The 137,527-nt window shown below is 41.7% G+C and overlaps 5 protein-coding genes across 6 annotated transcripts; 3 read left to right on the forward strand and 2 right to left on the reverse strand.

Moving 5' to 3' along the window:
• The first annotated feature begins 38,636 nt into the window (after positions 1-38,636).
• On the forward strand, positions 38,637-44,394 carry muc15 (mucin 15, cell surface associated). Its single transcript, XM_060911313.1, has 4 exons — positions 38,637-38,754; positions 40,801-41,644; positions 42,639-42,809; positions 43,730-44,394. The coding sequence occupies exons 2-4, from the start codon at positions 40,819-40,821 to the stop codon at positions 43,849-43,851; spliced, it is 1,119 nt and encodes a 372-aa protein (XP_060767296.1). The 5' UTR covers positions 38,637-38,754; positions 40,801-40,818; the 3' UTR covers positions 43,852-44,394.
• Positions 44,395-51,603: 7,209 nt separating this feature from the next.
• dis3l (DIS3 like exosome 3'-5' exoribonuclease) lies at positions 51,604-82,021 on the forward strand. 2 transcript variants are annotated; one of them, XM_060911810.1, is made up of 18 exons: positions 51,744-51,812; positions 55,255-55,327; positions 57,837-57,990; positions 58,168-58,296; positions 63,907-64,042; positions 64,668-64,835; positions 64,955-65,033; positions 65,126-65,302; positions 67,146-67,315; positions 71,396-71,557; positions 71,854-72,104; positions 72,262-72,354; positions 72,798-73,322; positions 73,422-73,576; positions 75,179-75,357; positions 75,660-75,805; positions 78,092-78,263; positions 78,479-82,021. In XM_060911810.1, exons 3-18 carry the CDS (start codon positions 57,947-57,949, stop codon positions 78,818-78,820), a joined length of 2,928 nt encoding a protein of 975 aa, XP_060767793.1. In that variant the 5' UTR covers positions 51,744-51,812; positions 55,255-55,327; positions 57,837-57,946; the 3' UTR covers positions 78,821-82,021. The 2 variants fall into 2 exon arrangements, with proteins under 2 accessions (XP_060767792.1, XP_060767793.1); XM_060911809.1 differs by lacking the exon at positions 55,255-55,327 and having other exon boundaries at positions 51,604-51,812.
• tipin (timeless interacting protein) lies at positions 81,344-93,500 on the reverse strand. Its single transcript, XM_060911811.1, has 8 exons — positions 93,441-93,500; positions 92,232-92,378; positions 91,552-91,642; positions 91,390-91,465; positions 91,158-91,280; positions 83,435-83,501; positions 83,161-83,340; positions 81,344-82,223 (listed from the first exon to the last, which is right to left on the reverse strand). The coding sequence occupies exons 2-8, from the start codon at positions 92,371-92,373 to the stop codon at positions 82,009-82,011; spliced, it is 894 nt and encodes a 297-aa protein (XP_060767794.1). The 5' UTR covers positions 92,374-92,378; positions 93,441-93,500; the 3' UTR covers positions 81,344-82,008.
• A 9,267-nt stretch (positions 93,501-102,767) lies between these two features.
• lctla (lactase-like a) lies at positions 102,768-112,588 on the reverse strand. The gene is made up of 13 exons (XM_060911990.1): positions 112,462-112,588; positions 111,384-111,544; positions 110,540-110,627; positions 110,345-110,454; positions 109,957-110,085; positions 109,616-109,711; positions 109,406-109,460; positions 108,932-109,093; positions 105,734-105,989; positions 105,475-105,620; positions 105,189-105,388; positions 104,527-104,590; positions 102,768-103,106 (listed from the first exon to the last, which is right to left on the reverse strand). Exons 1-13 carry the CDS (start codon positions 112,586-112,588, stop codon positions 102,991-102,993), a joined length of 1,710 nt encoding a protein of 569 aa, XP_060767973.1. The 3' UTR covers positions 102,768-102,990.
• Positions 112,589-115,978: 3,390 nt separating this feature from the next.
• On the forward strand, positions 115,979-120,154 carry crybgx (crystallin beta gamma X). The gene is made up of 7 exons (XM_060911558.1): positions 115,979-116,000; positions 116,205-116,277; positions 116,956-117,004; positions 117,302-117,423; positions 119,437-119,572; positions 119,681-119,820; positions 120,022-120,154. Exons 1-7 carry the CDS (start codon positions 115,979-115,981, stop codon positions 120,152-120,154), a joined length of 675 nt encoding a protein of 224 aa, XP_060767541.1.
• Positions 120,155-137,527: the final 17,373 nt, after the last annotated feature.

Genomic DNA, 137,527 nt, shown 5'->3' on the forward strand with positions numbered 1-137,527 from the left:
TCATTATCTCTAGCCGCTTTATCCTTCTACAGGGTCGCAGGCAAGCTGGAGCCTATCCCAGCTGACTACGGGCGAAAGGCGGGGTACACCCTGGACAAGTCGCCAGGTCATCACAGGGCTGACACATAGACACAAACAACCATTCACACTCACATTCACACCTACGGTCAATTTAGAGTCACCAGTTAACCTAACCTGCATGTCTTTGGACTGTGGGGGAAACCGGAGCACCCGGAGGAAACCCACGCGGACACGGGGAGAACATGCAAACTCCACACAGAAAGGCCCTCGCCGGCCCCGGGGCTCAAACCCAGGACCTTCTTGCTGTGAGGCGACAGCGCTAACCACTACACCACCATGCCGCCCAGCTACATGTTATTTATTAAATTTCATTTTGATTATTTGCTGTAAACAAGTGTTTTAAACAAGACCAATTTGATATAAAAACTGTTACTTCTGCACTGTAAATGTTTGTAGAGTGAGCATGGAGCAGGGTGATTCCAGTACCAATGGGCCTCTGTTAGTTCTTGTTGTAGTTCCCATTTTTGTCCACTAGGTGTAATAACAATTCTATGGAAGCTAAGTGAAGAAACGTGAACATTTGTTGAATGATTGATATGATATATAGTGAGGCTCTGCCACACCTGGATGAGCCACCACTGGATCTCATGAAGAAAAACCAAAACTATGCAAAACCAGTACTTGTTTTGTATCACTACAAAGTCTGAAAACTCTGAACAGACCATATTTTTGTGGCTGGAAATCCAGATATGGTCAAGATTACACCACCAGACACTACAGAAAGCTACTGTAGCATCTGGTATTCTAGTAACAGTTGAGATTTCATTTAGACTGAACAGCCAATGGATATTCCCATGTATAGAAATCGGACACACCATTATTAAATCCAGAAGGATCTACAGATCTCTTCAAGTGTGGGGTACAAGAGAGCAAATGAACGCTTGAGTCCCAGAGCAGCCTTTTTCACTTTATCACACATATGTTCCCTTCATACAGGCCAGCACTGACCTCAGACCAAGCTTCCAGATAGCAGCTCAGCTGCCCGCTTATATAAACCTGGTTTTACTTATCCTGCAATTAAACGCCCTCATGACACAATACCAGAAGCCGCAATATAACTGCGGGACTAAATCCAGACATGTATATTTGCATAGCATAGTGTTTCAAGTAAAAGACATCAACTGGAAAATAGCTATTGTCCGTAGTACTCATCAAAAATATTGAGTCTAATGGCGTTGTGAATATGTTAAAGTTTATTATTATGACCCAGTTATAAAGTCACAATGATACAGCAAGAACTAGTGGAGATATTTATACTCTTAAGAGCACTCTTAAACCAAATACAGCAATTGCAATGGTGTGCTCTACCACTACAGAGAACAAAGCACACTGCAATTAGATTATGTGGCTTAAGTCAAAGCTTACTCAGCAGTCACATCTAATGTGATGAAACGTCTCAGAAAGTATCTGTAGTGTTTCTGTTTAATGTGCGTGGGTGTGTTGTTGTCTCAGTGCTCACGAGGGTATACAGTCTAATGAAAGAGGAGGGAATACAGGAGTGACCTCCAGAGAGGGCCGAGAGATCCTGGAGCTGTTCATACTCGACTGCTCATAAGATTTTTCCAGCAGATTTGTGGTCGAGTGCCTCGCCGCCAGCCTCTGGATTGGCTTTCGGTTTGTCGGTCTTCTAAACTTTTTTTTCTCATATGGAAACATATTGAAGCCAAATTTATTCAGTCAGACATCGCTTCCCTAGCACACACACAGACTCCAAAAGACATGGTTCTTATAATATAAAAAAATCCAATTGAATTATGGCTTTTATGAGATAAACTCTTGTCATTCTGCCACTAAAACTTTGTACTTTTACAAAGTGGGTGGGAGGGAATAGATATGTAGAACAGAACAAGACAGAGCAAATTGTTTTGTGTATTAATATTGACGGTCATGCTTTTAACGTAGACAGTGCATGAAATCTGATTTTTCAGGGTTATAATACAGTATGCATGTCCTCTGCTTCTGGAAAGGGCCACAGAAAAATCTGCAGTCATTGTAATACCTCAATTCAGTGGCCCAATGGTTAGAGAAGGAGCTTTGGGACCCAAAGGTTGCTGGTTCAATTTACTGGACCAACAGGAATCACTGAAATGCCCTTGAGCAAGGCACCTAATCCTCAAGTGCTCCCCAGGCTGCTCTGGGTATGTTGTACGTCACTCTGGAGAAGGGCGTCTGCTAAATGTCATTAATGTAATGTAATTCATATCCGATGTAATTATCTATCTATTTCTAAAATACTTTAGAAAATGGGCGGCACGGTGGTGTAGTGGTTAGCGCTGTCGCCTCACAGCAAGAAGGTCCTGGGTTCGAGCCCCGGGGCCGGCGAGGGCCTTTCTGTGTGGAGTTTGCATGTTTTCCCCGTGTCCGCGTGGGTTTCCTCCGGGTGCTCCGGTTTCCCCCACAGTCCAAAGACATGCAGGTTAGGTTAACTGGTGACTCTAAATTGACCGTGAATGTGAGTGTGAATGGTTGTCTGTGTCTATGTGTCAGCCCTGTGATGACCTGGCGACTTGTCCAGGGTGTACCCCGCCTTTCGCCCGTAGTCAGCTGGGATAGGCTCCAGCTTGCCTGCGACCCTGTAGAAGGATAAAGCGGCTAGAGATAATGAGATGAGATGAGACTTTAGAAAATGATCATGGAGGTGTTTGCATTTTGCCTTTTTTAGGTAGGAGTTAAAGCTTCAAATCAACCAAAGAACTAATCCTATCCTGAAGCCAACACACAACTGGATAGCTTTGGAAAGCTTGTACAGAGCACTGCACAAGGGTCACAGGTGTTATTTTGTCGAAATCTGAGTTCCTGCAATATATCAGATCTCATTTGTACTTCAGAGGAACACAAATAATCACAGAAGTAATTCCTCAGGACAAATGTGACAGACGTGATTCCAGTCCTGAAAGGACCTCCTGTCTGGGGGAAAAAAAAAAAACCTTCAGACATGTTTGCAAAATGGTAGAGCGAACGAGACTATAAAACAACACTGACTCATACACTGACCCCAGTTGTCCTTGACTGCTTCCATCGTGTGCAGCTCTCCCCGGAGTGCTGTTTCTTAATGTCTTGCAGTGCTGATACCGTATTGATGAGATCAGAGACTGCAGTCTTGTCTGTGCTAAAAGAAAGCCACCATCGTTAAACCATAATGGCCAACATATGTGGGTTATGGAACAGCAGTTACACTATAGTGTTCTTCCTTTTAACGTTCATTAGCCCATGATGGCTTAATTGTGTCTATGGAAAAGGGGGAAAGAAAGGAAACAATCAACAGTGACATTACGTAATTTATGGAAGGATAAGAGAAAGAGTAAAAGCAAGTAAAATGCAGTTGGCAGGAGACACTGGTTAGATGTCCAGACTCTAAATAGTCTCTATGTGCATAATAGCACAATATACGTGTTATATTTTGTAGAACCACAATGGACTGGCGTCCCATCCAGGGTGAATTTTCTTGCCTTGTGCTCAGTGATAGGCTCTGGATCCAGCATGACTCCAACCTGGATAAAGCATTTACTGAACATGAGTGATATTTTGTAGGATTTTTGACTTGTGGATTCTGGGAGAGTTGTAGTGAATTTTTTTTTTATATTCTTTCTTTTTAAAAACATTTGAAAATTCGACCATCTTCCAAAAACAGTTTCCCTTTCCAGGAAATAACTAAAACGTGCCATTGAATGAATTAACAAGCTATAAGTATTATTCACAAAACAGCCTTGTATGACCCAGGAGCCAAATGCATTGGTAATAACTTATGCGTCTCCTGCTGCTTCCTGCTGTTTCCACCATTGAGCTTTGTATTATTGTAATACTAAGTAAGCCTTTTTTAATTTTTAATTTATTTAATGAAGTTTAACTATGCTGCCTAGGCATTAAATCTGAGGCCCACTTTACACGGGGACGGTCTGAAACAAGAACACAAAAGTCCGTTTTCGTTCTCACTTTTTTCCGCGTCTACACGACTGTTTTCAAGGAGGAAATCTGCGTCTATACGGTGACGCATAAATGTGTGGAATTCAATTGGATGTGCATGCCAGGCGGCTAGGTGGTGCTGTGAAAGACCTCCGCTATGTCTGCACGCATGCGCAACGTCTTCCGTCTTGTCTGATCTGCACATCTGCGCCGCGAAAACTTTGACTACTCTGGCTATGGTAAGTAAGAAAGTAAGTAAAAAAGTAAGAGCATACTATACCCGCCTCTGTTCATTAACGGTATATGTGCAGATTCGGTATAGATGTTCGAAGGACTCCTGGACGTTTATTAAAGCTGCCAGAGCAGCTTGAAGGTCTGTTGGATCGATGTAATCAGACATGCTCTTACTTTTTTACTTACTTTCTTACTTCCCGGGCTGGCATGTACAGTATATGACATATGTATGACGTAAACGCGTACCCGACATGAGCAGATCCGAGCAGAGTTTCGCGTATTGGGTAGTTTAGACGGATATGCAACGGGGGCTGTTTTTAACTTATCCACTCTGGAAGGCGTTTTCAATTTTTTCCGTTTTTCAGCCTCGGAAACGCCGTCCCCGTGTAGACGAAAGGCACTTCCGATAAAATATTTAGTCGTTTTTACCCGACAGCGTCCTCGTGTAAACGGGCCCTGAGGCTTTTGCAGTTTGGTGCCAAACCAGCTGCTAAAGAGGAGAGCTATCCATCCATCATTTCACTCTATCTATACTGCTGAATTGCATGGAAAAAAAATAAGTGTTCAAGGACACTGAAAAAGGCTGGATGGGAGAAATAAAATACTATAAGAGAATTCCAGCATAAGTATAGGGTTAAAGATATGGCAACACTGTACAAATACACCAGGTCCATCCTGAACATTTTGGGTCCCTCATCCACCTCAATCTTATTACCCAGGTGGTTCTCACCAACCCGGGCAGTTGGTGTTCATAGAACCACAGTTACATACAGTATTTACTTATCTATTTAGACACACATGCAAATGTGTCAGTCCACCAGATTTTCATACCAGATGCTCAGATTATGTATTTCTAGTTATACCTGCTGCATTAAACTACTGAGCCTCCATATGCAGGAAATACAAACCAAAGTGAAATTGGACCAAGGGAATTTACTGTAAATCTGACATGGAATCATGTACACACAACCCAAAATGGTCTATTTTCCAGGCACTGAGTCCAGATGATACAGAACTTTGTGAATCAATCAGGAGACAATCTAGACTGTAGATTATTGGCAAATTTCCCAGTTTTTTTTGTTGAGCAACAGACCACAAAATGCTGCTCAGAAGGTCAAGAAAACACGTGGCGAACTATTAACGCTGCCAAGCGAATGTTGCGCGAAAACTGCGCTCGCATGATTGATGCATTTTCACTACAAATCAAAATGTCATTAGCCGATTTTTACAGCAGAAGGAAGATCTATGCTTGTCTCTTACCCCTTTTCCACCAAATCAGTCCCAGGGCTGGTTCGGGGCCAGTGCTGGTGCTGGTTCACAACTCGTTCAACTTGCGAGCCAGCTGAGAACCAGTTTGCTTTTCCATAGCTCGCGGTGCCAAACGAAGCCACGTCATTACGTCGCTGTATACGTCAGTTACGTTGCTGTATACGTCAGTTATGTTGCTATGTTTGCATAGACCTTGGCGCGAATATCGAAGCAAAAACAACAACAATAATAATAATGGATGACTTCGTGTTTGTACAGCTGCTGCTTCTCGTCGCTTAAAAATGGCGACCTTTCGCGGTCTTGTTATTGGTCTTAATAACTCCGCCCCCCCCCGCTGACATAAGCGATTCTTTCCTCTGGCCCAGCAGAGAGTTGGTGCTAGCCTGGAACTGGTTTTTCTGGCCCCAGAGCCAGTTCTTTGTCAGTGGAAACAGAAAACCCGGTTCCAAACTAAGAACTGGCCCCGAACCAGCCCTGGAACTGCTTTGGTGGAAAAGGGGCATCTGTCGTGGATGATGTTAAAAATGGTAAATGTATCCCATAGGGGTGCTATTGAGGTGATTATTTGTTGATAGTTACTGGATCAGCCAGCGAAAACGGTGTAAAATATCATGCGCTTTTCAACGCTGTTTCTATTTATTCTGTAAACAGCGCATTTGGTACAAAAATCCTGTGGCGCGACAAATATTTACAAATGAAAGCCTTGCTGTTAGGTTAATTTTCCTTGCAAATGTGCTTCATGGAAGTAAAGATACTATGCAGAGCTACATGCACAAACTTCCTGTTAAGCAGATACACCTGTATTTTTTATCACAAATATTGTTGGACTTTTTGGCTTAATCCAGACTTATTTATTGTTGAACCATTTTTCTGTGGACCACTTACGGAAAACACTTTACAACTCAAGAATGATGATTACTTACTTTATAATGCTGCAGTGAAATCACTTTGAGCCTGGACACTCTTAGAACCCTTAAGGGTTTTTTGGTTTTGTCCCTTGCACAGAAATCCTAAAGGTAGTTGAATGTTTCCATATCAGAATTGATTAAAAAACAAAGTGAACATTTTGGTTCCAAGTAAAACCCTTAAGGAAGCCAAGAACCCTTAATTATCCAACAAATCCCTAAAGAACCCTTAAAGATCTCTTTCATAAGAACCCAGTGATTGACTCTGAAATGAAACGTGATGGTCTCTGGGAATGAATTAAATTAAAAGAACCTCAAATGTGACATGTTGCATCAACTCTGACCAACATAACCAATTGCGCTGACAGATACAGCTGAGCCTGATTTTAAAAAAATGCACTGGAAGTGTGGATGTGAGCAGGAATTCTCAATGTTTTCTCACATTTCTATTGTTGTGTGTCCTGAATTTTCCTTCAGAGGGGCCAAAACTCGAATGAAACCCATGTTTCCTTGTGCGTGCCTCATGTGTACATCTTTGTTTTGAAATTTTGGCCCCGCAAAATCTTTTTTGGATGGAAGTTTAAAAAAAAAAACCATTTACCTTTCTTTTTTGTAGTAATATTTGATTGCTACTTTAATAAAACACATGGTGTAAGCATGTTTTAGTAAAGAATCATTCTTCCTATGAAAGACTTGATAATTATTTGAATTGAATTCAGCACACCTGATTTGAATCTGTTGGTTTGGAACGTGAAAACGGTAGACTCAGCAGTGCTCTGACCTTCTCGGGATGGAGTGATGGGTTTACTTATTCACTAACAAACCAAAGCATCTGAGTTTGAGCATCTGGGCATCTGAGTACTGTCGCTGTCATGCTGAATGGTAGGATGGATGTTTTAGGTGGGGTTTACATTAGACCGTATCAGCGGATCATCAGATTAACGTTTTTAAAACGATTAGTGTGCACACAGCAACACCAATACACGATTTGCGTGCACACAGCAACACCAATACACGGATACGCTCGGCTCCGCAGGCATCCTGCGCTCCAAATCACTCCGCCCTGAACAGCGAGTGCCCTCTGGAGGGTGCGCACTCCGGCCCTGCGCAGCTCACACAGCGCTCGAGTGAAGTGCACAAGCAGTGATTTGGGACTGAGCTGCTGTGTGTGTGATCTCAGTGCATGTCGGGCATGCGCGTCACTTACCACTTGCAAGTGGAAGGATGGCAAGCCTAAAGACAATCATAACTACACAATGGGCAGTATTTGCATCAGTATTTGCAGTATTTTCATACTTTTATACTCTTTAATGAAAGGTGATACAAGGCGGAAGTCCGCGCCGTTTTTCAGCAGTCGCGTCACATGACCAACGCCAGCGAATCAGGAAGGTGGATGTCACAGTGACGTTGTCCAATGACGACGCCAGCTAGAGCTCAGCACAGCGTATCCGCGTATTCGCGTATTCTCAATGTTTACACAGCACCGGACCAGACACGATCTGGATTGAATACGTGGACCCTGGCAGATTCCCGTTTCCCAGCGTTTCCAGGCGTTTTAATGTAAACGGACAGTGCATCCGCGAAGAAAACGAGACAGATACGGTCTAATGTAAACTTGGCCTTAGTCATGCTTGAGTTTCCTTTTGATTTTTGAAGAAAGAATTTGAGTTATCTATTAAATACATGGATGAATAAATAATAAATTGTATACCTCTAAAATAATTTATCAGTACCACTAATTAATCCTATACATCCTTACTAAATATAGAAGAAGAAACCTTTATTTGTCACATGCACACTTCAAGCACAGTGAAATTCATCCTCTGCATTTAACCCATCTGAAGCAGTGAACACACACACACACCCAGAGCAGTGAGCAGCCATACTACAGCGCCCAGGGAGCAGTCAGGGGTTCGGTACCTTGCTCAAGGACACTTCAGCCCAAGGCCGCCCTACGTTAACCTACTGCATGTCTTTGAACTGTGGGGGAAACCGGAGCACCCGGAGGAAACCCACGCAGACACGGGGAGAACATGCAAACTCCACACAGAAAGGCCCCCGCCGGCCACTGGGCTCGAACCCGGAACCTTCTTACTGCGAGGCAACAGTGCTAACCACTACACCATTGTGCCGACCCTGAAATATGATTTCTTTAAAACTCCATTGCAGGTTTTTTTTTTTTTTAATTTAGATGCTTTAGTTAAAAAAAAACCCAAAACAATTTAGCTCCTATCTGAACAAGAGCCAGTAAACTTTGGTATGTTACAAGAACAGAACGTTTTACTTGTTTGTGATCTTAAACAAGTAATATATCAATAGTGGTATGGCAAAAAATAGGATTTGTTGTGTCATGGAACCAAATGGGATATAAAAATCTGAGAGAAAAAAGACGATGTAAGTAATTGCAATGTACTTTCTATTTCATTCAACAGTGTCATGGAGCTATTGAGAACAGTTTACCGAGCCACATCCTGACAATAGTACAATGTCTGGCTACTAAATTGTGTGTGTGTGTGTGTGTGTGTGTGTTTCAAGGTTTCTGAAATATTCACTATATACGGTACTACCACCCACCACTTTTCCACATTCCAAAGCATTTATGTTTTTTTTTTTTTTACCATTTCCTTGATGTAGAATTGGTGGATGGTTTGACACTACTGACATTTCAATTGTGAAGTTCGCACATGGTAGCAATTCTTGTGAATCAACCTTTTTGTCTGTAATAATGAGAAAGGACCCTGAAAAAAAGTTTTATCTATCAAGATTTTGTATCACAATAAGTACGTGTTGCTTTTGAAATTTGCATAAATGCAAAAGCATCCGACTATTAATTCTCTCTATTAACAATGCCAGAATATGTCAAAAAGAAGAGACAGACATTAAAAAAAGAAGCGAAGAAAGAAAGACTGACAGACAAGAACTGACAACCAGCAGGCGCCCAGAAGCCAGGGCAAACTGTGATGTCTCTGGCAGGGTGCTAGTTTCCATCCATGAGGATATGAGGGGCCTCTTTGTTCCCCTTCTGTCATTCTGAAATGTGGAAGAGAGAAAAAAAATTAATTCAGGAACAATTTGTTTTACAAGCACAGCCTGCTTCACGTACCTTTTCATCTTGGGAAGGTTTACTTCTAGTGAATATTCCAACAACAGCGGACAAATTCAGCTACAATTCCATTAAAATTCACAATAAATCAGTAAATTAGTAAACAGGATGCTTCATTAGAAACAAAACCAAATGTCAGAGTAAATCTAGCAACAATAATCGTAAAAAAAAGGTGTCATCTGGCTCTTTTATTACAACAGAACTTCGAGAGGAAAATTCAGAGCCAGTCAAATTCCTTTTATTTATGCTAAGCATAAATAATGTTGCTACAGCAATGATCTCACCATAACAACAAACCAACAGCAAGCGCTGTCACTGAGATTTATTGTCCAATCCGTTTTGATAGTATCTGTTTCCAACGTTGTGGTGTGTTCACATGTGCGAAAGATATTTCATGTGTTGTTCCGGGGAGGTATTTCAGACAAAATGTGGCCAAATCAGCAAATTGCTGACCTTTAATGTAATTTCCAAATGTTGACTTTAGACTGCAGTAATTCTCCCTGATCATGAATGATGGTTATTCCTGTGTGCATACCATGTCTGAATTTTGCAGTGCTGGGATTATATAAACCATCTGAATAATGTCAAGAGATTTTCCGTACAACCACTGAAACTGTTGCATTACTGTGTTTGTATGTATCTGTGTATCTTTCAGGGACAACACTCTAAAGCCAGATATACGACAAACGAATGCATCGGAGACGGGTAAATCCAGAGACACATCATGTCTGTGCAGAGGTGTGATGCAATTTGCATATTCTTTTTGCTTCTGGCTATTGTTTTATTTTGTATACGTGCCACGTGAATGAGTCTTCCACCTACGCTACTGCATATTTTGCCCCACTGAAAAGCTCCTAGCTCTGTCGCCCTCTCTCTATGGCTAAATCTTGTAATGTCTGAGAGAATCAGACGGATTAAGTGGAAGGAGGTTGCACCAACTCAGAGGATCAACGACCTGAGAAGACCTCATCCAGAACTTTCCGGTGTAGACTGGAGATTCCAATTCATGGAAAAGAAAATACCTGGGGAAGTGCTGCAACTAAATACAAGCCTAATTAGGTCATTCTCATGAGTTAGGCACTGAAGTGATGATTTCCTTATAAAGACGAGGAAACATCCTGGTTTGAATAACTTCATAAATCTAAACCAAATGTGAACTAAGATATAGAAATAATACAGACATGTGAAAGAGTGAAGTGAAGAACTATCAGTGAGGCAAGGAATATGGTGAAAGGTTTTTCATTAAGGATATACTTTTTTTCTGGAGTATGATTATCAATACCTTTTAATCGCTGTGGGTGGCATGGTAGCACAGCGAGTATGGTTCAATCTTGAGCTCGGGTTACTAACTGTCTGTGCATAGTTCCACATGTTCTCTTCATGTTTACATAGGTTTTCTGGTTTCCTCCCATTGTCCAATAATATGTAGATAGAAGGAGTGACTATGCTAAATTACTCCTCAGTGTGAATAAACGTCTGAATGTGTGCACGAATAGTGTCCTGTGATTGACTGGTGTCCCATCTCCCATCCTGTACCCAGTGTTATTAGGCTCCAGACCCACCGTGACCCTGACCTGGATAAAGCAGGTACAGAAGATGCAAATGAAGTTTAATTAGTGTTACATCTCGGCCCTGATTTATTAGCAGGGATGGGAATTTTCCGCGGATCCGCGGAATTCCGCGGATTTTATCAACCCAGGGGTCATTTTTGCGAATCGTCTAAATCCGAGGAGAAAATATTTAGGGGGGGGGTAGGTATGTGTTGACCCGGTCAACCATCGGGAACAAGGCTGTTTACATCGGCAGTTCAGAACGTACACTGTATTTGATTGGCCGTTGAGAGAGAAATATCGCGATTTGACCAATGGTAAACGAGCATAGATAGGAAAGGCCAAAATGTCACATGTAAGCTTCGTTCTGATTGGTTCTTCGCATTTCGCTTTCTTACTCATTCAACTTGGCGCTCCACAAGGCCGGAGATTGAGGGTGTAACAGCGAATAAGAGCTTCAAAATGGTGAAAATTATCACAAAAGAAAACGAATCGCTTATTCAGATTAGCTGCTAAAAGGAAAAAAACATCTCTGCAATGAAGCATTCCTAGAAAAAGAACAAGTACTTTGTAAATATGTTGAAAACTTAGAGTAGTGTTGCTAGTTATATGTGATTGTGACTTTGGGAGCTGAGAGAACTGTTCAACAGGGAAATTGTGTTTCTGTTGAGACAAGTTCACTGCAAAAGAGGTAACTGCATTCTTTAATAAAGTAACTGAAACATTTACAGGATTATGTCAAATATTCTGTCTTTATGTGTTTAATTTATATTCATCATTCCTTTCATTCTAGCATGAAGTTAAAAATTCTTTTTAGCTGAGCATTATTGAGACTATTTTTGTTTATTAGTGTCCAAAACTCAAGCTTCTTTGGACTGAAAATATTACTCAACTGAGCAATCTGAGACCATTTCTAGTGGTCTAAAATGTATAAAACTCATTAGCTTCCGGGGGCCTTCGGCCCCCTGGACCCCCGATTAAATTTTCAGCTGAAAATACAATTTCTCATTCTCATCCCTGTATTAGGATCTCAAATAAAGAGCACTAATTTATGCATGTATATGTAGTTGAGTGTCTTAATTTACAACAATAATTCTGTAATTGGCTATAAATAATAAATGATACACAATTCATTCAATTTATTTTGTAGTGTAACAATTAATTTAAAGAATTAATTGAAATGGGAGTAAATAATTAAATCCGTCATAAAAAAAGGTTAATTACTTTGCTTAATTTCCTTAAATTGTGTTCATTATTTCACTGGATTTCTATTTGTGACCTGCATGTGAGATTTAAACAGTTTACAATAATTATACAATGAGTGATTGGATTTCAAAGGCATGTCAGTAGGATATTTTCTTTTCATACAAATGAAAATCATCAGTAAATCAAAGCTGTTGTTTAAGACTGTGTACAAATTTGAAACAAAGAACCTATGACTAGTTTGTGGATCCTATAGTGTGTTTTTACTGGGGCATTAATACAGGACTTGATGGAAATGGCAGGGCTGGAGGACAGTCTGGTGAAAGACACACTTAAACCTGGTATTTAGCTAGTGAATTTAATCAGGTGTGTTTGAGCAAAGAAATCGTGGTCTGATATCTGGTTGGCATCCATGGCACTGTATTGGTTTAGCAGTTTCAGGAAACAAGGAACATGTGCCTTTAGTTCTGCCCTGGTGACGTGGATGTGGGTAGATCTGGTATGTGACAGTAACAGTAACAAACAATCAGATTAACCACACCTTAATCACATCAGTGTCACTGAATGACATCAATAGTAGAAGTGTTTGAATGACTTGTTACGTCTAATGGGGTTAAAATTCAAGGAGTAACTATGTACATGGTGGTATAACTGTTTCCTGTAGTGAGGTCAACCAAGGCCATGTGTCGAACTACTGTATGTGTTGCTCTGGTTCCAATCAGACATCTTAATCTGCCCCTGAAAAAGCCAGGAGAGCCAAAGAAACCCACAAAAACTATGAAATTATGTCAACATTGGAGGTGGTTTGAAAGTGGTTTAGTGGCATATCTGATTTGCAATGCTGGCATATAAAATTACTCCCAGGAGCATATATAAGTGGTGGCCTGGGAAAACCCTTCACGGGGCCAAATCTTGACAGGTTTTTCTGAACTAGAGTTTAAATATGGACTATCCACAAAAGTAGAAATAGAGAAAATTGCATTTCAAGAGTCCATTTCACTTCCACTGAAAGATTCCCCATCTACCTCTACATACAATATCTATCCTAATCTACTCGTGTAAACATACTATTACAAGTTTACAATGATAAATTAAAAGTTTACAATAGTGAATGAGTTTTCACTATGGTTATCAGCATCATCCATATCAGTCCCTGACTCATCGCCTGAGGTCACCTGAAGTCATGTGCAGTATTGAAACATTGAGCCTCACCTTCATCTCTTCACTTTCCACACTGTTGATCTCTGTTTATGGAAATAATAGCTGATTCGTCCAGTGAGTTCTGTTCGTGTTATTAATGCCTTTTTATTAGGCATTTGAACATTGTAAAACTTTGAGTGTGTAAGCTCCTCTATGATAAACTGACCATGCAGGAGCTATACTGGCTCATTACCAAGTATGATCTTTGCAGGAAGACAGCCAAGTCAAAATTTGAAACTAACCTCAATAAAACCAATTTCCACACCATTTTGGCTGTTTTACAGGATTTAGCTGGAATGTCATCTGTTAGGTTTTCCCAGACTGCCAGTAATTTAATGCCAACCTTTAAACATGCAAATTTATTATCTCAGCTTCTTCTGAAGGCAATATTTAATTTTATATCCTTCATCAAAAAATTTCTATGCAGGGGTTGGCCAAGGATGGCTCATGTGACATAAAATAGTTTGACCATTGATTAAAGGGGAACAGAGGGCAATATATAGAGTAAATATAACAATAAAACACACATTAACGAACCTTATTCAAGACTTACAAAAGTTTTTTGTTCTAAGGTTGGAAAGTTATAGTGTTTTTGAAAGTAGCTCGAGCAAACTGTTTTCGCAGTTTGAACAGCCCGCCATGATATTAATTTTATCCAATCAGAATGCACGTTCATTTTCTCTGTGTAACACTCATGACGTATGTATGTGCCCAGTTGTGTTGGCTCATTGAGGTTGGGACTAGCACGTGTGAATCGGAAAGTAGGATGAATTGTAAGTGATCGGCTACACAATGCCACAGTGTGTTGCTTTCGGGTGTAATAACAGGACCGATGGAAAGCATAACGATCCTCCAGACGTGTCTTTTGCGGGATCTCTTCGTCTGATTCGACAGAGCTGTCGCTTTCACTTGATGCTCCCGATGCCATGATTACATGCTTCTCTCCTAATGCAGTGGGTAGGGCTGACGTCACGGTCTTTTAAAAATGGCGACTCTTGTGCCGTTTAGCGTACCGACTATTATATTTACAATTACCAAGATATTTCGTTGTTTTCTAGTATATAAATTTGATAGAATACTTAAGAATACGTTACTTTGTCACATCAGCAACTGTATATATTATATTTGGTACCCCTTTAAGCAATGTATCTCGTGATGTTCAAAATAAATAATAATAAAAAAGGATATTGTGTGAGTCAGTCATGGTGTATCCTGGATATATTATGAACTGACATTATAATTTCAGGCTATACGGCTGACTCGGGTCACAGCTGTGGCCTCTGTGAGCATTTCTGTGTATGTAGATCTACGTATCATGATCATGCCTAGCGAGGCGGGCAATAGCATGGTATATTACACATGCACAGGTCGAAAGTCACGCCGATGTAAACAATGAACATGGCTGTTTCCAGTGAGTTTATGCCAAGATTCAATCTTACCACTTTTTGTTTGGAATTTTTTGATGAGAGATATAAATCAAATATACCATGCACTGAGAGGCACCAGTAATTATGGATTCTCTGCGGTGACTGGCTGCACCCCTTAGAAAATAGGACTATACCAGTCACATCAGAGAATCCATAATTTCAACCGGAGCCTCTCAGTGCATGGTATGTTTGATTATTATGTGGTTGTCAGGCTTGTAGTACTCGAGTCCAGGACTCGGACTTGAGTCCAACTCGTGCCCTAATTTTAAGGACTCGTGACTCAACTCGGACTTGAGCACTGATGACTTGGACTCAGACTTGTACATTAACTGCATTAGGATTCAGAAAATGGAGACGAGGACTCAGATTTTTTTCTTTTTTTTGTAACATGCCATAATAATTTGGCATAAGACATTTATATCTACATTAATTTTGTAGGGCAGCACGGTGGTGTAGTGGTTAGCGCTGTCGCCTCACAGCAAGAAGGTCCTGGGTTCGAGCCCCGTGGCCAGCGAGGGCCTTTCTGTGTGGAGTTTGCATGTTCTCCCCGTGGGTTTCCTCTGGGTGCTCTGGTTTCCCCCACAGTCCAAAGACATGCAGGTTAGGTTAACTGGTGACTCTAAATTGACTGTGAGTGTGAATGGTTGTCTGTGTCTATGTGTCAGCCCTGTGATGACCTGGCGACTTGTCCAGGGTGTACCCCGCCTTTTGCCCATAGTCAGCTGGGATAGGCTCCAGCTTGCCTGCGACCCTGTAAGACAGGATAAAGTGGCTAGAGATAATGAGATTAATTTTGTACTAATTTTGTGTCAGAGTGTCACACCTGCGCCCCTTGGCGCGTGCATCAGATAGACTCTTGGGCGCATTCTGGACAGCGTGCGTGCCAGGTGGACTCTCACGTGCGCCACAAATGACTCACACCTGGACAGGATTAATGCACAAACAGCACGCCTATATAAAAACTGTGAAAACACACTTACTTAGCGAAGTATTGAGTTGCGTTGCTGACACATTACCAAGCCTTATTTCCTTGTTTGGTTTCCTGTTTCTCGTCTTTGATTCTGCCGACTCTACGATAGCCTGTTGGTGACTCACTTGACCTGTTGCCTGTTTCACTGTTTTACGATTTTGCCTGCCATTTTGGATTGTTTACCTGTCTTCATTTGTATTAATTAACACACCTTCTGCACTTACATCTGTCTCCCAACCATCTCTGACAGAATACTTTGCACTCGCTGACAAAGAGAATGCACATTCACCTATATGTGAACAAACTAATGTTAATGGTGCTGAAACAGCCACCGTCAAATGGTGTGGTTGGAGTGTTGGACTCGACTCGGACTAAGAGTGGACTCGACTCGGACTCGACTTGATTTTTTTTAATGACTTGGACTTGACTCGGACTTGAACACTGGGGACTTGAGACTGGATTCGGACTTGAGGTTTAGTGACTCGACTACAACACTGGTGGTTGTATGTGTTTTAATGCATTAATGTGTACATTTATAAATGGCTGTATCAGTTCATTATGATGTGGCACTAATTTATCCAACCCCAAAGTGTGACACAATTACACATCAAGTCTGAAATCACATGACAATGTAGGTCTCATTGATTTAACCATCTGATGCTATTTATAAACTTCAATGAGACACTTTGAAAGATTTTATCTTTAAAGAGAAGCCATGGCTTAATGGTTAGAGAAGCAGCTTTGGGACCAAAAGGTTGCTGGTTTGATTCCTTGGACCAGCAGGAATGGCTGAAGTGCCCTTGAGCAAGACACCTAACCCCCATCTGCTCCCCAGGCTGCTCTGGGTATGTTGTATGTCACTCTGGATAAGAGCGTCTGCTAAATGGCAGTAGGAAACTGAATCAATCTTGACAGTTACCAAAGCTGCAGTAGAAGGAAACATAGCCACAACCAGCTCAAAAGCATTGCTGTATGTTTAATTACAGTAGCTACAATAGAGATGGAATCTAGGCTTTGCTTTCATGTCTACTAATTGAAGGGCGGTGTCAGCCAAGCCTCTTAATGACCTGTTTTACCTGCTACAGTGGGGCAAAAAAGTATTTAGTGAGTCACCAATCGTGCAAGTTCTCCCACTTAAAAAGATGAGAGAGGCCTGTAATTTTCATCATAGGTATACCTCAACTATGAGAGACAAAATGAGAAAAAAAATCCAGAAAATCACATTGTCTGATTTTTAAAGAATTTATTTGCAAATTATAGTGGAAAATAAGTCTTTGGTCAATAACAAAAGTTCATCTCAATACTTTGTTGGCAATGACAGAGGTCAAACATTTTCTGTAAGTCTTCACAAGGTTTTCACACACTGTTGCTGGTATTTTGGCCCATTCCTCCATGCAGATCTCCTCTAGAGCAGTGATGTTTTGGGGCTGTCGCTGGGCAACACGGACTTTCAACTCCCTCCAAAGATTTTCTATGGAGTTGAGATCTGGAGACTGGCTAGGCCACTCCAGGACCTTGAAATGCCTCTTACGAAGCCACTCCTTCGTTGCCCGGGCGGTGTGTTTGGGATCATTGTCATGCTGAAAGACCCAGCCATGTTTCATCTTCAATGCCCTTGCTGATGGAAGGAGGTTTTCACTCAAAATCTCACGATACATGGCCCCATTCATTCTTTCCTTTACACGGATCAGTCGTCCTGGTCCCTTTGCAGAAAAACAGCCCCAAAGCATGTTTCCACCCCCATGCTTCACAGTAGGTATGGTGTTCTTTGGATGCAACTCAGCATTCTTTCTCCTCCAAACACGACAAGTTGAGTTTTTACCAAAAAGTTCTATTTTGGTTTCATCTGACCATATGACATTCTCCCAATCCTCTTCTGGATCATCCAAATGCTCTCTAGCAAACTTCAGACGGGCCTGGACATGTACTGGCTTAAGCAGGGGGACACGTCTGGCACTGCAGGATTTGAGTCCCTGGCGGCATAGTGTGTTACTAATGGTAGCCTTTGTTACTTTGGTCCCAGCTCTCTGCAGGTCATTCACTAGGTCCCCCCGTGTGGTTCTGGGATTTTTGCTCACTGTTCTTGTGATCATTTTGACCCCACGGGGTGAGATCTTGTGTGGAGCCCCAGATCGAGGGAGATTATCAGTGGTCTTGTATGTCTTCCATTTTCTAATAATTGCTCCCACAGTTGATTTCTTCATACCAAGCTGCTTACCTATTGCAGATTCAGTCTTCCCAGCCTAGTGCAGGTCTACAATTTTGTTTCTGGTGTCCTTTGACAGCTCTTTGGTCTTGGCCATAGTGGAGTTTGGAGTGTGACTGTTTGAGGTTGTGCACTAGGGTGCATCAGTTGCCCTCACTTTCATAAAATCTGATGCATTTTTGTTTGGGTGTTCCTTTTCACCAATAAAGACATCCTGTAAAATTTTTTGACCATATTCAAAAGTCTAATGGTGGCACCATGAGGTTCATTTTTTTGCCAAAAATCGCTTATTTTATGTTTTCGCGTAAGGTTTGAATCACAATGTTGGACTCCATTTATTGATTTCTTGTGACCCAGAGATCATGTTAAGATCCTTTGCAAGGGATTGAGAAGCATTAATGTGATTCATAATACATTTGTATTGTTTAAAAGTAGTTGAACAATGATTCAATGAACAGCTAAAACTCAAACTGTGCTTGATAATATATTTAGAATATGTACTAAAAATGTATATCTAAGATATTTGGTATACTCTATAAGGTGCCATAATGTTTCATGAAAAGTGATCGAAATTTTGTCATAAAAGTCATAAAATAGCAGCTTTTTCCATAACTTTGAGCTCCTGGTGCCACCATTAAACTTTTGAATTTTGTCAAAATATTTCACCCAGTGTGTTTTCTTACCAAAAGGAACATAAAAACAAAAATGCATCATGCTCGGAGGAACTTTTCATTTTTAGGGGGCAACTGATGCACTCTATTGTGGGCAGGTGTCTTTTATACTGATAACGAGTTCAAACAGGTGCCATTAATACAGGTAACGAGTGGAGGACAGAGGAGCCTCTTAAAGAAGAAGTTACAGGTCTGTGAGAGCCAGAAATCTTGCTTGTTTGTAGGTGACCAAATACTTATTTTACTGAGGAATTTACCAATTAATTCATTAAAAATCCTACAATGTGATTTCCTGGATTCTTTCCCCCCATTCTGTCTCTCATAGTTGAGGTATACCTATGATGAAAATTACAGGCCTCTCTCATCTTTTTAAGTGGGAGAACTTGCACAATTGGTGGCTGACTAAATACTTTTTTGCCCCACTGTATTTCTTGAATAATTCAGATATCTATTATTTAATACAAAATGCTGGATGCTAATCATGCTGCATCTGAAAAATATGTAGCCCCTACAATTATGATTCAACTGTCAAGGTGTGACTGCTATACCCAAATGATGACTCAGTAAATCAAATACTGTGCTGAAAAGATAGTATTTCTCTATGTACATGCATTTGTCTGTGTTTATGTGTTAAAAATCCACAGGTGTGAAGTTCAGTCAAACAATGGAGCTGTTGAGTACGCCTTGAGTCAGTGGTTTAGTGGGCTTCTTCTTTTCAGCCAGAGAAGGAGGAGGACCTTGCATGCTTTCCATATGCAGTAAGTGTTAAGTGTTGTGTGCCCATACTAGTGTGCTAATAGTTGGAGCACGCTCAGCCTGAAACTGAAACGGTAGAGTTCAAACCTCCAGGCGTCTTCCAGCAGTGCTGCCGTGGGACTGGAGCTGTCTCCGTCATCTGTAGCCCATAATGCCCTCATTGTGCCAAACGCAGTGCTTGCTCTACAGAGACCGCAACACACCATGATATCATCACTCTCCTATAGAGACATTGCCATTAAAACAGGACAAATTTTCAGAGGTTCAGATGTCAGTCTTTATAGGACTGTACATACACTATACTACATATATACTATGTAGATTTTATAAGACGATACAGGCACCAAAAACTTTGAGAAAGTGCTGACAGTTTGCTTCAAAATTAAAATATTTATCATGGAAGTGACAGAGTGACAGAAAATTCTTAATATGATTGCTGTTTTTTTTTTTTTGGGGGGGGGGTTCCAGACAGATGATGTTAATAGCTTGGAAACTATTGTATTGTTTGGCTGTATATCTCAAAATGAGATTACAGGGAATTCATTATTGCTAATAAGTCTGCGTATCTTTTAATGATGACCAATGATGCATCATTGCATGATGCACAGTCACATCTGGAAATGGTTGAACTGAGATTTGGTAAACAGGTCTGTTAGTCAGAGAAGTCCCTACTTACTGTGATATGACCAAAATACACATAAATCACAGACTATTCCCATGTGTCATACCCATCCCAGATGTGTACACCTTTAATCCTGGTGGATAATACTCTAATACTGACACTATGGGGCTGACTAAGCCACTGCAGCCCTCTGTTTGTCCCTGTAAGTCTCTGGAAGCGCCATCAGACCTTGTCATGAGCACCATGACATGATTGTGTTCCCAAAATAGCTTGAACCATTTGTTTAAAGCCTTGGTACTGGAAAAAACAGTAAGCTATCCTTTATTTAGCATGTGTTTGGTCTGTGCACATTGTTATTGGAGCACTTCAAAAAGAAGAGCACGCCCAGGCAAGTTTTGAAAAGCTGCAAGGCTGGGTAGACTTTCCACTGCGGACAGAGATGAACTGGGGCACTGAGTGGATTCTGACAAACTGAACTGGGGGGAAGGTTATGAATCCAAACAAAAACCTAATCAACACAGAAACATCTTTTATTGATTGAGCATGAAATGAGGAAATTATTATTTAAATTAAATTTGCTGCAAGCAAATGAATGTGCTTACTTGGAGAGTTTTATGGATCATAAGTCAAATGAAGTTCTTGTACCAATTAAAAAACCACCCTATTACCACCACAAAGCTCTTTATACCCATCCAAAGTAAAAAATAAATAAATTAAAAAAAACTATATATTGTTGTGGTTGGGTTTTCCTCATTATTAAACCACTGTGGCAAGGCTGTAGTGTCAGCATTAGCAGCATGAGATAGGCGAGTCACTAAGGCAAATAAGGATTTGTCAAATCAGTGTGTAAGTGTGGAGTTTCTTAGAAGCATGTCTCAGGTCAGTTTGGTTCTCAGTTCAAAATAAACTGCTAGAATTACTGAAGAACTGTTACAGCTGACAGTTTCTGAAATGAAAGCCAGGATGTTTACATGGATAAAGAATTATCATAATGTTTTTGTTTTAACTGCAGAAACATCTCCCTCTATCTTCTATCATTTCAACTAAAGCAACTCCTCCAAACGTGCCTTTCCTCCTCCACTGTTCTTGGCTACATTCATTAGTGCATCAAGATGCTGAAATCTCACTTTTCTTTCCCCTCTACTTTGTCCATCTTTGGCTGGACAAAGAAAATCTGGAAATTCTTTTTTTCAGAATCTGGAAGTGCTTTTCCCAATGTCTTCCAGTTCACTTCTCTTTCTTTGTAGATTTAAATGTAAATGTGCACATGTAGAACAGGGAGTCATTTTCCTTTAGTTGGAGAACTGGGGTCTGTGTTCAGTCTGCACTGGAACAGTTTAAAAGTTTTTGATGCATGCAAATCTAATGAACAGTCACAAAACTGGGATGGTTATTTATTTCTTACTTTACAAATTCACTGCTATTTATAAGCTAAGGATTTATATATAGTACATCTAAACTAAACACTATGACATATTTCTGTATGAGAAATGTAGTTTTCTGAATGGCTTTTTAAACTTATTTGGGTTTTGACATTGTCTTGATCTTTCCTTTTTCCTTTGTAATTTAATTTTAAGTTTAATTATATTAAATAAGTGTAGCCAGGCAAAACAAACCTTGCCCAGTAGCACTTATGAAGAACATGAAGGAAGATATCGCAAAAAAAAAAAGATTTTCACTTTTTTGGTGACCTTGACCTTGATTTGGACCTTGTGTGTGAACATACTTGGCCAATAAACATGGTTCTGATTCTCATTCGCACACTGTACTGCTCTCAGCCAATCAGAACACACCATACTGCTCTCAGCCAATCAGAACACAGCTGAATGAATATGAAGGAAGATATCGCAAAAAAAAAAAGATTTTCACCTTTTTCGTTAGGGATTTGCTGGGATTCAAACCTGGTTCGCTGGTGTAATAATCCAGCAAACCCCCACTAGGCCACCAGGGGGATGACTCAAATGCAGAGGCGTGAGGCAGAAGTAGAAAAAGTATCAAAAGGTTTATTTACAATATTTACAAATAAATCCAAAAAGTATAATCCAAAACGCTCAGAAGATCTTAAGGGAAAAAATAAAAAATCCAAAAGTTCAAAGTCAATACAAAAGCCAAAAAAAACTAGAAAAGAAAAGGCAAAAATACCAAATGCTCAGAAGATTCACAAAGTCAAAAAACAAAATCCACAAAGTCCAAAAGAAAGCAAAAATACAAAGAACACAAGGACATGGACGAGGAAATCGGAACAGAGGTAACTGGAGCTTAAACATAACAGCACAAAGACTCCGTGACAAGAGGGCTGAACTCAGGGGGTATAAATACACAAAATAAATTGGAAACAGGTGACATTAATGAAAACAGGCAATCAACACCAACCCAAAACACAGGACACAGTGGCGACCTCTAGAGGCCAAAACAAATAGACAAAAAACAGGAAATAACAGCGGCCTCTAGAGGCCAAAACAGTCCCAGTCCTAACAGGACCCCCCCTCTAGGAGCGTCTCCTGACGTTCCCAGGGCGATCCGGATGGGCCGAATGGAAGTCCCGACACAGTTCTTTATCTAAGACATCCCGAGTGGGAACCCAGCAGCGCTCCTCAGGACCATAGCCCTCCCAGTCCACAAGATATTGCAGCCCGCTGCGGACCTGGCGGGAGTCAAGCAGGCGATGCATGGTGAACACAGTCTGACCCTGGAAGATGTGGGGGGGTGGGGGGTTCCTAGGGGCAGGGGCATAAGTGGACATCAGTACGGGCCGCAACAGGGAAACATGGAATGTGGGGTTGATCCTCAGAGTCCGGGGCAACTGGAGCCGGTAGGAGACAGGGTTCACCCTGCGCACCACCTTGAAGGGGCCAATGTAGCGAGGAGCCAGCTTGCGGTTCTCCACCCGCAGCGGAAGGTCCTTAGTGGACAGCCAAACCCGCTACCCAGGGCGGAAAGCATGGGCAGGTCTTCTATGGCGGTTGGCCTGAGTCTGGTTGGTTGTGGAGGTCTGGATGAGGGTCTTCCTGACCTTGCTCCAGGTCTTGCAACACCGTCTCACATATTGGTTGACCGAGGGCACCCCCGCGTCCTCCTCCTGGTCCGGGAACAGAGGTGGCTGGAACCCGAATTGGCACTGGAATGGCGACAGCTTGGTGGCCGATGACTGCAGGGTGTTGTGGGCGTACTCTGCCCATGGCAGCCAGGTGCTCCATGATGTCAGGTTATCCATAGCCAGGCCTCGCAGGGTGGTTTCCAGGTCCTGGTTGAGCCTCTCCGTCTGACCATTGGACTGTGGGTGAAACCCAGAGGAGAGGCTGGCAGTGGCTCCGATGACCTTGCAGAACCCGTGCCACACTCGGGAGGAGAACTGGGGCCCTCGGTCTGAGACGATGTCCTGTGGGAGACCAAAGACTCGGAAGACATGATTAAAAATAAGTTTCGCTGTTTCAAGAGCAGAAGGGAGTTTGCACAGTGGTATGAAGCGGCAGGCCTTCGAGAATCTGTCAACTAAAACCAAAATGACAGTGTTACCTTGAGACTCAGGGAGGCCCGTGATGAAGTCGACTGCCACGTGGGACCAGGGACGGCGGGGAATGGTCAGAGGATGCAGGAGACCCTGGGGACGCTGTCGTGGGTTCTTGGTTCTGGTGCAGACCTCACAGGACAGGACAAATGACCTTACTTCCTTCTCCATGTTAGGCCACCAGAAGCGTCTTTTCAGGAAGTCCAGGGTCCTCCGAGCTCCTGGGTGGGCGGTGAGAGGGGAAGAGTGACCCCACTGGAGAACCTTGGCCCGGGCTTGACGAGGGACGTACAAGAGGCCCAGTGGCCCCGTCCCAGGACCGGGGTCCTGGCGTTGGGCTCGTCGGACGGCCTCCTCAATACCCCAGCGGACAGGGGCCACAATCCGGGACACAGGGATGATAGGCCCGACTTCACTCTCCCTGTTAGTGGCAGAGAACAGCCTGGACAGTGTGTCAGGTTTGGTGTTCTTGGAGCCGGGGCGGTACGAGAGGGTGAAGTCAAACCGACTGAAAAACAGGGCCTACCTAGCCTGTCGTGGGTTCAGTCTTTTGGCTTGCTGGAGGTACTCCAGGTTCTTGTGGTCAGTCCAAACCAGGAATGGATGTTGCGCTCCCTCCAGCCAGTGCCTCCACTCCTCAAGGGCCAATTTGACCGCTAGCAGTTCTCAATCCCCCACATCGTACCGGGACTCCACAGGACTCAGGCGGTGGGAGAAGTAAGCGCAGGGGTGTAGCTTTCCTTCCGAATGTTGAGAGAGCACCGCGCCGACACCACTGTCCGAGGCATCTACCTCCACGATGAATGGTTGGGAGGTGTCCGGGAGGACCAGAATGGGTGCCATGCAGAAGCGATCCTTGAGGTCTTTGAACGCCTTTTCCGCCTGAGGAGACCAGACATAAGATCCACCTGTCCCTTTGGTGAGGTCCGACATGGGTGCTGCTACAGAACTAAAGATCCTGATAAACTTGCGGGAGAAGTTAGCAAATCCTAAGAACCGTTGAACCTCTTTGACGGACTTGGGAGTGGGCCAGTCCCGGACGGCCAGGGTCTTGGCTGGGTCCATTTGGAGTTGGCCTGTCCGTACAATAAAACCCAGAAAGGAGACCTCGGGAACATGAAATTCGCATTTCTGGGCCTTGGCGAACAGATTGTTCTGTAGCAGCCTCTGGAGAACCTGGCGGACATGGTGGCGGTGCTCCTGCACGATCTTGGAAAAGATAAGGATGCCGTCGAGGTAGACAAAAACGTACAGGTTAATCATGTCCCTCAAGACGTCGTTGATTAGGGCCTGAAAAACAACTGGTGCGTTGGTGAGTCCGAAGGGCATCACCTGGTATTCGTAGTGCCCAGACAGGGTGTTAAAGGCAGTCTTCCACTCGTCTCCCTGTCGGATACGGATGAGGTGGTATGCCTTCCGTAGGTCCAACTTGGTGAAGACGGTGGCGCCTTGGAGCAGGTCGAAAGCTGTGGACATCAGCGGAAGGGGATATCGGTTGCGCACAGTGATCTTGTTCAGGCCCCTGTAGTCAATACATGGTCAGAGACCCCCATCCTTCTTGCCGACAAAGAAGAAGCCGGCACCAGCAGGTGAGGTGGAGGGTCGAATGAACCCAGAGACCAGGGCGTCTTTGAGGTATTCCTCCATGGCCTTGCGTTCTGGCTGAGAGAGGGAAAACAGTCTGCCACGAGGAGGGGTAGTCCCAGGGAGCAAGTCAATGGCACAGTCGTAGGCCCGGTGTGGAGGAAGAACGGCGGCCCTGCTCTTGCTGAAGACCTCCTTGAGATCCCAGTACTCTGTGGGAACTTGAGATAACTCGGTGAGATCAGGGGGCTCGGCAAGAGACACAGGAGAGCTAGAGAGCAGACAAGAGGCATGGCATGCAGGGCCCCATTCCACAACTTGGCTTGTTACCCAGTCTATGCGAGGGTTGTGGCGAGTAAGCCAAGGAAGGCCTAGAATAACTGGGAACTCAGGTGAAGGAATCAGGTGCAGGGATATTTCTTCCTTGTGACCTTGAGACTGGAGGAAGACTGGAGAAGTAACTTGGGTGACTCTTCCATCACCTAACGCTTGGCCATCGAGGGCAGACACAGACAGTGGGACTTCAAGAGGTGCAGTCGGGACATTGATACTTTGGGCGAAGTGAATATCCATAAAGTTACCAGCCGCCCCTGAGTCTAACAAAGCTTGACAAGAGTGGACAGACTCACCCCAGGAGATGGAGACCGGGATGTAGATTCCTTGGCCAGGGAATCCGGGAGAGAGGGTAGGCCCCGTCACAACCCTCCCTCGGCTGGACGGGGCGGTCCTTTTCCCGAGAGTTCGGGACATGATGCTCGGAAGTGACCAGGCTTGCCACAGTAGATGCAGCACTTGTCCCTCCTTCTGCGCTCCCTCTCAGATGCGGAGAGGCGAGTACGACCCACTTGCATGGGTTCTGGACAGTCACTGGAGGAGGTAGACAGGCTCCAGGTAGAGGTAGGGAGGCTGGGGGGGCTCAGGACTTGGTGGCGTTCTCTCATCCTGTTGTCCAGACGAGTAGAATGTGAGATGAGAGTTTCGAGGTCACTTGGGCATCCAATAGAGGCCAGGCAGTCCTTGATGGGGTCAGACAGACCATGGTGGAAGACTGACACCAGGGCAGTCTTGTTCCATCCACTTACTGCTGCGAGCGTCTGGAACGAGATGGCGTAATCTGCGACGCTTCCTCCTTGCCGGATGGACATGAGCTTTCTGGCTGCGTCGGTACTGATGTCCGCCTGGTCGAAGACTCGAAGCATCTCTTCAGTAAATAGTTCAAAATCAGAGCACTCGGGTCCCCGTCTCTGCCAGATAGCTGTTGCCCAAGCTCGTGCCTTACCAGCTAACAAGGTTATCACAAAGGCGATCTTGCGGCGATCCGTAGTGTAGGTGGTAGGCTGTAGCTCAAAGGTGAGTTGGCACTGGGTAAGGAACTCCTGGCACTCACCGTGCTTGCCGTCATACCTCTGTGGTGCAGGAAGGCTGGGTTCGCGAGGTGAAGAAGACAGTGTGGCGGGAGGCACTGGAGCAGGAACAGGAGCTGGATCAGGAGATGCAGGCAGAGGTGTCAGCTGTGCCAGGGTTTTCCCAATTTGTTGAAGCAGTTCCTCGTGGCGAGCAAGGGCCTCACGTTGGCCGGTGAGCGTTCGTCCATGAGCTTCCATGGTCACTCCAAAGCGTGTCAAAGCTGCCATAATTCCCTGAAGGTTGGCCGGGTAGACAGTTGAAGCAGTTTCTGCTGAGTCGGTCATGTCGGAGTCTTTCTGTTAGGGATTTGCTGGGATTCAAACCTGGTTCGCTGGTGTGATAATCCAGCAAACCCCCACTAGGCCACCAGGGGGATGACTCAAATGCAGAGGCGTGAGGCGGAAGTAGAAAAAGTATCAAAAGGTTTATTTACAATATTTACAAAAAATCCAAAAAGTATAATCCAAAACACTCAGAAAATCTTAAGGGAAAAAATAAAAAATCCAAAAGTTCAAAGTCAATACAAAAGCCAAAAAAAACTAGAAAAGAAAAGGCAAAAATACCAAACGCTCAGAAGATTCACAAAGTCTCATCTCATTATCTCTAGCCGCTTTATCCTTCTACAGGGTCACAGGCAAGCTGGAGCCTATCCCAGCTGACTACAGGCGAAAGGCAGGGTACACCCTGGACAAGTCACCAGGTCATCACAGGGCTGACACATAGACACAACCATTCACACCTACGCTCAATTTAGAGTCACCAATTAACCTAACCTGCATGTCTTTGGACTGTGGGGGAAACCAGAGCACCCGGAGGAAACCCACGTGGAGAACATGCAAACTCCACACAGAAAGGCCCTCGCCGGCCCCGGGGCTCGAACCCAGGACCTTCTTGCTGTGAGGTGACAGAGCTAACCACTACACCACCATGCCGCCCAAGATTCACAAAGTCAAAAAACAAACTCCACAAAGTCCAAAAGAAAGCAAAAATACAAAGAACACAAGGACATGGACGAGGAAATCGGAACATTCTCATTCTCACACATTACTGCTCTCAGCCAATCAGAACACATCTGAATAAATATGAAGGAAGATATTGCAAAAAAAAACATTTTCACCTTTTTGGTGACCTTGACCTTGATTTTGACCTTGTGTGTGAACATACTTGGCTAATAACATGGTTCTAATTCTGATTCTCATTCGCATACTGCTCTCAGCCAATCAGAACCCACCATACTGCTCTCAGCCAATCAGAACACATCTGAATGAATATGAAGGAAGATATTGCAAAAAAAAAAAGATTTTGACCATTTTGGTGACCTTGACCTTGACAGGATGATCCTCAAAATGTTGGAGGTTCTATTTGAGACCAATGCCCATCTATCCTGATAGTTTTATGGAGATTGGTCCGGCCATTTTCCCATAATATCATGAACAAAAAAAAACCAAAGAAACAAAGAAACCCCACCGAAAACAATACCTCGCCCCCTGGTGGACTCCGTCCCAGGTGAGGTAACAAGTGAAATGTCATCAACTGGTTTACTATCTTCACTCCAAATCAAAATCTTTACACTACGACATTACAATATTTTATACAGTAGACAAATCCAGCCATGTAATAATTCCTGTCAGAGGAAATCCGGGCACCAATAGAATGAGATATTATTTTGAGGTTGATGTCAGGATCCAAAATTGTAGACTGATCTCTCTTCTCAAATGATGCTTGACAAGAGAGCTTCTCTCAACTCCCACATTTTTCCAGCCTTTATGTAATACAGGGATAAATGGAAAACCAGCTGCTGTGTTTTTTTTTTAAATATAAGGAGAGAGAGACAGCGTGCTGGGAAATGAGGAAAGTCTTTCTGCTCTTGCAGACTTCAGTCTTGATGGACAGCCAGGAGAGCTGCATGACTCGCAGACTGTGGATCATCTAATGTCTACTCTTCATAAAAACATGTTGTGCAAGTTTGCCTGACTGATTTTCATTCTAGCCGAACATCTTTTTACCATTATGTCACACCCTGTCGAAGGTACAATTCATTTTGCGCAATAAAAGCATTGTTATCCTTGTAAAAATGACATCATAAACTATTCTGTTTCCTTGGAAAGTCAAGCAGTCCGAGAACACGGTGTAGCTTTCCTTTCCTGGAGTCATGACTATGATCATGATGATTAAGTTAGTAAATATTGTTCCTTTGAGTAAAGAGGAATGCGTAATAAGAAGTTGCTGTTTGGTTGAGCATTTCAACAAATGTGTTATGCCTTTCCTGGTAACATTCATCAGTGTCTGAATGTGAGAGCGATTAACATTACAGATGGTTGAACATTCCTTTTACATTCCAGGCCACTCGAGGATCTTCCAAAATAGGATCACTTCTGAATGATAAATTGGCTTTCTTTTGCAAATAAATCAACAACAGCTCCCACATTAAAGATGCATTTTAATGTCTTGTGACAGTGAACAGATTCAGAAGCGCATTGTTTACAATGCAATTATTAAATCAGTTATTAAATTGTCCCTAGCACATATCTAGCCAGTTCTGATAAGACCCAGAGTCACAAATTGCAGTTTTAATAGGGAGCTTGTTCGAGCCAGATCTCCACTCAGACACCAACATGGACCCTGATGTGAAGCCAAGGACTGAATAAACCACTGCTTGATTTATGGAAAGCAGTAATCAAACTTGGAACACTACGTGTGCATGTGATGAATTGTTTATGACTGAAGCAGAAGAAATTAAAAACACAAGGACAAAATGATATGAGTCTTCATGGGTCAGTGTGGATTGAAACAACATTCTGGATATACTTTTTCGATGAAAGATTTGGAATACAAATGTTCGTTCCCTTTTCATGATAACTCATGGAACAGGGATGCATGATTAGATTCTGTAATTGTTCAGTTACATAGTTCTGTCGACTTTAATTCAGTCAAGTGCACGGAATCATTAGATTTCATGGTTTGCATCGCTTCAGTGTTTTGCCTCACTTCCATTTTCTGTCACAGCTCTTTAATCCAGTGTAGCTCTCAGATCCCCTGTGGATTTGTATTACTTCTGGCCTCCTTAAAAACAACTCTTTTGACTGAAACAGAAAACTCACCTCAACTAATTGTCTAACCTTTTTTTTTTTTTTAAATAAAAGATGGTGTCATGCACAGCCAACTGCAATTCACTGAGTTCATTCAGCCTCAGTCAACTCTATATAATTGCTCTGGGTGTATTCTGAGCCATCAAAATTTTGCAGTGTTGCTGATGTTTTATAGAAAAGCAAATAGTGGTGCTTGACAGTTTGCGAACCCTTCAGAATTTTCTATATTTCTGCATAAATATGACCTAAAATGTCATCAGATTTTCACACAAGTCCTAAAAGTAGATAAAGAGAACCCAGTTAAACAAATGAGACAAAAATATTGTACTTGGTCATTTATTTATTGAGGAAAATGATCCAATATTATATATCTGTGAGTGGCAAAACTATGTGAATCTCTAGGATTAGTAGTTAATTTGAAGGTGAAATTAGAGTCAGGTGTTTTCAATCAATGGGATGACAATCAGGTGTGAGTGGGCACCCTGTTTTATTTAAAGAACAGGGATCTATCAAAGTCTGATCTTCACAACACATGTTCGTGGAAATGTATCGTGGTACGAACAAAGGAGATTTCTGAGGACCTCAGAAAAAGCGTTGTTGATGCTTATTAGGCTGGAAAAGGTTACAAAACCATCTCGAAAGAGTTTGGACTCCACCAATCCACAGTCAGACAGATTGTGTACAAATGGAGGAAATTCAAGACCATTGTTACCCTCCCCAGGAGTGGTCGACCAACAAAGATCACTCCAAGAGCAAGGCGTGTAATAGTCGGTGAGGTCACAAAGGACCCCAGGGTAACTTCTAAGCAACTGAAGGCCTCTCTCATATTGGCTAATGCTAACGTTCATGAGTCCACCATCAGGAGAACACTGAACAACAATGGTGTGCATGGCAGAGTTGCAAGGAGAAAGCCACTGCTCTCCAAAAAGAACATTGCTGCTCGTCTGCAGTTTGCTAAAGATCACGTGGACAAGCCTGAAGGCTATTGGAAAAATGTTTTGTTGACGGATGAGACCAAAACGGAACTTTTTGGTTTAAATGAGACGCATTATGTTTGGAGAAAGGAAAACACTGCATTCCAGCATAAGAACCTTATCTCACCTGTGAAACATGGTGGTAGTAGTATCATGGTTTGGGCCTGTTTTGTTGCATCTGGGTCAGGACGGCTTGCCATCATTGATGGAACAATAAATTCTGAATTGTACCACCGAATTCTAAAGGAAACTGTCAGGACATCTGTCCATGAACTGAATCTCAAGAGAAGGTGGGTCATGCAGCAAGACAACGACCCTAAGCACACAAGTCGTTCTACCAAAGAATGGCTAAAGAAGAATAAAGTTAATGTTTTGGAATGGCCAAGTCAAAGTCCTGACCTTAATCCAATCGAAATGTTGTGGAAGGACCTGAAGTGAGCAGTTCATGTGAGGAAACCCACTAACATCCTAGAGTTGAAGCTGTTCTGTACGGAGGAATGGGCTAAAATGCCTCCAAGCTGGTGTGCAGGACAGATAAACAGTTACCGGAAACGTTTAGTTGCAGTTATTGCTGCACAAGGGGGTCACACCAGATACTGAAAGCAAAGGTTCACATACTTTTGCCACTCACAGATATGTAATATTGGATAATTTTCCTCAATAAATAAATGACCAAGTATAATATTTTTGTCTCATTTGTTTAACACTGAGTTCTCTTTATCTACTTTTAAGACTTGTGTGAAAATCTGCTGATGTTTTAGGTCATATTTATGCAGAAATATAGGGTTCACAAACTTTAAAGCACCACTGTGTGTGTGTGTGTGTGTATATATATATATATATATATATATATATATATATATATATATATATATATATATATAAAGCTGCCCTGTATTTTAATCACCAGATCATTTTATGTTATGTTTAAAGGTTAGAGAAGTGGGTTTGAGACCAAAAGGTCAATACCCTGGACTGGCAGGGAAATAAATGGGTGGGTGATAGGCTGCGTTCCCTCTATATCCATGGCTGAAATGCCCTTGAGCAAAGCACCTAATCCCCAACTGCGCCCTGGGCGCTTCAGCACAGCTGCCCACTGTTGCTTGTGTGTGTGTGCACGCACGCACCTGCATCTGTTCACTGCTTCAGATGGGTTAAATGCAGAGCCCAATTTCCCCTCAGGGATGAATAAAGTATACAAAATACAAAAACAAAAGCAAAATATATAAAGTGTTGGAAAGAAAGATTTTGATAACGTAGCCAATGCTGCCTTTAAAGGGTCATGAAAGTGACATTTCTTGGTCTTTTAAAAGAATATTTCCAACTGAAAGTATTTTTTATTGGTTTATGTTGTACTATTGTATTCGTGGATATTTTGTTTAATATTCGTAAGGCCCAGCTGCCTATTGTTTCTGCTAATAATGTTTAATATACACTGTTTCCACATACCGTAATGTACAACCCCGATTCCAAAAAAGTTGGGACAAAGTACAAATTGTAAATAAAAACGGAATGCAATAATTTACAAATCTCAAAAACTGATATTGTATTCACAATAGAACATCGACAACATTTCAAATGTCGAAAGTGAGACATTTTGAAATTTCATGCCAAATATTGGCTCATTTGAAATTTCATGACAGCAACACATATCAAAAAAGTTGGGACAGGGGCAATAAGAGGCTGGAAAAGTTAAAGGTACAAAAAAGGAACAGCTGGAGGACCAAATTGCAACTCATTAGGTCAATTGGCAATAGGTCATTAACATGACTGGTTATAAAAAGAGCATCTTGGAGCGGCAGCGGCTCTCAGAAGTAAAGATGGGAAGAGGATCACCAATCCCCCTAATTCTGCGCCGACAAATAGTGGAGCAATATCAGAAAGGAGTTTGACAGTGTAAAATTGCAAAGAGTTTGAACATATCATCATCTACAGTGCATAATATCATCAAAAGATTCAGAGAATCTGGAAGAATCTCTGTGCGTAAGGGTCAAGGCCGGAAAACCATGCTGGGTGCCTGTGATCTTCGGGCCCTTAGATGGCACTGCATCACATACAGGCATGCTTCTGTATTGGAAATCACAAAATGGGCTCAGGAATATTTCCAGAGAACATTATCTGTGAACACAATTCACCGTGCCATCCGCCGTTGCCAGCTAAAACTCGATAGTTCAAAGAAGAAGCCGTATCTAAACATGATCCAGAAGCGCAGACGTCTTCTCTGGACCAAGGCTCATTTAAAATGGACTGTGGCAAAGTGGAAAACTGTTCTGTGGTCAGACAAATCAAAATTTGAAGTTCTTTATGGAAATCAGGGACGCTGTGTCATTCGGACTAAAGAGGAGAAGGACGACCCAAGTTGTTATCAGCGCTCAGTTCAGAAGCCTGCATCTCTGATGGTATGGGGTTGCATTAGTGCGTGTGGCATGGGCAGCTTACACATCTGGAAAGACACCATCAATGCTGAAAGGTATATCCAGGTTCTAGAGCAACATATGCTCCCATCCAGACGACATCTCTTTCAGGGAAGACCTTGCATTTTCCAACATGACAATGCCAAACCACATACTGCATCAATTACAGCATCATGGCTGCGTAAAAGAAGGGTCCGGGTACTGAACTGGCCAGCCTGCAGTCCAGATCTTTCACCCATAGAAAACATTTGGCGCATCATAAAATGGAAGATACGACAAAAAAGACCTAAGACAGTTGAGCAACTAGAATTCTACATTAGACAAGAATGGGTTAACATTCCTATCCCTAAACTTGAGCAACTTGTCTCCTCAGTCCCCAGACGTTTACAGACTGTTGTAAAGAGAAAAGGGGATGCCTCACAGTGGTAAACATGGCCTTGTCCCAACTTTTTTGAGAGGTGTTGTTATGAAATTTAAAATCACCTAAGTTTTCTCTTTAAATGATACATTTTCTCAGTTTAAACATTTGATATGTCATCTATGTTCTATTCTGAATAAAATATGGAATTTTGAAACTTCCACATCATTGCATTCCGTTTTTATTTACAATTTGTACTTTGTCCCAACTTTTTTGGAAGCGGGGTTGTATGTGTACATGCTAATTTTATGCAACATTATAAAAGTATGACATTTACATCAGAAATTTGAATATTGTAAAAGTTATTTGAAAATATCTTTTCATACTATGCCTTTCCTATTTAGGAATAATTGTATTGTTGTTTTTTCTATGCTTGTTTTTTTTATAGAGTGTTTCAGTATTTGAGACAGCTGAATAAATGAGCAAAATTGTTTCAGCAATTGTATTTAATGGACTGAGGAAGAACAATTCAATAATTATTTCCATAAATACTTTTTAAAGTTTCAGCTTCCAAATCATTCTCCCCTCTTAATAAATGTATCATATAAATATACATTTTAGAAATTAAAATATTACACAAGGCTTTATTAAATGGTTGATATGCAGCATAAACCATTTATACACAGTAATGTTAAGCATATTATTTAAAAACAAAAACTTACACAAGACCCTTTATTCGACTCTAACCATAAGATTACATCATTGTCTGCTTATCCTCTGTAAACAAACTGGGATTAGTAAACTCTGCCCTCTGCTGCCTGAACTGAGAGAGAACAGCAAACATTTGTTTATTCATTGTCATATTTTAATGTTTCACATTCAGTGAGAGACAAGTATTTTTATATTATCTTTTATTATTTTTGACATTATCGAGTCAGCACAAAAACATTTTTGATTTCCAAACATGAGCTTTCCATCACAGTTACATATATATCAGTAAAGAAAGCAGTATATTATAACAAGTTGTGATAAGTTGTGATGCTGTGTAAAATGTAAATAAAATCACAATGCATTGATTTCCAAATCATACATACCCTACATTTCATTGAAAATAGTACAAAGGCAAAATATTACATTTTATTTTGAAGAATATATGCTCATTTTGAATGTAATGCCAGCAATATATATATATATATATATATATATATATATATATATATATATATATATATATATATATAAGACAGGGACAACAAAAGACTGGAAAAGATCTTTAATGCTTAAAAAAACATCTGGTGGAACATTTCACAAATAATTAGGTTAATTGGTGACACATCAGTAAGATGATTGGGTATAAAAAGAGCATTCCAGGGAGGTGGAGTCTCTCAGAAGTAAAGATGGGGAGTGGCAACAATTTAAGAATAACGTTCCTCAGTGTAAAATTGCAAAGAATTTGTGGATCACATCATTTATGGTACATAATATCATTAAAAGATTCAGAGAATCTGGAGAAATCTCTGTATGCAAGAGACAAGGCTGAAAACTGACATTGGATGCCTGTGATCTTCAGGCCCTCAGGCAACAAGACATTAAAAGCAGACACATGTCTGTCGTGGAAATCATTGTATGGGCTCAGGAACGCTTCAGAAAACCACTGTCTGTGAACATAGTTTGTCACTGCATCCACAAATGCAAGTTAAAACCAAATATAAACAATATCCAGAAACACTGCCACCTTCTCTGGGCCCGAGCACTTTTATGATGGACTGAGGCGAAGTGGAAAATTGTCCTGAGGTCTGACAAATCAAAAGTTTAAATTTCAGAGACACCACGTCCTCCAGGCTAAAGAAGAGAGGGATCAACCAGCTTGTTAACAGTGCACAGTTCAAAAGCCAGCATCTGTGATGATATGAGGGTGCATTAATGCACATGACATGGGTAGCTTGCATATCTGGGAAGGCATCATTAATGCTGAATGATATAAACACGGGGGGGCACAGTGGTGTAGTGGTTAGCGCTGTCACCTCACAGCAAGAAGGTCCGGGTTCGAGCCCCGTGGCCGGCGAGGGCCTTTCTGTGCGGAGTTTGCATGTTCTCCCCGTGTCCGCGTGGGTTTCCTCCGGGTGCTCTGGTTTCCCCCACAGTCCAAAGACATGCAGGTTAGGTTAACTGGTGACTCTAAATTGAGCGTAGGTGTGAATGTGAGTGTGAATGGTTGTCTGTGTCTATGTGTCAGCCCTGTGATGACCTGGCGACTTGTCCAGGGTGTACCCCGCCTTTCGCCCGTAGTCAGCTGGGATAGGCTCCAGCTTGCCTGCGACCCTATAGAAGGATAAAGCGGCTAGAGATAATGAGATGAGACGAGATATAAACACGTTTTGGAGCAACATACTACCATCCAGATGACATTTTTTTCAGGGAAGGCCTTCCTTCTTTCAGCAAGACAAAGACAAGCCTCATTCTGCATGTGTTACAACTGCATGGCTCCATAGTAAAAGAGTCTGGATGCTAAACTGATCTGCCTGGACTCCAGACCTGTCACCCACTGAAAATTTGTGAAATAAAAAAAATACAACAAAGGAGACCCTAAACTGTTGAGCAACTGAAATTTTTTTTATCAGACAAGAATGGGACAACATTTGACTTTCAAATCTACAGCAACTGGTCTCCTCAGTTCCCAAACGTTTACAGAGTGTTGTTTAAAGTAGAGGCGATGTTACACAGTGGTAAACATGACTCTGTCTCAACTTTTTGTTGTTGGCATCAAATTCAAAATGAGCATATATAAAAAAAAACAATAAAATTTCTCAGTTTCAACATATGTTGTCTTTGTACTATTGTCAATGAAATGGAGGGTTTCCAAGGTTTGCAAATCATCATCATTCTGTTTTTATTTATATTTTACACAGCGTCCCAACTTTTTTGGAAATGAAGTCTGCTGGGGGGGGCACGGTGGTGTAGTGGTTAGCGCTGTCGCCTCACAGCAGGAAGGTCCAGGTTCGAGCCCCGTGGCCGGCGAGGGCCTTTCTGTGCGGAGTTTGCATGTTCTCCCCGTGTCTGCATGGGTTTCCTCCGGGTGCTCCTGTTTCCCCCACAGTCCAAAGACGTGCAGGTTAGGTTAACTGGTGACTCTAAATTGACCGTAGGTGTGAATGTGAGTGTGAATGGTTGTCTGTGTCTATGTGTCAGCCCTGTGATGACCTGGTGACTTGTCCAGGGTGTACCCCGCCTTTCGCCCGTAGTCAGCTGGGATAGGCTCCAGCTTGCCTGCGACCCTGTAGAACAGGATAAAGTGGCTAGAGATAATGAGATGAGATGGGGAATTTCTCAGTTTCAACATATGATATGTTGTCTTTGTACTATTGTCAATGAAATGGAGGGTTTCCAAGGTTTGCAAATCATCATATTCTGTTTTATTTATATTTTACACAGCGTCCCAACTTTTTTGGAAATGAAGTCTGCTGGGGGCGGCACGGTGGTGTAGTGGTTAGCTCTGTCGCCTCACAGCAGGAAGGTCCGGGTTCGAGCCCCGTGGCCGGCGAGGGCCTTTCTGTGCGGAGTTTGCATGTTCTACCCGTGTCCGCGTGGGTTTCCTCCGGGTGCTCCGGTTTCCCCCAAAGACATGCAGGTTAGGTTAACTGGTGACTCTAAATTGACCGTAGGTGTGAATGTGAGTGTGAATGGTTGTCTGTGTCTATGTGTCGGCTCTGTGATGACCTGGCGACTTGTCCAGGGTGTACCCCGCCTTTCGCCCGTAGTCAGCTGGGATAGGCTCCAGCTTGCCTGCGACCCTGTAGAACAGGATAAAGCGGCTAGAGATAATGAGATGAGATGAAGTCTGCTGGGTTTTGTTCCAGAAATAAAGTGTGACCAGTCAAAGTATTCAGAATCTTGCAAGATGCTGAGTAAAACTTATCAGCTAATTTCCTTATAAAACTGAACAGATTGTACCTGAGACTACTATTTTTTTCATGAAGGGTTGTCTCACCAAATATTGACATTGTTTCAGTTATTACTGCTGGTTATAGTATTTTTTTAAAGGTAGAAATGTTTAATTTCTTTACTTTTGAAGGCATTCTTTGCATTTCTTTGCTTGTGGCTCAGACGTTTGCACAGTACTGTATAATGCTAGACAGAGTTTATGTAATGGTTTTATAAGTTTACAGTTAGTTGTGTATTGCATTTAGTTCTTTATATTATACACACTGAACATGATAATAGTGTAACAGAAAGTATATGCATAATAATACATCTTATAGTATTTAGGCATATGGTTAAGAGATAGTGAAGGGTTCATCGTTTTCTAAACATAGTTCCATTTGGAACCATCAGTGATTGTTAACCACCACTGTGGGGATCTATAGAGCTCCTTTAACGGTTCTCTTCTCTTCACATAATATTTTTCTAAGAGTAAAGAATGTTCTGTACTTTATCCTACTGTACGGTACTTCAATTATTCCTCAGGTATCTTATTCACATTACTGTTTTCAAACTACATAACAGTAATGTAACAGAATAACACACCACCTCTTGCATTATTACTCTTGTGAGATAATTTCATTGACTCGTGTATGTGTGGCTAAATAATGCTATACCACCATTTTCTGTAGAAAAGAATTTGAAATTAGAGAGATAATTTGTTTTCCTTTTCATCACAGTGAAATACAAAAAGATAAATGTACACCTCTTACTCTAGAGATGCACAACACACACACACACACAGGTTCGTCGTCTAGAAAAGTCTCTCAGTCCCTTTTCATTGTTTTCATTGCTTCTGTTCATTGTGTGTTTCGAGTGGATGGTTTATCTGGGCTTAGTTTCTCATTGCCCTACCCTCAAGCGCAATCCTAACAATAATCTTATGACGCATGCCAGCCCTCTGGCTATTGTTCAGTATACATACTGAATAGACAGAGTTAGGAAGAAAGAAGATCCTCCTGGTCCAGGTGCTGCCATGGAGACAGGGTTACGGCTGCAAAGCTTCAGAGACCTGTTTGGCAGGTATCGCCTCACAGGGGAATTATGTGTCGGAGGTTTTGCCAAAATGTATCTGAAACGGGTTCTTCCAGAAGAACGCATCTGTAAATAGAGCACAGATGTACAGTATGAGTGTTCACACACTTCCCTGTGCGTTAGCATGACGTGTTGCATGAGGTAGGGTTGATGTGGAGGTGTGGCCAACAGGTACTAGTTCAAGTTAAGTCAGTACCTGGATAACCTCAGGTGAGATAGAAACCTGATCGGCCATTTCAGTTCATCTTCAGATCCTATACGAATTATTTTCTTAAGCTGCTTCACCTTTACTTACTGATAAATCCAGGTAGGACAACATTCTTTTTTAGTGCTAGGATTTTGACTTTAAAAGATATAGTCGTAAAGGATATAGTAGAGAAAAGAAATAGTACAAAAATAATGAAAATGCTATGTAGGTGATAGATATTGTTAAAATTAACAGAGTTCATTAAACAATCTCTCAGCAATGATACTAGTATTGATTTATTTGATACCTGTGTTGATTTATTTGCTATACTGATGTAAAAAGGTTTAGACTGTATGTTAAATAACTTGTGTTGGTTCGTTGTTGTGTCTATTATTGTTGTGAGAAGCGGTTGAAAAAGAATACAGTAGAGTGTACTTTGTCAGCACTGTAACTCAAATGACAATGGTTTAACAAAGGTCACATCACACAGCTTTCCATGTATTCAAACAAGTACAATTTTACCCTTTCACAGCCTTCCCTGAACACATTCCTTTCTATTTACAGAGGGAAAAAAATATTTAGTAGTTCTCTGTATTTTTCATTTCGCCATTTTATGTATTAAACAAATTACAAATCCAAAACCTAAATCTTAAGTTGACTGTTTATGTGTTTCAAATCCTTAAATGTGATATATTAAAGATAGACTGCCTTTTAGATTTTTCAAGTTTAAGTCATAAAAAGAATTTTCCCTGACACCTAATTATTTTTGTTTAGTGGACCGAAAGCTACTGAATTTGAATCACAGATTTCCAATTTTACTATTTTTTTTTAATAGAACAATTAATGAATTTAGGGCCACATGGCCCTAAATTCTCTGCTATTTTTTCCTGCTTCACCATGACCCAAATCAAGATACTATGTCATGCATCACATGATGGGCTTTCCCTGTTCGCGCAAGGCATTGTGGGATACAAATTTGAAACAGGAGAGGAAAATGGAGGATGTGAGTGTGTGAATGAAACGTGAAAGACCGACTACAGTAACAAAGTGAGAAGAAAAGACGTTATGTTGCGAAGGAAAGGAAACGCAGGACCAAACTAATAAACATTGGCGGTCAGCGAGCACCTCGGTGCGATCAGTGCATGGTCAAAGGTAAACCAGTAGATGACAGTAATACAACACTGTGGATGCCAGCTGCCATAAAACCCAAAAGAAGAAGAAGAAGAACGTAAACCTGTGTATGCACACACGGACTTCCTGTGTCTGCTTGACTGTGCGAAGCTAGCGATTTCATGCACATTATTTGCTTGGGAATCTCCTCAAATTAAATAACTTCCCAGCCACAGAATGGCCTGATATTTTGTGAGATATTACAGAAATAAGCATATATCACAATGACCAATTTTCAGAGGGAACTAAATTTCACCGATTTTATGAAATCGAAAGGCCGTCTAGCTTTAAGTATTTATTTACATAACTGTGCTGTCACAGTTGTCAACTGTGCTGTCAATAGTGGTTGTCAACTGTGTGTTTCACAGCATGGCTGCGTGACTACTGTCAGAAATCAAGCTACAGTTGAGCCTGTAACCAGTTTGATGACCTGTGATATCATCTCTCTTTCTTTCATCCAGTTCACCTTACAATGCTAGTCATACTGGAAATTCATAGCTGCCTTTGTTTTTCTCTCTGGCACAGTGTGTGGAAATCATGTGATCAGACAGAAATGTTGCATTGATTCACTTCTGAATTTCCTTAGCAAACCGCAACAGATTATCTTGGGTGTATTAATTAATTAATCTAATGAGTGTAATTTTGATTTTGAAACATAGAGGCTGTAATTATAATTTTCTTTTTGTTGTTGATTTCATTTCCTCCTGAGATGACTCATGACATATAGCAGGCATTTAAGCCAAATAACTTCTCTTGCATCACAGTGTTGTTATACCCAACCCTGCATTTCGTAGTTAATTAATTAAAAATATTTGCATCAGTAAAATATGTAACATTAATTCATTAATGTTACATGCTTTACTGATTTTTTTTAATTAATCAACAACGTTAAATGGGAAAAGAAGGAAAATGCTGACAGATGTTGATTAAAACATTTGAGCTTGGCAAAAAGCAAACCAATAACTGCTCCTTATACTATTTTGTTTCTTTAATCAGGTAAAGCACGCAAACAAGATGTCTTCAGGCTTTGCCTTTGCCTTACTGCTGACCCTCCAGAGTCTCCAGCTGGTGTCCACAGAAACTGGTGAATTAATAACTCCACTAGTCAATGGGATACCTGATGAATGGAAAAGAGAAAGTAGTGTAATCACACCTGCAGTGGAACTCAGGATTTCTTCAGGCTCCATGACATTTAGTGGGGATGATGAATATCAAGCTGCCAACCAGAATGTTACAGCAGTCACAAGACAATATGATGATGATGGGAATACAACCCTATCATCTCAGACTCCACTCAACGTCAGCAGTAACCCAACAAAAACCAATAAAACCTCGATCCAGAAAAATAATACGAGTGATCTGGTCACACCAAACCCATACCTGGGATCGTCAGTCACCAGCAACAGCCATGTAAACCTCACAGAGACTTACAACACAACTCCAAATCCTGGGAATTCTATTACTATTAATACAACTACGACAAATACGACAACTACTAATGCAACTACTACGAATACCACAACTACGAATACAACTACTACAAATACAACTACTACTAATACATCTACTGCTAATGCAACTACTACTTCTGCTCCTGCTTTTAACATCACTCAGACCTCAGCATCAGCAGTCAGCGGGAACTTTACAACTACAAGTCCACCACAAGTTGGCAATTACACAGACTCTCCTCGTGAAAATTCAACAAATACAACTGTTTTTACGACAGCTACCATGGACAACCACACCAGTGTTGTCCTGCTGAATGAATCTAGCACTGCATCCATCACAACCATGAATGCCACTGGGGGACCTTTGGATGTCAGAGGAATCCTAGATAAAGGTCAGAACAAAACTCAAATGATTAACTCAAGGCTGAAAAAAAATTCTTTCTGACATTATTATTTATCTATCACTTCTCTAAGTTCCAAGCATTACTTGAGAGGGTGGTGTGCGCGCGCACGCGTGTGTGTTTGTTACACAAGGTCATGCTTCGGTAAAGGCTTTTGTATTTTGCCTTTTAAAAACCAGTGAATATCAAACAAGTGCGTGCAATTTGGTCCCGGAAAACTATCATCTAACACATCTCTTTTTTTTTTTCTTCACCTTTTCACCTCAGTGGACATCCTGTACTCCTACACTGTAATGAACTCATTGTAGTTTTGATTTTCTTTGTGTGTGTGTGTGACGAATACAGAAATGGTTCCATCTTAATTGGAAATGAGATCAACAAACAAGGAACAAAAGTTTCAATATCAGCTTGGAAATAGGATGCTTTATTCTTTCTGAGACATTGATATTGATTTTTAAGAAAAAAGTGCATCCATGGTCAAACAACACATCTCCTCATTTCCACCCTCAAGCTGTCCCACATTTTCAGTGTCTCGTTTCAGTTATACAACTCCCACCGGCTCAATGCGTAGGCTTCAGTTTCAGGGCTGGTTTGTCTCTTGTGCTGGACTGAGCTATCTGGTTACTGACACCTAACCTTAAAGCACAATGAGCGCTGTGTTCCCTCATCAAGTCCTGGGAGGGGTTGCGTCCCTGATCAGGAGCACACTAGTCTATGGATACTTAACCGCTGAGCTAACTTTATTATAGCCACTAAAATAAAGCAGAAAGGTGTTTTCCAAAACGAGCGATGACCTAAACCTGGGGAGATAACTATGAAGATAGAAAGAAATGACTGCAAAGAACAACTTTTAGAGAGCATGTAACATTGCTTCATTTGTTATGAAAACAATGCAGTTCAATCTGTTTAATATCTTTATCAACATTTTGTCTGATGATCAGCAATTAGCCTTGGTATAACTTAATCATGTATAATTATTTTGCAGGTCTGTCTTCAGATATTGAACAGAAAACTCAAGATCGGGCATGGGGAGTCATTCTGGGTATCGGTGTTGGAGTGGCTATCGTTGCCCTGGTGGTCTATATCATTGTCAAACGAAGGAACTCCAGAGATTTCTCACACAGGAAACTCGTGGAGGACATGCCACCTGAACCAGGTAACAACCAACTAGACATCATCCTCATTCTTTATGATCTTTGAAACAAATCAATAACTATTAAAGTGCAGGATTGTAGCTTTAATTAAGTAGCATTAACACCTCTACAGGGTAACCAACATAGCAGTCACAGCTCATGCTTTACAGTCTAGTGCAAAGGTCTTTGCATCCCACCATGAATGAAAATAAAAGAAAATGTACCTCTAATTTATAATTAGTAAATTAGTGTAATCTAATTCAGAAGTTCATTGATTTCGTGAAAAATGAAATCTAGTTGTGTTCTGTAACAACACAACAATCCAAAATATAAGGCATAATCAACAGAAAAATATCTTTCAATATAATTTTTCTATGACTTTCATTCCAGGCAAAGCTTATCCAGTCTGGTGGGAAGAATGTGTGAGATTAGATAATAATATTACTGAAGAGGGCGGCACGGTGGTGTAGTGGTTAGCGCTGTCACCTCACAGCAAGAAGGTCCGGGTTCGAGCCCCGTGGCCGGCGAGGGCCTTTCTGTGTGGAGTTTGCATGTTCTCCCCGTGTCCGCGTGGGTTTCCTCCGGGTGCTCCGGTTTCCCCCACAGTCCAAAGACATGCAGGTTAGGTTAACTGGTGACTCTAAATTGACCGTAGGTGTGAATGTGAGTGTGAATGGTTGTCTATGTGTCAGTCCTGTGATGACCTGGCGACTTGTCCAGGGTGTACCCCGCCTTTCGCCCGTAGTCAGCTGGGATAGGCTCCAGCTTGCCTGCGACCCTGTAGAACAGGATAAAGCAGTTGGAGATAATGAGATGAGATATTACTAAACTTTATATAGCCTCTGTCTGATTCAGACCACACCTTGTTGCAGCGATGATAGCTAATATTTCTGTGTAATTATGTACCTGACTTACCTGTTTTGTTCATTTCTTCTATTTACAGTTCTCCGATTGGACCACAGTGAGCCTCTGGATTTGAAATTTAATGGATTTGCATATTACAATCGTGGACTTCAAGGAGACAGTATCCAAATGACTAACTTTCCACGAGGACAGAATAACTAAAAAAAGTTTCCATGCCAAACAGACTGATATCATAAACTCAAACTTCATTTATTCTGTATTTTGATGATGTATTTAAAGGATCCTGATCAAGACAAAGAGGAGCGAATTGCCAAAAGTACTTTATCTATGGATGAGCAAAGATCCAAAGCTTATGGTGTTTTTTTCCCCCTCCTTTCAGATAGATGTCAGTTTAAAATGCTGGAAAGAACAGATTAATGAGTGTTGCTTTTGTAGTTCAGACGTTTTATTTTCTATATAGGAATGTGGTGCAGCGTTGTGTCTGCTTATATTATAAAATAACCCATATAACAATTATTAAAATAATTTTAAATTGGGAATAAAAATGATGAACTATCCCTGCTTATACGTACCACGACAGGCTGTATTGTATGCGATTTGAAATATTGTTATAATAATTAATATATAAATATTAAAAATGTTGAGGTTAAATCATTTAATAGGTGTATATACATTATAAGTCTGTAAATATTATCTCAAGAGTCTAGCAAGAAGATTTCTATAATAAAAATAAACAACAAATAATCTTGTTGCTCTCCTTACCATTCTTTTGATCTAAAAATTTGCAACTCATGGGATGTTTTTGTTAATGTGTAGGTGAACTGTCATAGACTCAAATTAGATATACCACTATGGCAATATGCTCATGTAGCTAGTAATGTAGGTCATTTATTTTTAATGGTGTTGTAATTATTTCTTCATAAATCTTAGATAAATCCTCAAGTGAATCCATACTGCAGATTTTACACCTTGATTTGAGTGATTGGAGTTATCCATCCTTCCCTCCCTTATCTATAAAGCTTATCCATCAGAGTTGTAGGGGAAGCTGGAGCCAATCCCAGCTAACTTCAGGTGAGAGTTGGGGTTCACCCTGGGCAGATCGCCAATCTGTGACAGGGCTAACACAGAGACGAACAACCATTCACACTCACACCTATGGGCAATTTAGAGTAACCAGTTGACCTAATCCACATGTCTTTGGACAGTGAGGGAAACTGGAGCACCTGACAAGGGATGAACCCATACAGGCATGGGGAGAACATGCAAACTCTGCACAGAAAGGTTCCAGTTCGCCAAGAGGTTTGAACCCATAACCTTTTTGCTGTACATTAGTTTGCAGCTTGCCAAGCATTAGTGAGTTTGGGGGCACTGAGCAAGCCCGGGGTGCAGTTGGAATTCTAATTTTTTTTTACCAACATTCTTTTTTATTGCTTTTATAACAAGACAACAGGAAAATACAAAGAAATACAGTTACATGTCTTGAACGAACATACCCCCCCCAACCCCCCATCACCCACTCTCCAAATTATTCCAGTTCTTGGTTAGGAATCAGGTTAGTAAGTTTGTCCATTTCAGTTCATTGAATAGGGAAAAAGAAAAATGTATTTCTGCCTCTATGTGAGGCAGTAGCCACAAAAATGCTATGTAACTTCATGTGTAAAATTGTACACATTATGTCCGACAGGGTTATGGTTGCTGAATTTCTGTTGGACAAGTAATCGTCTGGTTTTTTTGTGTTTGTTTTTTTCCTTTTTCCTCCAGCAGTATTCAGGCAGTGCGCATTCATGTGTTTTGGAAAGAGGCCTGAAGGGAGGGGGTGGGAGTTTTCGAATACATTCTTTTTTTTTTTCAAAACTTTATTTAGAACATATAGGTACAAACAAGGCGGCACGGTGGTGTAGTGGTTAGCGCTGTCGCCTCACAGCAAGAAGGTCTGGGTTCGAGCCCCGTGGCTGGCGAGGGCCTTTCTGTGCGGAGTTTGCATGTTCTCCCCGTGTCTGCATGGGTTTCCTCCGGGTGCTCCGGTTTCCCCCACAGTCCAAAGACATGCAGGTTAGGTTAACTGGTGACTCTAAATTGACTGTAGGTGTGAATGGTTGTCTGTGTCTATGTGTCAGCCCTGTGATGACCTGGCGACTTGTCCAGGGTGTACCCCACCTTTCGCCCGTAGTCAGCTGGGATAGGCTCCAGCTTGCCTGCGACCCTGTAGAAGGATAAAGCGGCTAGAGATAATGAGATGAGATGAGGTACAAACAAACAAACAAACAAACAAGGCACTTCAAAGTCACATACAGTTCCTTTTTTTGGTTCAGCAAAATAAAAATAATAATAAAATAAAGTAAAATAAAGAATAAACATAAAATATAAAGGGCTTTCTCATATTAACTTAAAGGTATCAAGTAATTAAAACAATTTAAAGGCTTTTTTATCATTAATAAAAATTAATGTGCTGGGCAGCATGGTGGTGTAAGTGGTTAGCATGGTCGCCTCACTGCAAGAAGGTTCTGGGTTCGGGGCCGGCGAGGGCCTTTCTGTGCGGAGTTTGCATGTTCTCCCCGTGTCCGCGTGGGTTTCCTCCGGGTGCTCCGGTTTCCCCCACAGTTCAAAGACATGCAGTTAGGTTAATATGGAATGACCTTGGGCTGAGCGAGGCACCTAACTCCCAACTGCTCCCCGGGCGCTGTTAGCATGGCTGCCCACTGCTCTGGGTATGTGTATGTGCTCATTGCTCACATGTGTGTGCATGTGTGTGTTCACTGCTTCAGATGGGTTAAATGCAGAGAGGAATTTCACAAGTGTGTGATGAATAAAGTTGTTTTTCTTCTTAATCAGCTTTAACGACTTACTTAGGACCTTAAGCTCATTCCTCCATCTAATCAGACAGGGTTTTGTTTTAAAATACCTGCATTTATGTATAAAGAATTTTCCAAGTATTAGAATACATTCAGGGCGGCACGGTGGTGTAGTGGTTAGCACTGTCGCCTCACAGCAAGAAGGTCCTAGGTTCGAGCCCAGCGGCCGGCGAGGGCCTTTCTGTGTGGAGTTTGCATGTTCTCCCCGTGTCCGCGTGGGTTTCCTCCGGGTGCTCCGGTTTCCCCCACAGTCCAAAGACATGCAGGTTAGGTTAACCGGTGACTCTAAATTGACCGTAGGTGTGAATGTGAGTGTGAATGGTTGTCTGTGTCTATGTGTCAGCCCTGTGATGACCTGGTGACTTGTCCAGGGTGTACCCCGCCTCTCGCCCATAGTCAGCTGGGATAGGCTCCAGCTTGCCTGCGACCCTGTAGGACAGGATCAGCGGCTACTGATAATGGATGGATGGATGAATTTTCCAAGTATTAGAATACATTCATGGCAGCATGGTGGTGCAGTGGTTAGTGCTGTCGCCTCACAGCAAGAAGGTCCTAGGTTCGAGCCCAGCAACCGACGAGGGCCTTTCTGTGTGGAGTTTGCATGTTCTCGCCGTGTCTGTGTGGGTTTCCTCCAGGTGCTCCGGGTTCCCCGACAGTCCAAAGACATGCAGGTTAGGCTAATTGGTGGCCGTAGGTGTGAATGGAGTGTGAATGGTTGTCTGTATCAGCCCTGTGATAACCTGGAGACTTGTCCAGGGTGTACCACGCCTCTCGCCCATAGTCAGCTGGGATAGGCTCCTGCGACCCTGTAGGACAGGATAAGTGGCTACAGATAATGGATAGATGGGTGGATGGAATACATTCAAAAACTAGTTCCCTCTTGCCAATGTTGCTTCCTCTACTTTTAACTCTTTACCCCTTAATGATGACATACCCGGTATGACGACCCCGTGTATATCCCATAATGACGACATAATGACCCCGGCATGTATGCACCATAATGATGACATTTGACGACTCTGAATTTGCCTCAAAATGTGTATTTTACCCTTTAAAAGTATCCCAGGTGAATATTTATGATAAAATGTATGAATTTTGAAAAGATAATTGAATGTTATATAAAGCATCTTTGTAAAGTTGCAGTAATCATTTATTGTACACCATTTGACATGAATTCTTCATGTAAAACGTGAAGATAGTTTTCACACAGGTATTACGCACCTTTCAGACACTACCTGTGAGTTGGTGAATGTTGAAACATAACTTTATGAGTGATTTTTGTATTGTGTCATGCCCTCTTTTCAAAAATGTATGATATGTCATGATTGTTTCAACATAATGAAGAAGAAAACTGATATGAACAAAACCTGTCTTTAGACTTTTTTCTTGTAAATATGTTCTCAGGGTGAACAGTATATACATATACAAGGGTGGCTGTAGCAACTGCTTTAAAGGGCACATCCTGGGTATATTTGGAGCAAGATCAATGTAATTCTCCTATTTTATATTAAACTTTGGTCAAATATCTGTCACATTTTGCATTTTGTGCAATTTTTTTTACCTTGCGCAATACCAGAAAAATTCAGTTGAAATCAAGTCATTTGAGGCGAATTGGTCCGCCTCTGAAAAAACTTGGCATTTGAATTTCCCGGGAAACATTGATTTTCGTGACGTCACATGCGGGACGCCTCCTTCTGAATCCCATGCCAGCGTTGGTTTGTTTATGAGAAAACGACCTGGTGGTTTTCTGCAAATTTCTTCAATGCTATCACGTAATTATTAAAATGGTTAACAGATGTATCGTAGGAGGGTGTAGCAACACCAATCTTGATGGGATTAGTACTCATCATTTTCCAAAAGACTGGACAATGAGAGAGAAATGGGAGCGCTTCGTGCGAGGCACCCGGAAAAACTGGCAACATGCAACAGACCACAGCATCATATGCAGGGCTTGCTTCATAAAGCCCAATGACTTTGAGAACTATTTGCAGTGGGAAATGGGCTTCAAGAAGCAACTTGATCTGAAAAAAGACGCAGTTCCATCTGTTAGAATGCCCAAAGCAACACCGTCTCCATTTGTGCCAGCATCACCAAAGGAGCCAGCCGCGTTCGTCTCCCCTGACAGAAGGCGAAGTGCCGCATCCACTGAGGCCCTCGAAGCCGAGGACCAAGCAGAGCCAAGAAAAAGACCAAGAAAATTGGCAATTCACAAGTTGACTGTTGCCAGGGTAAGAAATAAGAAAGACTATACTCTAAATTAGGTGTTCCTGTGTTTGTCTCTCAGCCTACTGACGGATCTGCACGTGACGTCACGAATCTGGATCAATCTGGCTCCAGACTCCCTTGGGATTTTTCCAGACGCGTTTTGTGATTTTATTTTTTTCTGCTGTAGACAGATGGCCTTGTGCAAGATTACCCTTCTGGATGAGTGTGTAAAGGGACATACTTTCATATAAAAAAACACCACTAAATTGGTCCAGGATATGCACTTTAAGGGGTCTTCTTCTTTTGGCTGCTCCCGATTAGGGGTTGCCACAGCGGATCTTTTGTCTCCATTGCTCCCTGTCTTCCGCATCCTTCTCTACCACTTTCATGTCCTCTCTCACCACATCCATGTATCTCCTCTCTGGCCTTCCTTGTTTTCGTGTGCCTGGCAGCTCCATCCTCAACATTCTCCTTCCCACATGCTCTGCATCTCTTCTCAGGATGTGCCCATACCATCTCAGTCTCATCTCTCTTAGCTTAATTCCCAAGCTTTCACCATGTGCTGTCCCTCTGATGTGCTCGTTCTTTATCCTGTCCAACCTTGTCACTCCCATCACAAACCTTAACACCCTCAACTCCGCCTCCTGTCTCTTTGTTAAGGGTACGGTCTCCAATCCGTACATCACAGCTGGTCTCACTATTGTCTTATACATCTTACCTTTCACTTTTGCTGGGACTTTCTTATCACAAATGACTCCCGCAATGCTCCACCCTGCCTGCATTCTCTTTCTCACCTCACTATTGCAGCCCCCCATTTTCCTGCAAAGTTGACCCCAGGTACTTGAATTCACCAACTTTCTTTAGATTAGATTAGATTAGATTAGATTAGATTAGATAAAACTTTATTGATCCCTTTGGGAGGGTTCCCTCAGGGAAATTAAGATTCCACCAGCATCATTACAGATAAACAGAGAAAAACTCACCGTCTCTAGCCGCTTTATCCTGTTCTACAGGGTCGCAGGCAAGTTGGAGCCTATCCCAGCTGACTATGAGCAGAAGGCAGGGTACACCCTGGACAAGTCATCACAGGGCTGACACATAGACAACCATTCACACCTACGGTCAATTTAGAGTCACCAGTTAACCTAACCTGCATGTCTTTGGACTGTGGGGGAAACCGGAGCAAACCCACGCAGACAACATGCAAACTCCACACAGAAAGGCCCTCGCCGGCCACAGGCCTCGAACCCGGACCTTCTTGCTGTGAGGCAACAGCACTAACCACTACACCACCGTGCCACCCTAGAAAAAAACTTCTAGATAAATGAAAATAAATTATTTACATATACAAATACATTATATTGCCAAAAGTATTCGCTCACCTGCCTTGACTCACATATGAGCTTAAGTGACATCCCATTCCTAATTCATAGGGTTCAATATGACGTCGGTCCACCCTTTGCAGCTAGAACAGCCTCAACTCTTCTGGGAAGGCTGTCCACAAGGTTTAGGAGTGTGTTTATGGGAATTTTTGACTATTCTTCCAGATTATCCAGCGCATTTGTGAGGTCACACACTGATGTTGGACGAGAAGGCCTGGCTCTCAGTCTCCACTCTAATTCATCCCAAAGGTGTTCTATCGGGTTGAGGTCAGGACTCTGTGCAGGCCAGTCAAGTTCGTCCACACCAGACTCTGTCATCCATGTCTTTATGGACCTTGCTTTGTGCACTGGTGCACAGTCATGTTGGAAGAGGATGGGGCCAGCTCCAAACTGTAAAAACAGTCTGCATGCCTAGGTGCTTGATTTTATACACCTGTGGCCATGGAAGTGATTGGAACACCTGATTCCGATAATTTGGATGGGTGAGCAAATACTTTTGGCAATATAGTGTATAAAAAGAATAAGATATGGGGAAGGGGGCGGCACGGTGGTGTAGTGGTTAGCGCTGTCGCCTCACAGCAAGAAGGTCCTGGGTTCGAGCCCCTGGGCTGGCGAGGGCCTTTCTGTGTGGAGTTTGCATGTTCTCCCCGTGTCCGCGTGGGTTTCCTCCGGGTGCTCCGGTTTTCCCCACAGTCCAAAGACATGCAGGTTAGGTTAACTGGTGACTCTAAATTGACCGTAGGTGTGAATGTGAGTGTGAATGGTTGTCTGTGTCTATGTGTCAGCCCTGTGATGACCTGGCGACTTGTCCAGGGTGTACCCCGCCTTTCGCCCGTAGTCAGCTGGGATAGGCTCCAGCTTGCCTGCGACCCTGTAGAACAGGGTAAAGCGGCTAGAGATAATGAGATGAGATGAGATGAGATATGGGGAAGAGAGAGAGGGGGAAAGAAAAGGGGGCGGGGCAGCAGGAGAGATATTGCACTTTATATTGCACATTCTCCGGTATTGTTTATTGTCAGGCTAGGCTACTGCTCCTTCCCGTCCTCTGTCCTCCTGTTACCCCTCCTCCCCCCCAGAGAGGAGTTGTACAGTCTGATGGCGTGAGGGACAAAGGAGTTTTTAAGTCTGTTCGTCCTGCACTTGGGAAGGAGCATTCTGTCACTGAACAGGCTCCTCTGGTTGCTGATGACGGTGTGCAGAGGGTGACTGGCATCGTCCATGATGTTCAGTAGTTCTCTGCCACCGTCACCAGAGAGTCCAGCTTCATGCCGACCACAGAGCCTGATCAGTTTGTCCAGCCTGGGTGTGTCCTTCTTGGATGTGCTGTCCCCCCCCCAGCACACCACTTTACGTCTACTCCTTGCATTTTCACTACCATTCTCATTGATGCACATGTGTTCTGTTTTGCTACTCCTCACCTTCATTCCAATGCTAGAGTTAATATTCGGTTCTTCCAGTTCTGTAGGTGGCGCTAGAGGGATTCGGTTATTCGCGTTCTGCTTTGTTACCCTACTGAAGAAGAAAGGCGGAAGTTGGCGTGTTTATTTGTTATTGTCGATTCGCCTGAGAGCTGGAATGAAATGAACCTCGGAAATGATTAAAACCGAAAAAATCCTCCATTTAAAGTGTTCACGGGGAAGAAAGGTTCGTGTGGTCAGAGAGCATTACCTGAGGGAGCAGGTTCCATGCGGAAGCGCTCTGTGTCAGGCGGAATGTCCACACGGTGAGAGCAACATGAGCTGCAGTGATGGGCGACACCACAGAAATATATTCTCCACTTTTCCCCCTTGAAAAATCAAAAGTATTCTTCACCTAGTCTGTATTTTTTCCCTTCCTTATTTACCGACATATCAAAGTAGACTTCATACAGGTTTACACCAACAGAACTGGCACAATTCAGATAAACTATTTGTACAACCTTCTCCATTATATATAAAATTTGGGCTCCATTCCGGCCTCTAATAAAGAGAGACTTGATTTTAGACGCCCTGTATTTAGTTTGAGTTTTTACTTCAGGTTATTTTAGCATGTACAGTGGCATGCAAAAGTTTAGGCACCCTTACTGAAAATGCCTGTTACTGTGAATACAACCCCAATTCCAAAAAAGTTGGCATGCTGTATAAACTGTCAAGAAAAACAGAATGCAATAATTTGCAAATCATGGAAACCCTATATTTCATTGCGAATAGTAAATGTTGAAGCTGAGAATTTTTTTTTTTTTGTAAAATATATGCTCATTTTGAATTTGATGTCAGCAACACGCTTTAAAAAAGTTGGGACAGGGGCGTGTTTAATCACCTCTACTTTTAACAACACTCTGTAAACGTTTGGGAACTGAGGAGACAATTGCTGTAGTTTTGAAAGAGAAATGTTGTCCCGTTCTTGCCTGAGATACAATTTCAGTTGCACAACAGTTCGGGGTCTCCTTTGTTGTATTTTGCACTTCATAATGCGCCAAATGTTTTAAATGGGAGACAGGTCTGGATTGCAGCAGGCCATTTTAGCACCCTGACTCTTTTACTATGGAGCCATGCGGTTTTAATGTGCACAGAAAGCAGTTTGGCATTGTCTTGCTGAAAGAAGGAAGGCCTTCCCTGAAAAACATGTTGTCTGGATGGCAGCATCTGAAATGTGTATACGGGTTGTTTTACAATCAGGGTACAAAGTTTGTGTCACAGGGGTCCAAAATTCAAATTGATTCAAACTGGTTCTTGTACCAGTTTTTAAGTGAAGGACAAGTTAAAGAACAGATAGGCATGTGTAATAGTTTGTATTATAACAAGATTAAGTGTAGCTTTAAGCTGGGAGAAACAAATGAAGTGATTCTCGGAGAGGACGGTTTTTTTTGACAATTCAGAATCCACTACTAACATAGTGCTTTTAAATATAAGGCTGTAAGCTTTGTGTTAGTTGTCTCTAATATTTATGTCCCAATATCTTGACCACATTTTAGGATGAAAATAATCATTTTAGATATGTTATTTTGTATTGAAAAATTAGCTGTCTTGGAGAGGACATTTTTTTGACACAATTACATACTAATTTGATCAAAATAGTCTGAAAACTTACTGGCATTCAACATTAAAACTTAACTATGTTTCCAATGATATGGAACCAAATATTTATTTTATGGTATAAAGAATGATTTAAGTGCATCCCTTTTGGAGCTACCTGTGGTCAAAAAAGCACTTTTTCTAAATGACACGAGTAATTTTGCCAAATATGACATATTGCCATACATTCACCAAAAATAACGTTATCACCAGATTTTTTTTTTTTGCATGGTAAATAGAGCTATCACAGGGCTACAATAAACAGCCAAGTTTATTTAGTCAAGCCTTTTGATATTGAAGATAATAAGTGTTAAATGTGATTTTTAGCTTGCGTACCCTGATTGTAAAACAACCCATATATCATTCAGCATTAATGATACCTTCCCAGATGTACAAGCTACCCATGTCATGTGCACTAATGCACCCTCATACCATCACAGATGGGCAATTCCATGTAAATGTCAACCTCACCATGCAAAAATAAAGCAACATGTAATACATCAAAACCACTCCCAGAGATATCACCTAGGCCTGTATTTTACAGATGTGAATAAGTTGAACCAATTTGTAACCAACCTAATGTGTCACTGTCAGTCTTTCTTTCTTATAATGTAAAACCCAAGCTAAAATCAACTTTGATCATGTACAATTCTATATTACTGCCACAAGCCACAGAAATGTATGCTAAAATCCACAAAACAGCAAAACAATAGCCATCCTAAATATTATTTAAGAACTTTGATAGTTTTAGCTGATATTTAGAGAGTTTTTCAAAGGGTTATGGTGGTTAAATTGCTGATTTTCTAAACATATGCCATGTCTATTTCAGACGCGTCACATCCGTAACGGAATTTCGTCACATCCATAAAGCTGACTTTTCCTTCCGAAACTCTGCATGAAATAAAAAATATTTTAAACAAAGATTTTTTAATATTCACCTTGGACCCCTCTATCAAACGGATATCTCCATTTCGACATTAGGTTTACAATTTCACAGAGTTTGATAAAAATGTACAGTCACCCAAGAAAAGTGATACTTTTTCTGTCACATCCATAATGCATCTTTTATTGGCATTTTCTGGCATGCCCTAGATGTACTATGGGAATTGTTCTTGTTCTATCACTTCTCCAGTATGGTACAGCCTTAAAATATGCAACACCTGTTTAAATACTGGGAGACAATAAAACATGCACTGGGTCATTTGTTGCCATTTTGAGTTCAAGTGTCGCGTCCATAACGCTGGAATTGCTCAGATGCTGCTTTTGAACTGTACACTGATAACAAGCCGGATGGTCCCTCTCCTCTTTAGCCTGGAGGACGTGGTGTCCATGATTTCTAAATAGAATTTCTACTTTTGATTCATCAGACCTCGGGACAATTTTCCACTTTGCCTCAGTCCATCATAAAAGATCTCAGGTCAAGAGAAGGTGGCGGTGTTTCTGGATATTGTTTATATCTGGTTTTAACTTGCATTTGTGGATGCAGTAATAAACTGTTTTCACAGATGATGGTTTCCTCAAGCATTCCTGACCCCATGCAGTGATTTCTAATGCAGACATGTGTCTGCTTTTAATGCAGTGTCTCCTGAGGGCCTGAAGATCACAGGCATCCAATGTCAGTTTTCAGCCTTGTCTCTTGTCTACAGAGATTTCTCCAGATTCTCTGAATCTTTTCATGATATTATGTACCATAGATGATGTGATCCCCAAATTCTTTGCAATTTTACATTGAGGAACGTTATTCTTAAATTGTTGCACTGTTTGCCCATGCAGTTTTTCACTGAGTGGTGAACCCATCCCCATCTTTACTTCTGAGAGATTCTCTCTGGGATGTTCTTCCCCAATCATGTTACTGACCTGTTGCCAATTAACCAAATTATTATTATTTTTTTTATCATTACACAACTTTTTCAGCCTTTTGTTGCCGCTGTCCCAACTTTTTTGAAATGTGTTGCTGACATCAATGTCAAAATGAGCATATATTTTTCAAAAAACAATGAAATTTCTCAGTTTCAACATTTGATATGTTGTCTTTGTACTATTTTCAATGAAATATCGGGTTTCCATGATTTGTAAATTGTCATATTCTGTATTTATTTATGTTTTACACAGTGTCCCAACTTTTTTGGAATTGGGGTTGTAGTTAAGTGAGCAGAAGATGAACTGATCACCAAAAGGCATGAAGGTAAAGACAAGACATTTCAGTGTTTTCTGCAAGATTTGTGTATTATTTTTGTTTTGTACAATTGGAGAGTGAAAAAAGAAAAGGAACACCATGCGAAAGTTTGAGCACCCCAATACATTTGAGTTCAGGTAACTTTTACCGAGGTTCCAGACCTTAATTAGCTGATTGAGCTGTGGCTTGTTCAACTTCTTCATTAGGAAAGGTCAGATGATGCAGATTTCAAAGCTGTATAAATTCTCTGACTCCTCAAACTTGTCCCTAAAATCAACAGCCATGGGCTCCTCTAAGCAACTCCCTCGCATTCTGAATAATAAAATAATTGATGCTCACAAAGCAGGAGAAGGCTACAAGAACGTAGCAAACTGTTTTCAGGTAGCTGTTTCCTCAGATTGTAATATTATTAAGAAATGGCAGTTAACAGAAACAGTGGAGATCAAGGTGAGGTCTGGAAGATGAAGAAAACTTTCTGAAAGAACTGCTCGTTGGATTGCTAGAAAGGCAAATAAAACTCCCTGTTTGACTGCAAAAGACCTTCAGAAAGATTTAGCAGACCCTGGAGTGGTGGTGCACTGTTCTACTATGCAGCGACACCTGAACAAATATGACCTTCATGGAAGACTCATCAGAAGAAAAACCTTTCCTGCATCCTAGCCACAAAATTCAGCGTCTGAAATTTGCAAATGAACATCGAAATAATCCTGATGCATTTTGGAAACAAGTCCTGTGGACTGATGAAATCAAAATAGAACTTTTTGGCCACGATGTGCAAAGGTATGTTTGGAGAAAAAAGGGTGCCAAATTCCAGGAAAAGAACGCCTCTCCAACTCTGAAGCATGGGTGTGGATCGATCATGCTTTGGGGTTGTGTTGCAGCCAGTGGCACAGGGCACATTTCATTGGTCGAGGGAAGCATGGATTCGAATAAATACCAGCAAATTCTGGAAGCAAACATCATACCATCTGTAAAAAAGTTGAAGTTAAAAAGAGGATGGGTCCTACAATAAGACGATGATCCAAAAACGCCTCAAAATCTACAATGGAATACCTCAAGAGGCACAAGCTGAAGGTTTTGCCCTGGCCCTCACAGTCCCCTGACCTAAACATCATTGAAAATCTGTGGATAGATCTCAAAAGAGCAGTGCATGCAAGACAGCCCAAGAAACTTGTAGAACTGGAAGCCTTTTGCAAGGACAAATGTGTGAAAATCCCCCAGGAAAGAACTGAAAGATTATTAGCTGGCTACAAAAAGTGTTTACAAGCTGTGATACTTGCCAAAGGAGGGTGTTACTAGGTACTAACCATGCAGGGTGCCCAAACTTTTGCTTCGGGCCCTTTTCCTTTTTTGTCATTTTGAAAATGTAAAAGAAGAAAAAAAAATTGCTTAAAATATAAAGGGAATGAGTCATCTTTATGCCTTTTGGAGATCATTTCATCTTCAACTTGCTTAACTGTTCACAGTAACAGCAATTTTGACCAGGGGTGCCCAAACTTTTTCATACCACTGTAATTATTCAAAAGAGGTATTAGGACGCCCTTTCCTTCAACAGAAAATTTGATTTACAATTGAGAAGAATCTTAGAACAACCAACAGAACAGGATAAGCAGCTACAGATAATTGATGGATGGAAGTCTCTTCACTGAGGTTGGATTTCCAAGATTCAGGATTACTTTATTTTATTATTTTTTTTTTAGAGATTTTTTTGGGGCTTTTTTCACCTTTTTTGGATAGGACAGTGTAGAGACAGGAAATGAGCGGGAGAGAGAGACGGGGAGGGATTGGGAAATGACCTCGGGCCGGAATCGAACCCGGGTCCCCGGATTTATGGTATGGCGCCTTATCCACCTGAGCCACGATCAAGTCTTCATGATAACTTCAACAAAACAGACTTCATGCTAAACCTGTAATGAATTTCCTGGTTACACAGTTATACTTTGTGATTATATAGGACACAGTTATAGAAGCAAGTAATTTTTTATAATCATGCTATCGGTTATCACCCACATGAGGATGGGTTCCCTTTTGAGTCTGAGTCCTCTCAAGGTTTCTCCCTCATGGGTTTCTCCTTGCCACCATCGCCACAGGCTTGCTCATCAGGGATAAAATTAGTTCATGTTTAAAGTCTTTAATTTTCTTTAAAGCTGCTTTGTAATAACGTCTGTTGCTAAAATCACTATACAAATAAACTTGACTTGATAAAGAACAAGCACATCTTCAGTAACTGCTTTACCTTGGTCAGCCGAGGCGTTTATACACCCTGACTGGGACTCCAGTCCATCACAGGGCCCCATGACACCTACGGCAATTTAGCATTGTCCACCTACTGGCATGTTTTTGGGATGTGGGAGGAAACTGAAGTGGACAAAGGGGGGAGCATGCAAACCTTCACACTGAGCTCAGGATGGAACTGGAGACCCCTGAGCTTTGGTCATCAATGCTACGGTGAAACCCTTGTACACAGTATTGTTTTTATATTATACTCATGCTAAATATTGCATTTATGCTCACACAGATGGCAAGCTGCTGTCTGGAGATGTGACTCATTATGTGGTGCCAGATGCTGGAGTAGTGAGGGACTTCCTGGAGGTTCTGGAGTTCAGGGAGTTTCACGGGGTTGTATTTATGCAGACAGCATGCCAAGCTTTACAAAACACACGTGGGCGCAGGTACACCACTAAACACTATGTGTTATTCAAAAGCCTTACATAAATACTATTGTCACTCATAAGTAAACCACTCAGGTGCATGGGACTTTTCCCTTGTATAGAAAATGAAAATCTAAAATTTGATATGTCTCTCATGAGAGTTTTGGTGTTTTGCTGCTGTCATCCATTGTTGTACAGGCACTATAACAGGCTGCGTGCTCTCCTGAAGGACCCTCGGTATGACTGTGTCCTGTTTGCCAATGAGTTTCAGCAGTTTTCCTACTGTGCCCGGGACAAAGGAGAAACACAAGAGAAATGGCAAACGAGGTAAGACATGTTGGTGTGTTGTCAGCTTGTTTGGTGAGTAGTTAACCCTCTGGGGTCTGAGGGTATTTTCTGGCACTCTAATGATTTTGGCATGATCTGATTTTGTTGTGAATTTCAACAAATCTAAGCAGTATTTTCAAAGTCATATGACTTTTTTTGTATTCAGCACAAGTTCAGCTACAATAATATCCATGTAGTATGTGTGTCATGATTGTACTTAAAAAAAAATAATGGATAAATGAAGATGTTGTAAAAAGCAGTTTGAGAACTGTGGAATGTGTGAAAAAACATGACCTTACCCATTGCGTCGAACCGTTTTGGTCACCTGAGGTGATTCTGTTCAGTCTTAGGAATGGATCAGGCACAAAAACTTAAATCTGTGCCATTGATTTGGACAATTAACTGGCCATCAAAAAAAAATTTATGTCCTAATGTTCTGGGATAAAGGGTTGGCAGTGGGAAGGGTATTCAATGAGAAGGGTAAAAAATTCCATTCCATTCAATGAGAAGAGTGAAAACCCCTCCCACTGCCAACTCTTAATCCCATCAGATTAACTCTTAGGGCCTCTGCATGCTCTTACGACAAGGCTTTCGCAGATAGCTTTTCGCAGACAGTTGTAATTTATCGTTGAGCGGGGAGTAATAGGCGTGCGCGATGTTATTCACCGCCACAATGCAAGGGGGCGCGAAATCGCTAGGAGTAGTTGGTGGGTGAGGTTAGTGGAGTGTTTATCCTCCGGTTACTTATAATGACTAGAACTGGAGTCGTATAGATGTACGTACTTCCTCACTTCCTCGATCAACCGCTCTTCGTGCTGCTCCATCTTCGCTCGTGTTTTTAAAAATGGCGATAGTGAAAACAAACCAAACCGGGAAATAGGGAAGCGGAAGTGCGTGTACAGCGGATGTAGAGTGGACCAATCAGAGGCCTCTTGTCTGCGAGGCTTCTGTGGTGGTCACAATTTTTGGGAGGTGCGCGCAGAGCGTCTGCGAAGGGGGGGGCTACGCAGACGCCATCTGCGACGCCATCTGCGAGGACTGCGTTGTCAGCATAAATTGGCCTTTAATCCCATCAGGTCAAGTCACAATGGGTAAGGTCATGTTTTTTCACACATTCCAACACAGGCCTAAAACTGCTTTTTACAACACCTTCATTTATCTGGTATTTGACTTTATTTTGGTATTTGACTCTATTCAGTGTTTTGACATTAATTCTTGTACTATTTTACTCAGTTCAGAGCCATGACCTACTCTGTTACACAATTACTGTGTTATTTTGCTCCGGCTTCAAATTTTACTCTCTAAACTCAAAATAGAGCAAAATTAACTATTTTGAGGAAAATACTTTTGACTCTGGAAAACATTGCTCAGTCATTTTCCCTGTGTATGCACTACTATCAGCCGATCTGCTTATAATAAATAGGAGAAATATTTACACTTAGGGTCATTCCACATCAATTCAAACGCGGCCCACGCACTTGGGTCTCAAAAAATTCTGAAAAAATCACCAGATGTACCCATGTTACCTAGGAGAAACACTGTAAATGTATTTGAATGTAAAATGTATACTTTCCATGTTACAGCCAGTTTTACTGGGCGAGGGGGGTGTCAATTTTGTTCAGACTTTTTTTTTTGTCAAAGTTCACAAGCCCATAGCTCAAGAACTAAACCATGTAGGAGGCTCAAATTTTGCATGCTGGTACATAAATAGGAATAGTATGTAGCACAACTGTCATTTTGGGTCTGGATGATCCTGCATGGTCATAGCACTCCCTCAAAGATGATCAAAATTTTATTGGAGTTTTTGACTGTGCTCTGTTTAGGCCTTCAGAAGACACATTTTTACCCAACATAGGCTCTTGATTTTTTTTCCCTTATTGAGATAAGTAGAAACACACTCAAAAAAAGCAATAAACAGAAAGGAAACTCTATCGGTGTTTGAACAGAAGACCTCACAAGTCTCTCTCAATACTGAGAGTAACCACAGGTGCCCCTAAAATCACTGAATCATTGAAATTGAAAAGGATCCCTCCACCCCTGCACAGGCACTCTCAGGTGATCATGTCAGGGCAAAATTGGTCTTTGGTTATTTACTCTTTACATTAATGTTATAGAAAACATATTGCTCTCTGGTGCATTTTGCCCATGTTCAGGGTGGAAAATAAAAAAGAAAGATTCGAGTAAGACAAGCCAAATTGGTGTTTTTAAAAAGAAGGGATCATGGAGAATAAAGAAAAAAATATTTTAAAAATCTGCGCACATTCCCACAAGGTGTTACGGTGCTCTGAAAATGACATCCAAAATGATTTGTCAGACTTGTGAGGTCTTCTGTTCAAACACTGATAGAGTTTCCTTTCTGTTTATTGCTTTTTTTTTTTTTTAGTGTTTTTCTACTTATCTCAATAAGGGAAAAAAAATCAAGAGCCTAAGACTACGTTCAGACTGCACCCTGAAACGACCCATATCCGATTTTTTTGCCCATATGCGACCTGTATCTGATTTGTTATTGACAATCTGAACGACACAGATCCGATTTTTTTCACATGCGACCCAGGACGCTTGGATATGTGGTCCTAATTCCGATGCATATCCGTTATTTTCACATGCGACTGCAGTCTGACCGGACAGGTCGCATTCATGCGACCTACACGTCATCAACAAGAGACAAATGTCACTATTCTGCGTTGGCTAATCCCGCCTCTTTGGTGGAAAACAACAACATTTGTACAGTTTTCAGAATTTAAATAGACTTTTATAGAATTGATCAAGCTAATGGTGGATTTGGTAGGGACCTGGATGTTGATCTGTTAGCCTGATTAACCCTTTGGTGACTGACCCCTTGAAAATGGTTCCTCCAGGAACGATGACTTTTCAGTTGTCAAGACAACGGAAAAACTACAATACAAAAACAGAAAGATACGTCACAATGCTCTTGTGCACAAAACAAAATGCTCTTGTATTTTAGTTTTTCTGTTGTCTTGACAACTGAAACGTCATCATTCCTGGAGGAACCATTTTCAAGGGGTCAGTCACCAAAGGGTTAAATAAAACAGTTTCTATAACTGATTTGTAACTTAAACCATCCTGTATTACAAGATTATAAGATTGTTCTGGAAATTTCCAGTAATTTGACACCTTCAGTCTCATTAGTCTGCTGCCCACATTAATCAGATTATTGTGTGAGTTCCGCCGCCGCCACAAAAACCACATCGCCAGGTCTCGCCTCATCTCCATGCTTTACTTGCAAACTTGAAGAGTGCGCTTTTTTTTTTGTTTACGTATTACGTAGATGTGCTTATTACGTGTCAATTTGCGCATGCAGGACACTTTTGGGTCGTTTTCCGTTCATATTGGAGATCGCATACAAGTCTCATATAATTGGTAATGTGAACGGCCTAACAAAAAAATCGGATTTCACAACAAATCGGATATGGGTCGTTTCAGGTTGCAGTCTGAACGTAGTGTATGTTGGGTAAAAATGTGTCTTCTGAAGGCCTAAACAGAGCACAGCCAAAAACTCCAATAAAATTTTGATCATCTTTGAGGGAGTGCTATGACCATGCAGGATCATCAAGACCCAAAATGACAGTTTTGCTACATACTATTCCTATTTATGTACCAGCATGCAAAATTTGAGCCTCCTACATGGTTTAGTTCTTGAGCTATGGGTTTGTGAACTTTGACAAAAAAAAAAAGAGTCTGAGCAAAATTGACCCCCCCTCGCCCAGTAAAACTGGCTGTAACATGGAAAGTATACATCTTACATTCAAATACATTTACAGTGTTTCTCCTAGGTAACATGGGTACATCTGGTGATTTTTTTCAGAATTTTTTGAGACCTAAGTGCGCGGGCCCTGGTTGAATTGATGTGGAATGACCCCTTACTTGAGTTGATCTTTGGCTGGATCGAGTCAAAGTTTAAAAAAAAAAAAAAAAGAGGCACCGTTCATCATCAGTGTCGCAGTTCTCAAGATCGAACCAAATCACTGTCCTGAATCATGAATTGAATCACTGTTCTGAATCATTTGAAGCGCATAAAATCTGTGTGCCATCTTGAAACAAATTTTTACCTCCAAATAGCCTGGACTATGTCTGACAGATTTTATCCTGTTGACGGTGGGCGTTCCCACCACGAAAGAAAAACCAATCAAAACCAAAAGAGAGAAAGCGATTATCATGCTATTACCATGTGAATAGTCTTTTATGAATGTGTAATTGCACGCTCTGCGCTTCGACTCCAGTGGGACTGAGTAAGATCCCACTGGACCTTACTAACATCTAAATTGGATGTTTCATCTAATTTAGGTAATTTATCTCATCTCATTATCTCTAGCCGCTTTATCCTTCTACAGGGTCGCAGGCAAGCTGGAGCCTATCCCAGCTGACTACGGGCGAAAGGCGGGGTACACCCTGGACGAGTCGCCAGGTCATCACAGGGCTGACACATAGACACAGACAACCATTCACACTCACATTCACACCTACGCTCAATTTAGAGTCACCAGTTAACCTAACCACCGAACTCTGGTCCGGACCAAACAAGCGGACCGAGACCGAGCTGCAAGGTCGGACTCGGTCCGGACCAAAGGAACCCTGGTGCGGATCTTTTGGAGGTGTGAAAGCAGACCGGACCTAATCCGACAGTTTTGCTTTTTTGTACCTCGGGAGCTTCCGTCGTTTGTCGAGCATTATGGGAAACAGAGTCTTGACATTCCACCGCAAAGTGCAAACACTTTCGGTTGTCAAGGGTCGTTCAGTCACCAGTGGTAGGCGAGTACAAAAAATGAGTAGGGGGCAAACGTGGGCCGAGGAAGAAACGCGTACCCTTGTGGATATATGGGCAGATGTCCACATATCTGAGCTTTTGGAGAGAACACACAAAAATGCCGACGTGTTTGCTGTATTCAGTGAGAAAATGAAGGAGAAGGGGTTCACGCGCTCCCCAGAACAATGTCGGCTAAAAGTGAAGAAACTCTGTCAGACCTACATTACAATCAGGGACATTCTTTCAAAAAGTGGCGGTACTAGCGACGCAAAAAAGAAATTCATCTATTGCGTGAAGAGCCAGAACTGTCACAACATGATGTGCGCTCATCAGCGCTATCCTCCGTAGCCGCCTTGCCCTTTGTCGTCGTCGTTGATAAATTACTTGTACAACAGCATAGTAATCGCACAATTGTGAAAACAGTAAAAACTGGAAAAAACATATAGCTTTGATGACATTAAAAAGAATAACAGCATGGAAAGCCTCCATGACTACTTTTGAACTTAACGCTTTGTGCGCGTGTCGTCTCTGACCAATAGCTGAATGGCCTCAGGGTGCGTGGCTTTGTTGACAGATTTTGGTCCGCTTACTAAAATGTACAGTGTGAAAGCGAACCGCACCAAAATGAAAAAATAAAAAAAACATTTGGTTTGGACCAAAGCAAGTGAACTATCGAACTATCCTGGTCTGAATACACCCTGTGTTTATCATGCTTGTATGATGAAAAACTCGCGAAGATATTTATCTAAATACATGACCTACTCATTCTAAACCTGTCGAGCTTCGCCGGTAAAGCTCTCGACCCCAAGGGGTTAATTGATCACATGCATTTGTGCTTGTTGCAGGTGTGTGTACCATGCAGCAGTGTGGTATTACAACCATTTGGCTGGTCTGATGTCAGTGGTTATGATCACAGAAGACCAGGAGGCCATTAAAGAATATGGCAGTCAGAACAGTGGCGTTTACGTCATCTCGACTCGGGTATGATGTGTATAATTTTGTCTCCTGTATGTCTGACTCCTGTTATGTATTTCACTGTGTCATATTATTTACAAATATATTATTGTAAATGCCTCTTTTCCAGTCAGATTTATTGTAGTAAGGGTGAATGATTCATATGAGTATAAATATGGAGGTGATTGTAGGAAATCATGTGCGCTGATTGGTCGAGAAATTCGGACTGTTTCTCGATAATCGCTTCGAGCGACTCGGCAAAATGGCGGCCAATTGCTTTGTCACCGTAAGTGAGGAAGAATTACAAATTATGAAAGAAAATTCTGTTCCTAAAAGCACTAAAGATGCTACGAAGTTTGATCTAAAACTGTTCGAAGGAAAGGTGGAATTGTGATTTATTTTATCTATTTTAAAACAGTCGGCAGAGATAAGTGACGCAAGTCTGCGCCACACCTTTATTGCATTTGCATGCCGCTTTTGAAGTTTGAAATAAATTACTTTTTTTTACGATTAAAAAAAAAAAATCACCCATGTATTTATACTAAAACAATTATCCGCCTCAGGCTCTTTGAATATGGGTGAATAATAACCTCTGTAATAGACTCTGTACATATGCACCATATTTTTCATGCCATATGTGTTGATGTTATAGGAATATTTGGAAAGTTTCTGGCCAGACCTGCATGCAGCTCAAGAGTTGTATGCCTCTATTGCTCAGACCCTACAAGAGAGAGAGAGTGAAGGAGCAGAGAAAGAGTACTCTGAGCATTTACCTGCAGAGATTCTGGAGGCAGGGATCAAATCTGGCAGGTACATTCAGGTGAGAGCCTCTTGCTTCAGTCAGCGCTGCTTACGCAGAGTTGGTGAAGGAAAAGAACTGTTTTTGTTTTGTCTTTGGTCTAAAGTTACCCTTTACATCCCTTTCTTTCTTCTTTTAAGGGCACACTTAACGTGAACAAGCATCGTGCACAACATGAGGCTTTTGTACGTTATGAGGGCTCTGCAAGCAAGAATACAGGTAGACAAACCCATAAACTCAATATCCAGTTGATCATGTTTAGTTGAATTAGGCAGGCTTATAGTTTTCGTGTTTTTGCCATGTGTCCCCAGAGCTTAACAGTGATGTTCTGATTAATGGAATGAAGCACCGTAATCGGGCAATACACGGTGATGTGGTTGCTGTAGAATTGCTGCCACGTGGTGAGTGGAAGGGCCGGAGCACAGCGTTAACAGAGGGACGAGGAGAGGAGAAAGGAGAGGACATTCAGAGTCAGCCTATGCCGACAGGTAATTACAGAAACCTGCACATCTACCTGTGACTACATGTATGTTATTTACCAGCTGGGAGGTCCGTATCGTGAAATACCGTGACCGAGATCTTGAAAGTACTGAGCGAGGGCCTCTGGGCTGAGGTCAGCATTCAAGGCCGAGGTCACGGTGTTTCACCATACGGACCGACCTTAAGCTGGTAAATAATATATTTATTTTTTCTTTACCAAATTCTAACAGAAAACGAGAGCGCCCGAAAGGGAAAACCGAGCCGAGCCGCCATTTTGAATCCTCATTCACGGCTGTAATGCAAATTGCTTCCTCCTCGGTATACAAGTGCACTTCCATGGCAGGAAAAAAACTACATTTTGCCGCCTATGTAGTCCCCTATTTATACAAAATTGAGTCATTCAGGATTCAGCCATGTTTTTGCTCGGTGTTAGCAAATTACAGGTTTTAGCTTTCTTCTGAAATATTTTCTTTTATTTCTTCTTCCTCAGGGTAGTAAAACTCGCTTTCGCTGTGAACACTGTCGTTATCGCTATCCATGCTGTAAAATTAATGCTATTCTCCTGAGAAATGCTGGCAAAAATTTATAAGATTTTTGATAATCTTATAAATAAATCTTATTTAAAAAAAAAAGATAAACGTTGACAAATTCTGCGATGTTTGTTGTTGTTGTTGTGAACGAGCGAGTTGCCAGAGGTCTGTAATCGGGGTCCGTAACTGGGGTCCGCACCGTAGGATATGGACCTGCTCGCCAGCCAATCAGACCGCAGGATTTGGACCGCGAAAAAAATAAACACTGTTACTACGTCTACTGTTACCCAAGGCTCACATGGTTACCATGGAAATAATGTCTGAAACCACACACTATAGGTTGTACAAAGTGTCTGGAACCACATCAGCATACTATAGGTTGAAACTGTTCTTGGCGAATAAAAAGATAAATTTACTTCAGAAAAGTGCACAGTACTGTGCAAAAGTCTTAGGCACATGTAAAGAAATGCTGTACACCATCAATGGCTTAAAATAAGGAAATGAAATGTTTCAGCATTAAAAAAAAATACTGTAAACAGCAGTACGCCATAATAAATGAAACAAAGTCAATATTTAGTGCGAGACGACCCTTTGCTTCAAAAAAAAAAAAATAGTAGTCTGAGGTACAGTGAGTGCAGTTTGATAAGGAAATGAGCTGTAGGTTTTACTGAGCGTCTTACAGAACCAGCCCCAGTTCTTCTGGACACTTTGACTGTCATACTCGCGTCTTAATTTTGCACCAAAACCCAGCAGCCTTCATTATGTTTTCTTTTTTAATCTGAAAAGTGATCTTTTATGTAATGTACTGCTCAGATACAAACTTTTTTTTTTTCTGTAACCTTTAATTTTGTGCTGGAAAACGAACGTTTGGACTCTAAAATGTTTTTGTACCGACTCGATAACGTAGAAGTCATAAAATAGAAATCTAGAACAAAGTTTGTATGAAAAAATAGGGTGTCTAAGACTTTTGCAAAGTACTGCAAATCAAATATTAAATTTAAATCCAACAATTATTTTGCTCTTACTAATGTTTACTGTTTAGTCAACAACTATGGCCGTGCATTATGAGACTTCATGAGTAAGGTGTGGTTTCAGTAACAGCTTAACCGGGTTTTGTCTTGGAGAACCTTGAGCTACTGTCGCATGGTAGAGTGACATTGATTGATCTGCTTTTAATGTTGAAAGCATTATCAGGTAGATGTAAAGTAGGATAAATATGATTAGTAAAATATCAAGCACTAATTAATGGAAACTAGTACGAGTAACTTTTCCAAAAAATGATTCGTATTACTTTTCTCTCATTCTTTCTGTTCCTGTCTAGGCAGGGTGGTGGGTATCATACAGAGAAACTGGAGGGACTATGTGGTAACATTTCCTCCTCGAGAGGAGCTGCAGACCCAGTCCCGAAACTCTCAGAAGATTCTGGTCATTCCCTGGGACTGCCGCATCCCAAAGATCCGGATTAGCACCCAGCAGGCTGAAGCACTGCAGGTGAGGCTCTACCGGACATATATTAAATAGATTCCATGTCCTAAAATATAATTAAAACATAACTATATATTGTCATATTGTTGTTTGTAACATATGGACCTGTGTAATTACTGTGTAGAATGAGTGTGATACAGATATGTTTTTTATGACCGTGAGTCGGGTAAAAGGCTACATGATTTTGGAACTGAAAACCGAGACTTAGCAGTGCGTCTGAATGATCTAAAGAGACTCATTAGAATTCATTTAACTTTTTTATCCCCCACTGGCTGAAAGACCCGAAGGGGGATTATGTCGTGGCGATTTCCGTCCGTCCGTCTGTCCCAGGAAGGGTGCTCACCTTCTGAAATAAACTCCTCTCTCAATTTTTGGAGCAATTTCACGAAACTTGGCAGGAATCTTTGTTCTATGTCGGTACTACGCATATTGTAATTTCATTAAATTGGGTCACATTATATCAGAGTTACAGCCCTTGATTAACAAAATTATAATTTGGCAATTTCATGAGAGAGTGTTTTGCTTCTGGAATCAACTCCTCTCACAATTTTTGGAGGAATTTCACGAAACTTGGCAGGATTCTTTGTTCTATGTCGGTACTACGCATATTGTAGTTTCGTTAAATTGGGTCACATTTTATCAGAGTTACAGCCCTTGATTAAACAACTGTAAGGTTTTATTCCTTTGTAAGGATAAATAATTGTAAGTATTTATTCTTGACCAAGAAGGCAGTAATTTATTTTGTGACAAAATTGTAAGGATTTATTCTGTTCAGTTAAAATGACCTTCTGTCTCAGCTAGACATTGTTTAAAAATTCCATTCTGTCTGAACATTGCTATCATATCATCAGAACATTCTGCTTATTTTGATATGAAATGATCAGAAATGTGTCTGAACAGCGCCAAGTTTTATAGATTTATATTAGCCTTATTGCTGCACAAAGTGTTAAGACTTTATGATTTTAATATTTTAGAGCTTTTTAAGATCCTTTATTATTTTAATAACTATTATAATACTATAACAGTGATTTTAAACTATTCCTGTGTAACCTGACCTCCCTCCAGTGGAGAAGACACGCACTTCTTTGCTAGACTAGACATAAACATGTCTTTGTTTAAAATTGTCGTAAAAACATCTCTCGCGCTTTGACGTGCGTAAATGCTGAAATTGCTGAATTGCTGAAACATCCGTTGATATGAAATATTATTTTGCTTATGATTGAAGGTTTCATTTACACACACACACTAATGGAATTAAGGAACTCCATTGGAATTAAGATGTGATTTGCTGACTTAGCACAAGATATCCACACATTCACATACGCGCACACATAACGCACACACATCCTACACCCACCCCTCTACACGCACGTACATAGCCAAGGTCTCACACACACACACACACACACACACACACACACACACACACACACACACACACACACACATTTACACATCACACACACATCTGTGCAGACACACACATTCGACAGACACAACACACAAAAACAGCTTTTTGGGATGTTATAAAAGGATGTTTGGAATATTTTAACTTTGGTGGGAAAACTGTGAAACAGCAGTGAAACCGATGTCTGGTTCTCTGTTTTTTTTTTCGCGGTGTTTTCGCTCCAGAATTCTATAGGTGGCACGAGGGCATTAGTCTCGAGAAGAAGTCGTTCCAGCTGGGGGAACCTTTACAACAACCTTGTGCTTTCCCAATTTCACAAAGGTGTGCTTGCTTTATGAAATCAACTGCTCTCACAATTTTTTGGACGAATTTCTCAAAGCTTAGCAAAAGGCCTTGTTATATGACGGTAATCCGCATATTGCGATTTTAATTTCGTTTGTGAAAATTTTCCCAGAGTTTTGACCCTTGATTAAATAACTTGTACTTTGACAATTTCATGAGGGTGTACGTTCTTCTGAAATTAACTCCTCTCACAATTTGTGGAGGAATTTCACCAAACTTGGCAAAAGGCTTTGTTATATGACAGTTATACGCATTTTGAAATTTCATTTAATTTGGGCAGAATTTACCAGAGTTATGCCCTTGATCATTAGCAAACTTGTGCTTTGGCAATTTCATCAAAGTGTGCTTGCTTTCTGAAATCAACTTCCCTCACAATTTTTGGAGGAATTTCATGTAATTTGGCAAAAAGTTTTTATCCCCCGCTGGCTAAAAGGCCTGAAGGTGGATTATGTCGTGGCGATGTCCGTCCCGGGAAGGGTACTCACCTTCTGAAATCAACTCCGCTCGCAATTTTTGGAGGAATTTCACAAAACTTGACAGGATCCTTTGTTATATGTCGGTAATACGTAGATTGTAATTTCGTTCAATTCAGTCACATTTTACCAGAGTTATGGCATAGTTGCCAGTGGGGGATATTGTGCTCTCGGAGCACTCTTGTTATGTGATGCGCAGGGTTCTGCATGAGGGGTTTTAGAGGTGCGGGCCGCCCCCCCCCCCCTTCTGTGATTCCCGCCCCCGTTTAATTTCTGCCGCCCCTTTACAAAAGGAAGAGACGTCCCTTTGTTTTCTTTGTGACCGATAGCCTTTCTCTGTTGGAGTACCGACAACGCGACAACACCCGAGTGTGAAACTCATTTACCAGCAATTAGTTTAGTCAGTCTGATGATTATCGTCTAAGAAAAGCGTTTCACACTTCGGCGTTTTTGACACATTGTTCTTGCGCCGGGAGATAACCAGGGGCCTCCACCAGAGGAGTTTGATTTTCACAAAGCTGCAAAACTATGGGCAGGCATTAGGAACAGGAAGATCACCTTCGAAGTGGATGTTTAGGAAAAGAGGAAAGCAGGTAATTTTGAGTTAGTTTCTTTCAAATATCAAAGCATTTTGTGCAACCATATTTTAGAGATCATGTTAGGCTGTGTAACTATTACAATGCATTTTGTTTGAGTCTGTATGAATGAGTTTAAATTACAATGTCATTTTTCTTTTTTATCTTCTTAGACTGTTAACTGGTGAACATGGATGGAGCAGTGTAAATATAGCCATGGAGCAGTGTAAATATAGCCATAGAGCAGTGTAAATATAGCCATGGAGCAGTGTAAATATAGCCATAGAGCAGTGTAAATATAGCCATAGAGCAGTGTAAATATAGCCATAGAGCAGTGTAAATATAGCCATGGAGCAGTGTAAATATAGCCATGGAGCAGTGTAAATATAGCCATGGAGCAGTGTAAATATAGCCATAGAGCAGTGTAAATATAGCCATGGAGCAGTGTAAATATAGCCATAGAGCAGTGTAAATATAGTTAAAACAACATCTTTTCAATGTACTTTACTCTCTAAAAAATTATTTTTTCCAGTGGTGCCTGCAATTACATTTCCATTTCAAACAATGTCAGCTTTTGTGGAGCAGTGTGAATATAGTTAATACAAAAACTTTTTCTGTACTTTTCTGTTCTTTTTTTGTAGTTTGCTAAATAAAAAAAAAAATATTTTTTCCAGTTCCATTTCAAACAATGTGTCTGAATATGATGTGGAAGTGTGTAATGTTTCATGTATGATGTGTTTTGTACCAGTCCAATTGATTATTCTAAATGATTACTATTTGAGAGTATGTTATGCAAATTGTATGCAAATGACATGTAAATTTATGCAAATTTGTTTCAAGGTCATCCGATTGACCCCCAACCCCCTATATTTTCAATCCGTGGAGAACCCTGGATGCAAACTGGATGTTCATGAATGTTTGCTAAATCTGTCTCAACGCTTGATCAATAACTGTTGCTCTTTTTCTACTGTAATATACGGTACAGGAATACACACAGACCCCCACCTTGAATTTTGCCTCCTTACTCTCTCAGTGATTTGTCTATGAATCCAAAACGTTGCTAGTGTGGCCTCCGTTTTGTTAATTTAATTCAAGACGGGTATTCCAGGTAGTGTTGTTTTTTTTGCAAAACATCTAAAGACTTGTCAATATAGGACCAAAAGAAAAAAAATCACGTGAAGAACTCAACAAAAAAATCAGATGAGAGCAATTGGAATTTGGCTTGCAGTGTGAGCAGGAGTAAATGTGGTACTGTGTGATACTGAGGTGCTTGAATGTTCTGCTGAAGGATCACAGGATGATTGTGCGAGTGGACTCATGGGAGAGCACTTCACTCTACCCCAATGGTCACAGTGTGAGAGTCCTGGGCAAGGCTGGTGAAGTGGAGACTGAAGTTCAGACCATACTGGTGGAGAACTGCATCCATGTGCCTCCATTCTCTGAAGCCCAGGTGAGCAGCACACGGATCGTAAAAAGACTGAGTAGTTGAAATGTTTTTAGGCTCATGCATTCTAACCTTTAACCTGACGTTAGCGAATGATTACAGTGCCATATTGTTTGTTTTTATTATTCGTGATTGGATTAGGGTGAAATAATAAATGGCCATTTTTAGATTTGACACTAACAAAATTGTCCGTTATACTTTAAAATACTGAATATGTATTATATTTATCTTAGTTATTAGCAATATATTCAATCAGTATATTACATTTTGTTATTTCTTACATGTACCTGTATTTTTTCCAGTTGCGAGAGATGCCTGTGAACTCTAAGGAGCAGCCGTGGCAGATGGACCAGGCTGAGATGAACTCTCGGAAGGACCTGCGCGACACCCACCTGGTGTTCAGTATCGACCCGCTGGGCTGCGAGGACGTGGATGACACGTTGTCAGTGCGCACCCTGCCAGGGGGAAAGCATCTGGAACTGGGAGTACACATCGCAGATGTCACACACTTTGTTAAAGAGGGTTCTCTCACTGATCTGGAAGCTCGTTCCAGGTATGGGGACTATGATTCATGATAATTCTTACGTCTCAAATAAACAACATCTGGCTAATATCCCACAGCTGTCTCATACCTACTTCTGAGTGACTGTATATTTTTGAGCAGATCCTAGACTATTTTACTGTATGTTCTGTGTTATGTGTCTATTCAGAGCCACAACATATTACCTGGCTGACCGAAGGTATGACATGTTGCCGGCGGTGTTGAGCGCTGACCTCTGCTCACTGCTGGGGGGGGTGGACAGGTGAGTCAGGCCTTCATTTGTCAGACTTTCTATGGTCCGTCAAGGAACCATGAATGTAGGTTTTGAGAAATTAAGATGTTTGGACAGTTGCTTGGCGCTTTGGGGTGAATTTCAAAGGAATCCGCGAATATTTCCTTAACCTTATTCTCATATCTGTTCACGACAACTGTAGCCTGTGTTTCTCAGATTTATTTCTCCCTGATCTGAGGAAAAATAATTACTGTTTATTTGTAATTCATTTATATTAAAAACACTGTTATTTTTATAGTACTTTTCTGTTTGGCTGAGATGTGTAAGTTTAAATCTCAAGACTGTTAGAAACACTACTGTGGAAAAAAAAACAACAAATGTGGGAATTATTGAAGCATGTGTGTACGTATTAAATATATGCGGATTACTAAAGTGTGGAAACCTATCATCTAATGCTTTCCGTATTCCTATAGATATGCCATGAGTGTTATATGGGAGCTGGATGCTGAGTCTCTGGCAGTGTGTAGTGTGTGGTACGGCCGCACACTTATCCGATCCTCTTACCAGCTGCACTATGAGCTGGCCCAGAGCCTGTTAAATGGGGAAGATGTGGAGGTGCCTGAGCTGGCCCAGCTCGAGAGCTCTGAACGGGAACAGAAACGGGCTGAGCTCCTGCAGGCCCTGGAGCAGTTGACTCGAGTGGCCAGGCACCTGCGATCACAAAGGGATAAGGGTGGTGCTTTGGAGCTGGAGGGCATTGAAGTGAGGGCACAGCTGGATGAGGACAAGAACATTGCTGCTCTGGTGCCCAAACAACCTCTGGAGGTGCATGAGACAGTGGCAGAGTGTATGATCAGTGCCAATCACTGGGTGGCACGTAAGATCCAGGAATGTTTCCCACACCAGGCGCTCCTGAGGCGTCATCCACCACCCAGACAGGAGTTCTTCAACCAGTTGGTCGACAGTGCCACGAGTCGTGGCTTCGCCATTGATACAAGGTAGAGAATTAATCATAATGAGCTGGAATATTAGAGCTGCATAAAGTAACTGGAGTGTATTATTAATGTTTCTACAAACTGCTGTATGATTGTATTCAGGTCCAACAAGACTCTGGCTGATTCTTTGGACCAGGCAGTGGATCCACAGGACCCCCTGGTAAACCGGCTGCTGAGGGTGATGGCCACCCAGGCCATGTCTAATGCCCTGTACTTCTCCACTGGAGCCTGCCCAGAGGATCAGTACTACCACTATGGTAAAGCTTATACATTTACTTTTAGTTAGGCCTCAATTTTTTATGAACTGATGAGGTAAAGGTCAGATTTCACCCACCTACTAAAGGAGCAGTCTGTAATGTTTAGACCTCACTGATGCCTGAAAGTTAAATTGCAATTGCAATGAAAATCTAAAAAAAAACTTCCTTTCTCCGTGACTGACTGACTCCACCCCATCTGGTAAAACTTTATATCCCGTAAGTCGCCTTTTATGGAAAAGGGGTGGAGTCAAGCAGCCGTGGACCAGAGTTGATTTCCAGGCCAGAAAAATTAAAAGTTAAGCTGAAATGAAGCAAATATTAAGTATAAGTAAGACATTAAATGTCATTAAATTAAAATTTCTATATGCTTATTATAGGCCTCTAATAATTTTTAAACATTACAAACTGCAGCTTTAAGATCTTGATCTCTGTTGACTAAAATGCTGCTATAAAATGAGCATGATACAAAATTGTATTTATAGTTCTTAAAGGGGTACCAAATATAATATATACAGTTGCTGATGTGTCAAAGTAACGTATTCTTAAGTATTCTATCAAATTTATATACTAGAAAACAACGAAATATCTTGGTAATTGTAAATATAATAGTCGGTACACTAAACGGCACAAGAGTCGCCATTTTTAAAAGACCGTGACGTCAGCCCTACCCACTGCACTAGGAGAGAAGCGTGTAATCATGGCGTCGGGCGCATCAAGTGAAAGCGACAGCTCTGTTGAATCATACGAAGAGATCCCGCAAGACACACTGCAAGCAGGCTATGGCTTAGAAGGGTACCAGTTTGAACCTAGGAGAGGTACACTCGACTCCGGTGATGACGAAAGAAGAGAAGAAAGCTTGAACTCGCTTGGTGTTTTTCAGCGGAAACGAGTGAAAAGACACGTCTGGAGGATCGTTATGCTTTCCATCGGTCCTGTTATTACACCCGAAAGCAACACACTGTGGCATTGTGTAGCCGATCACTTACAATTCATCCTACTTTCCGATTCACACGTGCTATTCCCAACCTCAATGAGCCAACACAACTGGGCACATGCATACGTCATGAGTGTTACGCAGAGAAAATGAACGTGCATTCTGATTGGATAAAATTAATATCATGGCGGGCTGTTCAAACTGCGGAAATAGTTTGCTCGAGCTACTTTCAAAACACTATAACTTTCCAACCTTAGAACAAAAAACTTTTGTAAGTCTTGAATAAGGTTCGTTAATGTGTGTTTTATTGTTATATTTACTCTATATATTGCCCTCTGTTCCCCTTTAAAGAGAGGTTTTGTGGTCGATTAATGCACATTTGTAACCACTTGAATCAAATTTATTACATGAAAATAAAGCAAATTGCCTGTAGAGTTATGCTATTTAAATGCATTGAAAATAATTGAAAGCCTAAGACCCTTCATCGTTGAAAAAAAAAAAGGCTTGGTTTCATTTTAGAAATGAAAAACACTTCTTGGCAGTGGACTCAAACTTTTGGACTCTTGTAACTTAGTGCCTCTCCAGGAACTCAGTCTATTTGTTGACATAAACCGGACACAGACTAAAACATCTGATTCTCACTTGCTCTGTTTATTTCTTATTGGCAGGTCTTGCTCTGGATCGGTACACCCATTTCACTTCTCCAATCAGGCGCTATGCTGACATCATAGTGCATCGTCTTCTCATGGCTGCCGTACAATCAGAGAAAGAGGAGTGTTTTCACAGGAGCTTAGCTAGCAACAAAGAACTGGAGGAAATGGCTCATCAAATCAACAACAGAAACCGAGTAAAGTGTTTAGATTCTTACACAAGAACTGGTGGTTTACAGTTAAGATCATATTCAATGTAATCCAGCATCATCTTTATGATGGACGCACGTACCGTTTCTGGTCTTTATAAAGTCTCTATATAAGTCTTTTGTAATAATCGTTCTTACTATGAACTTTTTTCTGTCTGTTAAATACATAAAATCCAATGCATTACACAATCGCCACTAGGTGACAGAATTATAAGACCAGCTGAAAATATATTATATTCAGTCTACTAGTTATAACACTGAGTGACAGCAGAGTTCTTTGTCACCTGTAGGCAGCTCAGCAAGCTCAGAAGCAGTCCACAGAGCTTTTCCAGTGCCTCTACTTCCGAGATAAGGACCCACTCACTGACGAGCGCTGCATGGCCGACGCTATTATCTACTCCATCAGGGCCAATGGTGTACTGGTCTTTGTCCCACGGTAACCTGCAGCTTAACACTTCTGAAGATACATGAAGTTGTTTAGTTTCTATTTGCAAATCGTATTACAATTAAACCAGTTTCCCAATAAACCATTCCAAATACTTGATATGCTGTAAGAATGAACACTAGAAGATTTGCCCTCGATGTACGACTCTATGTAGGGTTGGGACGCTGTCTCATCTCATCTCAGTATCTCTAGCTGCTTTATCCTGTTCTACAGGGTCGCAGGCAAGCTGGAGCCTATCCCAGCTGACTACGGGCGAAAGGCGGGGTACACCCTGGATAAGTCGCCAGGTCATCACAGGGCTGACACATAGACACAGACAACCATTCACACTCACATTCACACCTACGGTCAATTTAGAGTCACCAGTTAACCTAACCTGCATGTCTTTGGACTGTGGGGGAAACCGGAGCACCCGGAGGAAACCCACGCGGACACGGGGAGAACATGCAAACTCCGCACAGAAAGGCCCTCGCCGGCCACGGGGCTCGAACCCGGACCTTCTTGCTGTGAGGCGACAGTGCTAACCACTACACTACCGTCCCACCCGGTTGGGACGCTGTGTAAAACGTAAATAAAAACAGAATGCAATTATTTGCAAATCCTTTTCAGCCTATATTTAATTGAAATACAACACAAAAACTAGATATTTAATGTTGAAACTGATAAACTTTGTTGTGTTTTGTAAATATGCACTCATTATGAATTTGATGCCTGTAGCACGTTCCAAAAAAGTTAATACAGGGGTAACAAAAGATTGGGAAAGTTACAGCTCAGAAAAAACAAAACCCACCTGTTTGGAACATTCTCCAGGTAAACAGGTTAACTGGTAATTGGAAAGGCTCAGTCATTCACAAGCAAGGATGGGGTGTGGTTCAACACTTTGTGAAAAATTACTGTAACATCATCAAAAGATGCAAAGAATCCAGAGAAATCTCTGCATGTAAGGGGCAAGGCCGAAAACCAACACTGAACACTCGTGACCTTCGATCCCTCAGGCGGCACTGCATTAAAAACCAGCATGATTATATCAAGGATATTGCTACATGAGCTCGGGAACATTTAGGAAAACCATGCAAAGTGAAAGCCATATATCAACAGCACCCAGAAACGCCGCCAAATTCTCTGGACCCGAACTCATCCAAGATGGATTGACCCAAAGTGGAAAAATGTACTGTGATCTGACGAGTGCACATTTTGAATTGTTTTTGGAAATGGTGAACGTTGTGTCCTCTGGGCTAAAGAGGAAAAGGACTATCCAGATTTTTAACAGCACAAAGTTCAAAAGCCAGCATCTGTGACGGTATGGGGGTGTGTTAGTGCCCATGGCATGGGTAACTTGCACATCTGTGAAGGCAACATTAATGCTAGAAGGTACATACAGGTTTTGGAGCAACATATGCTGCCATCCAGACAATATCTTTGTCAGGGACGTCCCAGCTTATTCCAGCAAGACAATACCGAGCAACGTTCTGCACATGTTACAATAGTGTGGCTTCGTAGTAAAAGAGAGCAGGTGCTAAACTGGCCTGTCTCCCACTGAAAATGTGTGGTGCATTATGATGTGCAAAATATGGCAACGGAGACACTGGACAGTTGCGCAAATGAAATTGTATATCAAGCATGAATGGGGGAAAAGTTTCATGTTCAAAACTACAACAGTTAGTGTCCTCAGTTCCCAAATGCTTACTGAGTGTTGTTAAAAGAAAAGGTGATGTAACACAGTGGTAAACATGGCCCTGTCGCAACTTTTTTGGAACATGTTGCAGGCATCAAATTCACAATGAGTGTATATTTACAAAAAACAATAAAGTTTATCAGTCTGAACATGAGGGCGGCACGGTGGTGTAGTGGTTAGCGCTGTCGCCTCACAGCAAGAAGGTCCGGGTTCGATCCCCATGGCTGGCGAGGGCCTTTCTGCACGGAGTTTGCATGTTCTCCCCGTGTCCGCGTGGGTTTCCTTCGGGTGCTCCGGTTTCCCCCACAGTCCAAAGACATGCAGGTTAGGTTAACTGGTGACTCTAAATTGACCGTAGGTGTGAATGTGAGTGTGAATGGTTGTCTGTGTCTATGTGTCAGCCCTGTGATGACCTGGCGACTTGTCCAGGGTGTACCCCGCCTTTCGCCCGTAGTCAGCTGGGATAGGCTCCAGCTTGCCTGCGACCCTGTAGGACAGGATAAAGCGGCTAGAGATGAGAATCTGAACATGAAATATATTGTCTTTGTCTTTTTTTGGAATCGGTGTTGTGTGTGTGTGTGTGTGTGTGTGTGTGTGTGTAGGTATGGCTTGAAGGGTGCGGTGTACCTGAAGAATCGAGAGAGTGAGGTGGTGAGTGTGGGGGATGATGGTGCGTGTGTGTGGCAGGTGGGAACACTGCAGAGGTATCCAGACAGGATCAGCTCCTGCACCAGCACAGGGACAAGCACCTTTCACCTATTCAACCATGTCACAGTGAGTACACACCCTCCTGTTAACCTTAAATTGGAAATAGCCCTGTCCAAGAGGATCTAACCATTTAAACATCACATCATGAAGTGCAGCGGTGCTTTAATATACAGTACATATAAACATGCATGTAATTCTTGGTGCCATGAAAGCTTTAGTCATTACCTACTGATGTCCCACAATCCTTGGACATACTTATGATTTCTTCCGATGCTCTTCAGGTGCGTATCTCTGTGGAAACATCCCGCTGCCATTCTGACAACTTGCATCTGGAACTCATCAGTAACAAGCCACATCAGTCCACCATGGCCGAGTCTCGGACAAGCAGTCGGGTTCAGTCTGAGCTGATCGAGGAGGTGGTGCGCAGGGAAGAAGCATCTCTTCAGGCAGAAGAGGAGAAGACGAAGAGACCAAGACTGAGCAAAGAGGAGCGGGAGTTCAGACAGAGCAAAGGGCCCAATCTCTACTCAATCCTGCAGGAGATCAGTGAGCTCGCCTTGCTTGATACAGCTTTCTGTCACATACAAAACACTGAAGTACCAACGTGCATAACCTCAGCTTAGGTTTACTGAGAAAATTCAATTCAGTCCAGACTCAACATTTGAATTTTATTGCTTTGATATTATGAAATTTTTATTATTTACTCTAGTTTGGATGATAGAGTAGCACTGGAGAGTTTTGGCCAAGAGTTTACTCAGATATTGCTCATAAGCCAAAGAACGACCCTTAACTGCTTAAATCCATTTTTAGAGATTTTAGTGTTGCACTGATTAACATTATGGTTTGGCTGTGGTATTTTGTTTAGTATATATTTTGTAAAGGAATGCATAAATTGTGTACATTTACAACTGAAATGTTTTATAAAAAATATTTTCACGGGCTCTTTGGATGGTGCACTTGTAAAGCACATAAAAAAAATAAATAAATCTATAGGTGCTATGAATATGCAGCCCCAACCCCAACTCAGATTTCACAACTAAGAAATTAGTTGCTGGGTGAAATGGTTATGAAGTGGGTAGCATTGCTGTATCACAGCTCCAACGTCCCTGGTCCGAGTCTAAACTTGGGTCCCTGTCTGTCAACCCTTTTTCCACCAACAGGGAACGGGTTCCGTTCTGGTTCGCGCACCCAATTTTGAACCATTCAGAACATTTCGACCAAAAATAAATTGGTTCGGAGCCTGAAACGGTTCCCAGCTAGAACCGAAATATAGCTGTTTTTTCTAGCGTGTACCATGATGACATCAGTGGGCGTGTCATTAGCTTGGAGAGGAAGCAGAGTGCAGCAATGGAGAACGCGATGCAAAAGGATACACCTTCAGAAAAAATGGAATGAAAACGTGTCTAGTAACGGGAAAAAAACCTAGCAGGTAATCAGTGCACTCTGGCATGCTGTTAGTATTGTTTACTCCTGTTGTGCAATGCCCTCCCTTTGTGACACACCCTTGATTACAATGGCTCGGCTCAAAATTGATGAAAACGTGGGCTAGTTCACTAGCCGGCACAAAGTTTCAAAGAATCCTGAACAGAATCGGTTAAAAAAAACAAAAAACTGTTCCCTGTTGTTTGAAAAAGTGTACGGAGTTTTGTTCCTTCTCCCCATTACTGTATGGATTTTCTCTCGGTTCTCTGGTTTCCTCCCACCATCCATTTAACAGTTATCCCATGAAATTGAGTCGTACATGAGCTGATAGCCGATGAGGCGCGTAGTGCCAAGTTGACTATAAGCCATGTACGATGAGATTGAGTGGAATAACTGTTAAATGGATGGTGGGAGAGAACTGAGAGGAAATCCATACAAAACGTCCAAAAAATGTAAACCGGCAAAATGACAGTAGCAATTTGTGAAAAGTGCTATAATTCTTGAAAAATAAAAAAAAAATTCTTACTATCAAATATACTTATTCCATATTTTGTTGCTTTTTTATTTTTATTTTTTTGGGGGGGTGGTTTTTGAGTAGTTTTTTTTTGTCCTTGGTCTGTTCAGCAACACGCTCCACCGTTTTGTTTTTCCTCTACTCATGGTATATGAGCTAATTGCCTAGTAGTAGAGTAGCCAATCAGAGTGCATGATTGCTCATATCCAGTGAATGCAGATAAATATTATTATTCTATCACCGAGTGTGTGAATGTGCCAAAATCCGTGGTTACATTTTTACCCAATGTTAGTCAAGTCATGGTGACGTTAAAGTGCATATCACGGGTAAATTCAGGAGCGAGATCAATGTAATTCTCCTATTTTATATTAAACTTTGGTCAAATATCTGTCACATTTTGCATTTTGTGCAATTTTTTTACCTTGCGCAATACCAGAAAAATTCAGTTGAAATCGAGCCACTTGAGGCGAATTGGTCCGCCTCTGAAAAAACTTGGCATTTGGATTTTCTGGGAAACATTGATTTTCGTGACGTCGCGTGCGGGACGCCTCCTTCTGAATCCTACGTCAGCGCTGGTTTGTTTATGAGAAAACGACCTGGTGGTTTTCTGCAAATTTCTTCAACGTTATCACTAAAATGGTGAACAGATGTATCGTAGGAGGGTGTAGCAACACCAACCTTGATGGGATTAGTACTCATCGTTTTCCAAAAGACCGGACAATGAGAGAGAAATGGGAGCGCTTGGTCTACACAGGCTGTGCACTGAAACCGTGCAAAGCTCGCGCAGCCTGCTGGCGCTTCCGCAGGTGACGTCACGAATCTGGCTCCAGACTCCCTTGGGATTTTTCCAGACGCGTTTTATTATTTTATTTTTTCTTGCTGTAAACAGATGGCCTTGTGCAAAATTACCCTTCTGGATGAGTGTGTAAACGGACATACTTTCTCATATATAAATTAAATTGGTCTAGAATATGCACTTTAACAGTTCAGTTCAATTGGTCAGGTTCAATGCCCAAACTGATAATCACATCATCAGTTTTTCTTTGGCTAATCAGACACAAGGTACGCCACCACTCTTGCCGGAGCGGTTGGGGGTGAGGCGCCTTGCTCAAGGGCACTTAAGCCAGTCCTGCAACCTTTTGGTTCCAAAGGTGTTTCTCCAACAATTAGGCCATGGGTTCCCCTAAATCATTAAATTAACACACAATCATTAAACAAGACAGACTTTATTAACAAAATATGAATGGAAAATTATGCTAAAAATGAACACCCAAGACAAACCCTGTAAAGAAAATGTACTAGAATTATGAAAACTCAAATTCCTAAACAGTGTACAAACCCACTGTTCTACTCAAACACTTTTGTTAGTGATGGCTGGATTACGTTATGCTTTAATACTATAATACATTAAAAAAAAACCTTCCTAAATCTGCTAAGGTCTAGGTGAGACTCCATCAGCTTAGACCTTATGTGGAGGTGCATTTCTTAACTGAACACATTCAGCATTCAACACTGGGGTTATGGGTATAGACTTTACTTATTAGATGTTATAAACAGAACCCAATAACACCAGCTACTAAAAAATAAAAATCAGCTACAGCAGCTGGTTCTTTCTGTATAGTTTTGCATTACAACAAGGATGTAAAACGTAACTCGAGGCAGTCTGTTCTCATTATAGATCCTCGCAGAGGATGTCAAGAACAACACAAGCAGTCTATCTGCACTTGGCTGGACGACCAGGGGAAGTACATATCATGGTCTAACAGTTACAATCGAAAGTTTTTTTTCCTTTCTTTCTTACTCTGAACTAGTTTTTTGGCAGCCATTTTGTGTCCATCATAAACTTTCTGGCATAATCAGGAAGAATAAAACTGATCAATCACTCTCATTATCTCGGTCATTTGTTATTTCTGGAACTGGACTGTCACATTTGTTTGTGTGAGGGGAGCTCTGAGACTCCACAGGATCCTGTTTCAAAGGCATGTCAGTGTTTCCTGTGGTCTGATCCAGTTCTTTCTGGTCATCTTGGCTGAAGTGATGTGCTGTGGGACTTGCAGCAGGTTCATCCGGGAAAGCTGACTCTAACGACTCTGAGAAGATGCAAGTGACAAATTAGTTCAAAGAAATGCAAAATTTAAACAAGATGTACTGCTTATGAACAAAAAACAAGATATTCACCCGACATTGTAAATCCCCATCGTACCAAATGTACTAATCCAGCCTATTGCATTTCAACTACACTGCAACTATACAATAGTGTCATGTTGCATCATACAATCTACAACTAAGGTGGGGTTTACATTAGACCGTATCAGCGGATCATCAGATTAACGTTTTTAAAAATGATTCGCGTGCACACAGCAACGCCAATACACGATTCGCGTGCACACAGCAACGCCAATACACGGATACGCTAATCACATGACTAATTCGGCACGTAAGTTGAAATGTGTCAGTGCGGCTCATCGCTTCCTCCTCAGCGGCTGCGCTCCAAATCACTCCGCCCTGAACAGCGAGTGCCCTCTGGAGGGTGCGCACTCCGGCCCTGCGCAGCTCACAGAGCGCGCGAGTGTAGTGCACGAGCAGTGATTCGGGACTGAGCCGCTGTGCGCAAGTCACTTACCACTTGCAAGTGGAAGGATGGCAAGCCTAAAGACCATCATAACTACACAATGGGCAGTATTTGCATCAGTATTTGCAGTATTTTCATACTTTTATACTCTTTAATGAAAGGTGATACAAGGCGGAAGTCTGCGCCGTTTTTCAGCAGTCGCGTCACATGACCAACGCCAGCGAATCAGGAAGGTGGCTGTCACAGTGACGTTGTCCAATGACGCCGCCAGCTAGAGCTCAGCACAGCGTATCCGCGTATTCTCAATGTTTACACAGCACCGGACCAGACACGATCTGGATTGAATACGTGGACCCTGGCGGATTCCCGTTTCCAGGCGTTTTAATGTAAACGGACAGTGCATCCGCGAAGAAAACGAGACAGATACGGTCTAATGTAAACTTGGCCTAAATCACCTAGCTGTTTCTGTCGAGCCAGCCTTCTTTCCAGAGCCAGCTGTTTGTTGCGTTCGATGCGCTGTTGCTGTTCTTCTGTAAGAGACAGCGGTGCAGGAGTGGAGTGGATAAATGGATCTTCAGAGAAACTTCTATCTTCAAACGGGTCTGCATCTTCCTGTGAATGGACCACTGCTTCGTCTAAACTCAAAATAAATAAAATATTTACATTCTACTGCATGAAACCACGTGTTAAGAAAGATCACTGTGTGCTGAAGCTTCAGGTTTTTCTCACCGCCATCATTTCCAATGAAATCCTCATGGGTCAGAGGCATATCCAGTCGGATTCGTTTGAGACATGTCTGAAAGAGAACAAAAAAGTCATGTTACAATGACATTTCAAAAAGGAGACGGTCATGGAAGGCTTGATCTTGATATTTAGCAGTGGCGGCTCCTGAATTTTTTTTCAGGGGGGGCAGTTTTCCCCCGTTATGTCTACACGGACCATAAATGCCCACAGGACTGAAGTAAATTGACCTACAGTGGTGCTTGAAAGTTTGTGAACCCTTTAGAATTTTCTATATTTCTGCATAAATATGACCTAAAACATCATCAGATTTTCACACAAGTCCTAAAAGTAGATAAAGAGAACCCAGTTAAACAAATGAGACAAAAATATTATACTTGGTCATTTATTTATTGAGGAAAATGATCCAATATTACATATGTGAGTGGCAAAAGTATGTGAACCTTTGCTTTCAGTATCTGGTGTGACCCCCTTGTGCAGCAATAACTGCAACTAAACATTTCCGGTAACTGTTGATCAGTCCTGCACACCGGCTTGGAGGAATTTTAGCCCATTCCTCCGTACAGAACAGCTTCAACTCTGGGATGTTAGTGGGTTTCCTCACATGAACTGCTCGCTTCAGGTCCTTCCACAAAATTTTGATTGGATTAAGGTCAGGACTTCGACTTGGCCATTCCAAAACATTAACTTTATTCTTCTTTAACCATTCTTTGGTAGAACGACTTGTGTGCTTAGGGTCGTTGTCTTGCTGCATGACCCACCTTCTCTTGAGATTCAGTTCATGGACAGATGTCCTGACAATTTTCCTTTAGAATTCGCTGGTATAATTCAGAATTCATTGCTCCATCAATGATGGCAAGCCGTCCTGGCCCAGATGCAGCAAAACAGGCCCAAACCATGATACTACCACCACCATGTTTCACAGATGGGATAAGGTTCTTATGCTGGAATGCAGTGTTTTCCTTTCTCCAAACATAACGCTTCTCATTTAAACCAAAAAGTTCTATTTTGGTCTCATCCGTCCACAAAATATTTTTCCAATAGCCTTCTGGCTTGTCCACGTGATCTTTAGCAAACTGCAGACAAGCAGCAATGTTCTTTTTGGAGAGCAGTGGCTTTCTCCTTGCAGCCCTGCCATGCACACCATTGTTGTTCAGTGTTCTCCTGATGGTGGACTCATGAACATTAACATTAGCCAATGTGAGAGACGCCTTCAGTTGCTTAGAAGTTACCCTGGGGTCCTTTGTGACCTCGCTGACTATTACACGCCTTGCTCTTGGAGTGATCTTTGTTGGTCAACCACTCCTGGGGAGGGTAATAATGGTCTTGAATTTCCTCCATTTGTACACAATCTGTCTGACTGTGGATTGGTGGAGTCCAAACTCTTTAGAGATGGTTTTGTAACCTTTTCCAGCCTGATGAGCATCAACAATGCTTTTTCTGAGGTCGTCAGAAATCTCCTTTGTTCGTGCCATGATACGCTTCCACAAACATGTGTTGTGAAGATCAGACTTTGATAGATCCCTGTTCTTTAAATAAAACAGGGTGCCCACTCACACCTGATTGTCATCCCATTGACTGAAAACACCTGACTAATTTCACCTTCAAATTAACTGCTAATCCGAGAGGTTCACATACTTTTGCCACTCACAGATATGTAATATTGGATCATTTCCCTCGATAAATAAATGACCAAGTATAATATTTTTGTCTCATTTGTTTAACTGGGTTCTCTTTATCTACTTTTAGGACTTGTGTGAAAATCTGATGATGTTTTAGGTCATATTTATGCAGAAATATAGAAAATTCTAAAGGGTTCACAAACTTTCAGGTACCACTGTAGGTAGCAAGTCAACTGTTCTACAGAATGTTCTGTAAATAGATTTTGTACTTCAAACTCCATGACCAGCAAGAATTTTACAGACTGTGCAACTTAAGGACAAACAGGAAAGTGCACTTACTGTAACAAAAGATTGTAAATAGTTGGCTAACATAACAATAGCAGTTGAATAAATAGATGAGTGGATCTTTAGATCTTGCAGTTACTGGTATTTACCAAGGATATTACCAAAGTATGGCAAATATAAAAATGCACATTGAAAACATCAAAAGTGAATGGATTCTGTGACTGTGTGTGTGTGTGTGTGTGTGAGAGAGTCACGAAGTCAACCAAACCCAGAAAAACACCACGGTGACTGGAGCCCTCAGTTTCGTCTTTGCCTCGTAGAGCTAACTCGAACACTCCACAAAATTTCACGCATTGGGTGAGCCGGTTTAATATGTGCCTGTTCTTGCTCACCTCATCGTTGTGGCGGCGAACTGCTAGCCTGTAGCCCTCATCCGGTTGCGTAGCGATGTTCACTCTCCCAAAAGCCGAAAATTTCACGCAGCTCCCCATGTGAATCTTTGATGACTCATGTTTTTTTATTTTCTCCGACAAATGATGCATGTCCGAAACTCCAGTGACCGTCCAAGCAGTGTTGTCCGTGGAGCCACCTCCAGGGTAGAAAAGTAAGCAGGGGTAGCAGAAAACCGCTGAGGCGCCCTCGCAGCCAGCTCGCCAGGATTTGCGCTGGGACCATCTCATCTCATCTCTAGCCGCTTTATCCTTCTACAGGGTCGCAGGCAAGCTGGAGCCTATCCCAGCTGACTACGGGCGAAAGGCGGGGTACACCCTGGACAAGTCGCCAGGTCATCACAGGGCTGACACATAGACACAGACAACCATTCACATTCACACCTACGGTCAATTTAGAGTCACCAGTTAACCTAACCTGCATGTCTTTGGACTGTGGGGGAAACCGGAGCACCCGGAGGAAACCCACACGGACACGGGGAGAACATGCAAACTCCACACAGAAAGGCCCTCGCCGGCCCCGGGGCTCGAACCCAGGACCTTCTTGCTGTGAGGCGACAGCGCTAACCACTACACCACCGTGCCGCCGCGCTGGGACCATGTTGAAGTAAAACCTCGAGTATATGATTCCCCCCCGTCGAAATCTGTTTTATGTTTAGATTTGGTTGAGGGGGGTCCAGCTTGTTTTGTTGCCAATTTAGCTCGATTTGATCGCTGACTAAATGGAACTTCTTTTAAGGACCGCACTGAATTGCTTTCCGCATCCATCTCACCTCAGAAACTGAGCGGATCGAACGCAACTTTGCCGCGCTTCGCAGTGACGTAAGCACGTTAGGGCAAGCCCCCCTGGAACCCATAGAGATTGCATTGAAGTGTCAGTCAGGAGAAAAAAAATATATTAACATGGGACTCTATCAGTGAACTCTTGGGCGATTTTCAGCGTGACTGAAATCGCCCCAAAAGGGGCGGTACTCTAGAAGCAAGACCACCCTGATTGGACAATGATACCCAGAAACAGATTAAAACGGCCTCGAGCAGCACTGGTGAAAATTTATTTTCAAAAAAGAAAAAAAACTTTTTTTTTTTCGTTTTGGCAGAGCGTCGCCCAATCGCCCTTATGCACCAGCCGCCCTTGCTATTTAGTAAAGAACATGTTGATTTTTGGTGACTAATAGTTGAATTCATCTTCCATTTACTCATCTAGGCTCTGGAGATAAAATCGGTGGCGTAGTGGTTAGCGCTGTCGCCTCACAGCAAGAAGGTCCGGGTTCGAGCCCTGTGGCCGGCGAGAGCCTTTCTGTTTGGAGTTTGCATGTTCTCCCCGTGTCCGCGTGGGTTTCCTCCGGGTGCTCCGGTTTCCCCCACAGTCCAAAGACATGCAGGCAGGCTCGGCGCCAGGAACAGTTTACTAAGGGGGTAATTGGAAATCGCAAGGGGGCAAATATTTTTCATATAGTGTGTAGTAGTGATGGCGGTCTGACAACGTGTTTCAAACAATTAACTGCGCCAACCACAAAACCACCACGGCCCCGAAGGTTGCTTTAGTCCGGGAAAATCATGTGGCATATTACCAGGGCAGTTGTGCTTTATCAACACCCGTGCCCACCTGTTAACCCTCCCCTCCAATTTTCTCACAGACACGCGTTACAACCAGAAAGATGCCAAACATAAAACAACACACACAAACCTACAGGCAAGTCCTTTACATTTAAAATACATACAAATAGCTCCGCGGCATGAAAACAAAACGTCAATGCAAGTCTAAGGTACTTGGCTCGGCGGCCAAAATCATAATTTAAAAAAAATCAACAGACCCCGCGGCTGCACCAGTAATAGCCTTCCTGACTCGCACCGAGTCAACGCTAACCACTTAATCCACGATCCCAGTTTAGGCGTGTAGGGGACTAAACACTCTGAAGTGATGAATTTTCACCCCCGCTGCATGGGGGGTGACGTCAATGACACATATTCTTACGCTATTAACAATGTGCAGCGTAAGAATCATAACAACCAATCAGATTTGTTGTACCGTGCCAGTTTTAGTAGTGATTTATGTGAAATGTATTTTTGTGCAAGGCGCAACCACTTAATATTTCGTATTTGAAAATGCAAATTATTAATACGTCTATAATACATTATATTTTCATAAGAAAACAATTAAGTGATCTGAGTCTCCGTTGAGGGGGCGACGCCCCCTTTCGCCCCTCCACGGTGCCGGGCCTGCATGCAGGTTAGGTTGACTGGTGACTCTAAATTGACCGTAGGTGTGAATGTGAGTGTGAATGGTTGTCTGTGTCTATGTGTCAGCCCTGTGATGACCTGGCGACTTGTCCAGGGTGTACCCCGCCTTTCGCCCGTAGTCAGCTGGGATAGGCTCCAGCTTGCCTACAACCCTGTAGAACAGGATAAAGCGGCTAGAGATGATGAGATGAGTAACTGAATAATAAAGGCACGTTTAAAGGATATGGGACATGGATTTTTACCTGGGTATAATTATGTATAAAGGACATAAGAAATGCCATCTAAATCACTGCAGGGCGTCAAAAATGTGAAAATCATCACATTATTCAAGTTTTTCTATACATCAGCGTAAAACAAGGATTCGTTAATGAGCTAGGTGGTCACGTGACGTCACAAAAACTTTCCAAGGAGCCAGCGCTTGGGAATCTAATGTAAACAGGTTACCGAAATGGACACCATCGACAGTGACATTCCCGATGTTTCACAGAGATGTGAAGTTAGACCCTATCAGTTCGAACCGATAGCTGGAAATTCACATGAACATGGATCTTGTCTTTACTCTGACGGGTCAGATGATTCTGAGAGTGAGAGTTCATTCAGTCCCCATGAAACTGAAAGCGGTCGGCTCGATAACACTTCCTGGTAAGTTAAAAACAATTCTGCTCAAAGGCTAATGATCTGTTGAAAGAAGTATTATTTTTGTATCATACATTGAAAGTTCATCATAGATCTAGCTAAAGTCCGTTGCAAGCTAGTTTTTTTTTTTTGCTGATATTTTTCGAGATTGATTGAGATACAATGCTTCCAGAGTCCGAGATGAAAACATTCAAAATGGTGAAACGAGTCAGAATTATGATAATCAATAATTGATACACCCAAAATTATAATACTAATCCTTACCTCGGCTTTCAGTCGCTTAGCGCAGAGGTCTTCAACAGGGGGGTCGCGAAATCGCACCGGATCACTCATATCAACAAAAATATTCCTGCCCTGTCCCCTGGCCTCCGTGCAGGGATGCAAACAGCGCGCCTTTCGGCGGATGCCGCCTTTTTCACGGCTGAATCACGCAGATCTGATTTTAAAAAAAATAGCGATGTTGGTTCATGGAGCATGAGGCATGAAGTGTAAGGATGAGAGAGAGGCGGTTTGGGTCGGGAAGCTGCGCGCATTTGTGCAGCCTGGCGCAGGTGTGCGCGGCTTCCTGATTTGAACTGTTTTTTTTTTTCTCTCATCCTTATGCTTCCTGTTTCATGAATTAATATCGCTCAGTACCTGAGTATTAATGTTGAAAGAATCCTCAGCGAAATGGTCCGAATACAGTTTGTGGGAAACAGTAGGCGCAAAGTTTTTTTTTCAACAGGTGTTCTGTAAAGTTGTCCTACCAAGCCTACTGCGCATGTGCGAAGCCTACTGCGCATGCGCAGGTGAGCCCACACTTTCCTCAGCTTCGGGTCCTTGGGGAATGCAAAAAAACTTACTCCAGGGCATTTCCCATTGGAATTATTGCAACCATAAGCAGCACAATACACCATGATGTCCAATGTACTTTAAAGACTATAAAAACAATTTCCTTGTCATACACTTCTCCATTCATCTACCCGCTTGTGCTGTGCCCGAAAGGTTTTGTGACGTATGATCACGTGACAGCGGCTCTTCCGGTTGTAAAATATGCATATCGGAGCTCGAGCAGAAATGCCATATAATCATCACGACTATAACGATTTTACTGAATTTAATAGATGATTTTGTATTTGTTGATGCAATTAATTCATATTTTTAATGGAAAGAAACTGATATAGCGTGCATTTATGTTTCATGTCCCATATCCTTTAAACTGATTTATATTTAGCTGTTCATGTAAGGTAACTTTTATATGTACAAAACTGCATTATGACATTTAACAGAACCAGTCAATGACTCCTAGGTCCTTTATCATGGTTTAGGTTCTTTGTGTGTTAAAAAAAGATTTTTGATCTAATCTCTTTGTTTTTAAAGGGAATTTACATGTAGGGGAAAACCAATATTGCACTAACCTACTGTGTGTGTCTAAAGCTACACTGGGTTCTCATCAAATCTCATCTCATCTCATTATCTCTAGCCGCTTTATCCTGTTCTACAGGGTCGCAGGCAAGCTGGAGCCTATCCCAGCTGACTACGGGCGAAAGGCGGGGTACACCCTGAACAAGTCGCCAGGTCATCACAGGGCTGACACATAGACACAGACAACCATTCACACTCACATTCACACCTACGCTCAATTTAGAGTCACCAGTTAACCTAACCTGCATGTCTTTGGACTGTGGGGGAAACCGGAGCACCCGGAGGAAACACACGCGGACACGGGGAGAACACGCAAACTCCACACAGAAAGGCCCTCGCCGGCCCCGGGGCTCGAACCCAGGACCTTCTTGCTGTGAGGCGACAGCGCTAACCACTACACCACCATGCCGGCTACATTGGGTTATCAATGAAAATGAGGCGTTTTGGTGACGATGCGTGGTGAACACTTGAGTGCCACACCTTCGTACGCTTGAGCGGCCATGCTCGCTCAGAGGACCCAGTCGTTATGGGAAACACCTGATGTTGATTTGCAGCAGATGTTTCCCATAATGACTGGGTCCCAAGAGTGCACACAACGTGCTCCAAAGGATCCCTGAACGTAAATACACCAAGTCTCGGCGAAGGTTAGGCTGTGCCGAGCCACTGTGTTGATGAGGCTCCCACAAGCATCAGGGACATGAATTCGAGACAAATACATCTCAAGAGACTTGAAGAAGGTTCCCTGAGCTTTGGGAAATATTCCCAAACCCATCTGCGAGTATTTGCTTCTTAGTTTGGCAACAAAAACATCACATCACCACCAAATTTCAATGAAAATTTTCACAACGGCTTTGGCTACTCACGAGGTGGAGACCCACCAAAAAACAACTTGTAAAGTTGAGAGAACAATCTTCGTGTATTGCACGATTAGTGACGATGCTACCAATTTTTCATCGCGAAGTACTCGCGAGCTGTAGTGTGACCAGAGCCTAAATGCCACTTTGATTAAAGCTAAATCACATGTGCTTGTGGAAATGAGCAGTCATACCTTTACTTCCGTACTAATGGACTTACCTGTACTTCTTTCTTGCCTCCTAGAACCTCCACTTTGTCAATAAAGTCCTCAAACTGTAGTTTGGGATAAAGTCTGTGAGCCCAGTTCTCCATTTTCTGCATTAGAACCTTAAGATCCTCAACCTAAATGCAGACAGAAGGAAAGGGTGTATATTTGTTGTTCTAAGTAAGCAAGAGTGCTGATAACTGATTTATCATGTCTGAAATAAAGCCACAGGAAAGGTCGAGTCACCTCATGGCCTTTGCCTTTAAATTTGACATCACTGAATAATGTACGCAAGGCTGGAAGTCCTCGTTCAGACACAAGCCTGAAGGGAAGACGACGAGAAAAGTGATCAGTATGAAGCCTGACATACCCTGTGCTTATGACAATCATGTACACAATAATCATTACCTCTGAGAGTCTAGTTTAGGCTGCGGTCTCTTAACTATGTGTCTTTTAGCTACAGGAACATCAGGTAACCTGGACAGCTCTCCCTCTTCACCTACAGATTAGATTAGATTAGATTAGATAAAACTTTATTGATCCCTTTGGGAGGGTTCTCTCGGGGAAATTAAGATTCCAGCAGCATCATTACAGATAAACAGAGAAAAGAAATAGAGAAAAACTTCTAGATAAATTAAAATAAATTAAGTATTACATATACAAGTATAAAAAGAATAAGATATGGGGAAGAGAGAGAGGAGGGGAAAAAAGGAAAGGGGGGGCAGCAGGAGAGATATTGCGCTTTATATTGCACATTGTCCGGTATTGCTTATTGTCAGGCTAGGCTACTGCTCCTTCCCGTCCTCTGTCCTCCTGTTACCCCTCCTCCCCCCCAGAGAGGAGTTGTACAGTCTGATGGCGTGGGGGACAAAGGAGTTTTTGAGTCTGTTCGTCCTGCACTTGGGAAGGAGCATTCTGTCACTGAACAGGCTCTTCTGGTTGTTGATGACGGTGTGCAGAGGGTGACTGGCATCGTCCATGATGTTCAGTAGTTTGTCCATAGACCTCTTCTCTGCCACCATCATATACGGTACAGCTGTTCACGGTCATCTAAACAAAGGTGAGCTCTGTGTGTGTATAGATCTTACCCTCTCCATTGGCTGTAGGCTGCTCATCGAAGTTGCCCTCTCCAGGGGACAGCGGTGGTGGGAGCGGGGGAAAGGACTCATCCTCTATTTGATCGTAGTCAGACATGCCAAAGTGACCATTTTCTGATGGATCAGACATCATGGATTCTGGAAAGAAAAACAAGTCACAGTCCATCATCAACCAGGAGCATAACTATCCCCCCCCCCATAGAATTTACTTTAGTGCAACAAACAAGCTCTAAAATAAACTATTATGATTATTAAATTAAGGGGCGGCACGGTGGTGTAGTGGTTAGCGCTGTCGCCTCACAGCAAGAAGGTCCGGGTTCGAGCCCCGTGTCCGGCGAGGGCCTTTCTGTGTGGAGTTTGCATGTTTTCCCCGTGGGTTTCCTCCGGGTGCTCCGGTTTCCCCCACAGTCCAAAGACATGCAGGTTAGGTTAACTGGTGACTCTAAATTGACCGTAGGTGTGAATGTGAGTGTGAATGGTTGTCTGTGTCTATGTGTCAGCCCTGTGATGACCTGGCGACTTGTCCAGGGTGTACCCCGCCTTTCGCCCGTAGTCAGCTGGGATAGGCTCCAGCTTGCCTGCGACCCTGTAGAACAGGATAAAGCGGCTAGAGATAATGAGATGAGATTATTAAATTATATTCAGCTTGGAGTAGGTCACGTGATCTAAATAAAGTATTCTTCATATGTTTGTAACATCATTAAATGTATTAACTGCATGGAATATCTTTCACATAATCTAAGTTTCTGAGCACTTTCTACAGTATCTATGGTCACCGTTAACTTTGAAACTAAAAGTGTACAGCATCCTAATCAGGAAAAAAATGAAAAACATGATGAAAACTTCTTGTTATCTGATTCCTACCAGTCTACATTATCTTCCCACCTGTATTCCGTCACCTGTGCTATGATTGGTCAGAATGGTCCCGCCAACAGGTTGTCTGTCCAATCAGCTGTCTTCTTGGGACTGCGAGACGCACGTGCAGAAGGCGTGGTTTTTCGGAATACGAGTAGGAAAATAAATAACCCTGCTCTGTGTTGTAACTGACTGCTAAGTATCAGATCGTGTGCTATTCACACTTCGCTCCGGTAACCATGGAAAAAACAAACAAACAAACAAACAACAATCTCACCACGTGACCACGCTTTGCTGTTTCAAGCCTTCAACGGTTTTAATGAAACGAAAACAGACTACACTTACCTCAGCCAGAGGGTTTAGCAGTCTGTGCAACTTTCCCTTGTTTCTGCCGGGTTTTTCTCTCAGCCAATCAGAATCACAGTGAGCACTGCTTCTGTTATTCCACAGTGTGTGTGTGTGTCATGGCCAATGGCACCACCTAGTGGGCAATATGTGAAGAGGCTGGGGTTTGTTTATTAATAATAATAATAATAATAATAATAATAATAATAATAATAATAAATGGGGCGGCACGGTGGTGTAGTGGTTAGCGCTGTTGCCTCACAGCAAGAAGGTCCGGGTTCGAGCCCCGTGGCCGGCGAGGGCCTTTCTGTGTGGAGTTTGCATGTTCTCCTCGTGTCCGCGTGGGTTTCCTCCGGGTGCTCCGGTTTCCCCCACAGTCCAAAGACATGCAGGTTAGGTTAACTGGTGACTCTAATGGCGTATTCATACCTACGTTGTTTGGTCCGGACCAAACGAACCAAATTTCCCTTGGTCCGGACCTTTTGGGTTGGTCTGAATACAAACCACCGAACTCTGGTCCGGACCAAACAAGCGGACCGAGACCGAGCTGCAAGGTCGGACTCGGTCCGGACCAAAGGAACCCTGGTGCGGATCTTTTGGAGGTGTGAAAGCAGACCGGACCTAATCCGACAGTTTTGCTTTTTTGTACCTCGGGAGCTTCCGTCGTTTGTCGAGCATTATGGGAAACAGAGTCTTGACACTCCACCGCAAAGTGCAAACACTGTTTCGGTTGTCAAGGGAACCTTACAACAGTCGTTCAGTCATTCAGACCAGTGGGAGGCTAGACTACAGAGTACAAAAAATGAGTAGGGGGCAAACGTGGTCCGAGGAAGAAACGCGTACCCTTGTGGATATATGGGCAGATGTCCACATATCTGAGCTTTTGGAGCGAACACACAAAAATGCCGACGTGTTTGCTGTATTCAGTGAGAAAATGAAGGAGAAGGGGTTCACGCGCTCCCCAGAACAATGTCGGCTAAAAGTGAAGAAACTCCGTCAGACCTACATTAAAATCAGGGACATTCTTTCAAAAAGTGGCAGTACTAGCGACGCAAAAAAGAAGTTCATCTATTGCGTGGACAGCCAGAACTGTCACAACATGATGTGCGCTCATCAGCGCTATCCTCCGTAGCCGCCTTGCCCTTTGTCGTCGTCGTTGATAAATTACTTGTACAACAGCATAGTAATCGCACAATTGTGAAAACAGTAAAAACTGGAAAAAGCATATAGCTTTGATGACATTAAAAAGAATAACAGCACGGAAAGCCTCCATGACTACTTTTGAACTTAACGCTTTGTGCGCGTGTCGTCTCTGACCAATAGCTGAACGACCTCAGGGCGCGTGGCTTTGTTGACAGATTTTGGTCCGCTTACTAAAATGTACAGTGTGAAAGCAAACCGCACCAAAATGAAAAAATAAAAAAAACATTTGGTTCGGACCAAAGCAAGTGAACTATCGAACTATCCTGGTCTGAATACACCCTAAATTGACCGTAGGTGTGAATGTGAGTGTGAATGGTTGTCTGTGTCTATGTGTCAGCCCTATGATGACCTGGCGACTTGTCCAGGATGTACCCCGCCTTTCGCCTGTAGTCAGCTGGGATAGGCTCCAGCTTGCCTGCGACCCTGTAGAAGGCGGCTGGAGATAATGAGAATGAGATGAGATAATAATAATAATAATAATAATAAATGGGGCGGCATGGTGGTGTAGTGGTTAGCGCTGTCGTCTCACAGCAAGATGTTCCTGGGTTCGAGCCCCGTGGCCGGCGAGGGCCTTTCTGTGTGGAGTTTGCATGTTCTCCTCGTGTCCGCATGGGTTTCCTCCGGGTGCTCTGGTCTCCCCCACAGTCCAAAGACATGCAGGTTAGGTTAACTGGTGACTCTAAATTGACCGTAGGTGTGTGGTGCAACAGGAACCATCTGCAGCTCAACACCTCAAAGACCAAGGAGCTGGTCATTGACTTTGGGAGGTCCAGACCAAGGTCACGACCAGTTCTGATCGAGGGAGTCGAGGTGGAGGCTGTGGATTCCTACAAGTACCTTGGGCTGTGGCTGGACAGCAAGCCTCGACTGGACTTGCAACACCAATCACTTATACAGGAAGGGACAGAGCAGGCTGTACTTCCTTAGGAGGCTGCGGTCCTGCTTTACACCGTGGTGTGCTGGGGGGGCAGCACATCCAAGAAGGACGCATCCAGGCTGGACAAACTGATCAGGTGGGCCGGCTCTGTGGTTGGCATGAAGCTGGACTCTCTGGTGACGGTGGCAGAGAAGAGGTCTATGGACAAAATACTGAACATCATGGATGATGCCAGTCACCCTCTGCACACCGTCATCAGCAACCAGAGGAGCCTGTTCAGTGACAGAATGCTCCTTCCCAAGTGCAGGATGAACAGACTCAAAAACTCCTTTGTCCCTCATGCCATCAGACTGTACAACTCCTCTCTGGGGGGGAGGAGGGGTAACAGGAGGACAGAGGACGGGAAGGAGCAGTAGCCTAGCCTAACAATAAGCAATACTGGACAATGTGCAATATAATGTGCAATATAAAGTGCAAGATCTCTCCTGCTGCCCCCTTCCTCTCTTCCCCATATCTTACTCTTTTTATATTTGTATATGTAAATACTTAATTTAATTTAATTTATCTAGAAGTTTTTTCTGTATTTTCTATTCTCTGTTTTTCTGTAATGATGCTGCTGGAATCTTAATTTCCCTGAGGGAACCCTCCCAAAGGGATCAATAAATTTCTATCTAATCTGATCTGATCTGATCTGATCTGATCTGATCTGAATGGTTGTTTGTCTCTGTGTCAGCCCTGCAATAACCTGGTGACTTTCTGCATGTTCATGTTCTCCCCGTGTCTGCGTGGGTTTCCCCTGAGTGCTCCGGTTTCCCCCACAGTCCAAAAACATGCAGGTTAGGCTAATTGGTGGCTCTAAATTGACTGTAGATGTGAATGGTTGTTTGTCTCTATGTGTCAGCCCTACGATGATCTGGCGACTTGTCCAGGGTGTACCCCACCTCTCACGTATAGTCAGCTGGGATAGGCTCCAGCTTGCCTGCGACCCTGTAGAACAGGATAAGCGGCTACAGATAATGGGTGGATAATAATAAATTTTCAAAAGTCAAGAAGATCGAGAGTTACTCCCAACTGACACTAGAGATAGCAAAACTGTGGAATAAAGAGACAACTGTAGTTCTGGTGGTAAGTGGAGCCTTAAGGTCCATATCAAAGAAGCTACCTACCTACCCCTCGCCCTTGGGCGAGTACAACTTTGCGCCAACAGTCTCTATCCACCATCAAGGTTGAAAGATCTTCCTTGTTTATACCAGTGTCACATGCTATTATGTCTGGGTACGTCAACTTCCTGGGTGGCACGGTGGTGTAGTGGTTAGCACTGTCGCCTCACAGCAAGAAGGTCTGGGTTCGAGCCCAGCGGCCGACGAGGGCCTTTCTGTGTGGAGTTTGCATGTTCTTCCCGTGTCTGTATGGGTTTCCTCCAGGTGCTCCGGTTTCTCCCACAGTCCAAAGACATGCAGGTTAGGCTAATTGGTGACTCTAAATTGACCGTAGGTGTGAATGTGAGTGTGAATGGTTGTTTGTCTCTGTGTCAGCCCTGTGATGACCTGGCGACTTGTCTAGGGTGTACCCCGCCTTTCGCCCGTAGTCAGCTGGGATAGGCTCCAGCTTGCCTGCGACCCTGTAGAACAGGATAAAGCGGCTACAGACGTCAACTTCCTGCTGGTAGACGCTTTCTATAGAAGGAGATCAGATACTAATTCATCCTTCACACGGTAGCAGTGTCCAGTGAATCTTGTATGATGTTCAATTAGTCGTAGGCTCACCTTTGGGGTTTTCCAATTAATTTGTTCCAGAGTTGAGTGTGACCGCCATAGGAGATTATCTGTACCCTCCTCCTCAGCAGGTTAGTATAGCAACCATCCAAACGTTTGTGCAGTCAAGAGTTCAGCATCCAGATCTCAGATCCATAAAGAAGAATGGGCTCAACTGTCACTCGGAAAAAGTTGATTTTCAGTTCTCTTGGCACATTTGATTTCCAGATCTTATCAAGTTTGCTGCATGCACTCCAAGCTAGGGTTCTACGAATCTGAAAATCCTTTTATGAGTTCATGATATTGGAACCAAGGTACTTGAAGTCTTCTACATGCTTAATGGGATTCCCTGATATGGTGACAATACATGGGTTAGATTCAATAGAAATGAACACTGTTTTGATATCATTACAATAGAGACCAACATGGGCAGTATAGAGGTTAGCTGCGAATAACCAATAAGCAGTCCCGGACAAAATCATGGGTTGCCCATTGGCAAGGCATAGTACCCGAAAGCCACCCTAGCAGGGTTATGGTGAAACTGTGGGCAGCAGCGCAGTGGATGTGATTCAGCGAAAGAGCCTCTTATTGAGACCAACGGTGCAATTCACCTGACCTCAAGCAGATGAACAATCGTTGTCAATGGATGAGGTCACCCAGCGTTTTTAGAAAGCGCCTGAGATGCACGTAGAATTGGCACATCACGTGCATTACTTCCAGCTATTGAAAAGATGAAGAAGACCAAAGAAGCTAGATTACTACCTGAAAAAGACAGAAATAACACCAGAAATCACCACCTTACAGAAGAGTGCTTTTCTAGGATCAGCTAACATAGGGTGACCAGATTTCCCTAGTCTGAAACCGGGACACTTTTGCGCGCGACCATGCTCGTGCTCGCACACCTTTTTTTTACGTAAACGTGACACTCAGAGAGGTGCTCTTATCATTTTGTTGAAGCTCACATTTATCAACATCTCACATGAAATAAAACAAACAGGCATTTTGTTATCTAGTGGCATAGTGGTATACAGATCAGTTAAATTATGGTCAGACAACAGATTTTGTAATGGCTGAGAATAGGCCAGGCTATGTCCATAGGCCAAATTTAAACGGATTTATTTCCCCTGTTTGTGAGAACACCAAGAAGAATGCATATGCACATGTAGGCTATATCTCTAAAATTGTATGCACTATAGCATGAACTTAAAAAGTAGATATGTGACCTCAACATAGCCTAGGTCAGAATCAACCTTACTAACCATTCCCCACAACTGAATGAATAAAGCAAGAAGATGTGTACAAAAGTGAACACTTTAATGGAAGGTGCAACAAGCTGTTCAACACAGCAATATGGCCAAACTGTCAGAAGGGTATGTTAAACAGAAACAAAAAAGAGACAAGTGATTTGAGAATATATACTACGGAAGCCGCGAGAGGCCCTTCATATAATCCTTTTTTTATTCACCTTGTTATCCCGAGATAACGACATAATTCATTCAGGATCTCGAGAAAACAACACAACTAATTCAAGACCTCGAGAAAACAAAACCGTTATTCCGAGATCTCGAGAAAACAAAACCGTTATTCCGAGATCTCGAGAAAACAAAACCGTTATTCCGTGATCTCGAGAAAACAAAACAATTATTTCATGATCTCGAGTAAACAGCTGAGAAATGGTTCATTCAGGTGCGCCAAGAGACTTGTGATATGCTGACTTTGGGGCTATTTCTCATTCTGTATAGACGCAACTTTGGTCATTAGAATGTCTGGAATAATCGATCACCTAATAAGGCAATATTTTGATCAGGGGTTGACACAAGGAGAGATTGCATTAAGTCTTTTAATAAGGGATAAGGGCGGCACGGTGGTGTAGTGGTTAGCGCTGTCGCCTCACAGCAAGAAGGTCCAGGTTCGAGCCCCGTGGCTGGCGAGGGCCTTTCTGTGCGGAGTTTGCATGTTCTCCCCGTGTCTGCGTGGGTTTCCTCCGGGTGCTCCGGTTTCCCCCACAGTCCAAAGACATGCAGGTTAGGTTAACCGGTGACTCTAAATTGACCGTAGGTGTGAATGTGAGTGTGAATGGTTGTCTGTGTCTATGTGTCAGCCCTGTGATGACCTGGCGACTTGTCCAGGGTGTACCCCGCCTTTCGCCCGTAGTCAGCTGGGATAGGCTCCAGCTTGCCTGCGACCCTGTAGAAGGATAAAGTGGCTAGAGATAATGAGATGAGATGAGATGAATAAGGGATAATTTCAAAATTAGTCCGTGGCACCTCCGCAGAAGACTGGCCCGGCTTCGTCTCTACCGACGGAGATACAGCGATCCAGCTGAGATCATGAAATAACGGTTTTGTTTTCTCGAGATCCTGAATTAATTATGTCGTTATCTCGGGATAACAAGGTGAATAAAAAAAGATTATATGAAGGGCCTCTCTCAGCAGTAAAGGAGGAGAGGGGCGACAGCCCGAGGAAAGCCCCCACAGGAGCGCACAGCATTTGCAACATAGGCTACCCAACTCAGTACAAGAACAAAGCACTTACAGTGTGTGCAGTAGGCTTCGTGCACATTGTTCCGCACCTCTCGGAGGAAGGGGTAGGTTCCATGTAAATCTTTGGAAAAGGTACATTTTCTTTTCGGTATAATTGCTGCGGCATTACTGCTGCTAGCTGCTAGACAAAGAACATTCGCACCAGTTAATGTTTATTTTATTGTTGCATGGCAACACGTTCTGTTGTCTGGAATAATGTGGCTAAATAAGCACCCATGCCACAGGGCCAGGGGACAGTAACCAGGAAAGTTTGCGATTCCTGTCAATTCATCAAAATAGTAAATGCAGACATTTCTCCGCTAATGATTCCCATGCTGCTCAGTCGCAAACGTCGCGAGTGGCGAAAACCGGGACATATCCGTGTCCCGACAGACTTTTGTCGGGACTCGGGACACACAACCCCAAATCGGGACTGTCCCGGTAAAACCGGGACGTCTGGTCACCCTAAGCTAACATCATGAGATGTTAGCTGGTGTCTGTCTAAGGTTGTGAAGACTTGATGGACACACATAAGAACGACTTCCAGTTTGGTAACAGTTTAGGGTTGTGGTGGAGCCTGGGCCTGTGCACCCTGGCTGGATCAATCGTGTATCATGATTGAGCAATCATGCACACACATCATTCACATTCAGTCATTCCTCTATATAGCTTGTATACATTGGAACGAAATGTCATTTCTTCAGGGCTGTGGTACAACACAGCAGTACACAAGACTACATAAAGTGCAAATGCACAACAGTGTGAGATGAATGCAGGACAATAAATACACAGAACAGAATAAATACACAGGACCATAAATACACAGGACGCTAAAACTACAGAACATGGGCTGTAAACTGTTTGGTAGCGTAGCAGCAGTAGGTATATCTGTAGCAGCAATATGTTTAGCGTTCCATAAAGTGTCTGATGCAGCTTTGTAAAGTGTGGTGTGCAGCGGTATTGAGTCATACTGAATTAGGTGTTTGACTAGCCCAGGTGAGCATTGCGAGGCAACAGTAATTTGACTGCCCCAGGGAAGAAACTAGAACACTTATTCACACTATCAGCTAGTTATACTGGAATATTTTGGGAGGTCGGAGGAAACCGGAGAAGGGCAATTCCATGTAAATGTCAACCTCACCATGCAAAAATAAAGCAACATGTAATACATCAAAACCACTCCCAGAGATATCACCTAGGCCTGTATTTTACAGATGTGAATAAGTTGAACCAATTTGTAACCAACCTAATATGTCACTGTCAGGCTTTCTTTCTTATAATGTAAACCCCAAGCTAAAATCAACTTTGATCATGTACAATTCTATATTATTGCCACAAGCCACAGAAATGTATGCTAAAATCCACAAAACAGCAAAACAATAGCCATCCTAAATATTATTTAAGAACTTTGATAGTTTAGCTGATATTTAGAGAGTTTTTCAAAGGGTTATGGTGGTTAAATTGCTGATTTTCTAAACATATGCCATGTCTATTTCAGACGCGTCACACCCGTAACGGAATTTCGTCACATCCATAACGCTGACTTTTCCTTCCGAAACTCTGCATGAAATACAAAATATTTTAAACAAAGATTTTTTTAATATTCACCTTGGACCCCTCTATCAAATGGATATCTCCATTTCGACATTAGGTTTACAATTTCACAGAGTTTGATAAAAATGTACAGTCACCCAAGAAAAGTGATACTTTTTCTGTCACATCCATAACGCATCTTTTCTTGGCATTTTCTGGCATGCCCTAGATGTACTATGGGAATTGTTCTTGTTCTATCACTTCTCCAGGATGGTACAGCCTTAAAATATGCAACACCTGTTTAAATACTGGGAGACAATAAAACATCCACTGGGTCATTTGTTGCCATTTTGAGTTCAAGTGTCGCGTCCATAACGCTGGAATTGCTCAGAACCCAGAGGGAAAACTACACTGTATCGAGAAAACCTAATGTTACTGAGTGCATATTGTGCTGTTATGGTTTGCATGTGCTGGTAGATGTTCTGAGATCTCAATGAGTTTACCATCCTGAGTGTATTTCTGCCCACTGTGCCTGGGACAGGCTCTGAATCCACCATGACCCAGACCAAGATAAAGCGGTTACTGGAGATGAATAGATGAGATAAATTATTCTTTTTTTGTGTAGTTTGTGCCAAACATAGTGTGTGAGTATTGAAAGTGTGATGTTATTCATTTGTGGATAATTCTTTTATTTTCCTGGAGACTCTCCTAGAAGTGTAGTAGGGGCAGCATGGTGGTGTAGCGGTTAGCACTGTTGCCTCACAGCATGAAGGTTCTGGGTTCGCGGCCAGCGAGGGCCTTTCTGTGTGGAGTTTGCATGTTCTCCCCGTGTCTGCGTGGGTTTCCTCCGGGTGCTCCGGTTTCCCCCACAGTCCAAAGACATGCGGTTAGGTTAACATGGAGCAGCCTTGGTCTGAAGTGCCCTTAGCAAGGTATTTAACCCCTGACTGGTCCCCGGGCGCTCTAGTATGGCTGCCCACTGCTCTGGGTGTGTGTGCGTGTGTTCACTGCTTCAGATGGGTTAAATGCAGAGGAAGAATCTCACTGTGCTTAAAGTATGCATGTGACAAATAAAGGTTTTCTTCTTCTTCTTCTTCTTCTTCATATTGCTTATTATTTGAGCTTAGTTTCACTGATTGGTAAATTAGACTTTGTTTGTCGACATACAACATGATTGAAAATGAAACAAAATACAGGGAGGGTTATGACCTTTATTTAAGATATGGATGTTAGACATCGCATCTTCATTGTGCATTCGTGTATACCCACTTTCAGTATGATCTCTCAGAGAATTTCAAAACAAAAAAAGGCATGTTTTTAAGTAACCAAATATTAATCCAGAATATCTATAGGCACATATCTATAGGATATTTTTTTAAAAAAAATCACCCTTCACCTCAGATCAAACAGCAAACCTTTACGTTATCCACTGAGCGTTTAATATACTGTTTTGCAATGGGACACTTTCCAGGGATGTTTTTATGACAGAGACAAACAGATTCCTGCCATAGCTTTGCTGTGAGCAATACTGCATAATGACACAACTGTGTCTTTTAGCAGCTGTACAGATGGTATTCGATAACTCCAGACCCTAGAGATGAAGAAGTGACGATTGTGCATAAGAAGGACAAGAAGGACTGGCATGTACAGAATTAAAGGCCTCAGAGGCGACTTTTCAGGAGGAACATGAGGAAGATGGCGGTGAGGAGAATACAGACTGTACCCACGGTAGGAACCACAATCTCTGTCACCAGCTCCATGTGGCTGCTGAGTGGATCTAAAACACAACATTACAGTGTTAAAGTTAAATCTGATGGGGGGGGGGGGGGGGGGATGCAAGAGAAGAAAATAAACCAGTGCAACCAATAACACCATACATGTCAACCTTTGGTCAATCAAACCTATATAACCAACCTCCAAAATCTGTATTTCCCTTATAAAATCCGTATAAGATGCAAATTAAAATAATTTACCTAAAATTTGAATGATAATTAACAATGATATATCCCAGTTACTTTTTATTCAATATTAATAACAATAAACCTTCAGAATGAATACAAAGCTCCAATGTTTGACAAAAACACAAAGTGTTATCAGCGTAGTTACGAAGGAAATACTTCGTTGTTTGGAGACCGGTTTCACCGAGCGGCTATTATGCGCGAGACTTCATGTTAGCCACAAAGTCAGGAAAATCTGTTGGTAAAATTACGTTATAATGACCAAATACAATGAAAAGTATTTTTCCAGTCTCACCTGTGAAAGGTAATCCCATGTGATCTCGTTTGGACGGTAAACCTGTTGGTACAGTTAAACGCAGCACATGAATGAGGCATCTTTATTCTCGGCTACTGTCTAGACGCTATACCAGAGACGGTTGAAGAATCTCCACTTTGCCATATCCAATATGGCGGCGAGGATGACGTATGATTCTACGCAGAAGGCGGCGTCTATGTTTATATATCTATGACTTCACGGTTGGCGGGATTCTCGCAATGCGGTGTGCGCATGATCAAAAGTGGAACGAAGTCTCGCTACCACAAGATAACGCGCGATTTCATAAGACTCTTTACTGGCTGTCTGTGGTGTACAATACGTTTGTAAATGTTATGCGCTCTTTTATCATCGTGGGAATTGATTATAGCTCTAAATAAATATTGAAGTTTTTTTAAAGAATCCGTATAACTTTATTTGTACGCCCGTATACTATGTTTATTGAATCAAATCCGTATAAAATACGGACATTCCATATAGGTTGACATGTATGTAACACTGACAGGACAAGCTTCAAGGAAATCTGTGAAATACCAAAAGCATTCTCTAGTACCTAAACCTCATCATGTGCAGGCCAAACCTTTGGCATTTCTGCATGCACCTTATTGTCCTTGGATTTTCTTCTAGCTGGAGGAGCAAAGAAAAGAAAATTCCTTTTAGATTTAGTTTCTTTTCGAAATTAATTACATTTGTGCACTAGACCAGAAATCCATAGTTGTGACTTGCTGCTTTTCATTGTCCATTAATTAAGCAGTTTTGTGTCACGTAACAGACAATTTTTCCTAACGGGACGACTAAAAAACACAAAAAGGCTTTCTTTTGTTTGCCCCAGCTAGATTTGAAAGGAATTCTTTAATATTTATGTTCTTTATTCTAATTCGGATACTCTAAGTTTCTTACATATTCTTAAGAAAGACTGTACTGACCTGCTGCTAGAAGCTGGTTACTGGAAGTGCAGGTTTCTTTTGCTTTCCTTTTCCAGCTCTCAACCTGTGATGGACATAAAAACAAGACAGCATTAAAACACAGCAGACAGAAAGGAAACGCTTGAACTGTTATGTAAAAGACAAATTAAGACGTCTAACATAGATTAATGTTCTCTGTCGCCATATTTATCTTATCGAGGTCATTATTAAAGCTGAGGTATGTTTGCAAAAATATTTATGCTGGTGGGGAGGCTTTCGCAGTGTAGCGGCTTTCACGTAATTTATGGAAAATTCTCTGCAAATCTTTACCTCCAAGGTCATTCAAAGTTCAACTTGTGCACGGCATGGCACACATCTTTTCATCACCATAACATATCTTCTGAAATAAATCTGAATAAAAGTACTTACTTAGGGATTCTGTTTTCAAATCTTCTAGTGTGATATTGGACAAATGTTGAAAACCGGCATTTAAAAACGGGCAGAAATGAGGATGTCATGAGTATTTCTTTCCACTTTAATCCCCGGTCTAAGTAATATACTAGTAGTAGCAGCCAGCTGGAACTGTTCTGCTCATAAATGTAACCAGATGTTCCTTTTGTGGCCACATCTTCATTTCCTATCCTAGTTTTAGCGCTGCGTCAGTAACGGGACAAAAATCATACCTCTCTCTGATTGGGAAAGCCATTGGAGCTGATGATGCGTTTGTAGAATTGAACAGAGGCTTTTGGGTAACGTTGCTTATTTTTGCTTTCAAAGTCCACATAGTACAAGCCGAATCTCTCAGAGTAGCCCTCGTCCCATTCAAACATGTCGAGCAGAGACCATGCTGTATATCCTTTCACATTTACCCCATCATTAACCGCTGGGGGATGAGAACATAGGAGTTGTTAACTCAATTAGTGAAGTTGGAATAAGTGTAAAATATGTGTCTTCGAGTTTCACGCTGACCTTTAAGCATTTCATTGATGTAATCCCTGAAGTACTGCATCCGCCATTCATCACACAGATCAGTGCACACTATCTTCTCTGAGACGCCGTTTTCTGTCACATATATCACAGGGTTTCCATACTGTGTCTGAAGAAAGGAAATGAGGCTAGGTTTACATCATTGCACATATCTCACGTCTTGAATTTGTCTCTGCTCGACTAACATCCTTATTGTTAGTATGTAAGTAAAATTATCAGTACCGTCACGTAGTGAAGCAGCCGACGGAAGCCCCACGGCACTGAGTAGAGCCATTCAGAGCCAGGGTCAGGCCAGAGCGGGTCTACTAGCTCTGCTAGATCCCGATCAGTAAAGTAGGTACTTCCACGGTTTGAGGGAAAGTTCTTCTGTGTGATGTAGCGTGTGGTGAAGTGGCCGATTCCCAAGAAGTCACACGTGCCCTTAATATAGCTTTTCTCTTGTGGGCTGAAAGTGGGCAGACGGGAACTCCCCAGGCCTTGCTGTGCACTCTTCCTGCCTGGAGAACACAATAATTTTTATTTCGATTTTTTTTTTTTATTATTATCATTTAATGAATTCATCACCAAAAATACATTACAATACAAATAAAAAAAAAAGGAGGAACAATTATTGACTCAAACAGATAAGTCAAACTAAAATGGGGCGTGACGGGGGAAAGAAACAGAACTTGCATCCCAATTGCAATCTAACCCCCTACAATACTACATACATTTAAGAATATACTCTAAAAGTACATACAAGTAAATAAGAATATCGCAAAGGAGTAAAATGTATATCAAGCTAAATTAATATCTAACCTGGAGGACTATAAGTTCCTCGCTTAGACAAATAAATATTAATGAGATTGGTCTTAAAAGTGGTAAATAGGTTAATTTCCTTAGTACTAGATGGCAACAAGTTCCACAATTCAGCAATCCTGGCAAAGTATGATTTCCTATAGTAATCCTGATTATGTTTGTTATAGTTATTGAGGTCATAATTACATGTACGATAATATGGTTCAAAAGTATGCAAGTGGTTTCTAATATCAGTAGATATGAGGTCATTTCTGGACTTGAAAATAGAAGTAAATCTAATATTTCTCTAAGGGCAATAAATTAAGTTTAATTAGTCTTTCTATATATCTCATGTTTTGAGGATAGTTCAATATGAATTTAGTTACTCTTCGCTGGATGTTCTCTAAGAGGGCTCGATGCTTAGTAGTCTAAGGTGACCACAAACTGCTACCATATTCCAGCTTCGGTCGGACCAGTGCACAGTATAGCAGCTTTCTGGTGCTGGAGTCTCGTACGTCCCAGCAGACTCTCTTAAGGAGACTGAGAACTTTGTTTGCTTTAGAAACAGTGACTTCTACGTGTTTTGACCAGGACAAATCATTGGAGACCATTATGCCAAGGTCAATGATAAAGGATACACATTCAAGCTGTTGGCCGTCTTGGGTGTAGTTCCTGAAGGTTTATATTACATTACAGTAAACTTTATAAACTAAAGCTTAAATAAACAATAAACTATATTGGGAAAAGAATGCTGGAGATGGAGTTGCCAGGGAGAAGGAAAAGAAGAAGACCAAAGATGAGATTTATGGATATGGTGAAGGAGGACATAAAAACGGTTGATGCTACAGAAAAAGATATGGAGGGCAGGAGGAGATGGAGGGACATTATCTGCTGTGGCGACTCCTAATGAGAACAGCCGAAAGAAGAAGAAGAACATTACAATAAACTTTATAAACTGCTCATTCGAATATGTTATAATTAACATGTGATAACATCTCATCTCATCTCATCACCTCTAGCCGCTTTATCCTGTTCTACAGGGTCGCAGGCAAGCTGGAGCCTATCCCAGCTGACTACGGGCGAAAGGCGGGGTACACCCTGGACAAGTCGCCAGGTCATCACAGGGCTGACACATAGACACAGACAACCATTCACACTCACACCTACGGTCAATTTAGAGTCACCAGTTAACCTAACCTGCATGTCTTTGGACTGTGGGGGAAACCGGAGCACCCGGAGGAAACCCACGCGGACACGGGAAGAACATGCAAACTCCGCACAGAAAGGCCCTCGTCGGCCACGGGGCTCGAACCCGGAACCTTCTTGCTGTGAGGTGATGGCGCTAACCACTACACCGCCGTGCCGCCCATGTGATAACATGTTATATGAATTAACTTGTTATAACATGCTATAAGAAAAACATCTAGTAGCTGATATGGTGAAGCTTTTTGTGATTTTGTAACTTTTAGGTAAGGAGTCACAGGTGTCAAGACTTCGTATCAGTAAGTATTTCCTGCACTAGAGGGTCTTCAGGAAAGAGGAGTTTTTTCTGGTTCCTCAGTAAGACTACATTCTGCATTTTTTGTGTGTTGCTCAAGTTAGAAATAAAGAGAAGCTGGTGAGGGAATGAACCTTGGTTTGTAGTTGCTATGACAACAAAAACTTGTTTTGTGGCTGTTCCACAACATAAAAACTAAGTATAAACTGAAAAAATGCACGTCATTCTCAAAATATTAAAATTGTAATCCTTGGCAAATTGATGGGGTGTAAAAGCAATAAGAAACTTTTGGCCGTATTGTTATTGGTAGATAATCAAATTATAGTCAAAATAATCAAATTAAGGTAATGGCCTTGGTGTAATTTTTTCCCTAATGGCATGCTCTGTCATGTTTTATTTCTTACTTAATTGTGCCCAAATCATCAAAAGCTCTCTGGTCATCGGGGTAATTCCAATGGTTTTTGCCAAAATAACAAATAGCTGCCTCACCAGAGAAAATATATATGACCAAAATATATCTGAAACATATGGAATATGTCCGACAACCAATTCACAGAGTTACAGTGACACAAGACCATGTAAAGACACTGGTAGTGAATGTTTGAGAAAAAGCGTAATATTTATACAATCCTTCATTCTGATGTGTGTCAAGGTTCATGCTGCAATATTTTGTATTATATCCCTCATCAAGGGCGGCACGGTGGTGTAGTGGTTAGCGCCGTCGCCTCACAGCAAGAAGGTCCAGGTTCGAGCCCCGTGGCCGGTGAGGGCCTTTCTGTGTGGAGTTTGCAGGTTCTCCCCATGTCCGCGTGGGTTTCCTCCGGGTGCTCCGGTTTCCCCCACAGTCCAAAGACATGCAGGTTAGGTTAACTGGTGACTCTAAATTGACCGTAGGTGTGAATGTGAGTGTGAATGGTTGTCTGTGTCTATGTGTCAGCCCTGTGATGACCTGGCGACTTGTCCAGGGTGTACCCCGCCTTTCGCCCGTAGTCAGCTGGGATAGGCTCCAGCTTGCCCGCGACCCTGTAGAACAGGATAAAGCGGCTAGAGATAATGAGATGAGATGAGACAATACTAACGTCACATATTGAGAATTGTCTGTGGTCTCTGTGCATGTTTCTGCTCTTAGCTATTAGAAAGATGTGTTTAGATACTATAACGTGCCTATGTATTCCTTCATCACTTGAGGATAATCTCCGCTGAAGAGTGGTGCAGCAAACCAGCCCAGGTAAAACTGCATGTATCTGTCAGCTGCTTCAATGTCCCTCTGGTTCGTGATGTCCACTGGTTCCCCCCAGTCAGTAGACAGAGAGATGCCCACCATTCCTGCAAGCAAACAGAGCTTTCGAAATGCAAGGGTCTGTATTACTGTACTGAGGTCTAGGCAAACTATTTCAGTTCACGAAAATGGAATAATTGAATTCAGAGAAAACTAAAAAAAAAAGTTTTGTCTCATATTTTTAATTAATTTTATGTAGAGAATGACCTTTAAAGACATTTTTCATCACATTTTTTTTTTGAGCAAAATTAACAGTGGAGTTCTGCATGTGTACTCTTTATTTCGGAGCCCCATTATTAAGACATTGTTCAGTTTTTGCTGACGGATTTATTTATTTATTTATTTATTTATTTACCTACCTTTCTGTTTGCTTCGCCACTGGATGTCATAAGTGTGCCAAACTTTAGCATGAGCCTGCAGGTTTAAATAGGAAAAGACTCAAGCTGAGCTTTAGTATATAATTTTCAACATTACTATATTACCATTACCATATGATAATAATCTTGCAGTACATGCAGCTTGCTTGTGTTCCTGCTTTGAGCAACGTGAACGTATAGGTTCATGTTTACCTTAATGATGTTGTGGGCAGCCTTGTAGGCGCCAGTGCCTTTCAGTTTCAGTCCAGGAGCATGTTCACCAGTCTCATAACCCTCCACTGCAACTGACTGCAATGAAAATGGGATTGCATCATGTACAGTAGGTGCATTTTGAAAATGCTTCCCTGATATGAACTCATCACACTGTATCTGGGCAGACCAAATGTAAATGGTGGCTTCTAATTTTTTTTTTTTTAATGTCCCTATGAGTTCTATATAAACACAAAGGGCTGTACATGACCAAGTATGAAAAAAAAAGAAATGAAAATAGTTTAAGTGTTTATCTTCAGAAGGATGATGTTCATTTCGCTTACCCATGGGTTGTTAAAGGTGATCCAGTGTTTTACCCGATTACCAAATCTCTCAAAGCACAGATTGGCGTAATCGTTAAAGAAATTGACCATGCTGTCGTTCTGCCAACCACCATATTTCTCTTGAAGAACCTGAAAACATGCATGTGAATTCCTGACCCTCCGAATCACACAAGAAGCAAATTTGATCAGAGCTCTCGGCGGAAATATCATTATCTCCATTCCCAGACAATACGGCGATGCACATTCCCACCATGGGTTATGCACAGGATAAAGGCTAAAGAAATAATCTCTGAATCTTTTTCTAGAATCTGAGTACTACAGTTATTAACCTTGAATAAGAAAGCTTCATTTTTAAAATAGGGATCCCTAAACTCCCTGTAATACTCACCTGAGGTAAATCCCAATGATAAAGGGTTACAATGGGTGTGATCTGATTCTCCAGGAGCATATTGATGAGATTGTCATAGTGCTGTATTCCCTTCTCATTGATGTGCTCAGCTATTAAACAGAACAACCCGTCTGTAATTATTCAAGATTTCGTGGTAAAGTTATTTTGGTAGATTACTTTTTTGAAACGTCTTACACTTAATTCCAGCCGGTAGGATCCTTGGCCAGGAAATAGAAAAGCGGTAGTGATTCAGCTTCATGTCTTTCATTAACAAGATGTCATCCTGAATATAAAGAAGAAGTTTTTAAAAAGTCATTTTGGGTAGTGGACCAGAATTTCTGCACACATGGGCTAATATCTAAAATGATCGATTTTATGATGTTGATACATTAAGCCTTAATATATTATATTAAAGATTAGACATTGTATTACATTATACTGTATATTACACTACATATACACTACCGTTCAAAAGTTTGGGGTCACTTTGAAATGTCCTTATTTTTGAAAGAAAAGCACTGTTCTTTTCAATGAAGATCACTTTAAACTAATCAGAAATCCACTCTATACATTGCTAATGTGGTAAATGACTATTCTAGCTGCAAATGTCTGGTTTTTGGTGCAATATCTCCATAGGTGTATAGAGGCCCATTTCCAGCAACTCTCACTCCAGTGTTCTAATGGTACAATGTGTTTGCTCATTGCCTCAGAAGGCTAATGGATGATTAGAAAACCCTTGTAAAATCATGTTAGCACAGCTGAAAACAGTTTAGCTCTTTAGAGAAGCTATAAAACTGACCTTCCTTTGAGCAGATTGAGTTTCTGGAGCATCACATTTGTGGGGTCGATTAAATGCTCAAAATGGCCAGAAAAATGTCTTGACTATATTTTCTATTCATTTTACAACTTACGGTGGTAAATAAAAGTGTGACTTTTCATGGAAAACACAAAATTGTCTGGGTGACACCAAACTTTTGAACGGTACTGTAGATTATACGTAAAGACATTATACAGACTGTACATGTCCGTTGTGCATCACCTTGAGTTTGTAGTAGCCCTCACAGGAAGAATCGCCAGTGTCGTTCAGGAGGATTTTGCCTCTTTTATGTGAAAACACATCCCAAATGCTCATCCCTTTGCCATCTTTATTCCAGGCTCCCTCAGTCTGATATGCCGAGCTGCCAGCACCCCAAGAGAACGCTGTGATATCATTAGAAACATGCACTCAAATTAGGATTTTTTTTTTAAAACAGAGTAGAACTACATCAGGCAGCATGGTGGTGCAGTGGTTAGCACTGTTGCCTCACAGCAAGAAGGTTCCGGGTTCGAACCTCATGGCCGACGGGGGCCTTTCTGTGTAGAGTTTGCATGTTGTCTGCGCGGGTTTCCCCCAAAGACATGCACTTAGGCTAACTGGCTACTCTAAATTGTCCACTGATCAAGCTTGGACAGGGATGGGCCAAGTTTAAATCCCCTAGACACACCAATGATGGACTGTTAAAATGTCATCAGTGGTGCCCTTGCTGGCTATATGGAGAAGAAGGAATACATTCACCCACAAGAGGGAGCCAATATAAAATAAAACTTAGATTTCTCTATTTGATAGAGTACTCTGTCATTCATTTAACTTTACAACTGTTTTAGATCATTGGGTGCAAAGTGGGGACATATGCCAGTCCATCACAGATCATTCCACATGAACACACACATACACCTGATGGCATGCTTTTGGGGGAGGTGGGGGAACCCACATGGACACAAGTTCAGTGTCGAACCCTGGAGCTCTGAGGTGCCAATGCTACTGACTGCACCACTGTGCTACCAGCTGACACAATGTGACATGGGATTTTAGAAATCTACCATGTGATTTCTGTACTCGCAAGGAGACAAAACATCTCAGGAACAAACAAACAAAAAAAATCTAAAAGTTTCTCATAATATCTTAATTCACTTTATATATTAATTTAAAAAAATATATATATATGTTTAATTATTTCAGATCTGTGTCACTTAATACATCACTAATACGTTAACATGAAACTTAATACACTTAATATATTACTAAATTACTCCTATTGAATCTGTGTTATGTCTTTCCGGGAATGTAAAGTTGTTACCAGTAGGGAAAGTGCCATAATGAAAGGATCCTTTTTCATTCTTGGTCCAGTCAAAGTCCTCCGCTGCAGAAATGCACAGTGCCAACACGAGAACATGGCACATGCTCAGAAGAGTGTGCTGTGCCATTGTGTTCTTATGGTATGTGTCAGTCTTTCAATAACTGCACCTACCAGATAGATAAAACAGTCAAACATACATATATCACATGTAAAACTGTATATGAAATGTCATTAACCATTTACACCACCACAAGTGACACATGAAACCGTCAAACAGTCTCTCACACATTACTCCGACTCAGGCAAAGCAGCTTTTTGTTATGTCAACTTGCAGAGGAAATACAGTCTCATTACTACTTACATTAAACAGGTAAATTAATCTTCAGGCACTAATTTATTAAACCCACAATTTCTCGACTGTGTGATGTGGATTCTATTTAATGATGCTATATTTTAAGCTGCTTCGTTATCAATATAAAAGCCACAAATGTACCTACTGTACATGTCCATCTATTACAACAGGAAAACACAAATCCATTACTTGCATGAGAAACATCCTGTGATTTTTGTTTTCAATTGTGTAACTTACTCAGAAAGGTCCGGAGCCTGTAGGTACGTGAAACACACACGCCAAAGACTGCTGTTTCATATGCAATGGTTCATAAATGTAAAACATATTCAAACACAGATTAGACCAAATTACCAGGTGTTCATTTCAGCCAGCTATACAACGCACTAACACAGAATGCTATCAGAGAGAGAAAGTAAGTCAACTTATCCAGAGCTGCCAATATGAACGACATCTCAGAAATATTTATCCTAAAAGAAGGGCCTAAATGTATTAGAATTAGGAATCACTTAAAGTTTATCTAGGTGTGCTGTTAGCTCAACTGCCAAAGTCAGGACTTAACACCTTCTCTCTCTCTCTCTCTCTCTCTCTCTCTCTCTCTCTCTCTCTCTCTCTCTCTGAGAGAACAAAGTCATATACAGTCATACCTGCTCTGCTTCTTGCATTTGTTCCAAAATGCCCAGAATGAAGCACAAATGAAACTTATTTCATCCTCACGTTGTTCTCCAAAGGTGCTGTTCAGCCACCACAAAGTAGAAGAGAAACATCCAGCAGCTCCTGATGTTATTCACGAGCCTCATGACCCACACACTGGCACAAATACCCTCCATTCACGCTCAGTGGGGTGAAAAGGGAAAAGTGCTGGTGCAAACAGGTTCAATAGACACAAAGGTTTGATGCTGTAAGCAAAGTCATGTTAATGAGGATGATCCAGCAGCTGGCAGGGTTCCACTGGAGGTGATGAGGAGTAACATCTTTAAACATATTGTACAATCTGCCAAAAATGATGTATATACCACTATTTGTACCTGCACACGTCAATCTCCCATAAGATCTCCATCTACACTATCTACAGTACTGACGATTTTTATTTCAACCTCTGCATATAAAATATACACACACTAATTACACAGATACACAGAACCAGACAAAAGTTTGGACACGCCTACTCATTCATAGGTTTTTCTCTACTTTGACTATTTTTTTTTCGATTGTAGAAAAATACTGAATGCACCAAAACTATGAAATAACACATGGAACATATATGGAATTATGTGGCAAACAAAATAGATGTGTTTAAAAAAAAAAGTTTCATGTTTTAGATTCCTCAAAGTATCCAGCGTTTACCTTGACGCTTTGCACACTACTGGCATTATCTTACCCAGCTTCATGAGGGAGTCACCTGGAATGCTTTTCAATTAACAGGTGTCTCATCAAAACCTCATCTCATCTCATTATCTCTAGCCGCTTTATCCTTCTACAGGGTCGCAGGCAAGCTGGAGCCTATCCCAGCTGACTACGGGCGAAAGGCAGGGTACACCCTGGACAAGTCGCCAGGTCATCACAGGGCTGACACACAGACAACCATTCACACTCACATTCACACCTACGGTCAATTTAGAGTCACCAGTTAACCTAACCTGCATGTCTTTGGACTGTGGGGGAAACCGGAGCACCCGGAGGAAACCCACGCGGACACGGGGAGAACATGCAAACTCCACACAGAAAGGCCCTCGCCGGCCCCGGGGCTTGAACCCGGACCTTCTTGCTGTGAGGCGACAGCACTAACCACTACACCACCGTGCCGCCCCCTTGTCAAAACCTAATTAGTGCAATTTCTTACCTTTTGAGATCAAACAGTAAATATTAAATAATAAAAACACAGTAAACAGCCCTATTCCACAACTGTAGTAATCCATATTATATCAAGAACCGCTCAACTAAGTAAAGAGAAACGACATCCATCATTACTTTAAGACATGAAGTGTGTTTTAATTAATAAAAATAAAGAAAAAACATTGAATTAGAAGGTGTGTCCAAACTTTTGACTGGTACTGTATGCAAGTAAATCATACGTTATCATTCTTTATTGTAATACTTAAGGTGAGTTAATAAGTGTTCACTCAGTGTTGTATTTAGACATTAATCAAAATTTCATTCATACTTGACTTAACATATATCCCATGCCCTTAATAATAAATTTTTTGCAGTGGTTAAATGTATGACTGATGGCTGTAGTGCAAAAGAGACTCTGTGTATAGCCAATAATCATCACTTAATAACATGCTGTAAATTAATGAATGTATATTTTTATGGATTCATTTTCAGTCCTGAATTGAATAAACATTAACGTAGGAGCATATAGTCAACTTTAAAAAAAAAAAACACAAATTCTTATATGTTAACTTACATTCGTAACATTAACAGTGTTTTATTAATTCTGTTCTTAATCTGTTAATATTAAACTAATGCAGCTATCAATTAACAGAGAGAAAATATAAAGCGTAACAATCACTACTTCTGAAATGTTGCTGAACAAAACCCTGGAAACCCTCATTTATGCATTTAAACCTCTTAGTACTTCATATTTGATTGATTTCTGAGTTATATTGGTGTATAATACTGCACTTGCATATTTTATACAATGAAAATTCCTTGACACTGATTTAGTCTCTGAGGAACTATAAAAATAGGTGATACAAAAATCAAATACTGTATTTAAAACACTGATTTAACATGATCTGAGTTTATTCAAAGCACTACGGTGCATTTTACATGTTTGTGTTTGCTGAAATGTTAGTAATTGAAATATAGAGAACAGAGAATGGACAAGTGGCATCATGAGCAATCCAGTTCAAGATCATGAAATATTCTCTTGATTTAATTCTCAATTCAATTCTATTTGCTTCTGATAGTCATTTATTTTAATTGTAAAGGATTAATAAATCTCCACTGAAGCACATGGTGATGTTAATGTATTTGTGATGAAACGTATATGTTCCCAATTTACACATTTAATCATTAATACCTAAATACTGTTTGAAAAGAGAGAAGCATTGTTGTAGCGGTGCAGAAAACATGCTGAATTGTTGTGGAAAAGTGTTGGCACTGCATTCTCTTATTTGTGTGTGTGTGTGTGTGTGTGTGTGTGTGTGTGTAGGAAGGGTTATGGCAATATGCCCCTATGCTCGTAAGCATATGACTGTATTCTTTCACCTACAGTAAGTGTGTGTGTGTGTGTGTGTGTGTGTGTGTGTGTGTGTGTGTGTGTGTTTCAACTCTAAAACATTCCTCTGTATCTGTTGTACAATATCAATACAGAGAAGCTGTAGACAAACAGATGAAAACAGAGTGTTCTGGTTCTTCCTTATTCTCTCATGCTGCTGTATTTAAGGAGCACTTTTGTTCCCTCCATTGGCTGAAATTAACATCTTTACTAAAGTCCCTGGAATAGCCCAACAAACCAGGTACGTTTGTGCTATGTTCAGAAGCTAGAGTAGCACCAAAAGTTGCAGGCTGAGTCTATGTGAGCCTTTGCTGTGAGCAGTGAAGTGTTCTGACGTCCAAATGTCTTTAAATAATAATAATAATAATAATAATAATAATAATAATAATAATAATAATAATAATACAAGTATGCTGATAATTTGGAATAGATTCATGTGTGAATTTGCTTTGCGCTGTCATAAACTTATCAACTTATCAATTCAGATATAGCCAGAACATTTATTTGGTCAAATTGACAAAATGTACTGTATTTGAATTTTAACCCCTTAATTGCATTATTTGCAAGATTAAAGGAATCAATTGTTTAAAAAAAAAATTATGGCCTGAGTTTTCCAGAAACGTAGCAGCACAAAATGCACTCTGCACTGTTCAATGATAGAGTGAGTATTGCATTCAGCACACACACTCTCTCTCTCCTTCTCTCTGTCTACCAGGTCGAATAATTTTAATTTTATGGTGCTTTTGGAAAACCTGGCTCAGATCTACACGTTTCACAGCTGTAGATACATTTTTGCTGTTGTTCTGTTCTGGATAAATATACCCATGTAGGTGTATCTGTCCCTGCATGGTGATGTTTGTAAATGTGCTCTCTCTGACTGTGATTTTATCCCTCTTTCATATTTTCATATGTGCTGTAGCAAGCTGGGGTCTGTGCTCCAACGTGCGTTTTACGGGTCCAGTGGGAAGGCGAGTCTTTTTTTTTCTTCTTTTTTTTTTTTACACTGTGCTTTCATGAAGTAAATGGTTGGAAGGTCAATTTGGCGATTTGTAGTTTATGACTAAAAGATGTGTAATTGTTTGTGCGATATTCTATACAAATACATAAACTAACTCTAGATCAACACTCTTAGTCAGGATGTTTTATCTATGTGCCTCCAGAACACTCCAGTCATTTGTAGCCGTCTATTGAAAGACCATTGTTTAATGTTTTCTAAAGCATGAATTGAATAGAAGGAAAATGCGTGCACTCCTGCTCTGTGTCAGGTGACCCTTTTTGAGCAGAGGAACTTTGCCGGCCAGCGACTGGACCTCAGTTCAGACTGCCAGAAACTGAGCGACAAGAATTTCCCTGAAAGATGTAACTCTGTGCAAGTGGAGAGTGGAGCGTGAGTATACAGTGCTTACACACTAACTTTGTCTTAACAAAATCACAAGTCTATTTATTCAAATGTTTTTATTAAGAAGAGGCTTTTATTACTCACATATACACACAGTACCAATCAAAGGTTTGGACACACCTACTCAATGATAGGTTTTTCTGTATTTTGACGATTTTCTACATTGTACAACAATACCGAAGACATCAAAACTATGAAATAACATATGGAACATATATAGAATTATGTGATAAACAAAAAGGTGTGGTGGCACGGTGGTGTAGTGGTTAGCGCTGCTGCCTCACAGCAAGAAGGGCCGGGTTCGAGCCCCGTGGCCAGCGAGGGCCTTTCTGTGTGGAGTTTGCATGTTGTCCATGTGGGTTTCCTCCGGGTGCTCCGGTTTCCCCCACAGTCCAAAGACATGCAGGTTAGGTTAACTGGTGACTCTAAATTGACCGTAGGTGTGAATGTGAGTGTGAATGGTTGTCTGTGTCTATGTGTCAGCCCTGTGATGACCTGGCAACTTGTCCAGGGTGTACCCCGCCTTTCACCCGTAGTCAGCTGGGATAGGCTCCAGCTTGCCTGCAACCCTGTAGAACAGGATAAAGCAGCTAGAGATAATGAGATGAGACAAAAAGGTGTTTAAAAAACAAAATACGTTTCATATTTTAGATTCTTCAAAGTATCCAGCGTTTACCTTGATGACACTTTACACACTATTGGTATTATCTTACCCAGCTTCATGAGGTAGTCACCTGGAATCCTTTTTAATGAATAGGTGCCTCGTCAAAAGTTAATTAGTGCTATTTCTTGCCTTTTTAATGTGTTTGAGATCAAACAGTAACAGTAAAGACTAAAAATCCAGTCAACAGCCCTATTCCACAACTGTAGTAATACATATGTCAAGAACTGCTCAACTAAATAAAGAAAAAACAACATCCATCATTCCTTTAAGACATTACCGAACATTTAATTAATTAAAAAAAATTAAATTAGAAGGCATGTCCAAACTTTTGGCTGGTACTGGATGTATACACAGTAAAAAAAAAAAAAAAAAATCCCGCATATCCCATTAAAGATGAAGGGCAAGACAACATTTAAAAATTCATTTCAAATCTCTTTATTAGTTTATGGGACAGCATTGGTTATGTTTGCACACATGCAGCAATATATCCATCCATTCATCCATTATCCGTACCTGCTTATCCTGTGCAGGGTCATGGGCAAGCTGGAGCCTATCCCAACTGACTGTGGATGAGAACACCCTGGACAAGCCGCCAGGTCATCGCAGGGCTGACACATAGAGACAAACAACCATTCAAACTCACATTCACACCTACGGTCAATTTAGAGCCACCAGTTAGCCTAACCTGCATGTCTTTGGGCTGTGGGGGAAACCGGAGCACCCGGAGGAAACCCACGCGGACACGGGGAGAACATGCAAACTCCACACAGAAAGGCCCTTGCCGGCCACGGGGCTCGAACCCAGAACCTTCTTGCTGTGAGGCGACAGTGCTGACCACTACAGCACCACTCATTTATCTTTCATTTATAAATAAATGAAAAATAAGCTTTGCAGTACAATTCACAGAATAACTTATTTCAGCTTAAATATATCTGTGATTATATTTTTGAAAACTGTAAATATATATATATCATATTGTTTACATGATTTGAGTCCTTTGGTTATGTCTGAAATTAAACAATGATCATATCATTCCTATGTGTGTGTGTGTGTGTGTGTGTGTGTGTGTAAAATTGCTTTTAAGTTGATCTGTTAAAAAGTTAGTTAAAGCAGTAATTATCTAAGGAAATGGCATTTGTTGATGGTTAATAACACTTTTAAGTGTATATCTAATGATGACTGCCTGTGATTTAGCACAAATCAAGTCTGTCACTGTCCTTTTGAAGATATGTTTGGATTCTTGAGCCCTTTTAGTGAAGTGCTCTAAACCATTATAGCCATATTTACAGATGTCCTTATAAACTTTGCTAATATGTGGGTGTGTTTGTTGTGAGCAGCTGGGTGGGCTATGAGCATGAACACTTCCGTGGGCGCCAGTATTTGTGGGATATGTCTGATCGGGGCGAATATAATTGCACAGATAGGTGGTGTGGTCAGAGTGACCGCATCTCCTCTGTACGCTCTGTGAAGCAGGTGAGACATGCATTCAATCTTTTATGAGTACATTCAGAACATGTGGTTTTATTAAACTGTTTCACAAAATGTCCTTGAATGCGATGAGTGAATGTGTGGTCTGTGCAGGATACAAACCCTCCACGTGCTCAGCTGTTTGAGAGGCAAGGTTTCTCTGGGAGAAAGATTGAGCTCCAGGATGACATCCCCAACCTCATGACAAGATATAACCTGAACAGAGCTGCCTCAATCCGGGTGCTGGGTGGCGCGTGAGTGTTTAATTCTGCTCTGTTCTTTATTTATCATTTAAAATATAGAATATTTAAATACATTGCTTCTCTGAAAAAGTCACAGTTCATCTCGGTTTTTTCAGTATATATTATTACTCTCATTTAAAGGTGTGTGTGTGTGTGTGTGTGTGTGTGTGTGTGTGTGTGTGTGTGTGTGTGTGTGTGTGTGTGTGTGTGTAGCTGGGTGTTGTACCAGGAGCCCAATTACAGAGGATCCCAATATATCCTGGAGAGGAAAGACTATAACAACTTCTCAGATTGGGGCGCTCAGAACAGCACTGTGGGCTCCATACGCAAAATTCGCTTCAGCTGAACTCCTCCTAACCTCATCTTCTAACCCTGTAAAATCCCTCCAAAACCCCCCTTGACATTTTTACACTCAACATATAAGCCACAAACAATCCACATCCCAGCAGAAAAAAAAAACTATTTTAGTAATAAACTTATGAAAAAGACAAACATGGTCATCTTGTGGTTCCTTTTTAAACAAAAAGAGTGCTGAACATGAAACATGAATAGCTTGATAATAAGTGACTGGAGCTGGAAAGCCGTGTTTGCATTTGCGTTCGAGTGCCCCCTCATGGTGTGTTGTGGCCTGTTTTGCTTGAAATGATCATTTCAAGCAGTACCATTTGATCCCATCACTGACTACACGTTTAGACAGATGGGTTACGAAAAGGTTCTTTGGATAGTTAGTTCAGACTTCTTTGCATTCTAAAGGGATTGGAAATCTCTGAAAGGCAATCTCTCTGTTATACACACACAACTGTTAGGGGTTTCCCCAAAGGGACAAGTCAAGAGCCTTTAGTGTTCTAGATTCGATATTTTTTTCAAGGTCCTGCCTGGATCCGTCTTTAATTCCTTTCAAGATATCGAACATCCCTCAAGTGACCGGCTTTGCTCAGAAGGCAAAGTTAATGAAATATTATCTGATCGAATTTGATTTGCAGGTTGGAATACATCCTGATAACAGCACCTTTCCACATTTAATCCAAACAGGCCCAAACCATGATACTACCAGTGTTGGGCACGTTACTTTCAAAAAGTAATTAGTTATAGTTACTAGTTACTTTTCCCAAAAAGTAACTGAGTTAGTAACGGAGTTACTTTGTCATTAAAGTAACTAATTACCAGGGAAAGTAATTATTCCGTTACATTTTGTTACCCCAGGGGCGGCACGGTGGTGTAGTGGTTAGCGCTGTCACCTCACAGCAAGAAGGTCTGGGTTCGAGCCCCGTGGCCGGCGAGGGCCTTTCTGTGCGGAGTTTGCATGTTCTCCCCGTGTCCGCGTGGGTTTCCTCCGGGTGCTCCGGTTTCCCCCACAGTCCAAAGACATGCAGGTTAGGTTAACTGGTGACTCTAAATTGACCGTAGGTGTGAATGTGAGTGTGAATGGTTGTCTGTGTCTATGTGTCAGCCCTGTGATGACCTGGCGACTTGTCCAGGGTGTACCCCGCCTTTCGCCCGTAGTCAGCTGGGATAGGCTCCAGCTTGCCTGCGACCCTGTAGAACAGGATAAAGCGGCTAGAGATAATGAGATGAGATTTTGTTACCCCCCCCAAAAAAAAATCAAATTAAATTCATTTAGTGTAATCATAATAAAAGTGAATGTTAAATGTGTTTAATGACTGAAATGGACACTTAACAGAACCAATCAGTAACATTATCTACACTATATTAATATTTTTGTGGGACAATGTGAGAAGACATCTATCATCTCATCTCATTATCTCTAGCCGCTTTATCCTGTTCTACAGGGTCGCAGGCAAGCTGGAGCCTATCCCAGCTGACTACGGGCGAAAGGCGGGGTACGCCCTGGACAAGTCGCCAGGTCATCACAGGGCTGACACAGACAACCATTCACACCTACGGTCAATTTAGAGTCACCAGTTAACCTAACCTGCATGTCTTTGGACTGTGGGGGAAACCGGAGCACCCGGAGGAAACCCACGCGGACACGGGGAGAACATGCAAACTCCGCACAGAAAGGCCCTCGTCGGCCATGGAGCTCGAACCCGGACCTTCTTGCTGTGAGGTGACAGCACTAACCACTACACCACCGTGCCGCCCCAGACATCTATCAAATTTAATATATTTTTGTAGTTATTAAAATTGTTACTAATTACTGGCCACTGACGAGGACAAACGCTTTGTTCCTCGACATAATGTGCATTGCATGTACACATTTTTGCCTTTTATTTCAAGTAATGAAAAGCAATGGCTGTATTTCCAATTTGAAAGCGCAGTCTTGGGCTGACTGCTTGCCATCGCTGTGTCTTCTGATTGAAAGAGTGCACAGTAGTGCAGTAGGCGTGGCCTACCTACGTATGTTGTCCAAATCTACTCTGATTGGCTTACTGTGCCGTTGTCTCGCGTCTCCCCGCCCCACACTAAAGCAGAGTAAAGAAAGGCTGAACGAGCAGCGTACCAGATGAAAACAGCTTTAATAAAGTAACGCATAGTATTTTATTGTAAGTAACGGGAACGGCGTTATAACGATGTAAAAAGTAATTAGTTAGATTACTCGTTACTAAAAAAAGTAACGCCGTTTATTTCTAACACTGTTATTCCCATCGCTGGATACTACCACCACCATGTTTCACAGATGAGATAAGGTTCTTATGCTGGAATGCAGTGTTTTCCTTTCTCCAAACATAACGCTTCTCATTTAAACCAAAAAGTTCTATTTTGGTCTCGTCCGTCCACAAAACATTTTTCCAATAGCCTTCTGGCTTGTCCACGTGATCTTTAGAAAACTGCAGATGAGCAGCAATGTTCTTTTTGGAGAGCAGCGGCTTTCTCCTTGCAACTCTGCCATGCACACCATTGTTGTTCAGTGTTCTCCTGATGGTGGACTCATGAACATTAACATTAGCCAATGTGAGAGAGGCCTTCAGTTGCTTAGAAGTTACCCTGGGGTCCTTTGTGACCTCACCAACTATTACACGCCTTGCTCTTGGAGTGATCTTTGTTGGTTGACCACTCCTGGGGAGGGTAACAATGGTCTTGAATTTCCTCCATTTGTACACAGTCTGTCTGACTGTGGATTGGTGGAGTCCAAACTCTTTAGAGATGGTTTTGTAACCTTTTCCAGCCTGATGAGCATCAACAACGCATTTTCTGAGGTCCTCAGAAATCTCCTTTGTTCGTGCCATGATATACTTCCACAAACATGTGTTGTGAAGATCAGACTTTGATAGATCCCTGTTCTTTAAATAAAACAGGGTGCCCACTCACACCTGATTGTCATCCCATTGATTGAAAACACCTGACTCTAATTTCACCTTCAAATTAACTGCTAATCCGAGAGGTTCACATACTTTTGCCACTCACAGATATGTAATATTGGATCATTTCCCTCAATAAATAAATGACCAAGTATAATATTTTTGTCTCATTTGTTTAACTGGGTTCTTTTTATCTTTTTTTAGGACTTGTGTGAAAATCTGATGATGTTTTAGGTCGTATTTATGCAGAAATATAGAAAATTCTAAAGGGTTCACAAACTTTCAAGCACCACTGTACATTTGAAGGCAAATATTGTACTTTTTACTCCACTACATTTCTATCAAGTTCCTCGTTACTCGTTACTATGAAGAAGCTTTGAAAGTGGATCTTTTTTTTTTTCCTTTCTAAAATGCAATTGATTTTTTCGCAGGTGACACTGAGAGCCTATCAGTAATCACTAGGGTCACGTCACATCCACAGACTGTATAACGTCAAGTTCAGTGATTTCTCAGCAGCATTATTTGAACACGATCAGTCAATGGCAGAATAGAAGGAGGCGGTTCTTCTGGGGAATGCATGCACCCAGGGCCATACCTAGAACCCATGTTTCAGTTTTCTGCAAGGATTAAAGATTCATTTTGTTTTAAATGTTTGCTTTGTTTACCTAAAACGAACCACATCACGGCCTATAAAAACCCACCGTCCGACCTATGGAAGCAGTTTGAGGTACATAAATGTTTTATTCCAAGAGAAAACTTGCAGTCAAGTTGTCTGTGCTTTTAGAGCTAGCAATAACATTACAATAGCTGTGCAATCTGGTTCGTCAAATGACTTTCTATGGATTTTCCCACCAAGCTACCGTAGCCTTGTACACGGCTAACGTTTACACATAGCTAGTTAACTTGGACACTGTTAGTTAGCATGTAAAAACGGAGTTACGCTAACATCTCATCTCATCTCATTATCTCTAGCCGCTTTATCCTGTTCTACAGGGTCGCAGGCAAGCTGGAGCCTATCCCAGCTGACTACGGGCGAAAGGCGGGGTACACCCTGGACAAGTCGCCAGGTCATCACAGGGCTGACACATAGACACAGACAACCATTCACACTCACATTCACACCTACGGTCAATTTAGAGTCACCAGTTAACCTAACCTGCATGTCTTTGGACTGTGGGGGAAACTGGAGCAAACCCACGCGGACACGGGGAGAACATGCAAACTCCGCACAGAAAGGCCCTTGCCGGCCACGGGGCTCGAACCCGGACCTTCTTACTGTGAGGCGACAGCGCTAACCACTACACCACCGTGCCGCCCCGAGTTACGCTAACATGAATAACGTTAACTTATCTGAAGTCCTTTCAGAAATATGTTTTAGCATAATCTTGCCAAATAAACAAAATGTATAAATCTTTATTTTCTAGTAACATTAGCTCCCCAATATGATTTTGAGTTTGAAAAGAGTTTGCTAGCTTGTCAGGTGGAGCTTCACTGACTAACTAGCGTAACGTTAAAACATCACGATAGCACAGCATGCATTCATTCATTTTATGAATTCACAAAATAATCCAGTTGGTTGCTTCAGAGGCATGAGGTATTATAAACATTGTGACAATAATACAACAATGTGTTGACAGAAAATGTACTTTTATTACTTAAGTATTTTGAAAAGCAAGTACTTCAGTACTTGATCATTTCTATGAATGATCCGTCTGCTGTGAAGAAGACCATGCATGCACATAAGGGTTAATAATTCATGTGTGATGGCATATCCAAGTTTATCAGCATATCTTACTGACCGTAATCTTGATAGCATCAGTTGTTATGGGCCTCTGGCAGTGGGCTATAAACTCACTGTTCTCACCCTGTGACCCTGAGCAGTGCTTAAAGAGCTTAAGTCCTCAATGCCCTAAACGCTTGAAGCACAGCTGTAGGCACTTCTGTGCACATGAGAGCATACGATAAGGAATTCACATGGGTTTAAGGCAGGCTTCTGGTTCCTACACACATGCTAGGTCCTGCTCCGTGGAGGCTACATAAGTGGTATTTCTGTGAGCCGTGGGAGCGACAGTTGCTCTCCTTCTGTTGGTCTGATGACACCAGGATCCGTCTCTCTCTCTCTCTCTCGAGCCAGTCTTCAGCACTAGTGCTGAGATACAGGCTAATGCCAGCTGATGCCTCTATTAATGCAGCACTGGAAGACAGGAATGTGGCACTTTATGCTAGTCACACATCCTTCTTGCATTTTCTCACAGAGAGCAAGTTTTGAGTAAGAGAGCTGGGGAAAGAGTTGAAAGAGTGACTATCTTAATTCAGATCTTGTACACTACTGAAGCATGGTTTATAGTAATGCAGAACATTGCATAAGATGCACAGAGAGTATTGTAATGTCTCGTTATACACAACTTTGACGAGCTCTGGGTTTTGTTTAGGCCACAGGGAAAGAGCATGGGTAGAAAAGAGAGAACGACGAGTCATTAGCAGTGGAAAGCTGTGGTTAGGCTCACATACTTTATGTTTGAGGCAACTGGTTCAAACAGAAAAAAATGTGGATCTGCTGTCTTAACTTTAAAAATGCCTCACAAAGCTTGTCCTCTCTCTGTGTGTCCTCTCTTTTCCTTCCTCTCTATCTCTCTCACACCCACACATGTACAATTTTTCTGTTAGAACTTGCTCTGGAGATGATGTGGTTAGACGGATCGAAGGGTTCCTGTCTGTTTTTCTTTGTAAGGCAGTTGGTCACAGGCAAATCTGTAAACCAAGTGACCACCCGTACAGTGCATTCTTCTTGACCTACAAGCAGTTATGAATGATTTCCATGACACTCCTTCTCTGTCTCTTTCATACTTGCGCACACACACACACACTCAAAGCCCACAGTTCATATGCTATCCATCAAACCTCCAATCCCCCAGATGCTCCTTCACCGCAGTGTGTTTGCGTGGTCAGATGTGCTGCTCTTCCTCAGCTGACCTCCAGTAAAACCAGTGGTCACTTATTTATGTCTCAACCAGTAACACACACCCTGACATGCTGTCATCAGCCAGCCACAATCAATAGGTTTCAGTTAGTAAGCCACTGCCAATATTCTTCAGCAGTACAATCTGACCAGAGAGCCTCTTTTTAAGCCTCCAAACGTCAGCAAGTCTTAAGAGGAATTCCAACCCGCTGCCCTTTCCCCCTTTTTTGATTCATTAACAGGGAGGCAACATCCTTTTTGTGTTTTGCTTTGATTTAGGTGTCAAAGGTGAAGTCAAAATCACGCAAGATAAGACAAATCCTTGCTCATTGAACTTGAGGGGTTTTGGAGATAACATGTTCAGGGTATGTTTAAAATAAAGCCATTTTAAATCATTAAAAACAATCGATGCAGGATAATAAATTACTTAATATGGTATGCTTGGAATGTACAAATAATGACCTGCAACATCTCTACATTATATACATCCCTTATATTCTCATCTCATTATCTCTAGCCGCTTTATCCTTCTACAGGGTCGCAGGCAAGCTGGAGCCTATCCCAGCTGACTACGGGCGAAAGGCAGGGTACACCCTGGACAAGTCGCCAGGTCATCACAGGGCTGACACAGAGACACAGACAACCATTCACACTCACACCTACGGTCAATTTAGAGTCACCAGTTAACCTAACCTGCATGTCTTTGGACTGTGGGGGAAACCGGAGTACCCGGAGGAAACCCACGTGGACACGGGGAGAACATGCAAACTCCACACAGAAAGGCCCTCGCCGGCCCCGGGGCTCGAACCCAGGACCTTCTTGCTGTGAGGCGACAGCGCTAACCACTACACCACCGTGCCGCCCACATCCCTTATATTAATTAAAAAAAAAAAGATCTCGCTCAATCTACAGTAGCTGGAATAGTTAGCGGCTAGGTAATAGCTAGTAAACTAGCTCATAGGTAGACAGGAATAGGGCTTTTCGTACCAGAGTCTGGAACTGTCATATTCTCAGAGATTTTTTATTTTTTTATGAGTAGCCAAACTTGTACAAAAATGCCACAACACCCAAGATTTTGTTAGTCACTAATGCTAGCTACCGTAAGTCAGCTAGATGCCTAGTTAACTGATAGTCAGATAGCGAGAATTTGTCACACTTTAGTGGCACTTCAGTAGCATCTCAGGCTCTCAGGGATTTGTTTTCTCATAGCTCAGCCTCTAAAAATATATCATAACATTTATTAAACTATCTAACTTGCTAGCTTTGCATGTAGGTTCTTACTGTAGAGTATTTTAAGGTTCTTATTTGATAGTACTTTAGGGTTCTTAGTTTAGTTTAGATTATAGTACTTTGTTGAGTGTATTTAGAATTCTTCGTTTAAAGTAGTTTAGAGTACTTAGATTAGAGTATCTTGGGCTTCTTAGTTAATATAGATATTTAGGCACTGCCTAAAAGCAGAGCTCCTGATGAGTGTATGAGCAAACTATTTGCAAGGACATGAAATCAACCTGAATAGAATAATAATAAATAATATTGTCTGGCGTGGCGGCACGGTGGTGTAGTGGTTAGCGCTGTCGCCTCACAGCAAGAAGGTCCTGGGTTCGAGCCCCGGGGCTGGCGAGGGCCTTTCTGTGTGGAGTTTGCATGTTGTCCACGTGGGTTTCCTCCGGGTGCTCCGGAGGAATTGAATATATCTGATATACCATGAAAAAAGCCAGCCAATATTATTAAAAATAACACATTCCTTTTGGGTGTTCAACATGTCTTTCTCCTTCAAAATGCTCTCAAAATCTTCCGCGTTTAACGAAGCAAACCTAGTGGCCATGTTTGTTTACAAATTGTCACAGTCGCTCGCTACCGCAGAAGTTTTATGTCTCTGACGTGTGACATCATGTTGTCTTGACAACCATTCAATATCGTAAACCATATTCAACGCCCATTCTCCACAGTGTAGAGTGACATAATACATGTAGGATAAGCGATATGCTAACAATATTGCATGCTATCAAACCAAATGAATGAAACCCGCTAGAAGGGAATAGAACACGTTTTTATTCCATCAAAAAAAGTGTCCTGTATGTATAATAATACAGCATATAAATCATCGAATTGAAGTCTAGTGTATTTCACATCAATAAATTGCTGCATTATCTTGTGACAGTGAGACCAATAATGAGATATGCATTGCAGTTATGATACAAATTTATTCCTTTCTTTGACACTGTATGCCATGCGCCAGAAACAACACCATGGCATTTATTATGGTGTGACACTTGTGCGTGCCTAGTGGACAGCAGTGAACCAGCGCTTTCACTTTACATCATTACTATATAGTTACGATCCAATACTATCGGACATACACTACCGTTCAAAAGTTTGGGGTCACTTTGAAATGTCCTTATTTTTGAAAGAAAAGCACTGTTCTTTTCAATGAAGATCACTTTAAACTAATCAGAAATCCACTCTATACATTGCTAATGTGGTAAATGACTATTCTAGCTGCAAATGTCTGGTTTTTGGTGCAATATCTCCATAGGTGTATAGAGGCCCATTTCCAGCAACTCTCACTCCAGTGTTCTAATGGTACAATGTGTTTGCTCATTGCCTCAGAAGGCTAATGGATGATTAGAAAACCCTTGTACAATCATGTTAGCACAGCTGAAAACAGTTGAGCTCTTTAGAGAAGCTATAAAACTGACCTTCCTTTGAGCAGATTGAGTTTCTGGAGCATCACATTTGTGGGGTCGATTAAATGCTCAAAATGGCCAGAAAAATGTCTTGACTATATTTTCTATTCATTTTACAACTTATGGTGGTAAATAAAAAAGTGTGACTTTTCATGGAAAACACAAAATTGTCTGGGTGACCCCAAACTTTTGAACGGTCGTGTAAGAATAATCGATATCGATCTACGGTAGTTTTAGATGATCTAAAACTAAGGAAAGATGCTCAAAATTGCTAATTAACTGTACAATAATGATGTTTACACGAGTGTGCAGAGTAAGAAATCATTGAGGTAAAAAAGCATACAATACAAAGATATATTGCCCGCTATGTTAAAAAAAAAAGTAGGAAAAAAAAAACCTTTGAGAAAAAAACCTACTGGAAAACATCCTCCTTGACCGAATGCAGCGTATGAGCTCTGAGGATTAGAGCTGCAGTCATGATGTGTCAAACAGTTGTCTGGTTACAACTGCCAATTGTCCAACAAGCTAGTGGACTAAGAAAAGTGTTTTAACTAGTTTTATATGAAACTGTCATGAATATTTTCCGAAAAATGTGTTAGTAAATAATCCCACATTATTTTTTAAAAATCAAATTAAAAATAAGCGCTAGATAAAAACCCATCTATCTTAGGTTAATAAAGATACAAATTTTGTGGTCTGGTCGTCAAGTGTTTATGAGCTACATTGCCTTGCACTTACAATTGGGTTTCCTTACACTTATATACGGACATCGCACGGTCGCAAAAGCCATCAGAAATCAGATTGATGCATTTACATATTCTCTTAAGTTTGCCAAAACCTTAGTAGTTTAGAGTTTGTAGTAGAGAGTGGATAAACACTATTGTTCAACCTTTAAAGGAGCCAGCTCACATTTCCCAGAAGCCTCTGTACTAAGTTGTCAGTCACCATTTTCAATGCCACTGTTACATCTGAAAAAGAATCTGCAACAATAACAATGCATCGACATCCAAGGACATAGATCATAAATTATAACGTGAGACTGAAGATATTTTCTCAAAGTAGTTATATTTTAAACTCTTTCAACTGAGCCATTCCATTTTTGTATGGTTATTTCAATGAACTGTGACGTGAAACAAGAGTCCTGAATCACTCTGAAGGGGTTTATTTCACAATAATGATCGACTCACTGTACATTACATGCAGTGGCGGTTCTAGACCAAAATTACTAGGGGGGCCAAGGTGTGGCCAGTGTCTTTTCAGGGGGGCACATATGGGCAAAACATGACAATATTTAAGCGTTCAAAATGTTTAGTTTAGTTTATTTAAAACCAAAACAAAATGCATTGAGCATAAATACAATGAGATAAACATTCTGTCTCAATAGCCTAAACATAAAATAAATTGTGCTCAGTAAATCTTAAAACCATGTTTCTCTTTTTTGTAAAATAAGATTTCTATTTTTGCATACAATGAACCTTTTCTTCAGACGTGGCTGCACTGGAGTGTCGTCCAAGCACTTGCTGATATCTGGAGAAAGATGAATACAGTAAATATGAGAGTGCTACTGAGAACAACATTTATTTATCATTATTCATTTATTAATTTATTATTATATCTATTATTTGTATTTTATATTTATTAATTATTATTCAGACTTCACACTTTCAGGGTAGGCTATATGAATTGTAGGTCGACACTGCTCACACACATATTTGTTCAACATCACAAACCTGATGGTGCTGTACTTGATATGCATGGTGAATCTGGTTGTCCCAATGACTCGTTGGGTTGTCCCTCATTCTGTCCCTCAATCTGATCCTGAATGTCTTCATCCTCACTCTCAGATTGCCTTTCAGATGCCTCACTTTCCACCTCTCCAACCACCACTTCTGGCTCTCTCTCCACCTCTGGCTCTCTCTCCGCTTTCATAATCTTCATCTTCCTTACTCTATGTTGCTTTTTGCCAACAGGGGCATAATGTCCTTCTTGCTCCTTTCCATGATGATAGCCTACAGTAGGTCTATACTAAAAAGTAAACGGAGAGGAATGTAGCCTCTACATATCACAAGGCCATTCGAGTTTTACAAGAAGGTTAAACACTGTCGGTTATTTTACCCATTTCCCAAAAATATTAAGTTAGGCTACTTATTGCTGTGCAACGCACTTTTAAGAAAGTGCAATAAAACGGATTTATTATTGTGGTGAACAACAACAGTAAAACACGGATATGTGCAAACACTGACGTTACGAAATTGAATCATTTTCCTTACCTTCGCCTCTTTGCAGTAGCCTAGTCCTTGCAGGGCTGCAGCTGTTATCTCTCACGTCCGAAGTTTACAATTCGCGCTGCTGCGGGTCTTTCTGCTGCAGGTAACAGTGTGCATGTAGCGCTTTAAGGAGTCCGTGTAGAACACTCCGTCATGTCAGTTCCGATCTTCGAGCCAGCGCACGTCAAAATTAATAAATCTTGTTACTTGTTCAGCACAGGGGCCACAACAGGGGCCAGGAGCAATTTTACAGGGGCACTGGCCCCCCCTGGCCCCCGTTTAAAACCGCCTATGATTACATGGCTACTTACTAAAGAAATCAATAATTTGACAGAAAATATTGATTTTAAAATTATCTTATTGATTTACAAATGATTGTATATTTTCTTCTAATGATATGGTCCGTAGCGACGGTCTGTTATTCATAGCAACAGACCATAGAATGCTGTAATTGACCAATCAGAATTGAGTATTCAAATGAGCCTCGTAATAAAGGTAGATAAAGTTCAACCTTACCCCTCTCTGATGCTGATAATCTTCCACAACTAGAGGTACTATAGGAATTTGCCTGAATCTCTTGGTCCGTTGTTATTCCATCAGTCCATCCATCCATCTTCTACCGCTTATCCGGATCCGGGTCGTGAGGGTAGCAGCCTAAGCAGAGCAGCTCAAACTTCCCTCTCCCCGGCCACCTCCACCAGCTCTTCCAGGGGAATACCCAGGCGTTCCCAGGCCAGCCAAGAGATGTAATCTCTCCAGCATGTCCTGTGTCTGCCCCGGGGTCTTCTCCCAGTGGAGCATGCCCAGAAAACCTCGTTTGGGAGGCGTCCAGGGTGCATCCTAACAAGGTACCCAAACCACTTCAACTGACTCCTTTCGATGTGGAGGAGCAGCGGTTCTACTCTGAGTCTCTCCCAAATGACCAAGCTTCTCACCCTGTTATTGTTGTTATTGTTCATGATAAATGGTTCCTTCTATGTCTAGGCTGGTACTCACTTCTCATTTTCTGCGTTTTCCATTTTTCTTCGTGAAAGGTTTCTTGTAAAGGCTCGGTATTCTTCTAGGTGAGCCCCCACAAAGAGAGAGATAGCAGAGTACCAGTCAAATGCTTTCAAAACACAGTGGCTCATATGTAAACAAAAGCAATGAATTGGAAATCTGGGAAGGCTGATCTGACCCTAACTCTGACCCTGACCCTAACCCTGACCCCTTTAAAGTGCTAGTCTTACAAAAATGACATCTCATCTCATCTCATTATCTCTAGCGGCTTTATCCTGTTCTACAGGGTCGCAGGCAAGCTGGAGCCTATCCCAGCTGACTACGGGTGAAAGGCGGGGTACACCCTGGACAAGTCGCCAGGTCATCACAGGGCTGACACATAGACACAGACAACCAGTCACACTCACATTCACACCTACGGTCAATTTAGAGTCACCAGTTAACCTAACCTGCATGTCTTTGGACTGTGGGGGAAACCGGAGCACCCGGAGGAAACCCACGCGGACACGGGGAGAACATGCAAACTCCGCACAGAAAGGCCCTCGCCGGCCACGGAGCTCGAACCCGGACCTTCTTGCTGTGAGGCGACAGCACTAACCACTACACCACCGTGCCGCCCGAAAATGACAACACCCCTGGAAATTATACCTTATAAAACAAGACATGTTGCATAGTTTACTGTCTAAATTGTATTTTAATACAAGACCAAAAACATGTTCTATTTAGCCGGTAAAGTTTGGCTCTTTGAGTCCCCTATAAAACGAATGGGTTCCTGGTAAGTTATTATTAATTCAAAGGAAGTGACATCATATGTGCAACGCTTGGAAGTTTGCGGTATTTCTGGCTTCGTCTGCTTTGCAAAATGTAGCACATTTTTAATGATTTTTTTTTTCATCTCATCTCATCTCATTACCTCTAGCTGCTTTATCCTGTTCTACAGGGTCTCAGGCAAGCTGGAGCCTATCCCAGCTGACTACGGGCGAAAGGCGGGGTACACCCTGGACAAGTCGCCAGGTCATCACAGGGCTGACACATAGACACAGACAACCATTCACACCCACATTCACACCTACGGTCAATTTAGAGTCACCAGTTAACCTAACCTGCATGTCTTTGGACTGTGGGGGAAACCGGAGCACCCGGAGGAAACCCACGCGGACACAGGGAGAACATGCAAACTCCGCACAGAAAGTCCCTCACCGGCCACGGGGCTCGAACCCGGACCTTCTTGCTGTGAGGCGACAACGCTAACCACTACACCACCGTGCCGCCCCTATCTCTGCAACTGTAAAAGATTTTTACAACTCCACTCTCTCATTCAAGTACTTTTGCAGCTCTTACTCCAGACTTTACAAAACAGCCATTGTCATCAAGTACACCTCTTTCCTCAGATTTACAGTGTGGTAACTGCCTAACTCTGAAATTGGATAAGAAAGCTCTGCGGTCCAAAATTAAAAGGCTGGAACGTAAAGTAAAAGAAAAGGAAACACAAATCCAAGTCAGTCAGAGCAACTGGGTGAATACATTTAAAACTATGCTTGATTCTCCAATCACTATTCCAGCAGGTACATATGCAGGTTTTATTTCTTTATTTGTGCTATTTTTTTTTATTTCCTTTATTTAATCAGACTTCAAATCCATTGCATTCCTAAGAATGTAATGGATCTGGTGTGCCTAAAACAACACTCGATATTCCCCACTATAAGCACCTAAAATAAAATGATAAAATAATATAATTATTCGATAGATTAGATAGAACTTTACTGATCCCTTTGGGCGGGTTCCCTCAGGGAAATTAAAATTCCAGTAGCATCATTACAGGATAAACAGAGAATAGAAATAGAGAAAAACTTCTAGCTAAATTAAATTAAATTAGGTATTTGCATATACAATAGGGTGGTCCCAAAATTTTTTTTTTTAGGATTTTGTTACGACCACCTTACCTTTTTTTTTTACATTGCCTAAAAGAAGTTATTGTGCGAAATTTGGTTAAGATTGAACAATGTTTAGAGGTGCCACAAAGCCATTAAAGTTTTCACTCAAGACACAATATAAAATAATGTGGCTTATTAACTGTTTCATATTAATACAAACAATACAGTAATATAACTTCCTGTGTTCAAAGTAACAATAGCTATTACTTGTCTGTGATTTTCTAAACCCTTCAGTATTATGGTATCTTGTGGAGATAAAAGAACACACTAAGGACTTCCCTAGCAGAAGGAAGCTTTCTCCCAGACAGTTCCTTGGAAGTGGGACCAATTAACCAAACATAATTGTCCTTTCTGGTTTTGTGCTTTGCACCACCGGTACTACTTGTATTACTGTTGCTCGCCATCTGAAAAACATAGAAAGAAAAACATTCACAACTTCATCAGCATATTACGATCAGTGCTCATTGTTTAAGAACCCCTTAGTGCATGAAAGTTAACCTTCTATCAGTCTATAAACTCTTCCTGCCTCTTCTTTTTCATAGAAGTGGCATATTCCCTCTAGAACTGTGACTTTTGGGGGGTTTGAGATCTTCTCTGCAACAGTCTACGCACCAACTAATGTTAATGGCTTAACCTGATTTGCAACCTCATGTGGCACCTCTAAATATTAACCAATTTTTCTGAAATTTTGCTTGTTGCCTTCTTTTAGCCTATGTAAAAAAATGGTAGGGTGGTCGGAATGTTTTGGTAAAAAAAAAATTTTTCCCATACATTTCGGGACCACCCTAATATACAAATATAAAAAAGAATAAGATATGGGGAAGAGGGGAGAAAAAAAAGGGCCCAATGGAAGAGGTATTGCACCTTATATTGCACATTGTCCAGTATTGTTTATTGTCAGGCTAGGCTACTGCTCCTTCCCGTTCTCTGTCCTCCTGTTACCCCTCCTCCCCCCCAGAGAGGAGTTGTACAGTCTGATAGCGTGAGGGACAAAGGAGTTTTTAAGTCTGTTCATCCTGCACTTGGGAAGGAGCATTCTGTCACTGAACAGGCTCCTCTGGTTGCTGATGACGGTGTGCAGAGGGTGACTGGCATTGTCCATGATGTTCAGTATTTTGTCCATAGACCTCTTCTCTGCCACCATCACCAGAGAGTCCAGCTTCATGCCAACCACAGAGCCGGCCCGCCTGATCAGTTTGTCCAGCCTGGATGTGTCCTTCTTGGATGTGCTGCCCCCCCAGCACACCACGGTGTATTATGACACTTGTGTACCATCCCTTTGTAGCTTTTGTAATCTTTTTCAAAAGAATTAGTCTCAAGAACACACGCCATTGCAGAGAAGATTATAGAGTCAATGTGGACACAAAAGAAGGCAGTGATGCATATGACGTCACACATGCAGCGCTGCTGACCTGTAAATCACTGCAATCTGACAATGGTGGATAAGCTGTTGTCCTTTTCTTTTTTGAACCAATTTTTTTATTTATAGTTAGTTAGTACTTTACAACCTATATGAGCATATCACACGCAGAAAACCTGGGACTTTATGAGTTCATTTATGGAGGACTAGCACTTTAATATTTTTCATCCTGATATCATAGGATTAAGCCTATTTCAAACTAACTTATGGACAGCGTTCCTCAAATCTGTCTTATTACAGAAGTGCTGAGAAACGGTGTCAACTTTTTCTATCTATCTATCTATCTATCTATCTATCTATCTATCTATCTATCTATCTATCTATCTATCTATCTATCTATCTATTTCTATTTTGTATGTGGAAACTAGCATGGTTTTGGGTGGCCACTGATTACAGGCCTTGGCTGAGAAATACATCTTTGTTATCAGTGCATCTAAATAACGTGATGGTGATATGGAGTCTGCCTGGCTGAATTCTTGAAAATTCTCAGCCACTTTTCTCTTTAATCTCATGACAATCAGAGAGGTAAATTGCTTAAGTGGTTCATTATAAAGCTTACATTATTACGTGCATAGTACATTACTGCATAGTTGCAAAATGACTCTTGAAGTCCATGCTCAGGGTCACTCAAGACAAAAGTGCACAATCAAAACACTTCAGTTCAAACAAACATTCAAACAAACCTCCAAATACATTGTGGTAGAGTATTTCACAATGTTTTAAATGCACCATTTTTGTGTTTTTGTCACAGAATGGGAGAATGTAGTTGCACAGTGGCAAACCCAATCCTCCAGAGGACTTCCCCCATCTGAGGTCTGACACTCACAGACCAAGTGCAACCCTTGGGCTTTGTCATGTGTGTGTGAAGAGTGTTGCAGTAAGCCTCAGCTCTGATCAGCCTACACACACACACACACACACACACTCAAGCAGTGCGCAAACAAAACACTGACGCCTTGTCCAATTTTTAGCTCAACCTAAACTGGGAAATTCCAACAGCTTTGCTTTGCCTGGAGGAGGAAACAAGCACCTCCATGTCACTGAGGTTTACAGCCTCAGTTTCAGCCACTGTCATAAAGAGATGAAAGAGATCGTTTTTGTAAAATGACTGTCATTACTGTTAACATTTTATCCATTCCGACTGTAACAAATCACTGCATGGGGCAAAATGTGATCAAGAACGCAACACAAAAATTGAAGTTAGAACCAAACAGCTTACTGTAACCTCCTGGGAACCAAGAAAAAAAATGTCTCTCAATTTCTCTTTTGTTGTGATTTCCTTAGTAGGAATTTCCCAGCAACCCTCCTAGTCACATGATATATCATTGGAAAGCCCAGGATGTACTCTTTACAAGACACCAGGATTCAACTGAATAGCTTGAAAGAGTAAGAGGGTGTGCAAGTAAAACAAATGTCAACTACAGAGGACATAAAGAAGCTCTTTATGTCAGATGCACGAAGGAGGCGGATGTAAACGCAGAAGTGTTTATTATAATACAGTGCGATCTAGATATATAAAGTGCAGGAAACACACACAACAACAAACAGTCCAAATCAGCAGGCAAGGTCATAAACGTGAAAACAGGCAAAGGGTCGATCGAGGTGCAAACAGGATATCGGAGGCAAAACAAGAACGAGAACTAGAATCGGGAACAAGAGTCGAGGAACCAGGAAGATCACAAAAACGGGAAACAAGGCTCGGTAATACACACTGAATGCGGTGTAATACTTTGCGTCGTCTTTGCATTGGCGTAGTCCTTAAGTAGTCCAACCTTTAGTTCACTGATTGAAAACAGACGTCCCTTGTTTACGGCACGCATGCTGTAGCTCACTCAGGGCGCGCGCAGCCCGAAGCGTGCCTTCAGGTGCACGTGCCAAGGCATGCAGGACTGACACTTTACCTATATCTGTGTGATATTAGGCATTGCGCTGCTGTCACATGATTGGCTCATTGGATAATTTCAGGTGTACAGGTGTTTCTAATATGGTAGATGGTGATTGGATGGCAATCTGGGAAATCTCATCAAATATCTCTGAATAAATTCTAAATTCTGGATAATACACTTTGACACCTCTATTTTAAGAAAACATGAATAAATTTTCCCCTAAAATGATGTCATCAGCCAATCATGTTTTATTAACCTTCTAAACTTGCATAATCTTTTTGCATAGATCATCATGAGTAAATCAGGA

This window comes from Neoarius graeffei, chromosome 27 (assembly GCF_027579695.1).
Source record: "Neoarius graeffei isolate fNeoGra1 chromosome 27, fNeoGra1.pri, whole genome shotgun sequence".
Lineage (NCBI taxonomy): Eukaryota > Metazoa > Chordata > Actinopteri > Siluriformes > Ariidae > Neoarius > Neoarius graeffei.

Coding starts and splice junctions, on each gene's coding strand:
- muc15 (XM_060911313.1), top strand. CDS start 40,819: ATGTCTTCAGGCTTTGCCTTTGCCTTACTGCTGACCCTCCAGAGTCTC. Junction 41,645..42,638: donor CAGAGGAATCCTAGATAAAG/GTCAGAACAAAA, acceptor ATTATTTTGCAG/GTCTGTCTTCAGATATTGAA. Junction 42,810..43,729: donor GGACATGCCACCTGAACCAG/GTAACAACCAAC, acceptor TTCTATTTACAG/TTCTCCGATTGGACCACAGT.
- dis3l (XM_060911809.1), top strand. CDS start 51,683: ATGATTAAAACCGAAAAAATCCTCCATTTAAAGTGTTCACGGGGAAGA. Junction 75,358..75,659: donor AAATCAACAACAGAAACCGA/GTAAAGTGTTTA, acceptor TGTCACCTGTAG/GCAGCTCAGCAAGCTCAGAA. Junction 75,806..78,091: donor GTACTGGTCTTTGTCCCACG/GTAACCTGCAGC, acceptor GTGTGTGTGTAG/GTATGGCTTGAAGGGTGCGG.
- tipin (XM_060911811.1), bottom strand. CDS start 92,373: ATGATGTCTGATCCATCAGAAAATGGTCACTTTGGCATGTCTGACTAC. Junction 91,466..91,551: donor CCTAAACTAGACTCTCAGAG/GTAATGATTATT, acceptor TCTTCCCTTCAG/GCTTGTGTCTGAACGAGGAC. Junction 91,281..91,389: donor TTAAAGGCAAAGGCCATGAG/GTGACTCGACCT, acceptor GTCTGCATTTAG/GTTGAGGATCTTAAGGTTCT.
- lctla (XM_060911990.1), bottom strand. CDS start 112,588: ATGGCACAGCACACTCTTCTGAGCATGTGCCATGTTCTCGTGTTGGCA. Junction 109,712..109,956: donor TCACCTTTAACAACCCATGG/GTAAGCGAAATG, acceptor TTTTCATTGCAG/TCAGTTGCAGTGGAGGGTTA. Junction 109,094..109,405: donor GTGGCGAAGCAAACAGAAAG/GTAGGTAAATAA, acceptor GTTTGCTTGCAG/GAATGGTGGGCATCTCTCTG.
- crybgx (XM_060911558.1), top strand. CDS start 115,979: ATGGCAATATGCCCCTATGCTC. Junction 117,005..117,301: donor TTTACGGGTCCAGTGGGAAG/GCGAGTCTTTTT, acceptor GCTCTGTGTCAG/GTGACCCTTTTTGAGCAGAG. Junction 117,424..119,436: donor GTGCAAGTGGAGAGTGGAGC/GTGAGTATACAG, acceptor TGTTGTGAGCAG/CTGGGTGGGCTATGAGCATG.